Below are 144179 nucleotides of genomic sequence, written 5' to 3'. Positions count from 1 at the left end.
TTCTTTTTTCATGACGTTTTCCCTTCGCTTTGAGGAAAGTATCTATTTGGGTCAAAGCTATGTCAACATAGTCATCACAAAAGCTTCCTGCAGCCAAGGAAAGATGTTAGACTGCTTCTCAAATCATCTCTTTCCATACTTTACAAATCACACACACTTTGGCCATTTTGGATTGTGTGTGTTTAACCTTCTTTATTGTCTATGTATGGAAGATCATCTCAGTTGTGTGTGTTTAATCTTCTTTAGTGTCTGCGTATGGAAGATCATCTCAGTTGTGTGTGTTTAATCTTCTTTAGTGTCTACGTATGGAAGATCATCTCAGTTGTGTGTTGAATCTTCTTTAGTGTCTACGTATGGAAGATCATCTCAGTTGTGTGTTTAACCTTCTTTAGTGTCTACGTATGGAAGATCATCTCAGTTGTGTGTTTAACCTTCTTTAGTGTCTACGTATGGAAGATCATCTCAGTTGGACTTTGGAGTTTTGCAGCAAGCGTGATAGTCATTGAGCAGCAGCAGATTGTCCAAGTCTCTGTGGTGGCAGCCCACTCAGAGTCAGGCTTCATTTGCATCATTAAGTGTGGAATTGCTCTGACCTTCCTTCATCATTAGTGACTCCTTCCCTTCACTTGCATCTCTCTCTTCCTTGTACTGATATCACCATGTTGTTGTTGTTGTTGCATCCATCACACTCTCTCTCTTCCTTCTGCTGATATCACTATGTTGTTGTTGCATCCATCACACTCCCTCTCTTCCTTCAGCTGATATCACCATGTTGTTGTTGCATCCTGATATCACTATGTTGTTGTCATATTACACATCTTTCATTCACAGTGGCATGTTGCCCCTTTGCCTCGCACATATCCAATGAGCAGGGATAGTGAATTCATTTCCTCTGGTCTGATTCTAAGGGGATGCAAATACACACACACACACACACACACACACACACTTACACGTACACGTACAAGGTCAAAATGGAGCAGTTGCCTTTCAGGTGAAATGTCTGCAGGGGAAAGTTTTCTCCGCAGAGCCTGCTTGGCTATCACGGCAATCTGTGGCTGAACGTGATTTCACTTCCCAATCAGCGACCTCTGAGATGGTTGTGTTATCAGGACCTTCATTAGCCTTCAGACAGGAAGTGACCTTCTGTCTTTAAAATAACTAGGATGGTCTGTGTCTTTGTGTAGCTGCAAGACACCTCATCCATCATCCTGGCCCACAAGTGACAGTAAAATGAGACTAAACACCAGCTTTATTATTTATTAAAATGACATACCCAAGGTCAAAGCAAATGACCATTTCTTTCTGAATTTGCTTGACGTTGCCCAAGAAATAATATCAGGAGAACCATCGTGCAATATCTCTTAGAACTGAGTAAAGTAAAAAGGCTTTAAATGCAAATAATATTCAGAAAAATGGTAAAATAAATAGCGATCTACTCTGCAGAAATTCACCTACCACACGATAATTGAAGAAACACTTTACACTCCACACATCAGGACTGTACAGTGCAAGCACTTTACTCACATTTCTGACTAAAAATAGGTGCAATATATATATATATATATATATATATATATATATATATATATATATATATATATATATATATATATTAGGGGTGTGCATTAGCCTGGTCAGTAAGGAGTGCAAATGTGTGTAAGTCAGTACCTGAGGAGGTTCAACTGGTCAAAAATGGAAAATGTGGCTTCTCAACGCCTACAGCTGCCAGACTAAAAGATGAGCCTGTTGTGATGCTATGTTTTGTTGTGATGTGGTTTTGTATTTGTTATTATATTATATATGTATTGTGTGCTTTTTTTTTCTTTTTCTCTCTTTTTCTTTTCCTTTTCTTTGAAATTGTAATTTGACTGCATTGTTTACATCATGTCCAGGGGACTACAAATGAAAACTAGCCTTCTGGCTAATTCTGCCTTTTTGAAGCATGTGTAGTCATGTGTTTGATCAAATTGCATTGTTCCCTTTGAAATAAACTCATTTTAATCTTAATCTGTACCTTAAATGACAGTTCAATATGAAACTCGATACATGGGTTACGATACCATTCACTAACAATATTTTTTAAAACATTACGATTCCATTCAATGCAGATGGAAGCTTTGCATGGTGAAAAGAAAATCCAATACATCATGTGTCACGTCAGAACAATGTCATGTGTGTATTTTTGAAATAGACACATACAAAACAGGCGATGCCTGCATTAATTATGAACTAACTTCTAGGCATTGCAATCCATATACTGTATGTGAAGAAAAGAATATGTAAACAAATCACTTTTGGAAAAGTGAGCTGGTATTTCATGTAGCAACAATAAAGTAGAGAACAATCAAGTGGAGGTGTTATAACACCACAGTAACACAAGTGCAAGATACAATGAAGTGCCAGCAGTAAACTAAACAGCAGCTCAAACACTTTTATTTATTCACTACTTCCAATGCATTCAAAGTACATCAGTCTTTCATGATTGTGAACATTCCAAAACAAGTGCAGTTCCCCTTCAAGTGACCTTCACTTGAAACTCATGAGGATGAATTGTTGTGTTACCAACTTTTATGTGGGGTTGCTTCTTATTTCTAATCATTCTAAAGTCATTTGTGATGTGTATGCAATGTGAAAGTGTGTCATAATTACCACCATCAGATGGATAAAACAAATACCGGAAGCAGTATCATGAGTCCAGAATCTTCACTGACCCAATTAGAAAGCAGTACTAGTAGTTGATGTGATTACCTCACAGAGTTGTGTCTAAGTTGGGTCTGGAAGTCTTTAAAATCATTCTTGCCAGTCGGTAGGTCTGCTAGCATTAGCATTCTTAGCTCCTTCATCACCGGCTTGAGTGTCCTAATACAGGTGAGTGCTCAGATTAGTTGTGCTACTTTATTGCTGCTTTCCAGCATGGCCATACTTTTATCCAACTGACCATTCTTTTTTTTTCTTTTATCCAAACGTCACGTCCGTTGTGTCCTTGGGCAAGACACTTCACCCTTGCTCCTGATGGCTGCTGGTTAGCGCCTTGCATGGCAGCTCCCTCCATCAGTGTGTGAATGTGTGTGTGAATGGGTAAATGTGGAAATAGTGTCAAAGCGCTTTGAGTACCTTGAAGGTAGAAAAGCGCTATACAAGTAAAACCCATTTATCATTTATTACTTTAGATTTAATATTTGTGGGCGCATTGTTTGTAATTGCCGTCTGACATGAGTCGCTAACGACAACGGTACGCTCGTATTACGTCATCACAGAAATCTCGCAAGGTGAGAGCAGCCATATTTTGTAGTAGATCTACAAGCAACCAATTCATGGCTTCCAACATTACATCCACCGATCCATACCATATATAGATCCATCCAGAGGTTCACCAAACAATGTATTTGTCACGTGGGGGTCGCATCTTACTGCGGGGTTGTTCTTCCAGGATGCAGACGGACAAAGCGTGAAGGTAGGAGATGATTTGTTCTCCATAAATCATACACAGTCATTCAAAACAGACAGAAAACAAACAAGACGCGTGCCAATCGCACGGGAAGTTAAGGCGAGACTTAGCACAGGAATCAAGAAGCAAAGAAGACAAGGAATTGACCCAACGTAACTGTTGCATTTGGCAAACAATGAAGCCAGACAGAGTGTGGCAAGCAACGTGAATAAATAGCTCTCTGATTAGTGACCGGCAGCAGGTAAGCGTGCCGAACACTAACCAGAGGCAGGTGAAACCAATCAGTACCCATGGTGACCAAAACAAACCAAGGAGTGCACAAAACAGGAACTAAGGGAGTCCAAAACTAACAGAACATGACTAAACAAAACATGATCCGGGCCACGGATCATGACAGTATTAATATTTCTTAAGTTAAAATCGGTTTGTACCGATTATTTTTTACACCCCTAAAATATATATGTATATAATTACCGAGCTCCCTCTTCAGATTTTAAGTGGAATCTTGTTTTATTTGAATCAAAAAAGAACCAATGACTAAGCATGCATAAGCTACATAATTAGCAAGCCATTCAAGCTGCCAGTAATAACGAGGCCGATGATATCCCAAAGGAAATACTAATTCATTGGATGTCACTCAAAAGGATTTCTGTCTGCTTTGCTTCTTTCAAATTCCTTCCAAGATAGGTCACTTTTGATTAAATATTAGACTTTAAATAAAGTTCATCTTCTATCTATTATTAACTCCTTGACTCCCACTCTTGCAAATAATGCAATAATCGCTATACTCGCCTGCTCATTGCTAACAATTGCCACACTAAATCCTTTTCCTCGATACACCTGCTCTGTAATTAGACGTTAAATTCTCTGCAAATGCGGGCACAATTTGGACAGCTTTGTGTGGCTCAGTGGTGCATGTAGCAGATTTAATGACTTGGACGAGCCTACCAGCTGGCATGTAGCCATACTCCTGATCAATGGAACTACTTTTGATCATTTCTTCAAACTATCACACAGGCCATGGAAACATCACAAGTCATTCTTCTCACAGTTCTTGCTGTAGTAGATAACAGATAACCTTTCCCCTTTACTAACAAAGCTGTTCAATTAGGTTCTAAACTCATTGTCGAATATCTGATTGTTTGTCCGGGATTACTGTAGGACGTTTGGCTCATCTAGACTTGGCAGCCCATTTAGAAAGCTCATGTGAGGTGTCTGTGACATAAGTGGATATGTGGGCCACGTTAAAAGAGATCTAAATTTACTGATAATGGGTGGGTGACTTTTGTCGGGATGTAAACTAATCTGTTCCCCTTTTAGCGCCTGGTATGCCACTAATGTCTGCTGACTAAGCCAAATGGGCCGCTGCTCTGGAGATTTATGACAACGTCGCGACCTGCTAACCTTGGTGTCACATGACTTCATTAGGACCTGGATGGGAAAGTGTGATGTCACAAGTCAGAAATAGCGTTTGTGGATTATGGCTGAGATTTGCAGTCTGATTGAGTTGATGGAAAACCGAAAGACCGAATACCTGAGCAGAAAACCACGCGCACAGCTTCCTATGTCATAAGATGCATTCACTGGTCTGGCCGTGTCAATTTTAAAACACTGTTGGTTGAGAAAATATATTGTAACATTTGAGAACGCCAGGCTAGAAATGACCAAAAAAAACTACACTGGCCTAGGTATGAACACCTGAAACTCCACAGTCTCCACTTTGCTGGGGTATTCCGTGTTCATGCTGCCCGGCCAACATGTAGAGGAAAACTGACAACCTAAGTGAGTAGAGCCAAGCTACTGTAGTTCTCTGCAGAGTAAAGTGTTACAAACTAGGGTTGTACAGTATACCAGTACTAATAAAGTACCACAGTACTGATGGATTAAAAACGGTTCTATACTGCTTTTGTAAAATACCAGTACATTTATTTTTCATGGACAGGATGTGCGCCAGGCAGCACAATGGCATAGGGGTTAGTGACGGTTTCTCAGAATAAGAAGGTCCTGAGTTCGATAGGTATGTAGGTTTGTATTAAGCCTCAGGGAGTTGAACGCCCCTGCCTTACATAGTTCCGGGTCACCCTTGGGCAAGGTGTAGCACCCAAATGCCCCCCACCCATCAGGGTTACGATACCCCCCATGAAAAACACAAAGAGAAGCCCGGGGCCCTCCTCCGAAGCTAGGCCCGGAGGCAGGGCTCGCCAGCCCAAAGAAGCTACATGGACACACCATCTTCCCCGCCACATGCACCCACCACCCGCGGTCGGAACCAGTGGGGTCGGGTGAGCTGCCAAATGGATGGCAGTGAAAGTGGAGGCTCCAGACGGACCAATTCGGGGCAGCAGAGGCTGACTTTCGGGACGTGGAACGTCTCTACGCTGGTGGGGAAGGAGCCTGAGCTGGTGCGAGAGGTGGAGCGCTACCGGTTGGATCTGGTAGAGCTTACCTCTACGCATAGCAAGGTCTCTGAAACCACACTCCTGGACAAGGGCTGGACCTTGTTCACTTCTGGAGTTGCTCAGGGTGTGACGGCACAGGCGGGTCTGGGGATACTCACAAGTCCCCGGCTGAGTGCCTGTACGTTGAAGTTCACCCCAGTGGTCAAAAGGGTCTCCTCCCTTCGCCTTAGGGTTGGAGGGGGGAAAACTCTGACTGTTGTTTGTGCGTATGCACCAAACAAGAGTTCAGAGTATTCGGCCTTCTTGGATACCTTGCATGGGGTCCTGTATCTGAACCTGAGTGGTGGATTGTTATTGGACTTCTGTGCTAGTCACAGACTTGCGATAACAAACACCATGTTCAAGCATAAGGATGCTCATAGGTGTACCTGGTACCAGAGCACCCTAGGCCAAAGATCAATGATCGATTTTGTAATCGTATCAGCTGATCTGAGGCCGTATGTTTTGGACACTCGGGTGAAGAGAGGGGCTGAACTGTCAACTGATCACCATCTGGTGGTGAGTTGGGTCAGATGGCGGGGGAAAACCTCTGGACAGACCTGGCAAACCCAAGTGTGTAGTGCGGGTGAACTGGGAACGTTTGGAGGAGTCCACTGCCCGGAAGGACTTCAACTCTCACCTCCGGCGGAACTTCTCTCCCATCCCTATGGAGGTTGGGGGCATTGTACAGGAATGGGCAATGTTCAAAGCCTCTATTGCTAAAGCTGCAGCTGCGAGCTGTGGCCAGAAGGTCTTAGGTGCCTCAAGGGGCAGTAACCCTCGAACACCCTGGTGGACAGTGGTGGTCAGGGAAGCCGTCCGACTGAAGAAGGAGTCCTACCAGGGTATGTTATCCCAGGGGACTACGAGCGCAGTTGCAAGGTACCGACAGGCCCGAAGGGCAGCGGCCGTGGCTGTGGACGAGGCTAAGCAGAGGGTGTGGAAGCAGTTTGGGGAATCCATAGAGAAGGACTATCGAGTGGCACCAATGCTGTTCTGGAAGACCATACGGCACCTCAGGAGGGAGAAGCAGGGAACCATCCAAGCTGTGTACGGCAAGGATGGGACTTTTCTGACTTCAAGTGAGAAAGTCGTAGGGTGTTGGAAAGAGCACTTTGAGGAACTCCTGAACCCAATTACATCAGACACACCCTCCCTGATAGGAGCAGAGCCTGAGGATGATGGGGGATCGACGTCGATCTCTCGAAGTTAAGTCACTGAGGTAGTTAGACAACTCCACAGTGGCAAAGCTCCGGGGGTTGACGAGATCCGTCCAGAAATGCTGAAGGCTCTGGGTGTTGATGGGCTGTCTTGGTTGATACGCCTTTTCAACATTGCGTGGAAGCCTGGGACAGTGCCGAGGGAGTGGCAGACTGGGGTGGTGGTTCCCCTTTTCAAAAAGGGGGACCAGAGGGTGTGTGCTAATTACAGGGGTATCACACTACTCAGCCTCCCTGGAAACTTTACGCCAAGGTACTGGAAAGGAGGGTCCGGTCGATAGTTGAACCTCAGATTCAAGAGGAGCAATGTGGATTCCGTCCTGGTCGTGGAACAACTGACCAGCTCTTTACCCTTGCGGGAATCCTGGAGAAGGCCTGGGAGTATGCCTATCCAGTCTACATGTGCTTTGTGGATTTGGAGAAGGCGTATGACTGGGTCCCCCGGGAGATCTTGTGGGAGGTGCTGAGGGGAGTACGGAGTGAGGGGAACCCTGCTGAGGGCCATCCAATCTCTGTCCAACCAAAGCGAGAGTTGTGTCTGGGTGCTTGGATGTAAGTCGGATCCGTTTCCAGTGGGGGTTGGTCTCCGCCAGGGCTGCGCTCTGTCACCTATCCTGTTTGCGATTTTCATGGACAGGATTTCTAGGCAGAGTCGTGGCCATGGGGTATACGTCTCGGAGGGCTAAAGGTTGCGTCACTGCTGTTTGCAGATGATGTGGTCCTGATGGCACCTTCGGTTTGTGACCTTCAGCTCTCACTGGATCGGTTCGCAGCCGAGTGTTCAGCGGCTAGAAGGAGGATCAGCATCTCCAAATCTGAGGCCATGGTTCTCAGCAGGAAACCGATGAATTGTACAGTCCAGGTAGAGGACGAGACTCTGTCCCAGGTGGAGGAGTTTAATTATCTTGGGGTCTTGTTCACGAGTGAGGGAAAGATGGAGAAGGAAATCAGCCGGAGAATCGGAGCAGCTGGGGCAGTATTGCAGTCTCTCTGCCGCACTGTTGTGACGAAACAAGAGCTGAGCCAGAAGGCAAAGCTCTCGGTCTACTGAGCTATCTACAGTACATTCCTACTCTCACTTATGGTCATGAAGTGTGGGTCATGACCGAAAGAATTGATTGATTGATTGAGACTTTTATTAGTAGGTTGCACAGTGAAGTGCATATTATGTACAATTGACCACTAAATGGTAACACCCGAATAAGTTTTTCAACTTGTTTAAGTCGGGGTCCACTTAAATTCATTCATGATACAGATTTATACTATCATATATACTATCATCATAATACAGTCATCACACAAGATAATCATCAGGGTGTATACATTGAATTATTTACATTATTTACAATTCGGGGTGTGGAGGGGGGGGGGGGTAGGTTTGGTTGTTATCATCAGTCATCAACAATTGAGAACAGAGAAATGGATATTAAAACAGTGTAGGTCTGACTTGGTAGGATATGTACAGTAAGTAGTGGACATAGAGAGAGAGAGAGAGATCAGAAGGCATAAGAAAAGTATCTACATTTGATTGTTTACATTTGATTATTAACAATCCGGGGAGGGTGTTAGTTTAGGGTTGAAGTTGCCTGGAGGTGTACTTTTATTGCGGTTTTGAAGGAGGATAGAGATGCCCTTTCTTTTATACCTGTTGGGAGCACATTCCACATTGATGTGGCATAGAAAGAAAATGAGTTAAGACCTTTGTTAGATCGGAATCTGGGTTTAACGTGGTTAGTGGAGCTCCCTCTGGTGTTGTGGTAATGGCGGTCATTTACGTTAAGGAAGTAGTTTGACATGTACTTCGGTATCAGGGGGGTGTAGCGGATTTTATAGACCAGGCTCAGTGCAAGTTGTTTTACTCTGTCCTCCACCCTGAGCCAGCCCACTTTGGAGAAGTGGGTTGGAGTGAGGTGGGATCTGGGTGGAGGTCTAGAAGTAATCTGACTAGCTTGTTCTGGGATGTTTGGAGTGTAGATTTGAGGGTTTTGGAGGTGCTAGGGTACCAGGAGGTGCATGCGTAATCGAAAAATGGTTGAACGAGAGTTCCCGCTAGAATCCTCATGGTGCTTTTGTTGACCAGAGAGAAGATTCTATAGAGAAATCTCGTTCGTTGGTTGACCTTTTTGATGACCTTGGTTGCCATTTGATCACAGGAAAGATTAGCCTCTAGAATGGAACCTAGGTAGGTGACCTCATCCTTCCTGGTGATAACAATGTCACCCACTTTTATAGTGAAGTCATTGACTTTCTTAAGGTTGATGTGGGACCCAAACAGGATGGATTCAGTTTTACCCAAGTGTATGGATAGCTTGTTGTCAGCGAGCCAGGTGCAAGTTCTACAGAGTTCAGGACTGAGGATTTTCTCCACCTGTGACTTGTCCTTGTCTGATACCAGCAGGGCCGAGTCATCCGCAAACAAGAACAATTCACAGTCGCATGCCGATGACAAGTCCTTTATGTATACTAGGAACAGTAAAGGCCCCAATATACTGCCTTGGGGGACTTCACAGCTCACTGAGAGGAGGGTGGGACACGGTGCCGTTCACCTCTACCACCTGTTCCTTCCCCTCCAAGTAAGATTGCATCCAGCTCGATGAGGTTTTGTCAAATCCGATTGCTTTAAGCTTATCCAACAGTATAGCGTGGTCAACGGTGTCAAAGGCCTTCTGAAGGTCCAGCATGACCATACCGCAGTATTTGCCCGCGTCCACCTCATGTTTGATGTGGTCGCTCAGATAGAGAAGGCATGTGTCAGTGGAGTGGTTAGTTCTGAAGCCGGATTGGAATTCGTACATGAGTTTTTTGGTGGCAAGGTAACCATCGACCTGTTCATAAACTATTTTTTCCGTTACTTTCGAAATGGAACTGATAGTAGAAACAGGTCAGTAGTTGCCAGGTTCTAATTTGCTTCCTTTTTTAAAGAGGGGAGTTACTCTTGCTATCTTAAAATCTTTTGGTACTTGGCCTTGTGAAATTGAAAGGTTTATTATGTGCATGATGATTGGGGCAATGATGAAGGCAGAGTCCCTGAGGAATCTGGAGGGGATATTGTCAAGGCCGGTGGCCTTGTTTGGGTGGAGCGTGCTCAATTTTTTAAACACCTCATCAGCTGTGACCATTTCTAATTTGAAATCATTGTTGGATACTCCTAGCTTTCTGTAGAAGGCTTTAATTTGTTCTACACCAAAGCGACCAGAGTGGTGGGACAGCTTGTTGACAAGAGTTGCGGCTATGCTGGTGAAAAAGGCGTTAAGTCTGCTTGCTACCTCCATTTTGTTTGTAATGAGGGAGTCACCCTCCTTGATGCTGATGTTGGTGAGTCTGGTTAAGTTTTTGGCTGCAACCAGGAAGCTGGTTGTTGAGAATTTTCCAGAGCTCACGTGGCTTATTTGTGTTTTCCTCTATTTTGTCGTTAATGTAATTTTTTTTTAAGGATTTAGTCAGGTTAGTTGACCTATTTCTTAATTTATTGCATTGCTTTTTGAGAGTTGAAAGGAGTGATTTGAGGTTATTATTATTGGGTTGTTTATCTACTTCTGTTTTACACTTTTGGTATTCGGAGTATTTTCTGTCTCTGTTTTTTATGGCAGCTAGTAGGTCTGGATTCATCCATGGTTCAGAGCGGGCTTTGATCCTGACTGTTTTCACAGGAGCCATGTCATTTAGTATCTTTAGGAACGCTGTTTTGAAGCGATCCCAAGCAACATCTACCAGGTTGCTCGCGAGCACAGGGTACTAGTCCCACTCATCTAATTTTAAGTTGAAATTATCACTGGAGTATTTCTTAAGGGTTCTGGATTGGGCTGTTATGTGGCCATTGGCTTTGGGTTTAGCTATTTTGCGGGTGCAGGTTAGATAGTGGTCGCTAAGACCACAGATCATGACCCCACTATTTTTTATTTTAGGCTGGTCTGAAGTGAGAATGAGATCTATGGTTGATTGGGTGGAATCACACACCCTTGTAGGTAGTGTTATTAGCTGGGAAAGACCGTGTAGATTACAAAACTTGCTGTAGGATCTGAAGACAGGCGCATCTCTGCGTTGAATATCTGTGTTCAGATCTCCAGTTATAATATTCTCCACGTTGTCTACACCAGCCAGGCACTCCTCAAGAGCACCATAGAAATTACTCTGATTATGGGGTCTGTAAAGAGTCCCTATCAGTACCGATTTAGCGTTTTTAAACTTGATTTTCGCCCACACAGATTCAAGGTCATTGTGGTTAAGATCAGTGCGAGTTATGTATTTTATATCCTGGTGAATATACATACAAACGCCCCCACCATGTTTATTCCTGTCCTTTCTGATAACCAAAAAGTTTTCTATTTCTATCTCTGAGTTCAGAAACACTTTGATGAAATTTGGTTTCAGAGAAACACAGGATTTTTACCTTCGTGTTGAGGAACATTTATCTGATTTGGTCGAGTTTGGTTCCAGAGAGGCTGTTCACATTAAGGTGGATGATGTGTAGTCCACTGGAATCAAAAAGAGCATCAGAGTCCGCTGTGTAGTGGTACTGTCCAGAAAAGTTGTTGGTTGTTATTGAAGTTGAAGTTGGAGAGCAGTTCAGTTCGTTGTTTGGCTGGAGCTGCTTAGGGGAGCAAGAGGAGCAGGAGGGAGAGAAGGGAGAGAGAGGCATATTGATCTTCATCCAGGTGAAGGGGGAGGGGCGGAGTTGGAGGGGGAAAGTAGGGGGGCGGGGTTTGATTTCATTTAAGCGGGGTTTAGTCCGTTTGAAAACAAAGAAAATGGAAGTGTGAAGGCGCCCCTAAATCCTGTGTATGCCGCGGGTCCAGACGTCGCGTCCTCGACCGTCAGGGACCGGGGAGAGGTTGCGTGGACCCCCGCCACACCGTCTCCATTGCAGACCGGGTTGTCGATGTTGACAGTCAACTCGTTGACCGCCGCCGCGCTGCTCGCCGCCGTGCTGTTCACCGCCGTGCTGTTCGCCGCCGGGTCACTGCCTTCACCGATGTCTGAGTCGTCCTCCACCGCCGCAGAGCCGCCGATCACTGGAGCACAGGTGAGCTTGAGTTGGGATGAGCCGATAGGAGGTCCCGCAGCTAAGTTAGCTTCAATGGCGTCGCTAGCAGTAGCTTTGCTAGGCTTCGCCAGGCGGGACAACATTAACCGTGTGGTTACAGGTCCAGGGTTGAGTTCAGTGTCTCCTGATAGTAGAAGTAATAGTAGTTGACCTTCGGTCTATCCTTCCAGTCAGGCTTTAGAGATGTACTCAATTATAAGAAGGTAGATAAAATTGTATATGAAAATGAAATCATTATAAAAAAGAATCATGAATTTAAAGCAAATATTTTCAGTTGTCATTTGCACAGCTAAATAAAGTCGTTTTCTGCCTGGATTTGAACATTGCCAAAGTTACATTTCCTGAAAGACTGCTACAGATTTTAGGAGCATAAAACGAAAAAGTGGTCTCTCCATGTTTGGTCCTGACTCTGGGCACAAGCAGGAGACCACTCTCTATAGTTCCTAGATCCCGAGATGGATTATATGGCTCTAACAAGTCCGAGATATACTTTGGTGCTTGAGCATACATTGCACCTGGACTCAAGCAGAGGGGTTTTAAAGTCTATTCTCTGGAAACAGGAAGGCAGGGCAATGACTTAAGCACTGGACTTACTAATATGCTCATATTTCCTGGTTCTCGTCAGAACTCATCAAGCAGCATTTTGGAGGTTCTATAGTAGTCTAGCATGCTGGAAACAAAGGCATGGATTAGTCTAAGTCTGCTCTAGACACTATTCCTTAAAATTATTTGTTTTTAGGTGGTAAAAAGCTGCCGACGTTATGGTTAAAGTTTAAGTCTGAGTCCATTATTTACACTGCCCTTGTTTTCTAACCTAATGTTTCATTTTAGAGAGGATTTCAAGGTAACAGAAAACGTTCTGATTTCAGTTTTGTCTGCGTTAAGCTGAAGAAAATAGTTTGGCATCAGATCTATTAAATGCAGAGACCTAGTCAATCTGCCGTCAGTGACATAGCTTTGCATAGTTGTGGTAGGACACCTTGGAGCTGGCCTCATGGCAGTTTTTACACATTGAACATTAGGGCAACATAGCCTTAGACACTTACCTATTCCAACAAAGAACATCCTGTTTCTAAGGACAGGACTTGAACCGGTTTAAAGCAGTACCAGAGATTCCCTCCCGGTTATCTAACCTCTGCAATAAGGCAGCCTGGTCAACTGTGCCAAAAGCAGCGCTCAGAATGTTTCTGTATTCAATATAATTTAGTTTTAAATACTTCACCTTTACAAGCTAACAGCTCAGTCGTGAAAAAGCATTTTCCGCTTGACTGCAACACAAGCCCTCTTGGTGCTTGCCTCGGCATCTGCTGAGGAGCTTTAATGTAACACTCACTTTCCTTCTCCATTTCAGCAATATACATTATGCAACTTCCTTATGTTGTTCTCAGTGTGGAATGACTTGATTCAAGCAGCATCATATGTGTTAACAACGCAGATAGCATAGCATAGCTACAGTGCTATCATTACAGTCCAAGGCTAAAATGTTAGCTGAAGAGTAAAAAAAATGGTCAAACTCACCACTTTCACGTCTATAGCTGACAGATGGATACTGGACAGAGTTGCAGGCTTTATTTTAAGATGCGTAGCAAAGCCTGCTTTTTCAAAGCTGTCCAGTACACACAAGGAAAGGTCAGGGACAACATCATGTTCATGAGGAAGAAGGCTTTTCATTCATGAAGCCATCCAAACCCAAACCTTTACAACGATTGTAATTGTCGGGCGAGAACGCAGCGAGGATGAAAGAGGAGAAGAATTACACTTTTGATTCTGCTCAACCATTTGGCTCTTTATCCCTTCTCTTTTCCATCATTGGAGAAAAAGAGAAAACAAAAAGGTATTTTTGGGGAAAGGAAAGGATTTTAAGTGCCCCTTATACGGTTCTTCAGGAATTTGACTTAGTTGTGAAGAAATGGGAGCGCTAAGATGTAACAATTATTATGCACATGTCACGGAAATCATTGATTGAGTCCAATGAATCACAAGACATAACCCAGTGCACTAAAGTAACATGACAAGGTTTTGACAAGTAGGCGTTTGAGGGAGCTTGCACACACACACACACACAAACACACACACACACACACACACACACACACACACACACACACACAAACACACACACGCACACACACACACACACAAGCCAGCAAAAGAGTGGTAGCAACACAAAGATGTGATTTTCCAAGACAACACTTGACTGCAAACATATCTTTGAAAGTCATGAGAAATGCTTTGAAATTTCAAATGACAAACAAGCCAGAGTGCTAATACTGAGTACACTCACTTTATTTAATACTGAGTACACTCACTTTATTTAATACTGAGTACACTCACTTTATTTAATACTGAGTATACTCACTTTATTTAATACTGAGTACACTCACTTTATTTAATACTGAGTATACTCACTTTATTTAATACTGAGTACACTCACTTTATTTAATACTGAGTACACTCACTTTATTTAATACTGAGTACACTCACTTTATTTAATACTGAGTACAGTCACTTTATTTAATACTGAGTACACTCACTTTATTTAATACTGAGTACACTCACTTTATTTAATACTGAGTACACTCACTTTATTTAATACTGAGTACACTCACTTTATTTAATACTGAGTACAGTCACTTTATTTAATACTGAGTACAGTCACTTTATTTAATACTGAGTACACTCACTTTATTTAATACTGAGTACACTCACTTTATTTAATACTGAGTACACTCACTTTATTTAATACCGAGTACACTCACTTTATTTAATACTGAGTACACTCCATTAATTTCTTGGCCTTCTCCTCCCGTCATAAACAAACGTCAGATGTATTTTGTTTTGTGGGATTCACTCTTTTTACATCTGCGACTGTCAGCCATTGACAGCTTTGCTACCACACAGTTCTTGGTGTTATCAGGTGTTGTATATGTTTGTCTTGTAACAGTTCTTGGTGTTACCAGGTGTTGTATATGTTTGTCTTGTAACAGTTCTTGGTGTTATCAGGTGTTGTATATGTTTGTCTTCTAACAGTTCTTGGTGTTATCAGGTGTTGTATATGTTTGTCTTGTAACAGTTCTTGGTGTTATCAGGTGTTGTATATGTTTGTCTTGTAGCAGTTCTTGGTGTTATCAGGTGTTGTATATGTTTGTCTTGTAGCAGTTCTTGGTGTTATCAGGTATTGTATATGTTTGTCTTGTAACAGTTCTTGGTGTTATCAGGTGTTGTATATGTTTGTCTTGTAACAGTTCTTGGCGTTATCAGGTGTTGTATATGTTTGTCTTGTAACAGTTCTTGGTGTTACCAGGTGTTGTATATGTTTGTCTTGTAGCAGTTCTTGGTGTTACCAGGTGTTGTATATGTTTGTCTTGTAGCAGTTCTTGGTGTTATCAGGTGTTGTATATGTTTGTCTTGTAGCAGTTCTTGGTGTTATCAGGTGTTGTATATGTTTGTCTTGTAGCAGTTCTTGGTGTTATCAGGTGTTGTATATGTTTGTCTTGTAACAGTTCTTGGTGTTATCAGGTGTTGTATATGTTTGTCTTGTAACAGTTCTTGGTGTTATCAGGTGTTGTATATGTTTGTCTTGTAACAGTTCTTGGTGTTATCAGGTGTTGTATATGTTTGTCTTGTAACAGTTCTTGGTGTTATCAGGTATTGTATATGTTTGTCTTGTAGCAGTTCTTGGTGTTATCAGGTGTTGTATATGTTTGTATTGTAACAGTTCTTGGTGTTATCAGGTGTTGTATATGTTTGTCTTGTAACAGTTCTTGGTGTTATCAGGTAATAATCTTTATTGATGGTCTAAGTGGCGAGGAACTTGACCCACCTGGTAGCTGATGCAACGACATGCTGATGCTGAGGCTCGGTGGTCAAATATTTAGTATTTGATCACAAACACACCAGCATGACAACAAATGTGTGTCTTAGAAAAAGAATACATTTTTTGCAGGTCACCTTTTTATTGCGTGTGTAACGATTCTTTTGTACGACAATCTTCTTCACAAATTCATTTATCTGGACCGCTTTGTTCGTCCGGAATTTTTCATTTGACAGAGACATTTTAGGCAATGGCATTTAGATTTGTGGTTTTAGAAATGTCCCAGTGTACAAAGCTGTGTCCATAAAAACATGCTAGGGTGAGTTTGGTGCAAGAGAACATTAGAGTCTTGACCTCAACACCATCAACAGGGCCACATTAACCCTAAAAGAAAACTTAAACACCCTGCCTGGAAAAGACAGTTTAAAAGAATATATTCTTGTACTCAACAGAACAGTAACAATGCAAAAATGCTGCAACCAAGTCCTTAAGTTTCATTTTTCACTTCCTGTTTCAATGGTCAGCTGTCTCAACTCGACTGTGTTGGTGCTTGAGCCAACATTATTGAGCCAAGAGTCCACTCCGACTGTCAAACATTGACCCAGACATAAGTATTAGGTGTGATTGTATTTACAGCTGGAGTTATGCAAAGTAGTCGCTTGAAGTATTTGTCAAGTCTCACAGAAACATTGAGTTGATTTATAAACAACAGCATTTTCTTTCCACCCTTCCACCAATAAGTGTGTTCATATTGTTACATTTGTTACCGTTTGTCTGTTACATGGCATAATGCACATCCATGAACATAAAACATGTACATGTGCCAAATTGTAGCCAAAGATGAATTCCCAGTTGCAATGGCCAGAATGTTGATGGTGTGAAGCAGAGATGACCAAACTACTCACCGTCTTCAGTTTGGCCCACAAGACGTCACCAGTTTGACTTTGAGTCAGGCCCATGGGGTGCCAGACTAATTTTACACATTCACCAGCCAATTGCTACATTTATGCCACCATCTTGTGAATCAGGTCAATGTCCATGCACTGAACTTAGAGAAAAACTCAGCACAGCATTTAGTTGTATGACCCAATCCAAACAACCTATCCGACTCATGGGGCTAAAAAGCTGCAACACAAAAAATCAAAAGACGTGGTTGCACATAACTCCTGCTCACCTGCTCACTCAACTCTGTGGATCTTGTAGAAGAAAAATGTCCATGCACCACACATAATTAAAAATGACACCCATTTAAAATCCAGTACAATGCATGATGAGAACAACATTTATCCATGTTTGGCACATTTTAGTCATTTGATATTTTTGGTTGATCACAAAACTTTAAGGAGGTTGTCACAAAAGTAAACATGATAAGAGGCAAACGTTCACATACTCTTAATATCCAAATGTATTAATCATTAAATATATTTCCATTATATTTATACTATGTATATATATATATATATATATATATATATATATATATATATATATATATATATATATATATATATATATATAATTATGTGTGTGTATATATATATATAATTATGTGTCTGTATATATATATATATATATGTATATATATATATAATTATGTGTGTGTGTATATATATATATATATATATATATATATATATATATATAAATATATATATATAATTATGTGTGTGTGTGTGTATATATATATATATATATATATATATATATATATATATATATATATATACACACACACATAATTATATATATATATATATATATATATATATACACACATATATTGCACTTTCATTCATTGTTTTCCTGTGTTTGGGTATTTAGTTCCAGTCCAGCGCTCTTATTTTTCATACCGTTTGTCTCCACTGTCAGACACTTTACCTTTGCCTGAGCGCTGTTTCCCTCACTTGTCTCCTGATTGGCAATCAGGAGACACAGCTTTCCCTGGCTGTCAATCAGGCGGCAGCAGTTCATTGTTTTCTGTACTCATCATGCTGTACCCGGTTTTCCTTATTCCTCTATACTTGAATAAGTTTTATCTTTAGTTTTTTTGACTCACCCGTGGATCTTTGTTTCTTCCACGCTGACACTACAGCATTTTAAAATATCCTTACTCTCGTCTCTGCATCCTGAGGTCACGCCAACAACACTAATTTAGAGTCTGTAAACAACCTAACATGCATTCTTTTGGAATGTGAGAGGAAGCCTGGTTAGCCAAAGAAGATTCACGCACGCACCAACATGCTGACCAATCCCCTTTTTAATAGTGAAGAATGTTAATATTGTCCTAACTATGTACAGTGCTTTATTATTGTGCAGTTAGTTTTTAATAGTGAAGAATGTTAATATGGTCCTAACTATGTACAGTCCTTTATCATTGTGCAGTTAGTTTTTAATAGTGAAGAATGTTAATATGGTCCTAACTATGTACAGTCCTTTATTATTGTGCAGTTACACCACCAAATAATCCTTTATACATCTGACCATGGTGTTTTCCAAAGATGACAATAAAACCTCCACATAAACTGAACAATACTGATTAGCCATTTAGGAATAGGATGCAAAGTCATTGTGTGCAGGAGACAAAGCTGAAGTCAGGTCGAGGAGATGGAGACTCAAACACGTTGATGACCTACAGTATTTCTTCTGCAGTCTCACCTTTTCCCCACCAGCGTCTTTGCTCACCACAAATAATCTCTTTCTGACTGAGGACGTCATTTGTCTGTACGGGCCCATGGGGACTCAGTTAATATCCCCCAACACCATCAAAGATAAGACCAGCTCCTTTTTCCTGCAGCTGGGAACAACTTTCATTCTCACAACTTCTTCGAAACATTCTGTGCAATTTTCAATAGCAAATGTTTCTCTTCTTGCATGTCGTTTACTGACTCTTGAAATGACAATCTATGCAATACCGTGTGTGTGTGTGTGTGTGTGTGTGTGTGTGTGTGTGTGTGTGTGTGTGTGTGTGTGTGTGTGTGTGTGTGTGTGTGTGTGTGTGTGTGTGTGTGTGTCTGTGTGTGCGTGTGTGTGTGCGCGTGACTCTTTTAATGACTATTATAAATTGTAGGTATTGTTTTTATTTGTACTGCACTGGTGTATATAACACTTCATTTTGTGGTTAAAGGCGAACTGCACTTTTTAAAAATGTTGCTTATTGTTCACAATCCCTGTGTGAGACAATCTTTCTTTTTTTAATGCAGTCTAAATCATAAATAAACACTAGTAAGAGGTGGCTAGCAATTCAGGTAATGGAGATTCGATCTGTTCCGACTAAAAACATCCAAAAACCTCCGTTATACGCACATTCTGTAAGTATGTACTGTATGTAATGTAGTAAGAGGCACATTTAATATTTACCATATTTTGGTCATGTTAAGCATTGCCGGAACTTATTAGCAGCACATTGATTTGACTGAGCGCATCACAACGTTGGCTATTTGCTTCCACAAAATACAACTGCTACTAATCATGGCAGACTTCATGAGAGCCAACAACGACTATTTTGGGACAAATGATCATTCATATTTTTGAGCCTGAATATACGGAGGATGATCCAGGAGTTTTAGAAGCGTCATATAGCAATAGTGCTAAATGCTAAACAAGCAATACAAACATAATAAAACAATCACTTTCTGTACAATGTAGGATGCCAACTCCACAGGTTAAAAAAAATGCTGGGAGCAAAGGTTTATGGTCACCACCCTCTGAAGTCTGATTTATGAACGAGCAAACACTTTCACCAAGTCACAGGTCTAGAGGTCAAGAGTTGCCGTCTTACTAAAAATAGTTCCTCAGATTTAGCTTTTATAATGAAAATGTCACTAATATTGGGTTAATGTGCAGGTCACAGCATGTTTATGGAGTATTGTTGGCACTCTTTAGATGTTTTTAGAGGGCGGAATAGATGACTTCCATTAGCTCCAATGTTATCTACCCTAGAATGCAAAACTAGAGAAGGACATACAGGAGTTGTTCGTGTCTCATGGATTGTGAAAAAAGCTCCCCAAAAAGTGGAGTTCCCCTTTAAACATGACACTGACATTGAAGACTAGTCTAATCATGCACTATGTGTAAATAAGTGACTTTTACTTAGTAAGTTAGTTGTGTTCTACTTTAAACATGACACTGACATTGAAGACTAGTCTATTCATGCACTATGTGTAAATAAGTGACTTTTACTTAGTAAGTTAGTTGTGTTCTACTTTAAACATGACAATGACATTGAAGACTAGTCTATTCATGCACTATGTGTAAATAAGTGACTTTTACTTAGTAAGTTAGTTGTGTTCTACTTTAAACATGACAATGACATTGAAGACGAGTCTATTCATGCACTATGTGTAAATAAGTGACTTTTACTTAGTGGGTTTGTTGTGTTCTACTTTTTTGTTTCCTGGACAGCTAACCTGTAGCTAAACATCTGCCTCTCTCTGGGATGTGTTGTTTCATGGACATCTGGCTGGCAGATGTTGATAAACAATGGATTTAGAGTTGTTGAGACAACTGTAAGAAAGAAGCTGGCACTGAGTGAAGGAAAAGGTGTGTTCCAAATGGATGATGAGTGCCCTCCCCTGGGTCAGTGTGTGTGTGTGTGTGTGTGTGTGTGTGTGTGTGTGTGTGTGTGTGTGTGTGTGTGTGTGTGTGTGTGTGTGTGTGTGTGTGTGTGTGTGTGTGTGTCTTAGAACAATGTCAGCTCCCTGATTCCTGCTGCGACTCCACCACTGATCCGTAGGATGATGCTTCAAACAGACTGCACTCATCCATCACCTGACTTAAAAGCCTGGCTCGTGTACACACACAAACACTCTACTGTACACACACACACACACACACACTCTACTGTACACACACAAGATAACAACATCCCTGTAAAGCTTTTAGAGGATAAAAGCCAAGGCAGTAAATAATTATGTAATATTTCTTCAGTTGATGTTTGTTTGTGAACCGTCTCTGTGCTTTTCCCGGGCCGTCTTCCAAACAGAAGCAGAGGTTTGCTGCAGGGTCGCTATGGTCTGGGTGAGTTGTTGCTGGCTGACAGTGTGAGGCGGAGACGCTGTGGAGAACTGGGTCAGTTTGTGCAGCAGACTGCAACGCCTCGCTTTGTTTTGTCACCCAGCCAGAAACTTTGCTAGATTTGAGCTTGATCTTCAAGACGAACGTTGTTTCTCTCACAAGGCAGGCACACCCTCATTTGTCCTTGCCTTCCTCGTGCAAATCTAACCACTAGTTAGAACACCTTCAAAGACAATCTATAAAACTGTAAAACCCTTTCCCAACTCTGGCGTTTAAAACAAATCAATGAAGGTCGCCTTAACAAGGAGTCTGAAGGGTTGCGACCCCTCTTCTAAACCCTACAATATGCCTGTGGGAGTTCCAGTGGTAAATACATTTTGAAATCAATTAGGAAAGCAATTGTCAAAGTGCACTGTACAACATGACCCTTAAAACAAGCAAGCAATCATTACATAGCAACAGTAAAACACGGTCAAATCAAAAGTAGTTTATCACAGTGGCAAACGCAAGCAAGAAACAGAAGATAACCTAAATGACGAAAGTTATGATACGTAGAAAACACATGACGTTACTGAGAAAATGTAAAAACACTTGAACAATGCGGTTGCTAAAACCCTCATGACACAAAAAATGTACCTTGTTATTCTGTCTAAATTAAAGATTTTGCAGATTGTACATTTACATTTAGCTGTTTGAGTTAAAGCTTTAGCCGAGTTAACATTTTTCTAGTATTTTTGTGGCAGGTGGTTTCAGGCATTGAGGGGTTCTCACTTCTCTGTGAAGCGCTTTGAGTGTCTAGAAAAGCTCTTTATAAATCTAATCCATTATTATTATTATAATTATGTCTACGTGCTTGGTTGCAAACTGCATCCAAATGAACCACGCTGTGTGTGTAAGTGTGTTGGAAGTAGTTACAAGCAGACATTTAACAGATACGGAGCATTTAAGGCTCGTCTTTAATAGCGCACTAGAAGAAACATGTTGCTGAAGGCCATGTTGTGAGTTGTCCAGTGAAAGGTTGTACAAAGACTTTCAGCTTCAAATCCTAATTGTACGGTGCACATGTCTCAGAAACACATACTGGTATTGGTGACAGGGCAGAATGGTGTTAGCGTTCATGCTTTACAGTGAGAAGGGTCTGGGTTCAATTCCCAGGCTTGGGGTCTTTTTGTGTGTGAAGTTTGCATGTTCACTGCGTGGGTTCTCTCTGGGTACTTGGCTTCCTCTCACCCTCAAAGACATGCACCTATGGATAGGCTGATTAGCACTCATTTATTTTACAGTGAACACTTGGCAACCAATATTTTACCTTCAATTCTGTAGGGGTTTTTTGTGAACAGGTTAACAATAAAAACAATTTTCCATATTAATTTACCGTAAGCAAGAACAGTTGTCAACTTTAGAATTGACAGATTTGCCATCAACATACCGTAACGTCCCATACATTGTAACTGCATTTTTTACGGTGAACCACAGCTGCCGGTATTTTACCGTAAATTGTGCGGATTTTTTTTTACAATGTCCAAATAGGTGGGGAGCTACTGTAGTCAGTGTTTAGCTTGGAGAACAGTACCCTAGGGTTGTATTACCCACAAAACACATGGCCATGTCTGCACAGCTGGCAACAAGTGAGTAAGCAAGACGCAGTTAGCTTGTGTTGTCATTGAAACAATATTGGCTATGTGTTCAGTCCTTTTCAGTGGGAAGTTAATCTATATAGCTGAACACTGACTCCTCTAAATTAGAACCAAGTTGTAGTTCTAGAGCAGAGGTGTCCACTCAGGGCCGTATACTGAAAAGGCAAAGCATGCGGGGGCCATTTTTTTGTTTTAAAGATATGCTAAAAACACACGTATGAATATTAAAGACAAATGTTTGTGTTATAAGTGACAAAGCGTGTTATTGTTATTAGTATCAATTATCATTACATTACAGCCTGTTACTCTTTTTTTCTTACATTCTTACTGTTTTTTTGTTAGCTTCTATTTTGGACATTATCTTGCAGGCAAACAACACCCGCAAATGGTCCTGGCGCATCACTTTGGACACATAGTGTGCCTTGAGGAGATTTACTATTAATCAATCAATGAAAATGTGTGTTTATAGCTTTTATAGACAAGTGTATCTAAGGACTTCACACATCACGACAACCCTCGAGCTAAACCCACATCGGTGAAAAAGTCAAATGAAGCCGGCAGGGGGGGGAGAAGAAACATTGAGAAGGGAACGCAGATCTAGGGACCCCACTTCAATGGATGTGTAGGTATAACTATTGAATTGTTCAATGAATTGATCATGTGGGAGTCCAGTCCATTGGGAAACCAACAGATAGTCATAGGGGAATTTTTTTCTGGGTTGATCTGTCAGAGTATGTTGGTGACGAACCCCAAGATGCAGAGAAGGCAGGCTTTGTCCAGGAAAACATGATTTAATTTAAAACTATAGCAAAAAAACAAACAAAAGGGTACAAAAAAAGGTGCGCACAAGGCGGAGAACAAACTTGGCTATGAACTAAAATAGCACAAAGGCTAACTGTCGACAAGAAACAAAAACATTTAGTGTGACACGAAGGAACTATGAAATGAGCAGAGTGAACAAAAGTAGACAGAGCTACAACGACAAGTATTATGACAGGTAGTAGTGACAATAATCCAGAACTGACTGGAGAGGAAGGCAGGTTCAAATAGCAGCTGGCTGATTGACACCAGGTGTGGCCAGGTGCCAATCAGCCACAGCTGAGGGGACAAAGCACTCAGGGAGATAATCAGGAAATAACCAAAATAAGAGCACTGACAGGAAACAAAGACAGGAAAAAACTAAACCTAACTGAACTGTCAGTGACAAACCTGACATGATCCAAGCCAACGTCCACAGCAGTGCATGGAAGAGTGATGCATCCTAGGTCACAACTCGGGTCAGCTAGCACTCTCAACAGGTGTAAAAGAAAGGGCATCTCTATCCTCCTTCAAAACCGCACTAAAAGAACACCTCCAGGCAACTTCAACCCCAAACTAACACCCTCCCTTCCTCATCATACCTCTTCGGATTGTAAATAATCAAATGTAAACAATCAAATGTAGTCACTTCTTCTTATAATTTCTGATCTCTCTCTCTATGTCCACTACTTGCTGTACATATCCTACCAAGTCACACCTACACTGTTTCAATGTCCATTTCTCTGATGATGCAATTGTTAATGACTGAAGTGTTGATACCAACCAATCTCCATATCCCACACCCCGGATTGTAAATAATGTAAATAATTCAATGTATATACTGTGATGATTATCTTGTGTGATGACTGTATTATGATGATAGTATATATCTGTATCATGAATCAACCCCGACTTAAACAAGTTGAAAAACGTATTGGGGTGTTACCATTTAGTGGTCAATTGTACGGAATATGTACTTCACTGTGCAATCTACTAATAAAAGTTTCAATCAATCAATCAAAAACTATCATAACAATGTTTTTTGAAATGAGTAGGGTGTACTCACTGATGAGATTTGGTGTAGGATTTCGATATGCCTTGATTTTCCATTGCCTTATCCGGAAAGGACTTTTTGTAGACTTTTGATTAGCTCAATAAACGTTTATTTAAGGCATCTTTTGTGTTTGGCATGCTCTTGTCAATGCCTGGAATGGCAAACATCAACCTAAGCAAGAGGGTATAATAATGTGGACTGTAGCTTAAAGGTCTCCGGCTGGCTGGACCACCCATTTTGACAGGGTAACTTTTGTGGTGCAAACCTCTACCTCACACTGTAAGACATTTGTGTCCAAGTAGACGCACACAGAAAGTGTAAGATGTAATGACCAGCGGTAGAAAGGAGCGTGTGGGAAGGATGACAGGTTGCCCAAAGGAATGTTCAAGCACAAGTGATTCATGGCTTCTCTGTGACTAAAAGGATGGCCAGTAAAAGGGCATCGTCCTACGCACACATGCCTCATCGCACACCTGACCAAAAAGACTTGAGTCTGTGAGTCAACCTACTTCTCTTTGTTTATGCACGGTGATGATATATTCATTGTGTTTGTCTCTGTGCTGCAAGGAGAGGCAGCAACATTCAGTCATCCATGGATGAATTAGTTAAATGACAAATGCTCCTAAATATCTTAAATGGAGCCGCGTCCCCGACGAGAGCTTGTCAGTTGTATTTTAAAGCCGTGTCATGATATGCTGCAAATCTCCACGGCTTTCAGTACCATATTACTTAACCAGAAGAAGCATGGATAATTTACTGTGGACTGGATGTAATTTTTATGAGCCTTCAAGATAGTAGGAGATAGGCTTCATCTTTCTTTTTTAAAACCCGCCTCCCTCTTGAGAGAGACCATCTTTGCTTGCGCAAATATTTGACTTCCTCTTCCTGTCTTCTGTATTTTTCTCTTACAGGTCCAAGTGACCCTGCCTGCAATAGGCGAGGAGTCCAAAAACCAGGGCCATGATTGGCTCTCCTGGCCCTGGTGGGCGTGCCTTAGTGCCATGGCCGAAGATGTGGTGGGGGGTCCTGGCTGCTTCTCTGGTAGCCGTCTTAACTTTGACGCTGCCAGGAAGTAGCCAGGCCTGCCCGCCGCGGTGCGAGTGCTCGGCTCAGCTGAGGTCGGTGTCGTGTCAGCGGCGGCGGCTCACCAACATCCCCGAAGGCATCCCCACCGAGACACAACTCCTAGATCTCAGCAAGAACCGACTCCGATGGGTACAACCAGGTGATCTGGCACCATACCCCCGGCTGGAGGAGGTGGATCTCAGTGAAAACCTCATCGCCACATTAGAGCCCAATTCCTTTGCCAGTCTGCCAGGTCTTAAAGTGCTGAAGTTACGAGGCAACCAGCTGAAGTTAGTGCCCATGGGGGCTTTCGCCAAGCTGGGCAATCTGACCAGCCTGGACCTGAGTGAAAACAAGATTGTCATTCTGCTGGACTACACCTTCCAAGACCTGAGGAGTCTAAAACACCTGGAAGTGGGAGACAATGACCTGGTTTATATTTCCCACAAGGTATGTGTAGCTGTGATAAGCATGACTATGAGACTAGAAATTGCATTTGAAAGCTGCTGAAAGTTGTTGCCAAGCCAAAAATGCAACAGAAAGTTTGGATTGAGGACAATGAAACGAGTTAATACCGTACAAACGTATCCTCTAGCAGAGTCATTGATATCGAAGTAATCTGATGCGTAGTATTATTGCTGAATCACTGATTATATTTCCCCGGTGTTGCCTTTCATCGTTTTACAAGATGAATATTCCATAACCATTACATTCTTTCAGTGCAAAAAGCCCAGCATTGTCTCTTCAAATAAATTCTCTGTTTACCAAATCCACAGGCATTCTCGGGTCTGCTGGGACTGGAAGATCTCACCATAGCTCGCTGTAACCTGACATCCATTTCAGGCCAAACGCTGTCCTACCTACGCAGCCTCATCACCCTTCGCCTCCGTCACGTCAGTATTACGGCTCTTGAGGACCAGAACTTCCGAAAGCTCTCGAACCTTCGAGGTCTAGATATCGATCACTGGCCCTACCTGGAATACATCTCTCCTCTTAGTTTCCAGGGTCTTGACCTCCACTGGCTGTCCATTACAAACACCAACATCACCTCCGTCCCCTCTGGTTCCTTCAAAAACATGGTGCATCTAACGCACCTCAACATCTCCTACAACCCCATCACAACATTGGAGCCATGGGCCTTCAGAGACCTGATAAGGCTGAAGGAGCTAATCATGGTCAGCACAGGCTTGACGACGGTGGAGACCCACGCCCTCGGAGGCCTCCGGCAGCTTCGGGTCCTCAACTTATCATCAAATGACCTGCAGACATTGGAAGAGGGTTCCTTCCACTCTGTCAACAGCCTGGAGACCCTCAGAGTGGATGGGAACCCTCTAATGTGTGACTGCCGTCTGTTGTGGATCCTGCAAAGGCGCAAGACCCTCAACTTTGACGGCAGGGTGCCTGTGTGTGCAGGGCCTGTGGAGGTGCAAGGGGTCAGCCTGAGTACCTTCACTGATTCTGCACTCTTTGATCATTTTACATGCCAGAAACCCAAAATACGCAACCGCAAGCTTCAGCAGGTAACAATGCATACTGTACATACAATCATTAAGTTTGAACTGTACTGTATATATTACAAACCTCGTTTCCATTTGAGTTGGGAAATTGTGTTAGATGTAAATATAAACGGAATACAATGATTTGCAAATCATTTTCAAGCCATATTCAGTTGAATATGCTACAAAGACAACATATTTGATGTTCAAACTGATAAAAAAAAAAAAAATTTGCAAATAATCATTATTTTAGAATTTGATGGCAGCAACACGTGACAAAGAAGTTGGAAAAGGTGGCAATAAATACTGATAAAGTTGAGGAATGCTCATCAAACACTTATTTGGAACATCCCACAGGTGTGCAGGCTAATTGGGAACAGGTGGGTGCCATGATTGGGTACAAAAGTAGATTCCATGAAATGATCAGTCATTCACAAACAAGGATGCGTGAGCAAATTGTTGAACAGTTTAAGAAAAACCTTTCTGAACCAGCTATTGCAAGGAATTTAGGGATTTCACCATCTACGCTCCGTAATATCATCAAAGGGTTCAGAGAATGTGGAGAAATCACTGCACGTAAGCAGCTAAGCCCGTGACCTTCCATCCCTCAGGCTGTACTGCATCAACAAGCGACATCAGTGTGTAAAGGATATCACCACATGGGCTCAGGAACACTTCAGAAACCCACTGTCAGTAACTACAGTTGGTCGCTACATCTGTAAGTGCAAGTTAAAACTCTCCTATGCAAGGCGAAAACCGTTTATCAACAACACCCAGAACCGGCGTCGGCTTCGCTGGGCCTGAGCTCATCTAAGATGGACTGATACAAAGTGGAAAAGTGTTCTGTGGTCTGACGAGTCCACATTTCAAATTGTTTTTGGAAACTGTGGAAGTCGTGTCCTCCGGACCAAAGAGGAAAAGAACCATCCGGATTGTTATAGGCGCAAAGTGTAAAAGGCAGCATGTGTGATGGTATGGGGGTGCATTAGTGCCCAAGACATGGGTAACTTACACATCTGTGAAGGCACCATTAATGCTGAAAGGTACATACAGCTTTTGGAGCAACATATGTTGCCATCCAAGCAACGTTACCATGGACGCCCCTGCTTATTTCAGCAAGACAATGCCAAGCCACGTGTTACATCAACGTGGCTTCATAGTAAAAGAGTGCAGGTACTAGACTGGCCTGCCTGTAGTCCAGACCTGTCTCCCATTGAAAATGTGAAGCCTAAAATAGCACAACGGAGACCCCCGGACTGTTGAACAACTTAAGCTGTACATCAAGCAAGAATGGGAAAGAATTCCACCTGAGAAGCTTCAAAAATGTGTCTCCTCAGTTCCCAAACGTTTACTGAGTGTTGTTAAAAGGAAAGGCCATGTAACACAGTGGTGAACATGCCCTTTCCCAACTACTTTGTCACGTGTTGCAGCCATGAAATTCTAAGTTAATTATTATTTGCAAAAAATAAAGTTTTTGAGTTTCAACATCAAATATGTTGTTTTTGTAGCATATTCAACTGAATATGGCTTGAAAAGGATTTGCAAATCATTGTATTCCGTTTATATTTACATCTAACACAATTTCCCAACTCATATGGAAACAGGGTTAGTACTTCAAGCCACTGCTATATGTCAACTACTTTCTTTGTCACAGTGTGCATGCCAGGGAAGTTACTGGCCAAAGCATCCGAGCCTCTTAGTGCTCGGTGGGTGTTGCAGTTCTGTAGAATTGCAAATGATTTGCATTTCACTCCTTGAGAGAGACTTTAAAGCATTACTCATGTTCGTGCTTCCTGGGACTGTCTCCGTCATTTTATTACTATATTATTATTAACCATCCAGAGGTTAGGCCCACCATAAGAAATTTATTTTTTCCAGTTTTCAGTATTTCAACATGTATTTATCGTAGGGCTGTTAACGTTAATGCGTTAACTCACGTGATTTATTTTGAAAAATGAAGATTAATCTCACTAATTCTTTCAACCACACTTTAACCCAACAGGTGTTGTCACTCGGTCAGTGATCAGGTTACACACCGCTGATCAGAGTCCGAGCGGTGGCCAATTGCAAAACAGCTACTTAAGGATGCCGCTAGCAAGAATGCTACTTTGACAGTAAACAGAGGACGACAAACCAACCTGGCGGAGTTTACCGCCATCAATGTTGTCGTATAACAGATCATGTCAACCACTAAATACCACATGTAGGCCACTTAACACCAAAAGCTGCAAGATGTCATGCATATAACCACAGGTTAGATTGGCACATACCTGCCAACTTTTGAAATCAGAAAAACCTAGTAGCCAGGGTCCAGGGGCCGCAGGCCCCGGTAGGTCCAGGACAAAGTCCTGGTGGGGGGTTCAGGCTTCGCCCCCCGACGCAAAATGATTATTAGCATTCAGACAGGTTAAAATGTTGCTAAAACCATCACTTTTCTATCAGTCACAGTGACTTTTCAAAACAAAAATATTACAGCAAAAATCATATGGGTTGATTGACATGTTTATTCTGTAAGCTAACTTCAATAGTTTGACATTATTTTGACAGTTAATGCCAGTTATCCTGTCAACCTTTCACAAGACTTCAATTTGTTCATTGAAAGTATAAACAGTATAAACACGATTGGAAGTCCATGCTCAATTATTGCCTCCGTAAATAAAACTTTGCCATTTATCACATCCAAAGAATCTGTTTGGGCGACGAAAAACGTTGAAAGTTTTCCACTTGTATCGCTAGCAACGGCATTAGACTTGTGTTTTTTTGTCCCAACGTGGTCTTTTACATCGCTAATTCCTCCGTGTCCGATCGAAAAATCTTGTCTGCACAAGGTGCAATTCGCGTAGTTTTCACCCTTTTTGGAAGGGATAATTATTCCCGGATAGGCTTTTGAATATTCTTCACGGAATGACTGCAGTTTTCTTTTCGGTTTAAGACTCGTTTGCGATTTTTCTCCGTCTGATTCCATGATCGTTCGCTCGTTTGGAAACAATGGCAACTGGTGCCTCGTGCTTGGCAGCGGTGCTATAAATAGCCTCGCGCATGGCATTCGGAATGGCTCGATAGGAAGTTACGGGAAGCAGTGTCGATTGTCATTGTTGTTACGCCATTTCGTGAATAAAACTTAAAAAAAAAAAAAAAATTTAATTAATGAAAAACCGTATTTTTTATCACTGCAACCGTAACCCGGAATAGGTTGATGAAAACCGTACTAATTACGGGAAAACCGGATTAGTTGGCAGGTATGTTGGCACAATTACCACAAGGATAAACAACTGCACAAAAAAGAGCAACTACTGGCTGATGCGGAATTGATTTTGCATACCGGAGACCATGGAACCTCAGTAAGTCATCACAACTACCTGTCCAAAAAAGACATCAGCGAAAAGGTAAATACGCTTGTTTGTTGAAACACCTGGCAAAGTGTGTGCTACAATCTCTTTTAGTGTACATCCGTACCTTGTTTGCTAAATTATCACAAGGACTTTCAAAACGTGCATCTAATTCACTAAGTTGGGAGGAAATCAATGACTTGCAGTTGAATAAAACATTATTGAAAATGTTGTAAATGACACTCTGAGACTAAAAGTACATTTGTGTCCAAAAATGTGCGTTCATTTAAATTCTGCAAGCAAATAATTTAACGGTGATTAATTATGATTAATCCAAATTGAAAATTGTGGTTTATCTGAATAAAAAATTGGACATTGGTTTGACAGTACTCATTTAAAGTTCAATTACTATATGATATATATTCTCTACAACAATTTGTTTGACAGTACTCATTTAAAGTTCAATTCCAATATGACATATATTCTCTACAACATTGTTTTCACCAAGCTATACAGTTTGGTTCAGTTCAACACTTGACATGTTTTATTGCGTTTTAATCCACATGACCAAACAATTCTTCGAAGCTGTTTGCCAAGACCGGTGGATCGTATGGCATTCAAAAAATAAATCACTCTGATCTATTCTATCCCCACTAAGACATTTGTCACTTGATTGATAAACACAGCAACCGTGAGTCTTGATGCTAGCTCAAAATTTAAAAAAAAAGGACAAGAGGCAAGAAGTTTTGATTTGAACACAGCCTCTCTCTTCTACACAACACAACCATCAAGAGCCCAAAGACCAACTGCACTCTTCTGGCCTTCACAATAAAATCACTGGACGCTTTATCCTCTCTGAAAATAAGAGTCTCACAAAAATAGTCTAAAGAGCTAAAGAGTATAAAAATGAGTTACGGAGCAAGACAAAGTAGTAAGCTAAAAAGCGACCACTTTCATATAGAATGTCTTCAAGACTTCAAAGGTTCTTTAATGTCAATGTTTCCATGCATGCAAGACATAAAGAATGGAGATACCATTCTCTTCTCACCCTGAGAAAAGGGACAAGCTCGGGAAGATTGTCATTTGGAAAAAGCAGAAAAGGAAATTAAAGAAACGCCAAAACAAAAACCTTCAGCAAAACAACTCAAATCCAGAGAGGGAAAAACAACACTGACTAATTGTGGACTTTGCTAAAGTCCCTAAGACCAACAAGAGTCCCCAGTCTCTGGTCATCCGTCCCTGCTCTCTTTTGGCCCTCGGTCTATAGCCTTTTTTATTCACAATAATATATTTAAAGCTGTGGAACTGATAACCAGCTACTGTGCATCCCTGTCTGATTACATTTAGACCTATATTTATCTGTAGTTATATTTATCTGTAGTTATATTTATCAGTAGTTATATTTATCTGTAGGTATATTTATCAATAGTTATATTTACCAGTAGTTATATTTATCAGTAGTTATATTTATCAATAGTTGTATTTATCAGTAGTTATATTTATCAGTAGTTATATTTATCAGTAGCCTGCTGAAAAAGTCTGATCTACTTTATTGTCATTCTTTGTTACTGGAGAACAGTGTAAGTAAACGCTTGGCTCTCCAAGTACCACCATAATGTAGTGTAGTAGACCTAAGTATTCATTAAGTAACACCATAATGACAACATTAAAATACAGTAGTGTAGTAGACCTAAGTATTCATTAAGTAACACCATAATGACAACATTAAAATTGTATTCATTAAAAACAAGGCAGTGGTTTTATTTAACAAGTATATTTAATAGTTGTGGCCACTGTAACATCACACCCAGTTTGAACAGTAACACTGTGTTTGAATTTGGTACAATCAAACTCTGAACTTTAATCAAGGGATTCTCTTGCGTACCACGAGGGGTACACGTACCACAGTTTGAGGATCTTTGAATTGCCAGTTTGAAATCCATTGAATGGTCAAGCCAAGAATGTAAATAAGAGAGAATCCTAAGCAAATAATAACATTGACGTGGCAGCTAAGGTCATGGAGGCAATGGAAGCTTCATTGAGGTTTGATAGCATTTCTACAGTAAACAAAGTGAGGGAGGTCATTAACTGTCTTCCCTCCCACAGGTGAGCGCTCGGGAGGGCCAACCCGTGAGTTTCTTCTGTCGTGCCGAAGGGGAACCAGCTCCCGCCATCATCTGGATTTCCCCGCAGCGCCGACGGATCACCGCTAAGAGTTTGGGCCGCATCACGGTTCTCCCGAGTGGCACTCTGGAGATCCGCTACGCCCAGCTGACCGACAGCGGAACCTACATCTGCATCGCCAGCAACGCCGGAGGCAACGACACCTACTTCGCCACACTCACAGTACGCGGCCAACCGCTGGACGCCGCCTCAGCCTTTTTTCTCAACCGCTCTCTGTACAGCGGCGAATTCTTCAACGACACAAACTTGAACAGCACTCGGGTTTTCCTCAAGTTCACCCTGGACCTGACAACCATCCTGGTCTCCACGGCCATGGGTTGCATCACCTTCCTGGGGGTGGTGCTCTTCTGTTTCCTGCTGCTGTTCGTGTGGAGCCGAGGACGCGGCCAACGCAAGAACTTCACGGTGGAGTACTCCTTCCGGAAGTCCGAGCCCGCCACCGGGAGCACGACCGGAGGCACCAGGAAGTTCAACATGAAGATGATATGAAACAACGCAGCCAGGGGTCCCTCGGGGGAGGCATGAGCACGTCCCAAAACATTCGCACACAGCTGTTGACTCGCACTAAAACTAAGAACATCCAAGTTGACTCGCACTAAAACTAAGAACATCCAAGTTGACTCGCACTAAAACTAAGAACATCCAAGTAGCCCCGACTGAAATAAATTAGCTAAATTAACTGGCCATTGGAATAAGGTTTGTGTTGCTGATACTTGATTGAGGTATAACTAATACTTCTTTGTTTTCTATAGTCAGATTATCTTCTCAGAATCAGAATCAGAATCAGAATCAGCTTTATTGTCATTACGCAGGCTAACGAGATTGAGGCCATTCCATACAGTGTGATGTGTGCATGCAAGAAAACAATGTGCATGCACATCTCTTCCTTACATAGAACTCAAAGCCTTCATTTGTAGAGTTTTTCAGAAGAAATCAAAGCTTTCATTGGATTGAGCCAAAACGAGGCTTTATGTGGCTATGTTGCGACAACTTTAGCTGTGTGAGTTTGGGACGAGCACACTGGCCAACAATTGCCACGACATCCTGTGTCCAAGGGATTTGTTTTTTCAGAAGCCCGTTGGACACAGGGCGCCATGGTAACCAAGGCAACCAACACAACAGAGAGCATTGGGACAGGAGTTTTAAGAGTAGGAAGGAAGAGGTCATCGTCTTCTTGAAAAAATACATTGGCCCCCAAGCTCCTGGCCCCAACTCTCTGCTGCGTGGTCGGACGTCTGACCTTCCAGGCGCTGCCAGGGGGGAGCAGCCTGGAGAGTTGGCCCCCACTCAGAGGCAGACAGAGGCATAGATGTTCTCTCAGGAAACGCCAGGTAGAGTGGGTATAACATTCCAGCAATAATGCGTGTAGAGCCATGAAAATGCAAGTCATTCCCTGGGGATGTGAGAAACTAAGCCATAGTAATTGCGCTTGTTTTTATACAGTAATTCACACAACAAACTGAGAATAATTCAAAGGATAATGAATTGAAACAAATCCCAACGGTGTCTGCCTCTGACATGGTCCAGTGTGCAAATGTCTCTGCCCCCCTAGCCCAGTGCATCCCCCCTACCTTCCCTGTACACCCCCCACTGGGTCCTCCTTTCGGGAGGGGTCCCTGGCTGGAGACTGCGGATTGAAGATGTAAATGAAGTGGTGTTAACCCTACCCACGCCATGGTGTAGTGGAGAGTCGTACTGTGTTTTGTTCTTTGTTATTTCTCACAGCGGGTCTGTCTAGTTTCATTTCCTGGGTTGTTGTGGTTCATACTTGGCACTTTCAAAGCTCCCATTCCTCCATGCAGGGCTGTTCTGTTCTCAACAAATCAGCAGGTCTTTGCTGTAAAACACACCTCATTGTCACTTTTGGCTCAGTCTACCTAAATGTGGGGCTGCAACACCATCAGTCACTACCATCCATCCATCTTCTTCCACTTATCCAGGTTCAGGTTGCGGGGTCAGCGCCAAAGCAAAGAAGTCCAGACTATCCTCAGACCACAGGGCGCACCGGATTAAATAAGGCGCACTGCCGATGAGCGGGTCTATTCAGGTTTATTTTCATACGGAAGGCGCACAAGATTATAAGGCGCATTAAAGGGGTCATATTAAGATTATTTTCTACATTTAAAAGACTTCCTTGTGGTCTACATAACATGTAATTGTGGTTAGTTGGTCAAAATGTTGCATAGATGATGTTTTACAAGTCACTTTTTGACCGTTGCCTCAGGATGCGTCGTTTTATGGGCAGAATAATGTATAATGTAAAGGTGAATAATGTAAAGTCACTACACCGGTATGTTTTAGTGCTTTCATGGTGAGTTTACTGACAGATATAAGTAAGATTTTTACACTACTTTATATTAGAAATGGCAACAGTGGAGGATGAATGTCACATAACAAGAAGATAGAGAAAAAGAAGAAACTTACCGAGTACGACGTCGGCACGGACTACACTGGCGATCACGCACATATTTTCAGGACTTATGCAGATCCCAAATACACATCAGCATGAACTGGAAGGTAAGAAAAGTTGGTTTTGCATAATATTGCAAAACAAAACGCCAGATAATATGTCTCCTAATAGGTGCCCTTTTAGAGTCCTCATACCCACTCTACCTCATAATAATACTGTATGTTGAAGCACAGTACGTCTGACTATGGTAGCCGTAATGCTCCGACAATCCATCAAGCGGTGCGGCTTTGTAGCTTACTAAAACATTTTGACAGATTTCTGAGCGCTGTGTGTAATGTTCTATATTTTCAATGGAATTTTAAAGTTTTGGTGTTGTTTACTGGCGTCATCTCGCAGTCCACACGTATCTCTTATTTGTGACTGCCATCTACTGGTCACACTTATTATTACACCATCTCCCAAATAAAATTGCTTTGAGGTCAGTAAGCACAACCAGAATTATTCTGTACATTAGGCGCACCAGGTTATAAGGCACACTGTCAATTTATGAGAAAATGAAATTATTTTAAGTGCACCTTATAGTCTGAAAAATACGGTAGTCGTCACCCCCAACGTGTCGGGGGTCTTCCCCGTGGTCTCCCACCAGTCGGACGTGTCCTAAACACCTGCCCAAAGATGCCCAAACCACCTAATCAGTCCCGACCAACACCTCACTAAATGATAATAGTGTTTATTTAACACCCCTGACATCGTGTTCCAGTTAACAAAAATCCTGTCTCATTTTTTAAACATTACTTTGGTATTTGAAAAGTCCTTTTTGCAGAGTGTGTAGAACACTTTTTGCTGCTTGAATTTTCTTTGCACTCAAATGTCCCATAGAGAGGACCAATGTGCATCTTCCATATTGACTCGTTAGCTTCTGCAGCCCGATCAAGTGCCTAGTTGTGCATACGAGCAAATTACTAATAATCTTATTGTTGTTTGCGTAAACAAGTGCATGTAAAATGTCAATTATTTAATGACATTATATACAATTTTACCACAATTTTAGTCCTAGTCCCTTCGTGTGCCATCAATGATAAGATGATAGTGGCAAATTTCTCCAGATATTGGCATAGTTTCCTGTGTTAAATTTGGTAAATGTGCCTACAGGGATCAAATCCTGGTAGTGCTTGTGCCAGAAACATGAAAACATAAAGTTCCACATCATGTTAAATTTCCTGTTTTGCACTAAAAACAGAAATGATTGAATAATTTCATTCCCAGGGATTTGTTGTAATTCTGAACACGGATCAAATCCAATTCAGGTTTGATTTTTAAAATAATGAAAATTGTTTTACATGAACACAAACGTGTGGAAAAAATGTTGTAATGTGTGAGAGAGCCTCAGAATAAAAGTTTGTTGGCTCTGATAAGCCAAGACCCTGCTTGGACAAACTGCCTGACGGGAACGTTCAGGGATTTGAAGTCATTCTGACATGCAAACAGATTCATTGCGTTTACATTTTATTCCGATGAATTTGCATTAAAGTGTTAAAGGAGTTGTTTATGCGGATGCCTATAGAGTGCACTAACTTTCCAAAGTGTTTTAAGCATTCTATCCCGCCTTTTTAGCATGTAATGATGCAACTGCGCCCATACGTAACACATGCATGAGCTTTGAGTGCTGTTAGCTAATTAGCACTAATTTAGCTGATGTTAGCTATCACTGAATGAATTTCCGCAAAGTAGTAATCATCAATTATGAATCAAATATTCTCATAGCTAGAGCATAAAAAAACATTTTACGACCTTCTAAAAATGTTTTTGGACACTCTTCGAGTCCTCTAGACATGAAAGAACAGTCTTTTGTCACTTCTACACTCTTGTAATCCAATCAAGTAATGTTGCCTGAGACTGAGCCAAGCAGTGGCCACAAAGCTGAGCAAGTTGCAGTTGGGACAACTCTACTTTATAATCAATGACTTGCTCAGTCCTGTTAGTGAATGAGAAAAGGTCAACATTTTGTAGGCCAAAGCCAATGTTGAGAACAGAACTCCCCCATCATGGTTGCTTCCTCTCCCTCTGCCAAGCCACTTGTGTTTCCATCCATCCCATCCCTAAGTGGAAACTAGCTTTAGAGGACATCAAGAATGTCCACGGTGTTTTGCAACGGTGTTATTGTGTAAGAGTAGTTACAGGTGAGATTTATTGTTTATCTTCCTTCTCCGTCTCCTCTTTTCCATCCCCTTCCCTTCACAAATGTGGGCACCCTCCTTGTTCCAGTTCACAGTATTAGGCTGGAGTATGGTTGTGTGGTAGTAGACACTGTACTGTGTGGTCTTTCACTCAATTGTTGTCGTCTTATGACTTGTGGCTCTTCTAGATGCCAGTTGTTAGATGGGTGAAGTTAAAAAAAAATGAAAGGGGTGACCCAGGTTTCCTTAAAAAAAACTCCCGCCCTTCCAATAGCATCACTGGGACTTTCCTGCTCTGGACTGTGGTAGCCTTTCCCTGACCTGAGCGTGAAAGACTCTTCTGCATGTGTTTTGTTACACCTGAAGAGCAAAAGCCACCATCCGACTTCTTTGACACGCCCTGGTCAAGGTTGGAAAGCACTTGTGTCCATTCCAAACGAATCTGCTTGTCTACAGCTTCATTGCCAATGTTTCTGCTTGTCTACAGCTTCATTGCCAATGTTTCTGCAAGGAGGCCAACGCCTTTTAATCGACTTGACACGTTCCCCAGCGTTTTCTCTTCAAAGCCCTAAAGTTGCTTTAAAGTGGAAGCCGTGGCCTCAGTCTCAGCTGGATTCATCTCCTCTGCTGTGATTGTTGAGAAAATAGGCTTAGCAATACACCCCCCACCACCGACTTGCCTTGCCCGGGGTTGGTTTATTATCGTGGAGACGCAGCAGTCTCTCTATTAGGAAATGTTCCAATGGGGGATGCTTCAAACTGAGACAAAAAAAGAAAATAATCACAGCCCTACTATCAGTTAGTGTTGAATTATTTAGTTTATTCTATTTTGACAGTCATTTTGAGTCATTTAAAGGAGGCTGTCAGAGATGTCACCTTTGAGATTGAGGGTTTTAAGCCCTGGCCTTCTGTCACTGGGCCTGGAAATGAATCCAGCTCCCACAGCTGCTATTTGGATTGGATTAGACTTGAGTTGAGTTACCATAGCTGAGAGGAGCATTAATAGGATGACAGGGAAACGAGCTTGACTGATTTGGTGATTACTTAGCCTATTAGTCACATTTCCCAAACAGAAATACTGGCTTCTTACCATCCTAACTTGGCAAACAAATACAAGGCAAAGCGCGAATAGAGACACATTGTTATTGACGTATATTTAATGTTGGAGTGATGCTATGGCTGCTTTGCTTGGACTGGACCTAAAACTGCTTTAAAATAACCTTGACCGGATTTCTTTTTAGTGTGGCAGTACTCCCCTCTAGTGGCCGCAGGGTGTAAAAGCAAGATATTCTGCTGCTCTTAGACAACAGCGTTTGGTTGCTGACTTGAACAATGACGAAGAGACCAAATAGAGCCTCCAGTTGTTCAAAATTCATGAGAAATCGTCATTAAATTAAAACAAATCTCCCCCAGATGAAGAAAAAATGTGTTTTTGTGGTTAATTTTCTATACAGTCATTGCCAAACAGGTACCTGTTGTTGCTGTTTAAAACTAACCACCACATGAAGATAATCAAACAAGTTTGGACATAAAGATGTGAGATGACATTCATCTCAATGCACAAAAAAGTGTAGCTAATATTACAACAACTGATCAATGTTGTGTGGTGATCAGTGTAATTGATCTAAAAGCATCTGGTGTGGAGATAGGCTTTGGTTTATTGTACCTTTTAATAGGAATCAAGAACCCGTTGGTGCCATGGAGTGTATTAGTGTCATTTGTGAAGCTGTTCTTTAAGAGAGTTGCACTGGACTAGAAAATAGACAATATCTCATTTGATCTTGTTCTTTTTTTGCAGGGCCTTTTTTTTAATGCAGAGCCAAACTGTTCCTGCATGTCAGACTGAATGGCTCATTTAAGAGACTGTTATTAAGCATATCTGTGTGTGTATATACTAGATCTATTAGTGTCATCCAACTCTGTAGACTTTCTTGCCATGTCTGACAGAGGAAAATGACTGTTGATTGTAAATATTGTAGCTATAAGTAGAGTGCTCTTTTTCTCCAGGGATGTTTTGCTCAGTCAGTGCCATAGCTGCTTGCTCTCTGTTGGAAGGAAAAGACTATCATGTATAATTGTCAATAATAATAATAATTAAAAAAAACATGACTTTCTTTTTATATACTGTCGGTCTTGTAATGTAATTCATTTTTGTCATAAAAGCATGATGTGACTCAGTCAAAAGTCTCTTGTCGTCACCTCTCACATGTTTGCTAGGAACACACAACAAACACAAAGACACAATAATCATAATCTAATAAGACTTCATCATTTCCTGCCCACTTGTCGTTTATAATGGGAGAATTCTTACTTACAGTATAGGTTGAACTAAAGTGTGTTTATTGGCCAGGTTAATAGCTTCTACTGTATCTTGATTGACCAGCAGAAATATCCACACCGCCATCTATTTTGTTGTACAGTTTATTAAGATCAATTAAATTCCCTGTTGATTTGAGCATATTAGGATCTGGTTTACCTCCACATAAAGCATTTAAACATAAACTTGTTCCGTCTTAACCTTTGAAATAAAAAATGCCAGTGTTTTTCCATAAAATGTTCAATGTAAATTCCATACGTTAATTCTGATTATTTGGTATGTCAAAGGGTCATGAGATGCACCTATAACGGTATTAAAAATATATTATTATCAATATTCATTTAAAATAATCGTATACATCCGTAGGCCTCGGCTGTAATTAAATATTAAATTAATCTGGAAAAAAACAACTAATAAGAAGACGTACAATAGGTTGAGATTGTACTTCTTAGTTTAGACACTAGATGGTGCTGTTCAGTCTATATCACCCCAGCGTCATCCATCAAAGAAGAGTAATAGTGACGTCATACCACCTACATCCATTTAGTTTTGGATCGATTGATTGATGGATTGATACTTTTATTAGTAGATTGCACAGTACAGTACATATTCCGTACATCCATCCATCCATCCATTTTCTACCGCTTGTCCCGTTCGGGGCCGCGGGGAGTGCTGGAGTTTATCTCAGCTGCATTTGGGCGGAAGGCAGAGTACACTCTGGACAAGTCGCCACCTCATCGCAGGGCCAACACAGATAGACAACATTCACACACTAGGGACCATTTAGTGTTGCCAATCAACCTATCCCCAGGTGCATGTCTTTGGAGGTGGGAGGGGCCTATCCCCAGGTGCATGTCTTTGGAGGTGGGAGGGGCCTATCCCCAGGTGCATGTCTTTGGAGGTGGGAGGAGCCTATCCTCAGGTGCATGTGTTTGGAGGTGGGAGGGGCCTATCCCCAGGTGCATGTCTTCGGAGGTGGGAGGGGCCTTTCCCCAGGTGCATGTCTTTGGAGGTGGGAGGAGCCTATCCCCAGGTGCATGTCTTTGGAGGTGGGAGGGGCCTATCCCCAGGTGCATGTCTTTGGAGATGGGAGGGGCCTATCCCAGGTGCATGTCTTTGGAGGTGGGAGGGGCCTATCCCCAGGTGTATGTCTTCGGAGGTGGGAGGGGCCTTTCCCCAGGTGCATGTCTTTGGAGGTGGGAGGAGCCTATCCCCAGGTGCATGTCTTTGGAGGTGGGAGGGGCCTATCCCCAGGTGCATGTCTTTGGAGATGGGAGGGGCTTATCCCAGGTGCATGTCTTTGGAGATGGGAGGGGCTTATCCCAGGTGCATGTCTTTGGAGGTGGGAGGGGCCTATCCCCAGGTGCATGTCTTTGGAGGTGGGAGGGGCCTATCCCCAGGTGCATGTCTTTGGAGGTGGGAGGGGCCTATCCCCAGGTGCATGTCTTTGGAGGTGGGAGGGGCCTATCCCCAGGTGCATGTCTTTGGAGGTGGGAGGGGCCTATCCCCAGGTGCATGTCTTTGGAGGTGGGAGGGGCCTATCCCCAGGTGCATGTCTTTGGAGGTGGGAGGAAGCCGGAGTAGAACCCACGCAGTCACGGGGAGAACATGCAAACTCCACACAGAAAGATCCCGAACCCGGGATTGAACTCAGGACTACTCAAGACCTTCGTATTGTGAGGCACATGCACTAACCTCTGTGCCACCATGCTGCCTTATTATTCTAATGACCCTTTTTTGAAGTTGATGTACCTTGGTCTGTGATCGTGTCCTGCCTCACGACGACATCCACCCAGATCTCTGACTGCCTTCCTCCATCCTCCACCCCTTAATAACAGCTAATTATGACCTCTCCATCCTCCACCTCTAATAACAGCTAATTATGACCCCTCCATCCTGGACCTGGTTGGACACGGACATGGTTGCCTCTCTCTAACCCTCCACTGCTTGCCTCCCTGTGGACTTCCTCCTCGCCTTGCCCCCTTGACTCCACGACAGATCCATCCAACCATCACAGACAACACACCCTGGTAATACTTACACGGTTCATTCTACACATCGTCCGCACTCATTCACTTGAAGTAGCATACACACTCCACACACTCATCAAAGGTTTCAATAAACTTGGTAAACCGCAGTTCTGCCTTAGTGTCGCCTCCTTCCTTTTCCCCTGTACACACCATGATCATGTTGGATCTGGTGTTTACTTTCAGTGGCATGCAGCTATATGTGTAGTGTCAGTGGAATGGTGTGGCATGCAGCTGTATGTGTATTGTCAGTGGAATGGTGTGGCACGCAGCTATATGTGTAGTGTCAGTGGAATGGTGTGGCATGCAGCTATGTGTGTAGTGTCAGTGGAATGGTGTGGCATGCAGCTATATGTGTAGTGTCAGTGGAATGGTGTGGCATGCAGCTATATGTGTAGTGTCAGTGGAATGGTGTGGCATGCAGCTATATGTGTAGTGTCAGTGGAATGGTGTGGCATGCAGCTATATGTGTATTGTCAGTGGAATGGTGTGGCATGCAGCTATGTGTGTAGTGTCAGTGGAATGGTGTGGCATGCAGCTATATGTGTATTGTCAGTGGAATGGTGTGGCATGCAGCTATGTGTGTAGTGTCAGTGGAATGGTGTGGCATGCAGCTATATGTGTAGTGTCAGTGGAATGGTGTGGCATGCAGCTATATGTGTAGTGTCAGTGGAATGGTGTGGCATGCAGCTATATGTGTAGTGTCAGTGGAATGGTGTGGCATGCAGCTATATGTGTATTGTCAGTGGAATGGTGTGGCATGCAGCTATGTGTGTAGTGTCAGTGGAATGGTGTGGCATGCAGCTATATGTGTATTGTCAGTGGAATGGTGTGGCATGCAGCTATGTGTGTAGTGTCAGTGGAATGGTGTGGCATGCAGCTATACTTCAACTGCATACAGGAATTATTTTGTTGTTGATGACTTGCTGCTCAAGCGTGTGCAGTTCACCTCTTGGTGCATCTTCTCCCTCCTTACCACTTGCTGTGATCCATGTTGGTGCATCTTCACCTGCTGTGATCCATGTTGGTGCATCTTCACCTGCTGTGATCCATGTTGGTGCATCTTCGCCTGCTGTGATCCATGTTGGTGCATCTTCACCTGCTGTGATCCATGTTGGTGCATCTTCACCTGCTGTGATCCATGTTGGTGCATCTTCACCTGCCGTGATCCATGTTGGTGCATCTTCACCTGCTGTGATCCATGTTGGTGCATCTTCACCTGCTGTGATCCATGTTGGTGCATCTTCACCTGCTGTGATCCATGTTGGTGCATCTTCACCTGCTGTGATCCATGTTGGTGCATCTTCACCTGCCGTGATCCATGTTGGTGCATCTTCACCTGCCGTGATCCATGTTGGTGCATCTTCACCTGCTGTGATCCATGTTGGTGCATCTTCACCTGCTGTGATCCATGTTGGTGCATCTTCACCTGCTGTGATCCATGTTGGTGCATCTTCACCTGCTGTGATCCATGTTGGTGCATCTTCACCTGCTGTGATCCATGTTGGTGCATCTTCACCTGCTGTGATCCATGTTGGTGCATCTTCACCTGCTGTGATCCATGTTGGTGCATCTTCACCTGCTGTGATCGGTGCATAGGAGTGGTGGCTTGTCTCAAGGTCAAAAATCACCCGGTTGTCCATCCAGGAGAAGGGATAATGCTCGAAACCGTTTTTTGCGGTTGTTCGATAAGAAAAGAACCGAGTCCTCAGACTCGAATTCCTTTTTGAGAACCGTTACCCGTTATCGAGACCACTATAGTAAAGAAAAAGAGTTGGTTCTTTATTCGAATCTCTGGGAACGAATCCCGTCCTGACCAGAAATGCCCCGTGAGACATCACAAGAAATGACGTCATGTAGCTCAGTCATTAGGTGCAGATAGGGAAAGCAGGAAAAACAATGGACCGGAAAAAGCGCCCCAAGGTGTAATAAAGTTCAAAACAAAAAGGTATAATCCAATGAATAAGTTTACTGAGAGATTTGAGCAGGGTACAAACACATGACCAACACTTTTACCACCAAGCGGAAACATAGCAACCAGGCTAGCAACGCACCTCCTTTACGGCAACATTCTTAAAGCAAGCGCAGCACATCCATATATATACAACATATATCTCCCTTTTTTTACTTTGCTTTTTCTTTCCTTGTAAAGAAAACCAAATCACACTGTGTATGTGTTGTCTGTCTAATTATAAATAATGCAGACGTTGGCTGACTTCTTGACGTTTACTTTCACAGCGTGCTCATAACCTCATTCTTAGCTGCCGGGTGGCGACATGCAACAACACTTTTCGGGGCTACCGCGCATGCTTGTCACCCCCGTTGCATGCTGGGTAGTGTAGTTGTTATATTCCCTAGCTCATAATATCACATCTTTCCCCCTATAAAGAAATAATATTAACTCAATAAAGTGTATTTATTTTTTTAGCTTTAACTTTTCATTTTTTAGCATTGTAACCACATTTGCAAACAATTTTTCTCTTCATGGAATTTTCTTTCAGTAAAGAAATAAAGTGCAAAAATGTCAAAGCATCATAACAAACAGTTATGTCAACACTTTTTTTTTTTTTTTTTTTTTTTTTTAAACAACTGGAAAAAACCAAGAGTTCTTAACAACTCTCAGTCAGCCTCTTAGGTGGCTGAACATGTCTCCTAGGTCTAGACAGTCTCTCAACAGCAGGTGACGCGGACACTGCTGTCAGTCCTTGGTCAGCAAGGTCAGGCTCCGTGTCAGCAAGTTCTGCAGGTCCAGCTGAGTCCTGTTGAGCCTTTTCCTGAGTAATAGCTGTAGTTAGTATGTTCCAATAGCAGCAGAAGTGCACTTTTTGGAGAGCTGTATTATTTTCAGTTTTGTGCCCAAGGGACTGATTTTATTTAACACTATATTATTATTTATACACCTATAGTGATCACAGAGACAGGTTGTTTTTGAGTTACTGTATATATTTGTTTTTCTGGAAAATCTTACTTAATATACTTTGGGTAACAACAGTCAATATTTATTTATTTTATTTTATTTTTTTAGGGGGGTAACAGTCAATATCTATTTATTTATTAGATTTTATGTTTTTCTTATATAATAAAAGTGAGCTTTTGTTAAACCAAATATTGTGTGTTTTTTTCCATATACAACAACCTATCTGGACTCCATAAGAGAATCGATAAGGAATCGGTTCGATAAGAGGATTCGATAATAGGCTCCAACTCGATCATTTCTTATCCAACATCATCCCTATCCAGGAGTGCTGCTCTAGATCTTCCACTCTTCTTTCAAGCTCTTCAATCTTCTTGTCGTTGTCTTTGATTATTGCCTTCAGCTGCTTAAGTTCATCAGTTCAATCCAGAAGGCCCATTTGCTGTTTTACTACTTTGCTCAGTTCCTCTTCCATTTCTTCTGCTAACTTCTTAGTTGCCATTCTTTAGTGATGAAAGTACTTTCAGAATCCAGGTGATCTTTCAGATTCCAGGTAATCCAGTATGGATGGCGTGTCAGAGCATTGGAGCACATGTCATCAAACAAGTCCAAAACCACAAAAATGATCGGGCAGTTTGATGTTTATCTTCCTCATAAACATGAAGATGTTGCTCTGCTGGATGGACGTCAACTTATTTTCAAGCTTTTTCATGGATTGTTGGATCTGTGTGACCCAGTGCATCTAGCCGCCAGCCATCTTGCCAAAATGCCTCCAAATATAGAAAATGTCCTGGCAGTTTATTTCATGATAATGCATGAGTATGCGGGGAGAATATAGACACTGTTGTTAGCTTTCTTTGGAGCGAAGAGTCCAAACAGGTAAGCTACATTTCTCTATTTGACATGTTAGAGAGTGTTTAAGAAGGTTTTAATGTAAGCATGCTGATCATATGTCAAGCTACACTACAAGAGTGAAGCATATTTGATCACACACTTTGTCATAAAGAGGCCTCGCCACTTTGCAGAGGAAAGCAGATCCATCCAACCAGGCCCGGCCCTAATCAATCTGGCGCCCTAGGCAAGATTTTAGGTGGCGCCCCCCCACATCGGCAGTGAAGTGTATATACTCACAAGAACCCGAATAGCTTTGTCTTTGACCTTTTTTTTTTTACTTACAACTATACCTAATATATAAAGGGGTGGACAAGTGACTATTACCTGCAGGGCAAACATTAGCTAACCAGAAGGCAATAACAATGTAAACAAAAAACACCTGCTTAAAAGATCTAATACAAATGTCCCTGAGGAATGTAAGGTGGGAGTACTGTAATTACCTAACGTTACATTATTATTTTCCATAACAATTTAGCCCCCTCCACAATATTAACCCGACGTTAAAACAGAACTAGCTATTTATTGATTAGCAATTGCCGAATCATGTAACATTAGCTTAATGCTAAAAAGCCAGGTTACTATCACATTCTGTAACAGACAAATAATTTCATGTAGGCTAACGTTACCTACCTGCTACCTCTGTCTTTTCTCGTTTCTACTCCTCTTCTTTTCTCTTTTTTCTTCCCTGGGCACCTGACAGTTTTGGCCGTTTTGACATCTTGTGTTGATTTTTTGATGTGGTGACGTCCAAAAAGAGTCATGATACGGGAAGGGAGGGGGCGCACCGTGCGGGGGGAGAGGGGGGCGTAATGTTGTAACAAATAATATTTCTATTAAATAGGCTTTACTTTGCATTTTAATTAACGTGGGATTATTTTTTGTATTTAGAAATAATAGTAACAACTTTTTTTTTTCTTTTTTTTTCTTTTTTTTTCTCCAACATTTGTGGCACTGGCATGGCGCCCCCTGATGGACGGCGCCCTTAGCATTTGCCTATACGGCCTATGCCACGGGCCGGCCCTGCATCCAACTATCGACATCATCGATACAATGGTACCGTAGGTGTCGAATCGATACTTGTGTGACGAGAAGGAACTCCTTACCTATTCTCTTCTATGTTTATTTTTGCAAAAATCTCTGTTTTTCGAACGTTGGTCATTTATTTGTATTGTTTACAAACTGACAAAATGCGGAGGGCTTTGGGGGCAAAACCACAAAATATTGGAATGGGATTGTAGATTGTGCTTATATTGACTTATTTTGCGCTATTGAGTTAGTTTGCTCAAACAATTGCATTTCGTATAATGTCATCATAATAATATTATTAAATGAGCTTAAATTTGTGCATTTAATCAATTGTATACAAAGTGTACGTTGAATTGAATACCATTTTTTTATTTGGCAAAAATCATTCGATGTTTTTGAAAACTATCCAGGTAAGAAGCAAGGTGGGTTGTATCGGCCACCTCTGGACAAAAATGAAGGCAATTTGTCCATTTCTGCTCCTAGGGTGCAGTGTCGTTGGTCCTCCAGCAGAGGGCGACATAGTATGTGATTTGCAAGCCTTTAAACACAAGTGCAATGTTGTTGGTCCTCCAGCAGAGGGCGACATAGTATGTGATTTGCAAGCCTTTAAACACAAGTGCAATGTTGTTGGTCCTCCAGCAGAGGGCGACACAGTATGTGATTTGCAAGCCATCAAACACAATGAAACTGTGGCGTGCTCAATGGTTGATTCTTTATTTCTTTTCAGTCTAAACACACATCGTCTTTTACTTTTTCCATAGTTTGCGTGTGAAGCCAGAGAAATGTGACTTTTGCAGATGGAATAGTTTGTGAGAGCTGAAGAGTGTGTTGTTAACATGTGTGTGTACCTCGGTGTGTGTGTGCAGGCATTTGATCAAGGTCTTCGATTAGATGTCTTCTTAACATGTCAGAGCCCAGCTCCCTTGGTCCAGCACTGGAAAGGTCAGTGTCCTGAGGTCAAAGGTGAGGACACACGTCTCTCCTGTCCAGTCAGTGTCCTCCTTCATTGCTCTCCCTCCATCTTTTTGCTGTCTCTTTGTTCTATTTGAAAATGGATTGTCTGGTAGCATCACAAAGACACTTGGTTGTGATTGATTGATTGATGGGCCGCGGGAGAGAACATGGAGTCACAGCTCTGAAGGGAAAACAAATGACGCCATGTTGCTGCACTCAAAGAAAGCAGGCTGTTTGTGTCCAGCTCCTCAAGCAGACAACTGGAAGGACAATTGGACAAGGACGAGCTGAGAGAGCGAGAACAAACAAAGACACTCACACTCTTCTACTTACTTGCATGGTTCAAAGTGATGAGTAAATAAGGAAAAGAGACGTACATGTGGAGACTACAAAGGGAGGATTCCATAGACAGGACGCTGCTAAAGACATCATTTGTACTTCTGTCTCTCCCTCTTTGCTACTGCTGGATGTACTCTTGAATCCTGCAGTATGAATACTTATATACTATCATACTTATATACTATCATACTTATTTACTATCCACGCATCAACAATTGCTCATCACACACAAATAGTCACAGCTTTTCTTTGCTCCCTTTTTTAATATGGGAAACACACAAAGATGACAGTCTTCAATACAAAATGATCAACTATTCTTTTACAGGCTGACTCATCATAATGAAAGACCAAGTTGTTCTTTTTTTGAATCAAGTAAGACATCTTGCAAACATGTACAAGAAACAAAATCAGCATAAAAAAGCTTTACATGAAACAGCAACTTCTCTCAGAAACAATAATAGATGATCTAAAAGCAGAATGTGCAATGAAGCATATTTCTACATAAACGTTCAAGAGTTGAGGTATTTCAAGATGAATTGTCTCACACTAAAGTGTGTGTTTGTTACCCTGGACAGAAGATCTGTGGTGGGCCGAGCCCAAGGAAAAGCTGATCAATGCTCTTTGGATCAATAATTACAGTGCTTTGACTCACACACACACTCCTACACTCCACACACTCCTACACTCCACACACTCTTACACTCCACACTAAACACACTCCTACACTCCACACTGAACACACTCCTACACTCCACACTACACACACTCCTACACTCCACACTACACACACTCCTACACTTCACACTACACACACTCCTACACTCCACACTAAACACACTCCTACACTCCACACTGAACACACTCCTACACTCCACACTAAACACACTCCTACACTCCACACTACACACACTCCTACACTTCACACTACACACACTCCTACACTCCACACTAAACACACTCCTACACTCCACACTACACACACTCCTACACTCCACACTCCACACACTCCTACACTCCACACTAAACACACTCCTACACTCCACACTACACACACTCCTACACTCCACACTAAACACACTCCTACACTCCACACTCCACACACTCCTACACTCCACACTACACACACTCCTACACTACACACTACACACACTCCTACACTCCACACTCCACACACTCCTACACTCCACACTAAACACACTCCTACACTCCACACTACACACATTCCTACACTCCACACTCCACACACTCCTACACTCCACACTACACACACTCCTACACTCCACACTAAACACACTCATACACTCCACAGTACACACACTCCTACACTCCACACTACACACACTCCTACACTCCACACTAAACACACTCATACACTCCACACTAAACACACTCCTACACTCCACACTACACACACTCCTACACTCCACACTAAACACACTCCTACACTCCAGTTACAAATGACACTAAATATCTCTGATAGGAATGTGTGTGTGGAGAGTGAGACCAGATATGCAAAATGTGGTGCCCCCTTTTGTCCACTATGTGCCCCCTATTATCCACTATGTGCCCCCTATTATCCACTATGTGCCCCCCTATTATCCACTATGTGCCCCCCTTTTATCTACTATGTGCCCCCTATTATCCACTATGTGCCCCCCTTTTATCTACTATGTGCCCCCTATTATCCACTATGCGCCCCCCTATTATCCACTATGTGCCCCCTATTATCCACTATGTGCCCCCCTATTATCCACTATGTGCCCCCTATTATCCACTATGCGCCCCCCTATTATCCACTATGAGCCCCCCTTTTATCCACTATGTGCCCCCTATTATCCACTATGTGCCCCCCTTTTATCTACTATGTGCCCCCTATTATCCACTATGTGCCCCCCTTTTATCTACTATGTGCCCCCTATTATCCACTATGCACCCCCCTATTATCCACTATGTGCCCCCTATTATCCACTATGTGCCCCCCTATTATCCACTATGTGCCCCCTATTATCCACTATGCGCCCCCCTATTATCCACTATGAGCCCCCCTTTTATCCACTATGTGCCCCCCTTTTGTCCACTATGTGCCCCCCTTTTATCCACTATGTGCCCCCCTATTATCCACTATGTGCCCCCTATTATCCACTATGTGCCCCCCTATTATCCACTATGTGCCCCCTATTATCCACTATGCGCCCCCCTATTATCCACTATGAGCCCCCCTTTTATCCACTATGTGCCCCCATTTTATCCACTATGTTCCCCCTTTTATCCACTATGTGCTCCCCTTTTTATCCACTATGTGCCCCCATTTTATCCACTATATTCCCCCCTTTTATCCACTATGTGCCCCCTATTATCCACTATGCGCCCCCCTATTATCCACTATGAGCCCCCCTTTTATCCACTATGTGCCCCCCTTTTGTCCACTATGTGCCCCCCTTTTATCCACTATGTGCCCCCCTATTATCCACTATGTGCCCCCTATTATCCACTATGTGCCCCCCTATTATCCACTATGTGCCCCCTATTATCCACTATGCGCCCCCCTATTATCCACTATGAGCCCCCCTTTTATCCACTATGTGCCCCCATTTTATCCACTATGTTCCCTCTTTTATCCACTATGTGCTCCCCTTTTTATCCACTATGTGCCCCCATTTTATCCACTATATTCCCCCCTTTTATCCACTATGTGCCCCCTATTATCCACTATGCGCCCCCCTATTATCCACTATGAGCCCCCCTTTTATCCACTATGTTCCCCCATTTTATCCACTATGTTCCCCCTTTTTATCCACTATGTGCCCCCATTTTATCCACTATGTTCCCCCTTTTATCCACTATGTGCCCCCATTTTGTCCACTATGTTCCCCCATTTTATCCACTATGTGCCCCCCTATTATCCACTATGTGCCCCCCTTTTATCCACTATGTTCCCCCTTTTATCCACTATGTGCCCCCATTTTGTCCACTATGTTCCCCCATTTTATCCACTATGTGCCCCCCTATTATCCACTATGTGCCCCCCTTTTATCCACTATGTTCCCCCCTATTATCCACTATGTGCCCCCCTATTATCCACTATGTGCCCCCCTATTATCCACTATGTTCCCCCCTTTTATCCACTATGTGCCCCCATTTTATCCACTATATTCCCCCCTTTTATCCACTATGTGCCCCCCTTTTATCCACTATGTTCTCCCCTTTCATCCACTATGTGACCCCCTTTTATCCACTATGTGCCCCCATTTTATCCACTATGTGCCCCCATTTTATCCACTATGTGCCCCCTTTTATCCACTATGTTCTCCCCTTTCATCCACTATGTGCCCCCCTTTTATCCACTATGTTCCCCCATTTTATCCACTATGTTCCCCCATTTTATCCACTATGTGCCCCCATTTTATCCACTATGTTCCCCCTTTTATCCACTATGTGCCCCCATTTTGTCCACTATGTTCCCCCATTTTATCCACTATGTGCCCCCCTATTATCCACTATGTGCCCCCCTTTTATCCACTATGTTCCCCCTTTTATCCACTATGTGCCCCCATTTTGTCCACTATGTTCCCCCATTTTATCCACTATGTGCCCCCCTATTATCCACTATGTGCCCCCCTTTTATCCACTATGTTCCCCCCTTTTATCCACTATGTGCCCCCCTATTATCCACTACGTTCCCCCCTTTTATCCACTATGTGCCCCCATTTCATCCACTATGTGCCCCCCTTTTATCCACTATGAGCCCCCCTTTATCCACTATGTGCCCCCCTATTATCCACTATGTGCCCCCATTTTATCCACTATGTGGCCCCCTTTTATCCACAATGTTCCCCCCTTTTATCCACTATGTGCCCCCCTATTATCCACTATGTGCCCCCCTATTATCCACTATGTGCCCCCCTTTTACGTGTGTAGAGCAGTCCAACTCCTGGTTGAAGGAAAAAGGCACTCAACTCTTCCTGCATGACAAACACACAAAGTGTGTGTTTGTCATGCAGCACGACTGCTCCCTGAAAATGTGTGCGTGCATCATCCTGTGCATGTGTGTGTGTGTGTGTGTGTGTGTGTGTGTGTGTGTGTGTGTGTGTGTGTGTGTGTGTGTGTGTGTGTGTGTGTGTGTGTGTGCGCACAGCAGGCAAGAAGTATCTTTGGTATACTGTAAATGTTTTGTAAAGTATCTTAGCTGAATCGTGCTTAACACTGTCAACGTAACAAAATGACACCTCTATTGGGGATTGTGTTGTATTGCACTGTACATAATGACCCATTGTGTTGTAGTGCACTGTACATAATGACACATTGTGTTGTAGTGCACTGTACATAATGACACATTGTGTTGTAGTGCACTGTACATAATGACACATTGTGTTGTATTGCACTGTACATAATGACCCATTGTGTTGTAGTGCACTGTACATAACGACCCAAACCCAAGTGGGGAAGGAGAATGTGGCTTCCATCGCCGTCACAGGAAGAAAGTTCCCCTGTTGCAACCTTCTCCAGTATGATTATCTCCCGCTACACAACTAAGTGGCTTTGCCCACATACTGTACACATACTGTACACATTCTGTACACATACTGTACACATACTGTACACATACTGTACACGGATAAGAAACACACGGTAACCCCTGCACACACACACACACACACACACACACACACACAGGCAATAATACTGATAGAGGAATGCAGTGTCAGTCCAGTTGAAAGGATTGTAAAGTCCATAGAACAAGGAAGAGGTCCACAAAGTCTATGTACAAAAATGCACAGTCCCTTCCTCGTCTGTGCATAGTCAAAGATTCTTCATCATCTTTTTCTTTCTTTTCGCTATTTTCTCAACAAGGTGCTTCTTTACATGAAGTTTCTAGCACAACATAGCACAATGTGTCTATGGTACTAGATTTACCCGCATGGATCTTAGGGAGGGAAGACAAGAAGAGATGAGTAAATGTTATGAAAAGATGTCTTTGATAGGCCTTGAAGATGGCGGCCAGACAGGTGGCCATCTGTTGGCTGATTATCATAACGAGGCAAACATCATTGGCACTCATCATTGTGACATTTGACCACGAGAACAGAGCAGAGTCCCTTTTGGATTGTTCTCCTTACATAACCTGAAAGTAACCTCTTAGGTGGCTACCACCGTGTAGCAATAGATCCTAAGAAGGAGATGGACCTTCCAAAGTGTGAGGTAATTACCGTATTTCCTCAAATAGTGGCCTGCGCTCGAGTAGAAGCTGACTCTTTCCCGCCCTCCCTTAACAACAGGTCATTATTACCCTTACGACTGGCGATTCATCAGAGAATCATCTAAACCAGGGATGTCAAACAGGTTCAATCCAGCCCCGAGATGAGTTAGCGAAGTGTCAAATTCAGCTGCATTTTTAACTAAAAGAAAGTGCTGTTCTAAATGTGTCCACTGGATGTCGCAATAGCAATTCTGTTAGGCAAGCAAATAGTTTCTACCTGGGGGAGCAAGAGGTATGTCAAATGAGGCTGTGACTCCTCCCCCTCCACCTAACAGTAAAATAAATCATTGGTCATCTTCTGTGAGAATGTAAAGAAAGTAAACATTGTGTGATTTTCTGCAATACTCTCAGTCTTTTAAGTCTTTTCAGTTTGTTGAAATAGTTGACACATTATATTTTCTTATCCATACACAAGAAGGCAGGGAGTAAGTCAACCCTCTTGAATAGTTTCTGTTGACTTAGCACGGGATGAATATGTGGAAATGAGGTAGTTGATACATAAAATGTATGCTTTATTTTGTTTTTGTTGAATCCTAGATGGGCTGTGCCTTAAAGTTGAAGTGCTTTGTAGATGAAGTCTAAGTTCATCGTCTTCTTCATGGTGGTTTGGAAACTGCAACAACTTTTTCCTCAGAATGTTTAAATATGTTTTGTCAAGAGGATTATTTGTGACATGTACATTTTCAGAATGTGCTTGTTCTATTAAAACAAAAGAAACAATCTGAAGTGGCCATAGTTGTATTTTGAAGTTATCATGCCATGATTTGAGCTGTCCGGCCCACTTGGGAATAGATTTTCCTCCAACTGAAATGACTTTGACTCTAAAGCCACATTTAGAGCCTCAACCAACAGATTTCAGTTGTTGTCTTGTAATTCTCTCTGAATACTCCGTCGTCCCCTGAAAGTAGACTAGCGCTCGTGTAGTTCCAGCTATGGCCGAGCATAAAGGCTGCCAGATCAACAAGCAGAAGAAGAAGAAGAAGAAGTAGTCAAGTTACACAACAGTTCCATCCAGTCGCTGCACAGAAACGTAGCAGACAAATGAGCATTTTGTACCCACAAGGAATTGTGTGTTCCCTTTTTTGGGCCACACTTTGGTGACAAGACGGACTTGAAGAAGTAGGTCAGTAGTTGAGAGTGGGATCATGGAGCACGAGGTAGATATAGATTGTTGCCATAATCGCCCAGCACTAAATATTATGTCTGCAATGACTCAATCATACCTTTGACTGGAAAAGGCTTCATTTTATATGTTGTTGCTTCAATGACTTGTTTAGCCCGTAATAAAAGATGATAAAACATTGAGAATGTGCGGACATGATTTCTGCATGGCGGCTGACTAGAGCGCTTGTGTGTGAGCCACGTGAGTATTTCTATTTCATTTGTATGACATCTTAACAAGAACATTTCAAGGTTGATGATCTGCATTTAGTTCAAAAAAGAATGAAGGTTGTGGCAAGTGTTGTCTATTTTAACTATTTTATCTGAAATATGCATTGAGGCTATAAACTGTCTTTTTTCCAATTACTGGAACTCACTAATCAATAGATGAGTTGATGACTAAAGTAATTGCAAGCTGCAGCCCTACTAATGACCATGACACAGTCTTATGCTACAACACAGCATCTGGAAAGATGACATTTATGGCAAAGTTTCAAGGGGAACCGCACTTTTCTTCCAACTTTGCCTATCGTTCACAATCATTATTAGAGACAAGAAGACCAAAGTTGTTGTTTTTTTTGCTTTCTAACATAAAAATCATCTCGTTCTTGGTGGCTAGCAATGCAGCTAATGTTAGCAATCAATTGTACCTTTAAATCACTTTAAAAATGCATTCAAAAAGTGTCACCAATACTTCATTTACGTTGTGTAACCTGTATAAAAACATTGTTATTGTAAGAGTGAACACTGAGGAACTCTTTTTCTAGCAGAGTAACACAACGCCATGCAGGTATTAGCCGTAGAAGCTAACTACAGCAAGAGATAAGTTAGCTTCTACGTCACAAACCCGTTTGAGTTTGTAATACACAAGACTGTGATAGAACAGCAATCTGTACTGAGTGAAAAGATGAACAATCATCTTACAGTATGTGTAAAGTATTTGTTTGTACACAGCTAGCCAGACAGTGTGTGTTGACGTGCTGTACGTGTGTATTAAAGTGTGACTCACTCCATGGACACTTGTCTGTTTGGTTCAGCTGGCCAGGGAGGTTTTTATGGGTAAGCACTCCATTTATGTCCAAATAGCTTGTCTCCAAGTTCCACATGTTGCAGCTTCCATTCACTTTCACCTCACTCACTCCGCTTCAGTTTCACTCTTCCTTCTTGCTCGCTTCTAGAAGTTTCCTTCTTGCTCTCTTTTAGAAGCAGCAGTATATTCTCCATATATTCACATTCAAAAAGATAAGGTTGTGAATCCTCATTTGTCCAAAGATAGTCGTCTTTGTTGTTTGTCACCGAATCTGCCATGTTTACAACACACACACAATCACTTTGTATCCGGAAGTTGTTGTTGCCACAAGTCAGACGTGCACTGCTATGGAAACGGAAATAAATGCACCAAAGAATTAGTTCCACTAATTATTAAAATGACCAAAATAGAGTAAATATTGTACATATTACATATTAAAGTTAAAGTTAAAGTAGCAATGATTGTCACACACACACTAGGTGTGGTGAAATGTGTCCTCTGCATTCAACCCATCCCCTTGATCACCCCCTGGGAGGTGAGGGGAGCAGTGAGCAGCAGCGGTGCCGCGCCCGGGAATCATTTTTGGTGATTTAACCCCCAATTCCAAGCCTTGATGCTGAGTGCCAAGCAGGGAGGTAATGGCTCCCATTTTTATAGTCTTTGGTATGACTCACAACCTACCCATCTCAGGGCGGACACTCTAACCACTAGGCCACTGAGTAGGTGGCCTATTGTTATGAAGGTGTCTCTTACTACATTATATATATATATATATACTTGCAGTGTGTATATTGTACATATTACATATTGTTATGAAGGTGTCTGTTACTACATTATATATATACTTGCAGTGTGTATATTGTACATATTACATATTGTTAGGAAGGTGTCTGTTACTACATTATATATATATATATGTATATATATATATATATATATATACTTGCAGTGTGTATATTGTACATATTACATATTGTTTTGAAGGTGTCTGTTACTACATTATATATATATACTTGCAGTGTGTATATTGTACATATTACATATTGTTATGAAGGTGTCTGTTACTACATTATATATATATACTTGCAGTGTGTATATTGTACATATTACATATTGTTATGAAGGTGTCTGTTACTACATTATATATATATATATTTGCAGTGTGTATATTGTACATATCACATATTGTTATGAAGGTGTCTGTTACTACATTATATATATATACTTGCAGTGTGTATATTGTACATATTACATATTGTTATGAAGGTGTCTGTTACTACATTTTATATATATATATATATATATATATATATATACTTGCAGTTTGTATATTGTACATATTACATATTGTTATGAAGGTGTCTGTTCCTACATTATATGTATACTTGCAGTGTGTATATTGTACATATTGCATATTGTTATGAAGGTGTCTGTTACTACATTATATATATATATATATATACTTGCAGTGTGTATATTGTACATATTACATATTGTTATGAAGGTGTCTGTTACTACATTATATATATATATATATATTTGCAGTGTGTATATTGTACATATTACATATTGTTATGAAGGTGTCTGTTACTACATTATATATATATATACTTGCAGTGTGTATATTGTACATATTACATATTGTTATGAAGGTGTCTGTTACTACATTATATATATACTTGCACTGTGTATATTGTACATATTACATATTGTTTTGAAGGTGTCTGTTACTACATTATATATATATATTTGCAGTGTGTATATTGTACATATTACATATTGTTATGAAGGTGTCTGTTACTACATTATATATATATATTTGCAGTGTGTATATTGTACATATTACATATTGTTTTGAAGGTGTCTGTTACTACATTATATATATATATTTGCAGTGTGTATATTGTACATATTACATATTGTTATGAAGGTGTCTGTTACTACATTATATATATATATTTGCAGTGTGTATATTGTACATATTACATATTGTTATGAAGGTGTCTGTTACTACATTATATATATACTTGCAGTGTGTATATTGTACATATTACATATTGTTATGAAGGTGTCTGTTACTACATTATATATATATACTTGCAGTGTGTATATTGTACATATTACATATTGTTATGAAGGTGTCTGTTACTACATTATATATATATACTTGCAGTGTGTATATTGTACATATTACATATTGTTATGAAGGTGTCTGTTACTACATTATATATATACTTGCAGTTTGTATATTGTACATATTACATATTGTTTTGAAAGTGTCTGTTACTACATTATATACATACTTGCAGTGTGTATACAAAACGTTGATGGAGGGTTTTGAAGTATTTTTAGAGACTTTGAAGGCTAAACTGTTATATTACATATTTCAATCGTTTTTTTATCATCTTTAACCTCCCCCCCCAAAATAGAGAAGTATGTTCTTGTCACTCTTAATAATGATTGTGAACGATGGGAAAAATTCCCCCAAGCAGAAAGTGCATTCCCCCTTCAATGAACACAAGTACTCTCATCAGCAGCAACTGTTGGAGGAAATACGGTAGTTTGCATAATGCTAAGTTAGCGCTTTGGTTTGTGTTTGTGTTTGGGCTCAAGGTTTGTGTCCACCTCACTGGACACAAACCTGCGAGAAGATGTGGTGGAAATAAGCCAGCAGGTGTCAGTGATGGAGGGATTAGATTGCAGGGTGATACACACATGCAACCTTGAAGAGTTTGGTTAGCAGGTCTAAGGACGACTTGACTCATTGAGGGTTTGGTGAAATGAGGCACATCTTCTCTCTGATTAGCACAAACATCTTGTGCTTGTCTGAAAAGAAGCCAAGCAGCACTAAAGCTACAATAAAATAACTCTCTCCTCCTTCAAGTCCTTGGCTCCGATTATGATCCACCACAGCGCCTAAAGCTACGTGATCTTTGGTATGAACAGTGGAGCCCTGATATTATGATCTGATAAGATCTGTCTTTCCTCCATCCTCCATCCTCCATGCATGTGTTCAACCTGCCGGCTCTCAGGCCTTGGAGAAAGTGGCGAGCGAGGAGGTACCGGGGTGGATGTTGGCGTGTCTGTGAGGACCGTGGCCATGCAGGCCGTGACCGTGACCGTGAGCGTGAGCGTGACCGTGACCGTGACCGTGACCGTGACCGTGACCGTGAGCGTGAGCGTGCTCCTCCACGTCCCAGCGGTCCGGGCAGCGGCGGCGTGAGTTCATGAAGAAGTTGGAGACGGTGGAGAGCTCCAGGCCCAGCTGGTGGGAGATGGTGATCTGCATGTCCTTGGAGGGCCTGCGGTTCTCTCTGAAGATGGCTACCAAGGTACGACGCTGCAGGTCTGTGAAGACCAGTCGCTGCTTCTTTGGCACCTGGTGGCGCTCTCGTCCTCGCTCCTCCTCCTTACGTTTACATGCTGGAGACAGGAGGAGCACACGTCCATTTTAGTCCACTGGACTCTTTCCATGTACACATGTTAGTGCTCGTGTCGCATTTCAACATTTTCTCAGCCAACCATTTGTTTGTTTGACAAGATCCTGGACTTGGCAGCAACTTGATCAAAATTACTTTTTTCAAACCAACAAATATCCATCCATTTTCTATCGCTTAGTACCAATATTTGTTTAGTAGAACAAATATGTCTATATTTTCCCACAACTACTTATTACATTCAATAATTGGCTGGAGGAATTACTTTGAACCCTTTAAGTGTTGAAATGATTCATATTTCCTAGTAGAGCACACCATTTTAAAAATGTCAGTTACCACATTTCCTCAAACACTCTACTGGCCTTCGCTCCAAAACAAGTAAAGACGCCAAGTCCCAATAAATCCCAGGCAAGTCACGTGTCCTATGTGTACAATGTGTTGGTGCAGATGCCCTGATCACAAATGTGTTGGTGCAGATACCATGATCACAAATGTGTTGGTGCAGATGCCATGATCACAAATGTGTTGGTGCAGATGCCATGATCACAAATGTGTTAGTGCAGAGGCCATGATCACAAATGTGTTAGTGCAGATGCCATTATCACAAATGTGTTGGTGCAGATGCCATGATCACAGATGTGTTGGTGCGGATGCCCTGACCACAAATGTGTTGGTGCAGATGCCATGATCACAAATGTGTTGGTGCAGATGCCATGATCACACATGTGTTGGTGCAGATGCCCTGATCACAAACGTGTTGGTGTAGATGTCATGATCACACATGTGTTGGTGCAGATGCCATGATCACAGATGTGTTGGTGCTGATGCCATGATCACAAATGTGTTGGTGCAGATGCCATGATCACAAACGTGTTGGTGCAGATGCCATGATCACAAACGTGTTGGTGCAGATGCCATGATCACAAATGTGTTGGTGCAGATGCCATGATCACAAATGTGTTGGTGCAGATGCCATGATCACAGACGTGTTGGTGCAGATGCCATGATCACACATGTGTTGGTGCAGATGCCATGATCACAGATGTGTTGGTGCAGATGCCATGATCACAGATGTGTTGGTGCAGATGCCATGATCACAGATGTGTTGGTGCAGATGCCCTGATCATAAATGTGTTGGTGCAGATGCCCTGATCATAAATGTGTTGGTGCAGATGCCCTGATCACAAATGTGTTGGTGCAGATGCCATGATCACAAATGTGTTGGTGCAGATGCCATGATCACACATGTGTTGGTGCAGATGCCATGATCACACATGTGTTGGTGCAGATGCCATGATCACAGATGTGTTGGTGCAGATGCCATGATCACAGATGTGTTCATGGCACAGCACACATGGTGAAACTCAAGTTACACACAACCAAGTACATGACCATTGTTGTACGCCTCGCTTTTCCTGTCAATGACTGTTCCATGAGAATGTGCACAACAAACAAGGTCAATGATCAAACAGCCTAATATTATATCATTATTCATATCAAATGGCCTAATATAATATAATTATTAATATCAAATGGCCTAATATTATATAATTGTTAATATCAAACGTCCTTCCATCCATCCATTGTCTACCGCTTATTCCCTTTGGGGTCGCGGGGGGCGCTGGAGCCTATCTCAGCTACAATCGGGCGGAAGGCGGGGTACACCCTGGACAAGTCACTAATATTATATAATTATTACACTCTCCGACAACACACCGACGAGGCATGATGTCTCCAAGGTACGGAAAACAGTCGAAAGAACGGAAAATAACAGAGCTGATTTGACTCGGTGTTTGAGAAAATGGCGGATTGCTTCCTGATGTGACGCCACGTTGTGACGTCATCGCTCCGAGAGCGAATAATAGAAAGGCGTTTAATTCGCCAAAATTCACCCATTTAGAGTTCGGAAATCGTTAAAAAAAAAAAAAAGGTCTTTTTTCTGCAACATCAAGGTATATATTGACACTTACATAGGTCTGCTGATAATGTTCCCCTTTAAGTCTGTTTTGTCAAATATTATTCACCAAGATCAATCAGGTTTCCTACGAGGAAGAAACATAGGAAACAATATTATTAAATTATAGAAAATTATAATATGGAAAATAAAAGAGGATTAATTTTTGTAGCCGACCTGGAGAAGGCATTTGACCAAATTAGCTTGGATTTTATTTTTAAAAGCTTAGTTTTTTTCAATTTTGGCAACTCCTTATTACACTGGATCAAGACGCTATATAATAAAACCAACTGTAGAATGATCAATAATGGATACATCTGTGGGACAATACCGCTATTAAGAGGTCTAAAACAAGGGTGCATGCCCTTTGTCTCCATATTTATTTATTATTGCTATGGAAATATTGGCCGTTAAATTAGATTGAATAAAAATATTGAAGGGCTCAGTAATAATAATATTGAAAGTAAGATAATAATGTATGCAGACGTTTGCGAAACCTTCTTACTCTTTTGGACATATTTTCACAGCAATCTGGCCTTAAGCTTAATTATGATAAATGGAAAATGTTAAGGATCGGAAATCTAAAGGGAACGTCCTTTGGAATGGAATGCAAAGTGCCTGTTTTGTGGACAGATGGTCCAGTTAACATACTTGGTGTTGTTGTCCCAGAGAAGCTGGAAGACCTAGGCTCAGTAAATTATGATAATCCACTAAGAAAGCTGGATAAAATTATGCAATTATGGAAAGGGAAATCCTAAACCTTGTATGGTAAAATATCTATTGTCAACTCGTTCAATATTTCTCAATTTATTTATTTGTTTTTGTCATCACCAGCTCCATCACAAAACTTTTTTAAGATTTATGAGCTGAGCGTCTTCGACTTTGTCTGGGATGGCAAACCAGAAAAGATGAAAAGAAAGGTTTTGTACAATGAGTATGAATATGAAACTTCTCAACTTTGAAGCTATGTGTCTGTCTTTAAAAGCATCAATTGTTCCAAAGATGTGTTTAAACACTGAGTGGTACACAAGTGTCCTGTTGGACAAAAAACATGTACAGTATCAAAAGAAATGGTATCCTTTTTTTACAAGTGATGCCCTACCATTTTTCTTATGTAGAGAGTCTGCTGGGAAACATGGCGTGTTCATAAAGGAAACAATCCACTCATGGTGGTGTTTTCAATTCTATGTGCCAGAAAAAAGAGATGATATTTTGCAGCAGATAATATGGATGAACTCTAATATTGTAATAGATGGAAAGCCTTTCTTTTGGAAAAATATGTTTGAAAGAGGAATGATTTTTGTCAATGATATTATCAATGAGAATGGTAAGATGATGAAGTATGATGCATTTAGAACTTTGTATGGTGATGCCTGTTCAAGCTTTTTGTCACATCGTGGTGAGGGAAGTCCTGTTTTGGGGTTGTCTGGCAAATGTCCTGTTTTATTTTGAAAATTCTAATCTTCCTCTCGTTTCAGGCCACTTGCCTTTCCTCCTGTGTCACTGGTCTGATGTCTCTCCTGATTGCCTGATTGTGCCCACCTGTGTCACCCTCCCTCATGTGTACATAGTCCTCGTCTTCCCCTGTCTTGTTGCCACCTGTGTCACCCTCCCTCATGTGTATGTAGTCCTCATCTTCCTAGTCCTCGTCTTCTCCTGTCTTGTTGCCACCTGTGTCACCCTCCCTCATGTGTACATAGTCCTCGTCTTCCTAGTCCTCGTCTTCCCCTGTCTTGTTGCCAGAGTATATCGTCTCGCTACATACCTCCAGCCTTGACCACAGCCTTGACCACAGCCTTGTCCACAGCCTCGTCCACAGCCTTGAACCAAGTTTGATAAGTATTGTCTCGCTTTGTTTATTGATTTCTTTGTTTTCTCTGAGAGAGTGATTTTCTTTTGCTAAAGTTTTTCGGTCAAGTCTTTTTGTATCAATTTTCATAATGCCTTGTCTTCCTTTTTTTTCTCCTTCTGGAGCACTTTTAGTTGCAGGCTTCTCAACTCTTTATAACATACTTTCTGTTTATAGCTTCTTGACTTCTTTGCATGAGTGAAATTACCTTTTTGTAGATGATCATAGATTGTTGGTTTTTTCTTATTAGATTCGTATCTAACTTTTGCTATTGCCCTTTTCCTCCTTATGGAGTGATTTTCTGTTTATTGCCTTATGTCCTATGCTACACATCCTCTTGTTGCTGGAATATATCATATTGTTTAATCACTCTGTCCAAGAGATAGCAAAGAAAACTATCTAAAGTCTGAGTCAATTGTCTCTCTGCTGCACCTGAGTCCTCATTTTGGCCTAGACCTAACACTTTTCATTGGAGTCATTGGGAAAAGATGGAAACACATAATTCATTATGGAACTACTAAATTATTAGTTTGTAAACCTCTAATAAGAAATTCTAGTTGGCAAAAAGGAAGTCAAATAAATATATGTTTTTTATTTAATAAAGACATCTTTGAAGGCTGCCCCATACAACACATATGGAACATGGGAGGACTTTTTTTGACTGCCCGTTGCCGTGGGATGCAACATTCAAACTAATCTATAAAACTACTATTCATGTGCAAAATCGTTATTTTCAAATTAAAATTATTTATAACTTCCTCCCCACGGGAAAAATGTTAAAACTATGGAATATGACAGAGTCAGATGATTGCCCATTTTGTTGTCAGGAGTCTGAATCCACCCTGCTTTTGTTTTGGTATTGTCATATTGTGTCTTCTTTTTGTCATATTGTGACTTCCTTTTGTCATATTGTGTCTTCCTTTTGTCATATTCTGTCTTTGTTTTGTCATATTGTGTCTTTGTTTTGTCATATTGTGTCTTTGTTTTGTCATATTGTGTCTTTGTTTTGTCATTTTGTGTCTTCCTTTTGTCATATTGTCTTTGTTTTGTCATATTGTGTCTTCCTTTTGTCATATTGCGTCTTCCTTTTGTCATATTGTGTCTTCCTTTTGTCATATTGTGTCTTCCTTTTGTCATATTGTGTCTTTATTTTGTCATATTGTGTCTTCCTTTTGTCATATTCTGTCTTCCTTTTGTCATATTGTCTTCCTTTTGTCATATTGTGTCTTTGTTTTGTCATATTGTGTCTTCCTTTTGTCATATTGTGTCTTCCTTTTGTCATATTGTGTCTTCCTTTTGTCATATTGTGTCTTTGTTTTGTCATATTGTGTCTTCCTTTTGTCACATTGTGTCTTCCGTTTGTCACATTGTGTCTTCGGTTTGTCACATTGTGTCTTCCGTTTTGTCACATTGTGTCTTCCGTTTTGTCACATTGTGTCTTCCGTTTGTCACATTGTGTCTTTGTTTTGTCATACTGTGTCTTCATTGTGTCATATTGTGTCTTCCTTTTGTCATATTGTGTCTTCATTGTGTCATATTGTGTCTTCCTTTTGTCATATTGTGTCTTTGTTTTGTCATATTGTGTCTTCCTTTTGTCATATTGTGTCTTCCTTTTGGGTGGAAGTAGAAAAAAAGTGTTTAAGGATTGGTTTGTTTCTGAAGCTTGATGTGGTTTGTGTTATTTTAGGAGAGTTCATTGACAGTCATGACTTAGTCAATTTAATTAGTACTCGGTAAAAGGTTTATTTTTAAGGCCAAAACCAGATATTCACTTAGTATTACTCTCTTTAAAACATTTATTCAGTATTTTTTAACTTTAAGAAAGTTACATGGTTGAAAACGATAATGATGCCAAAAAACATTAAAAACAATGGGAAGTCCTCAAAGGCTTATTTTGCAAATGTAATTTTGTTTATATATGATATGCAATCTGTTGTTGTATTCCCTATTTTAAGTGTACATAAATGAAGGTGTGTGTGTTGCTGAGTCCGACTTGGATGTGATCTGGACTGTACATGGGTGCTTAATTTGAAAATGTATTTTTGTTTGTGGATTGTATGCAACCTGTTGTGTTCCCTGGTGTTCAGTGTACATGAGTGAAGGTGTGTGGTCAGTGTACATGAGTGAAGGTGTGTGGTCAGTGTACATGAGTGAAGGTGTGTGGTCAGTGTACATGAGTGAAGGTGTGTGGTCAGTGTACATGAGTGAAGGTGTGTGGTCAGTGTACATGAGTGAAGGTGTGTGGTCAGTGTACATGAGTGAAGGTGTGTGGTCAGTGTACATGAGTGAAGGTGAGTGTTCAGTGTACATGAGTGAAGGTGTGTGTTGCTGAGCCCCATCTGGACGGAATCTGAACTGGACCTGGTTTTAAGAACCCTTTTGAACAATCTGGTTTCATTGACAACCCGGTCTGGTGAAGATAAGGTCCTTTGTTTGTTTTGTTTTGTTTTGTTTTATTTTATTAATTTTTTAAGTGGAATAAAATAAGATAAATACATTTAGAATAAATAAATAAATAAATACTTTTTCTTGGATAGAAAAGAAAGTAAAACAATTACATAAAATGTAATATCCATTCGCTATGACAGAATGGACAAATAGAACTGCAATATTGTCCATTAAATGACATGAAAACAGATATCTTTACCAAGCCACTGCCTAGACACAAGTTTGAATATCTCAGGGGAGAGATTAGATGAAGTGGTTAGTTGTGCTTAACAAGTGTAAGCCGAACACTGCCTGATCAAAGCAAGTCTTAAAAGAAAACAATTTGTTGTTGTTGTTGTTGTTTGACATATTATTGTGAAGGCACTGCTCTGTAATATTAAACTAAGTGGGAGTGTTGTAATGCAGTACTTTTTCCAATAGATGGCACTGTTGATTCATTCTATTCCACTTTGTATATGACTTGTTACCTTGTTGACTGTGTGTGCATCCTAGTCATTCAAAAGTGTGTGCATGCCAGTCATTCAAAAGTGTGTGTGTGTGCATGCTAGTCATTCAAAAGTGTGCCAAAGAACAGTTTGTGTTCATGTTTTTGTATGTCTGCTGTAGGGCTGCAACTAACGATTATTTTGATAGTCGATTAGTCAACCATTATCTTAACGATTAGTGGGATAACAAAACGTACACATATCTCATCCACTTCTAAATGCAGATTAAGTCATTTTAGGCATGTGCTTACAAACAACAAAGATGACTAATTCTTTCATAAATATTTATTTGTACTGTAACTGCGGTTACAAAAATTAAAATTACTATTAAAATGTTGCGAGGGGGGGAAACTATTAAACTTGTTTATGTATTAAAACAGTTAAAATAGCAGCGATGAAAACAAACACAACACAAAATGTAACTTCCTCAAAAAGGAAAACATTTTGTGATGTATAAAAATCTGATATATTGATTATTGATTATTGATTAACTCTTGGCAGTTTTAGCACTCTAATAGACTCAATGTGTAGAATTATATCTTTGATTCTTTCTTAAAATGTTGCCGCCACATTCGTGTGTGTGTGTGTGTGTGTGTGTGTGTGTGTGTGTGTGTGTGTGTGTGTGTGTGTGTGTGTGTGTGTGTGTGTGTGTGTGTGTGTGTGTGTGTGTGTGTGTGTTAAAGTGCCTTTTTTTACGACATTGCAAATGGAGGTTGCTTTAAAAAGTATTTGAATAGATGTAGATCAGTGCTTCTTAACCTTGTTGGAGGCAGCGAAGCCCAGCAGTTTCATATTCGCATTCACCAAACCCTTCTTTAGTGAAAAATAAAATGTTTTTTTTCTCAAATTCAAGACAAAGTTATATGTTTTTTTTACTGGTGCACAAAATGAATGATGCATCACATTGTTCAAAGAAGAAAAGCAACACACTCACAACTAATGACACACCTGCAAATCAGATGGAAAATGAGAGGGAAGATTGTTTGTGAGTATCCATAATAGGGAGAACTTTTTATTGACACCATGAGTCGGTCGGGCGTGTCTTCACCTCCGCGGTAGAGGCTCTGCCAAACCCCTAGGGCTTAATCGAACCCTGGTTAAGAACCACTGATGTAGACTAAGTTTATCTGGCTGACTTTGTCTAAAATGATAGTTCAAGTTATTTTTCACACTACTTTATTTCACTCTTGTTCGCTAGTTAGCAAGGTAGAAGCTAACACTCTTAGCAAGGTTGAGATGCATCCTCCCTCCACATGTCCAACATCAAGTCTTTAAATACTGTCCTATCACAGATGTGCTGACATAAAGACGAGGTCCACTTTGCAAAATGAGCAAGTATTCATGTTTTTAACAAGAATAAGAGGAAATATCCTCACACTTTACATGTTAGCACTGGTGTTGTTTTTGTGAGTCACCCACAACAACACGAGTGATGACGTCACAACTATTGTCCACTTAAATAATTGTTTGCAACAAATGTTAATGTTGACTGATGGTTGCAGTCCTAGTCAACATAACCAGGGAGATGTTAATGTTGACTAATGGTTGCAGTCCTAGTCAACATAACCAGGCAGATGTTAATGTTGACTGATGGTTGCAGTCCTAGTCAACATAACCAAGGAGATGTTAATGTTGACTACTGGTTGCAGTCCTAGTCAACATAACCAGGGAGATGTTAATGTTGACTAATGGTTGCAGTCCTAGTCAACATAACCAGGGAGATGTTAATGTTGACTGATGGTTGCAGTCCTAGTCAACATAACCAGGGAGATGTTAATGTTGACTAATGGTTGCAGTCCTAGTCAACATAACCAGGGAGATGTTAGTGTTGACTAATGGTTGCAGTCCTAGTCAACATAACCAGGGAGATGTTAATGTTGACTGATGGTTGCAGTCCTAGTCAACATAACCAGGGAGATGTTAATGTTGACTGATGGTTGCAGTCCTAGTCAACATAACCAGGGAGATGTTAATGTTGACTGATGGTTGCAGTCCTAGTCAACATAACCAGGGAGATGTTAATGTTGACTAATGGTTGCAGTCCTAGTCAACATAACCAGGGAGATGTTAATGTTGACTAATGGTTGCAGTCCTAGTCAACATAACAGGGAGATGTTAATGGCGTGGTCGGCGTGCCTCCTGCAGGAATAGGGTGTATGGCCCGGCCTCGAAGGCAGCGGCAGGTGAGTAGATTGCCCAGCTGGGGCTGGTTATCTAATCACCTGTCGAACTTATTAGCAGCAGCCGGTCGAGACACGTTGTTGGAGTTGGAGCAGAGCAAAACACATACTGGAGAGCAGAGACACGCCGGACTGAAAAGTCTGAGATATATACGGCTGTATGTCAATAAAAGACTTGATCCAACCTGACTAACGGGCTCACCAAGATCTGTCGTCATCAGGAGAAGACACCACAAGAGGGAAACCTCTACAGAGATATTTCACTAGTTTGCTTTGTCACTTATTAGCCATATCATGCAAAGTTAGTAATTAGTCTATTTATACCTGCATTGTCCTTTCCATCCTTACACTTTCCATCATTGTAACTGAGCTACTGTGTTGAACAATTTCCCTTTTGGATCATTAAAGTTTGTCTAAGTCTCAGTCTCAGTCTAAGTCGCCGTGGATGTTTTGTCCTTTGGATTGGTTTAGCATCTTCAATGCACAAAATGAATATTGTTCATATCATGCTTCGGACCTGTTGTGGCTTCATGTTGTGTTGTATTGATGTCTGAATATTGTTCATATCATGCTTCTGACCTGTTGTGGCTTCGTGTTATGTTGTATTAATGTCTGAATATTGTTCATATTATGCTTCTGACCTGTTGTGACTGCGTGTTGTGTTGTATTAATGTCTGAATATTGTTCATATCATGCTTCTGACCTGTTGTGACTGCGTGTTGTGTTGTATTAATGTCTGAATATTGTTCATATCATGCTTCTGACCTGTTGTGTTGTATTAATGTCTGAATATTGTTCATATCATGCTTCTGACCTGTTGTGGCTTCATGTTGTGTTGTATTAATGTCTGAATATTGTTCATATCATGCTTCTGAGGAGTTGTGGCTTCATGTTGTGTTGTATTAATGTCTGAATATTGTTCATATCATGCTTCTGAGGAGTTGTGGCTTCATGTTGTGTTGTATTAATGTCTGAATATTGTTCATATCATGCTTCTGATGAGTTGTGGCTTCATGTTGTGTTGTATTAATGTCTGAATATTGTTGATATCATGCTTCTGACCAGTTGTTGCTTCATGTTGTGTTGTATTAATGTCTGAATTTTGTTCATATCATGCTTCTGACCTGTTGTGGCTTCATGTTGTGTTGTATTAATGTCTGAATATTGTTCATATCATGCTTCTGACCTGTTGTAGCTTCATGTTGTGTTGTATTAATGTCTGAATATTGTTCATATCTTGCTTCTGACCAGTTGTGGCTTCATGTTGTGTTGTATTAATGTCTGAATATTGTTCATATCATGCTTCTGACCTGTTGTGGCTTCATGTTGTGTTGTATTGATGTCTGAATATTGTTCATATCATGCTTCTGACCTGTTGTGGCTTCGTGTTGTGTTGTATTAATGTCTTAATATTGTTGATATCATGCTGCTGACCTGTTGTGGCTTCATGTTGTGTTGTATTAATGTCTGAATATTGTTCATATCATGCTTCTGATGAGTTGTGGCTTCATGTTGTGTTGTATTAATGTCTGAATATTGTTCATATCATGCTTCTGACCTGTTGTGGCTTCATGTTGTGTTGTATTAATGTCTGAATATTGTTCATATCATGCTTCTGAGGAGTTGTGGCTTCATGTTGTGTTGTATTAATGTCTGAATATTGTTCATATCATGCTTCTGACCTGTTGTGACTTCATGTTGTGTTGTATTTAGGTTGTGTCACTTTCTGTGTGTTCAGTTAGAGAATTGTGAATAGTGTTTAGGGTTAAATCCTCCTGGTTGTGTGTGTTGGTGTTGGAGGAACTTGCAAGGACTGAAGTGCTGACAAAGACGCCGTGCCTGAATGCACCGTCAGTGAGGTTGAGTTCTGGGTTCTGGCTGTGAAGACTGGAGGGATTCTGTTCTGTTCTGCTGCCCTAAAAAGCTGCAATCATCGATTTTCCGCGGTTTTCTCCTGAACACGTGGTCCAGTAATCAGGGCTCCCTTCCCCACCAGATCGATCACTATTGATCCGCCAGGCTGAGGTGTGTGTGTGTGTGTGTGTGTGTGTGTGTGTGTGTGTGTGTGTGTGTGTGTGTGTGTGTGTGTGTGTGTGTGTGTGTGTGTGTGTGTGTGTGTGTGTGTGTGTGTGTGTGTGTGTGTGTGTGTGTGTGTGTGTGTGTGTGTGTGTGTGTGCAAGGTTGGAGCGTGCTTTATGACAGTTGAAGAAGAAAGGGTGTAGTAGTGGGAGAAGATGTCCTCCACATACAGTACATGTCTACAGAAGATGTCCTCCACATAGAGTACATGTCTAGTAGTGGGAGAAGGAAGAGTCCATGTTTGAGTCCATGTGTCAGCAGGAAGAAGAGGACAGAAGATTTGATTGAAGACTTTCCAAGAAGAAGAGTAAGGAGATGTGATCAATATGGACGTAGAAGAAGAGAGGAGGCTACGCCGGATAGTCGAACCTCAGATTCAGGAGGAACAGTGTGGTTTTCGTCCTGGTCGTGGAACTGTGGACCAGCTCTATACTCTGGGCAGGGTCCTTGAGGGTGCATGGGAGTTTGCCCAACCAGTCTACATGTGCTTTGTGGACTTGGAGAAGGCATTCGACCGTGTACCCCGGGAAGTCCTGTGGGGAGTGCTCAGAGAGTATGGGGTAACGGACTGTCTGATTGTGGCAGTTCGCTCCCTGTATGATCAGTGTCAGAGCTTGGTCCGCATTGCCGGCAGTAAGTCGGACACGTTTCCAGTGAGGGTTGGACTCCGCCAAGGCTGCCCTTTGTCACCCATTCTGTTCATAACTTTTATGGACAGAATTTCTAGGTGCAGTCAAGGCGTTGAGGGGATCTGGTTTGGTGGCTGCAGGATTAGGTCTCTGCTATTTGCAGATGATGTGGTCCTGATGGCTTCCTCCGGCCAAGATCTTCAGCTCTCACTGGATTGGTTCGCAGCCGAGTGTGAAGCGACTGGGATGGGAATCAGCACCTCCAAGTCCGAGTCCATGGTTCTCGCCCGGAAAAGGGTGGAGTGCCATCTCCGGGTTGGGGAGGAGATCTTGCCCCAAGTGGAGGAGTTCAAGTACCTCGGAGTCTTGTTCACGAGTGAGGGAAGAGTGGATCGTTAGATCGACAGGCGGATCGGTGCGGCATCTTCAGTAATGCGGACGCTGTATCGATCCGTTGTGGTGAAGAAGGAGCTGAGCCGGAAGGCAAAGCTCTCGATTTACCGGTCGATCTACGTTCCCATCCTCACCTATGGTCATGAGCTTTGGGTCATGACCGAAAGGACAAGATCACGGGTACAAGCGGCCGAAATGAGTTTCCTCCGCCGAGTGGCGGGGCTCTCCCTTAGAGATAGGGTGAGAAGCTCTGTCATCCGGGGGGAGCTCAAAGTAAAGCCGCTGCTCCTCCACATCGAGAGGAGCCAGATGAGGTGGTTCGGGCATCTGGTCAGGATGCCACCCGAACGCCTCCCTAGGGAGGTGTTTAGGGCACGTCCGACCGGTAGGAGACCACGAGGAAGACCCAGGACACGCTGGGAAGACTATCTCTCCCGGCTGGCCTGGGAACGCCTCGGGATCCCCCGGGAGGAGCTGGATGAAGTGGCTGGGGAGAGGGAAGTCTGGGCTTCCCTGCTTAAGCTGCTGCCCCCGCGACCCGACCTTGGATAAGCGGAAGAAGATGGATGGATGGATGGATGGAAGAAGAGTAAGGAGATATGGATGTGTTTGCATCTCCATCTTCTTTTGTTTTCTCAATTGTTTTCATTGCCCTCAGATTGATAGCCTCCCTTATTGATTGATAGCCTCCCTTATTGATTGATTTCATGGAACGTTTATTCAATTGGTGCAACTTTGCCAGAATCTCCTGCGGCCGTCTGCACGCCAACTCAATGGTCCCTAATGTAATGACCAGTGCTAATATAGTCACCAATTAATATTAATATAGTCATCATTTAATGTTAATATAGTCATCATTTAATATGTTTTCAACTACTTTGGGCTTGCGGCCATTTCAGGATGCCAACACCATTCGGCTTCTCCTCCTTTCCCATCCCAGCCTCCGCCATGTGACGTTTACCTGCAGGGTCAGCACATATTGCAGATAATCAATAGTTGTATTTGAAATGCTGGCCCTGGACAATGAATAGGACCGCAGGGAAGTGAGAGAGGGAGCTTCTCATTAAAGCGTCCTCTCTGGAGAGCAGAAGCAAAGCCTTAGCAGCCTCATTACCAAATGGGCCTTGCTGACGTCCTACATGGCGTCCACTTGTCTTCATGTGTCAACAACACCCGCTATGAAGTCATGACCTCCTTCTGTGCACGCCATCATTTAGGACTTGCCGCTCCCTACGATGGCAGCATTGAGGGCCACAGGCCAATGCTTAGTCAAACTTCTTGCACTGAGGGCCACATACTGAAAAATCAAAGAAGAATGATATTTCTAGATACTTTTTTTAAATGAACAAGTCTGTTGTGTGCATAAATGTATACAGCAATGCTGTCAAAAATATCAACCACAAAATCCTGCATCTACACCAATGAATCACACAATTGATTAGTTTATCCGCGGATGGTTAGCTGGTGTCTATGGCAAGGACCAAGGTTGTTATATCCTGCTAAAGCATCCATCAGCACTAACATGCTGTGCTCAATCCTCCATTGGCCTCCAAAATACAACCTGACTGGACTTTAGACTACAAGCAAAGTTTTGAGCAAACAAATGACTGTCAAGACTTGGTCCTGGATCTTTGCTTTTCCGGGATGCAACGGAAAGTTGGCTCGGGCGAGACGGGAATGAAGGTACATGATTTATTAATACATCAAAAAAAAGTACAAACGAAAAGCGCGCACAGTGGCGGAGAATAAACTATGAAACCAAAAAGACTATAAACATGGAACAAAAACTTACTTGGCTTGGACAAAAATAGTTGCTTGAGGAATGGACATGGAAAGAATGGACAGAGCATAAATGTGGTGAGGTCGTCAGGACGAACAACAGAAAATGAAAAGCTTAAATAACAGACATGATTAACGAAAGCAGGTGCGTGACTCAAAACGTGAAACAGGTGCGCGACGTGACAGGTGAAAACTAATGGTTGCTATGGTGACAAACAAGAGTGCACAATGAGTCCAAACGTGGAACAGGTGAAACTAATGGGTAATCATGCAAACAAGACAAGGGAGTGAAAAGCCAGAAACTAAACAAAACATGACTTCAAACAAAACATGATTACACAGACATGACAATGACATGCAAACAAATGAAATTGCATTTGTGCACAAATATTGTGGTCTTTTTTTCCAGGTCATTTCATTCAGGCAAGCGAGTAAATAAATAATCATCATGATTTGTCATTCATTCTTAAGTGGTTTAAAAAAGAAAGCACTAATTCAAAGAAAAAGTTTTCTGTTATTTTTGTCATCTGTTTTCCCCGTTTTGGCCGTTTTTGAATGTGTATTTGTTGTGTGTGCCATGCAAATGTGAAAACTACACAATAAAAATACTTCTCTCTCTCAGTTGTTCTCACTGGACATTTTATTAGGCACACCTGCACAATCCAATTACAAACCCCGTTTCCATATGAGTTGAGAAATTGTGTTAGATGTAAATATAAACGGAATACAATGATTTGCAAATCATTTTCAAGCCATATTCAGTTGAATATGCTACAAAGACAACATATTTGATGTTCAAACTCATTAAAAAAAAAAAATTTTGCAAATAATCATTAACTTTAGAATTTGATGGCAGCAACACGTGACAAAGAAGTTGGGAAAGGTGGCAATAAATACTGATAAAGTTGAGGAATGCTCATCAAACACTTATTTGGAACATCCCACAGGTGTGCAGGCTAATTGGGAACAGGTGGGTGCCATGATTGGGTATAAAAGTAGATTCCATGAAATGCTCAGACATTCACAAACAAGGATGGGGCGAGGGTCACCACTTTGTCAACAAATGCCTGAGCAAATTGTTGAACAGTTTAAGAAAAACCTTTCTCAACCAGCTATTGCAAGGAATTTAGGGATTTCACCATCTGCGGTCCATAATATCATCAAAAGGTTCAGAGAATGTGGAGAAGTCACTGCACGTAAGCGGCATGGCCGGAAACCAACATTGAATGACCGTGACCTTCCATCCCTCAGACGGCACTGTATCAAAAACCCACATCAATCTCTAAAGGATATCACCACATGGGCTCAGGAACACTTCAGAAAACCACTGTCACTAAATACAGTTGGTCGCTACATCTGTAAGTGCAAGTTAAAGCTCTACTATGCAAAGCCAAAGCCATTTATCAACAACACCCAGAAACGCCGCCGGCTTCTCTGGGCTCGAGATCATCTAAGATGGACTCATGCAAAGTGGAAAAGTGTTCTGTGGTCTGACGAGTCCACATTTCAAATTGTTTTTGGAAATATTCGACATCGTGTCATCCGGACCAAAGGGGAAGCGAACCATCCAGACTGTTATAGGCGCAAAGTGTAAAAGCCAGCATGTGTGATGGTATGGGGGTGTATTAGTGGCCAAGACATGGGTAACTTACACATCTGTGAAGGCACCATTAATGCTGAAAGATACATACAGGTTTTGGAACAACATATGCTGCCATCTAAGCGCCGTCTTTTTCATGGACGCCCCTGCTTATTTCAGCAAGACAATGCCAAGCCACATGCAGCACGTGTTACAACGGCGTGGCTTCGTTAAAAAAAGAGTGCGGGTACTTTCCTGGCCCGCCTGCAGTCCAGACCTGTCTCCCATCGAAAATGTGTGGCGCATTATGAAGCGTAAAATACGACAGCGGAGACCCCGGACTGTTGAACGACTGAAGCTCTACATAAAACAAGAATGGGAAATAATTCCACTTTCGAAGCTTCAACAATTAGTTTCCTCAGTTCCCAATCGTTTATTGAGTGTTGTTAAAAGAAAAGGTGATGTAACACAGTGGTGAACATGCCCTTTCCCAACTACTTTGTCACGTGTTGCTGGCATCAAATTCTAAAGTTAATTATTATTTGCAAAAAAAATAAAGTTTATGAGTTTGAACATCAAATATGGCTTGAAAAGGATTAGCAAATCATTGTATTCCGTTTATATTTACATCTAACACAATTTCCCAACTCATATGGAAACGGGGTTTGTAGAAAAATATGCCTTTGGGTGCTTTATCAATATGGCAACATGTTTATTTATGTTATTATTATTATTATTATTGTCAAGTTGTAGAGTTTGCAGTGGTCATGTAATATTTTATCTCTCAATGTGATGCACTCAAAACTACAATACTGCATGCTAACTGTAATATGTAACATGTGTACTGTGTTTGGGTAAAGTGTGCACCAGAAGGAAGAGAGAGAAGAAAGTCAGTTTGGAGTGAAGATGAATCTCTTTGAAAGTTCATCTCATTTCATTGATGGTCAAATGGATGATCTGCACATGTCAAATAAGACCACAATGCAGGCCACACTTGTGTGTGTGTGTGTGTGTGTGTGTGTGTGTGTGTGTGTGTGTGTGTGTGTGTGTGTGTGTGTGTGTGTGTGTGTGTGTGTGTGTGTGTGTGCAGACGGTGAACTAACCGCACCGTGCTGCTGCTAGTGGAGGTCTGCAGGACGGAGGGCTGAGGTGGGGCTTTGTGTGCGGTGAGGCGGGCCCTCTCTCGCCCTGGACGGACTACTGCAGGCGAGAAAGAGTTTGTTGTCAATCACTGTGTGTCACACATCTACGCTTCTTGATAGTATTGATGAGATGCTGTAGTAGAAGACCCTCCCACCTGCACCCACCATCAGCCCGCCGCACAAATGCCCCAAATTGATGAAGGGTTGTATTATTTGCAACATTCCTTGGAGTGGTGAATGGAAAGTGTGTCTGGGTAATGGCTCGTATCGTCTATAAAAACTCTCGTCTTATTGGCTTTTCTTTTTTATGCTTTCTCCGTTTTTCCTTAGCGTTTCTTTCAATACAAATTAAGATTGAAACGGCTCATTTGGCCCCAGAGATGTCCATGTCAGCTAATATTCTAAATGCACATCCAAAAAGTGTCAACACCCAATAGGGCTGTGAATCTTTGGGTGTCCCACGATTCGATTCAATGTCGATTCTTGGGGTCACGATTCCATTCAAAATCGATTTTTTTTCGATTCAACGCGATTCTCGATTCCAAAAGGATATTTTCCCGATTGAAAAGGATTGTCTATTGATTGAATACATTTATTTATTTATTTATCATTGAATACATAGGATTTGAGCAGGATCTACCCCAGTCTGCTGACATGCAAGCAGAGTCAAAAGCTTTTATAATTGTAAAGGACAATGTTTTATCAACTGATTGCAATAATGTACATTTGTTTGAACTATTAAATGAAGCAAAAATATGAATTCTTTTATCTTTGTGCAAATATTGGACACAGTGTGTTGTCAAGCTTATGAGATGTGATGCAAGTGTAAGCCACTGTGACACTATTCTTCTTTTTTATAAATGTCTAATGATAATGTCAATGAGGGATTTTTAATCACTGCTATGTTGAAATTGTAACTAATATTGATACTGTTGTTGATAATATTCATTTTTGTTGCTTTGTTGTGTGTGGTGTTTGTGTCTCCTCTCAATTGTTCTGTTTATTGCACTTCTGAGTGTTGCTGGCTCGGCTTTGCTTTTGGAGTTGGATTGCATTGTTATGGTATTGCTGTGGATTGTTTTGTTGGATTGATTCATTTAAAAAAAAATTAAATTAAATCAAATTTCAAAACTAAATAAATAAATAAATAGATAAATAAAAAATCGATTTTTAAAAAAGAGAATCGATTCTGAATCGCACAAGGTGAGAATCGCGATTGAAATTCAAATCGATTTTTTTCCCACACCCCTAATACCCAAATTAAAACATATATGTGTGCAACAAAATTGACAATAGGTAAACTATAATTGGTGCAGGTTTGGGTTTTACATTTTCTAACAACAAGAATACACAACATTATTTAAAAAAAAAAAAAAAAAGAAAGAAATAACTAACAGATATACACATTATTCATGATCTTTTGGGCTCTTAAAGAGTAACAGAGAATTAAATTGTAAAAAGTAATACAAAATGATTGAATTTAATGGAACTGTTCCAAGTAATGATATAGAAAACTAATATGATGGAGAAATAAATGAAAGATAATATGCACAAAAGTGAATGTAAGGTCCTGATGCCTGTTCCAAATAACCATAGAGAACTCATTTGACAGAGAAATAAACTCAAATTAAAAAATATTTGCACAAAAGTTATTCAATTGAATGCACCTTTTTGCTATACCTCTTCCAATAAAGGACTTAAATCATCAAACGGCGTTGAATGAAAAGACCTAACTGTAATAAACTTGCTGTATTTTACTGATGCCCACATGGAGTCAGAGCCTTTACTTTGACAGGCACAGGAAGTGTTGAGCTGACTCCACATTCAGAAGGTGAAATTAGAAATGAATCCAAATGACATGCAAAGTGTGAAGTCATTTGCTGCATATGAAGTCATGTCAGAATTTGCTGCACATGAAGTCATGTCAGAATCACAATTATCTCAAAATATTATTTTCTGTTCACGTCATGAAAGTTCATGCAAATATTTGATTAAAGGGTTGTTTTGCTACGGAACTCTGCCAAGGTCGGCCTTATATACTCACACATATATATATATATATATATATATATATATATATATATATTTTATAGTCACATGGCCATGATCATGTGTGTTTAGAGGGACAGGAAGTAGACACAGATGTGTTGGTCCACAGCCAGACGTCAAATATATTACATTATATTATATATATATATATATATATATATATATATATATATACAGTGGTGGTCAAAAGTGTGCATACACATGTAAAGAACATCATGTCATGGCTGTCTTGACTTTACAATAATTTCTATTTGTTTGTGATGTAGTGATTGGAGCACATACTTGTTGGTCACAAAAAACGTTCATGAAGTTTGCTTCTTTGATGAATTTATTATGGCTCTACTGAAAATGTGAGGGTGAAAAGTATACATACAGCAATGTTAATATTTGCTTACATGTCCCTTGGCAAGTTGACCTGCAATAAGGCGCTTTTGGTAGCCATCCACAAGCTTCTGCTTGACCACTAAATGTGTTGCTTTTCTCACATGGACTTGTTTCTTCAGCATTGTCCACACCTTTAAGTCAGGACTTTGGGAAGGCCATTCTAAAACCTTCATTCTAGCCTGATTTAGCCATTCCTTGACCACTTTTGACATCATTGTCCTGTTGGAACACCCAACTGCGCCCAAGACCCAACCTCCGGGCTGATGATTTTAGCTTGTCTTGAAGAATTTGGAGCTAATCCTCCTTTTTCATTGTCCCATTTAAAGCAGCAGTTGTATTGGCAGCAAAACAGGCCCAGAGCATAATACTATTTCAGTGCCCCTCCTGACAATCTCCCGGGGAAACCATTCCCCCGAAATTGTCCCGATTTTCACCCGGGCAACAACATTAAGGGTGTGGTGTGATGTCACTGCCTTTAACGTCCTCTACAACCTGTCGTCGTGTTCGCTTCTTCACCATACAAACAGCGTGCCCGCCCAGTCACATGTTGTATGAGGCTTCTGCAGACACACGTAAGTGACTGCAAGGCATACTTGGTCAACAGCCATACAGGTCACACTGAGGGTGGCCATATAAACAACTTTAACACTCTTACTAATATGCGCCACACTGTGAACCCACACCAAACTAGAATGACAAACACATAATGGGAGAACATCCGCACAGTAACACAACATAAACACAACAGAACAAATACCCAGAACCCCTTGCAGCCCTAACTCTTCCGGGCTGCAATATACAACCGCGCTACCACCAAACTCCGACCCCCCCCCCCCCCCCCCACTCCGCCCACCTCAACCGAAGCACGGAGGGGGGAGGGGGGGGTTGATGTGTGGGGGCGCAGGTTTGGGGGGGGGCGGAGTTTGGTGGTAGCGCGGTTGTATATTGCAGCCCGGAAGAGTTAGGGCTGCAAGGGGTTCTGGGTATTTGTTCTGTTGTGCTACGGTGCGGATGTTCTCCCGAAATGTGTTTGTCATTCTTCTTTGGTGTGGGTTCACAGTGTGGCGCATATTAGTAAGAGTGTTACAGTTGTTTATACGGCCACCCTCAGTGTGACCTGTATGGCTGTTGACCAAGTATGCGTTGCATTCACTTACGTGTGTCTGCAGAAGCCTCATACAACATGTGACTGGGCCGGCACGCTGTTTGTATGGTGAAGAAGCGAACACGACGACAGGTTGTAGAGGACATTAAAGGCAGTGACATCATGACAGGTTGTAGAGGACATTAAAGGCAGTGACATCATGACAGGTTGTAGAGGACATTAAAGGCAGTGACATCATGACAGGTTGTAGAGGACATTAAAGGCAGTGACATCATGACAGGTTGTAGAGGACATTAAAGGCAGTGACATCATGACAGGTTGTAGAGGACGTTAAAGGCAGTGACATCATGACAGGTTGTAGAGGACGTTAAAGGCAGTGACATCACACCACGCCCTTAATGTTGTTGTCCGGGTGGAAATCGGGACGAATTCGGGGGAATGGTTGCCCCTGGAGATTGTTGGGAGGAGCACTGAAATTAGTGAGTCTCCCGGAAAAATCGTGATGGTTGGCAAGTATGTTGCTAGGGTGGGAGAACATTCAAAGAAGGTGAATTCATTCAAAAGTGCATGTTAGATTTTTTAAGAAATCTTTTCTTGCGACCCAGCCTCATTCAGTTTCTGCATCCAGTGGCCCCCAGGTCTATTGACTTTGAGACCCCTGGTTTAGATCAGGGACAGGAAGTAGACATGTGTGTTTAGAGGGACAGGAAGTAGACAAGGTATGAAGTAGACAAGGTATGAAGTAGACAAGGTATGAAGTAGACAAGGTATGAAGTAGACAAGGTATGAAGTAGACAAGGTATGAAGTAGACAAGGTATGAAGTAGACAAGGTATGAAGTAGACAAGGTATGAAGTAGACAAGGTATGAAGTAGACAAGGTATGAAGTGCTGGTCTACAGCCAGACGTAGAATAAGGAGGAGGAAATCAGGAAAGAAGCGCAACAAAGAGAGCAGAAGAGAGGAAATCAATAGCGAGTCAGATAAGCCTGAAGGATGTAGACTCACTATAGTCACACATAAAGACTTGTTACAAGACTCACTATAGTCACACATAAAGACTTGTTACAAGACTCACTATAGTCACACATAAAGACTTGTTACAAGACTCACTATAGTCACACATAAAGACTTGTTACAAGACTCACTATAGTCACACATAAAGACTTGTTACAAGACTCACTATAGTCACACATAAAGACTTGTTACAAGACTCACTATAGTCACACATAAAGACTCACTATAGTCACACATAAAGACTTGTTACAAGACTCACTATAGTCACACATAAAGACTATAGTCACACATAAAGACTTGTTACAAGACTCACTATAGTCACACATAAAGACTCTCTATAGTCACACATAAAGACTTGTTACAAGACTCACTATAGTCACACATAAAGACTTGTTACAAGACTCACTATAGTCACACATAAAGACTCTCTATAGTCACACATAAAGACTTGTTACAAGACTCACTATAGTCACACATAAAGACTCACTATAGTCACACATAAAGACTCTCTATAGTCACACATAAAGACTTGTTACAAGACTCACTATAGTCACACATAAATACTTGTTACAAGACTCACTATAGTCACACATAAAGACTCTCTATAGTCACACATAAAGACTTGTTACAAGACTCACTATAGTCACACATAAAGACTTGTTACAAGACTCTCTATAGTCACACATAAAGACTTGTTACAAGACTCACTATAGTCACACATAAAGACTCTCTATAGTCACACATAAAGACTTGTTACAAGACTCACTATAGTCACACATAAAGACTCTCTATAGTCACACATAAAGACTTGTTACAAGACTCACTATAGTCACACATAAAGACTCTCTATAGTCACACATAAAGACTTGTTACAAGACTCACTATAGTCACACATAAAGACTCTATAGTCACACATAAAGACTCACTATAGTCACACATAAAGACTCTCTATAGTCACACATAAAAACTTGTTACAAGACTCACTATAGTCACACATAAATACTTGTTACAAGACTCACTATAGTCACACATAAAGACTCTCTATAGTCACACATAAAGACTTGTTACAAGACTCACTATAGTCACACATAAAGACTTGTTACAAGACTCACTATAGTCACACATAAAGACTTGTTACAAGACTCACTATAGTCACACATAAAGACTTGTTACAAGACTCTCTATAGTCACACATAAAGACTTGTTACAAGACTCACTATAGTCACACATAAAGACTCTCTATAGTCACACATAAAGACTTGTTACAAGACTCACTATAGTCACACATAAAGACTCTCTATAGTCACACATAAAGACTTGTTACAAGACTCACTATAGTCACACATAAAGACTCTCTATAGTCACACATAAAGACTTGTTACAAGACTCACTATAGTCACATAAAGACTCTATAGTCACACATAAAGACTCACTATAGTCACACATAAAGACTCTCTATAGTCACACATAAAGACTTGTTACAAGACTCACTATAGTCACACATAAATACTTGTTACAAGACTCACTATAGTCACACATAAAGACTCTCTATAGTCACACATAAAGACTTGTTACAAGACTCACTATAGTCACACATAAAGACTTGTTACAAGACTCACTATAGTCACACATAAAGACTTGTTACAAGACTCACTATAGTCACACATAAAGACTTGTTACAAGACTCACTATAGTCACACATAAAGACTTGTTACAAAACTCACTATAGTCACACATAAATACTCTATAGTCACACATAAAGACTCTCTATAGTCACACATAAAGACTTGTTACAAGACTCACTATAGTCACACATAAAGACTTGTTACAAGACTCACTACAGTCACACATAAAGACTCTATAGTCACACATAAAGACTCACTATAGTCACACATAAAGACTCTCTATAGTCACACATAAAGACTTGTTACAAGACTCACTATAGTCACACATAAAGACTCTCTATAGTCACACATAAAGACTTGTTACAAGACTCACTATAGTCACACATAAAGACTTGTTACAAGACTCACTATAGTCACACATAAAGACTTGTTACAAGACTCACTATAGTCACACATAAAGACTCTATAGTCACACATAAAGACTCTCTATAGTCACACATAAAGACTTGTTACAAGACTCACTATAGTCACACATAAAGACTCACTATAGTCACACATAAAGACTTGTTACAAGACTCAGTATAGTCTTAGACCAGTGACGTGCGGTGAGGTTGATGGCTGGTGAGGCACTGACTTCATCACAGTCAGATTTACAAACATATGAACCCTAAAGAGTATCTTATTCACCATTTGATTGGCAGCAGTTAACGGGTTATGTTTAAAAGCTGAATTGGGGGTTAAATCACCAAAAATGATTCCCGGGCGCGGCGCCGCTGCTGCCCACTGCTCCCCTCACCTCCCAGGGGGTGATCAAGGGGATGGGTCAAATGCAGAGGACAAATGTCATTACACCTAGTGTGTGTGTGACAATCATTGCTACTTTAACTTAACTTTAACTTTACACATACAAACTGTAGCACACAAAAAAGCACATTTAATAAAAAAACGTTATTATGGTCTTACCTTTACTTATAAAATAAATCCATGAGCCGCTATTGTGCTGGATTAATGAACCCCCTGACGAGAGTGTTATATCAACTAAAGCCCTCACTTCAACTTTCCACGTGCAAGATTGAATCTATTTAAAAAAGTGTAACCGAGGGTTTATAAATGTGGCCTATACTGTATGAAACTACAAAATAACAAACACGGAGACTCCAGTTTACACGAGGACCACTTTATTTACCTTCTTTCAAAAACTTCCGCTCCACTCCAACGTGTCGTCACTTCCGCTCTAAGCGCCTTCAAAATAAGAGCTCAAGGCATATACTGTATAACAGCGCATAACAGGAACTTAACATCACAAAGAGGAAAGCCCATAAAAATAGGCTACAAAAGTTATTTAATAAGAAGCCAAAAAGTGCAAAAACAATAATGTTTGTGTTGGAGGAGTTGTGAATTAGGTACACCTGCAGTCTGCAGGTGTACCTAATGTTGTGGCTCTACAGTCATTCACAACTCCTCCAACACGAACATTATTGTTTTTGCACTTTTTGGCTTCTTATGAAATAACTTTTTTAAATAGATTCAATCTTGCACGTGGAAAGTTTAAGTGTGTGTGTTACGGCTACTCTTGCGTTCAAAAAGTTCGAAAAAATAAAAATAAAGTAATGCAGAGTAGTCCTGAGGAGGAGGTGTTTGACTCACTAAATTCCTTAATAAGCACTCGCGGAGATATGTCGAGATTCCAAATGATCATAATTTATTTTCACAAACAAAACATATTGTCCGTGGTTGACTTTCAAAATAATCAAAATAACTTATTTAGTGTGGCTTCAATATAATTTAGCGTGGCTTCCAAATACTTTAGCGGTAAACAAACTGTTTCACTCCTGACTCCTTCAACATGATAGACAGACAAACTGTCCCGTCTTCTTAATTATAGGAGGAGGAAGTGGCTCACCTGTAGGAGCGAGAGCAGCTGAAGACAATCAGTCAATCACAATGAAATATAAAACATCCAATAATTCATCAACATCATCATTGACATTATTTGATTTCATTGTCAAAACAATTAATAAATAAATAATATAGATAGGCTCCAACAGTGGGCTTTAGTTGATATGTCAGCGGTTGCCTTGCATTCTACAGCGGGGGTGCAGGAGGCAGGATTACTGCGAGCCTCAGCCAGTGCGTCTTTTGCAGCCATTTTATGATCGCTCAGCACAAGAAATACTTGACACACATACAGTTGTTGACAAAATACACTGTACATTATATACCTCAGCTAACTAAACTATGGAAATGTATAATATAATTCATATAGCAATACAGTCTCACTGCACAGCAGGCCAGCAGTTAGTCGCGTCATTGCGCAATCCATGTTGAGGCACTGAGTGACGTGCCTCAACTGGCTGCTGATCACCGCACCGTCTCTGCTCAGTATTTGAACGGCAAATGTGAAAATTCCGCGATTTTGAATAAAAAATAATCTAAAACGGGTGAAGTTAAATGGAAAATAACTTTATAGTATAATCACTGGATACATATAACAATTTAATTAAAAAAAAATATTCTTAAATTTTTTTTGTTTTCGTGATGGCAGGTGAGGCCCTGCCTCACCTGCCTCTAGTGACTGCACGTCACTGGTTTGAATGGGCACTATGTTTACTTGGTACTATGTTTACTTAGCACTATGTTTAAATGGGCACTATGTTTACTGGGTACTATGTTTACTTGGTACTATGTTTACTTGGTGCTATGTTTAAAAGGGCACTATGTTTACTGGGTACTATGTTTACTTGGCACTATGTTTACTGGGTACTATGTTTACTTGGTACTATGTTTACATGGGCACTATGTTTACTTGGTACTATGTTTACTTGGTACTATGTTTACTGGGTACTATGTTTACTTGGTACTATGTTTACTGGGTACTATGTTTACTTAGTACTATGTTTACTTAGTACTATGTTTACATGGCACTATTTTACATGGCATTATGTTTACTTGGCAGGATGTGTTTCCAAAGCACTTCCAGGTCCTTCTGTCTTTAGTGAAGTGAATTATATTTATATAGCGCTTTTTTCTAGTGACTCAAAGCGATTTATAGTGAAAGCCAACATCTAAGTTCCATTTAAAGCAGTGTGGGTGGCACTGGGAGTAAAGTGTCTTGCCCAAGGACACAACGGCAGTGACTAAGATGGCGGAAGCGGGGATCGAACATGGAACCCTCAAGTTGTGGTTCCCCACAACTGTTAACTTTAGTGTAGTGTGGTCCCCACAACTGTTAACTTTAGTGTAGTGTGGTCCCCACAACTGTTAACTTTAGTGTAGTGTGGTCCCCACAACTGTTAACTTTAGTGTAGTGTGGTCCCCACAACTGTTCACTTTAGTGTAGTGTGGTCCCCACAACTGTTAACTTTAGTGTAGTGTGGTCCCCACAACTGTTAACTTTAGTGTAGTGTGGTCCCCACAACTGTTCACTTCAGTGTAGTGTGGTCCCCACAACTGTTAACTTTAGTGTAGTGTGGTCCCCACAACTGTTCACTTTAGTGTAGTGTGGTCCCCACAACTGTTAACTTTAGTGTAGTGTGGTCCCCACAACTGTTAACTTTAGTGTAGTGTGGTCCCCACAACTGTTAACTTTAGTGTAGTGTGGTCCCCACAACTGTTCACTTTAGTGTAGTGTGGTCCCCACAACTGTTAACTTTAGTGTAGTGTGGTCCCCACAACTGTTCACTTTAGTGTAGTGTGGTCCCCACAACTGTTAACTTTAGTGTAGTGTGGTCCCCACAACTGTTCACTTTAGTGTAGTGTGGTCCCCACAACTGTTCACTTTAGTGTAGTGTGGTCCCCACAACTGTTAACTTTAGTGTAGTGTGGTCCCCACAACTGTTCACTTTAGTGTAGTGTGGTCCCCACAACTGTTCACTTTAGTGTAGTGTGGTCCCCACAACTGTTAACTTTAGTGTAGTGTGGTCCCCACAACTGTTAACTTTAGTGTAGTGTGGTCCCCACAACTGTTCACTTTAGTGTAGTGTGGTCCCCACAACTGTTCACTTTAGTGTAGTGTGGTCCCCACAACTGTTAACTTTAGTGTAGTGTGGTCCCCACAACTGTTAACTTTAGTGTAGTGTGGTCCCCACAACTGTTAACTTTAGTGTAGTGTGGTCCCCACAACTGTTAACTTTAGTGTAGTGTGGTCCCCACAACTGTTAACTTTAGTGTAGTGTGGTCCCCACAACTGTTCACTTTAGTGTAGTGTGGTCCCCACAACTGTTAACTTTAGTGTAGTGTGGTCCCCACAACTGTTAACTTTAGTGTAGTGTGGTCCCCACAACTGTTAATCACAGACTTGCCTTTGCTTACCTAAAAGATGTTGTTGGCAGCAGATGACTTTCTGCAATGTCTTTCTTCCTCTGTCTCCCTCAGACTTATCAATTATTAAGGTGGTTATTGATCCTTTCACTGGCCTGCCTTTATCACACAGACCTGGCTGCCTTCACTCAATCAATGGCCTCTCACAGCCTGCATGTGCTGCTCTTATATGCCTTCTCACAGCAGGCTCACTGCATGTGCTGCTCTTATATGCCTTCTCACAGCAGGCTCACTGCATGTGCTGCTCTTATATTCCTTCTCACAGCAGGCTCACTGCATGTAAATAAATAAATGATAAATGGGTTGTACTTGTATAGCGCTTTTCTACCTTCAAGGTACTCAAAGCGCTTTGACACTATTTCCACATTTACCCATTCACACACACATTCACACACTGATGGAGGGAGCTGCCATGCAAGGCGCTAACCAGCACCCATCAGGAGCAAGGGTGAAGTGTCTTGCTCAGGACACAACGGACATGACGAGGTTGGTACTAGGTGGGGATTGAACCAGGGACCCTCGGGTCGCGCACGGCCACTCTCCCACTGCACCACGCCGTCCCCACATCATGTTGTTCATTACAACAACATCATGTTGTTCATTACAACAACATGATCTTCTTAACAACATCATGTTGTTCATTACAACATCATGTTGTTCATTACAACATCATGTTGTTCATTACAACACCATGTTGTTCATTACAACATTATGTTGTTCATTACAACATCATGTTGTTCATTACAACAACATCATGTTGTTCATTACAACATCATGTTGTTCATTACAACAACATCATGTTGCTCATTACAACAACATCATGTTGTTCATTACAACAACATCATGTTGTTCATTACAACAACATCATGTTGTTCATTACAACATCATGTTGTTCATTACAACAACATCATGTTGTTCATTACAACATCATGTTGTTCATTACAACATCATGTTGTTCATTACAACATCATGTTGTTCATTACAACAACATCATGTTGTTCATTACAACATCATGTTGTTCATTACAACAACATCATGTTGCTCATTACAACAACATCATGTTGTTCATTACAACAACATCATGTTGTTCATTACAACAACATCATGTTGTTCATTACAACATCATGTTGTTCATTACAACAACATCATGTTGTTCATTACAACATCATGTTGTTCATTACAACATCATGTTGTTCATTACAACATCATGTTGTTCATTACAACAACATCATGTTGTTCATTACAACATCATGTTGTTCATTACAACAACATAATGTTGTTCATTACAACAACATAATGTTGTTCATTACAACAACATCATGTTGTTCATTACAACAACATCATGTTGTTCATTACAACATCATGTTGTTCATTACAACAACATAATGTTGTTCATTACAACAACATAATGTTGTTCATTACAACAACATCATGTTGTTCATTACAACAACATCATGTTGTTCATTACAACATCATGTTGTTCATTACAACATCATGTTGTTCATTACAACATCATGTTGTTCATTGCAACATCATGTTGTTCATTACAACATAATGTTGTTCATTACAACATCATGTTGTTCATTGCAACATAATGTTGTTCATTACAACAACATTATGTTGTTCATTATAACAACATGATCTTCTTAACAACATCATGTTGTTCATTACAACATTATGTTGTTCATTACAACATCATGTTGTTCATTACAACACCATGTTGTTCATTACAACACTATGTTGTTCATTACAACATAATGTTGTTCATTACAACAACATTATGTTGTTCATTATAACAACATGATCTTCTTAACAACATCATGTTGTTCATTACAACAACATCATGTTGTTCATTACAACATCATGTTGTTCATTACAACATCATGTTGTTCATTACAATAAATAAATATATGCTTCCACATGTTTTTGTCAATTCCACTTTTGAATTGTTTGGTTAATTACGTTCTTGTCATGACATCATAGCGCCACCTGCTGTACAAGAGTGTGAGACAAAGTTCATGGAACTCCTTCACAGACTCATCACTTTGAATTTACAGTCATTTCATGCCATATTACAAGGGACTGTGATGACAGTATTTTATTGTGAAATATTATTTGTTGTGATGTTACAGTACATTGTGATGACAGTATTTTATTGTGAAATATTATTTTGTTGTGATGTTACAGTACATTGTGATGACAGTATTTTATTGTGAAATGTTATTTGTTTTAATGTTACAGTACATTGTGATGACAGTATTTTATTGTGAAATATTATTTGTTGTGATGTTACAGTACATTGTGATGACAGTATTTTATTGTGAAATATTATTTGTTGTGATGTTACAGTACATTGTGATGACAGTATTTTATTGTGAAATATTATTTGTTTTAATGTTACAGTACATTGTGATGACAGTATTTTATTGTGAAATGTTATTTGTTTTAATGTTACAGTACATTGTGATGACAGTATTTTATTGTGAAATATTATTTGTTGTGATGTTACAGTACATTGTGATGACAGTATTTTATTGTGAAATATTATTTGTTGTGATGTTACAGTACATTGTGATGACAGTATTTTATTGTGAAATATTATTTTGTTGTGATGTTACAGTACATTGTGATGACAGTATTTTATTGTGAAATATTATTTGTTGTGATGTTACAGTACATTGTGATGACAGTATTTTATTGTGAAATATTATTTGTTGTGATGTTACAGTACATTGTGTTGACAGTATTTTATTGTGAAATATTATTTGTTGTGATGTTACAGTACATTGTGATGACAGTATTTTATTGTGAAATATTATTTGTTGTGATGTTACAGTACATTGTGATGACAGTATTTTATTGTGAAATATTATTTGTTGTGATGTTACAGTACATTGTGATGACAGTATTTTATTGTGAAATATTATTTGTTGTGATGTTACAGTACATTGTGATGACAGTATTTTATTGTGAAATGTTATTTGTTGTAATGTTACAGTACATTGTGATGACAGTATTTTATTGTGAAATATTATTTGTTGTGATGTTACAGTACATTCTGATGACAGTATTTTATTGTGAAATATTATTTGTTGTGATGTTACAGTACATTCTGATGACAGTATTTTATTGTGAAATATTATTTGTTGTGATGTTACAATACATTGTGTTGACAGTATTTTATTGTGAAATATTATTTGTTGTGATGTTACAGTACATTCTGATGACAGTATTTTATTGTGAAATATTATTTGATGTGATGTTACAGTACATTGTGATGACAGTATTTTATTGTGAAATATTATTTGATGTGATGTTACAGTACATTGTGATGACAGTATTTTATTGTGAAATATTATTTGTTGTGATGTTACAGTACATTCTGATGACAGTATTTTATTGTGAAATATTATTTGATGTGATGTTTCAGTACATTGTGGTGACAGTATTTTATTGTGAAATATTATTTGTTGTGATGTTACAGTACATTGTGGAGACAGTATTTTATTGTGAAATATTATTTGTTGTGATGTTACAGTACATTGTGATGACAGTATTTTATTGTGAAATATTATTTGTTGTGATGTTACAGTACATTGTGATGACAGTATTTTATTGTGAAATATTATTTGTTGTGATGTTACAGTACATTTTGATGACAGTATTTTATTGTGAAATATTATTTGTTGTGATGTTACAGTACATTGTGTTGACAGTATTTTATTGTGAAATATTATTTGTTGTGATGTTACAGTACATTGTGATGACTGTATTTTATTGTGAAATATTATTCGTTGTGATGTTACAGTACATTGTGATGACAGTATTTTATTGTGAAATATTATTTGTTGTGATGTTACAGTACATTGTGATGACAGTATTTTATTGTGAAATATTATTTGTTGTGATGTTACAGTACATTGTGATGACAGTATTTTATTGTGAAATGTTATTTGTTGTAATGTTACAGTACATTGTGATGACAGTATTTTATTGTGAAATATTATTTGTTGTGATGTTACAGTACATTCTGATGACAGTATTTTATTGTGAAATATTATTTGTTGTGATGTTACAGTACATTCTGATGACAGTATTTTATTGTGAAATATTATTTGTTGTGATGTTACAATACATTGTGTTGACAGTATTTTATTGTGAAATATTATTTGTTGTGATGTTACAGTACATTCTGATGACAGTATTTTATTGTGAAATATTATTTGATGTGATGTTACAGTACATTGTGATGACAGTATTTTATTGTGAAATATTATTTGATGTGATGTTACAGTACATTGTGATGACAGTATTTTATTGTGAAATATTATTTGTTGTGATGTTACAGTACATTCTGATGACAGTATTTTATTGTGAAATATTATTTGATGTGATGTTTCAGTACATTGTGGTGACAGTATTTTATTGTGAAATATTATTTGTTGTGATGTTACAGTACATTGTGGAGACAGTATTTTATTGTGAAATATTATTTGTTGTGATGTTACAGTACATTGTGTTGACAGTATTTTATTGTGAAATATTATTTGTTGTGATGTTACAGTACATTGTGATGACAGTATTTTATTGTGAAATATTATTTGTTGTGATGTTACAGTACATTGTGATGACAGTATTTTATTGTGAAATATTATTTGTTGTGATGTTACAGTACATTGTGATGACAGTATTTTATTGTGAAATATTATTTGTTGTGATGTTACAGTACATTGTGATGACAGTATTTTATTGTGAAATATTATTTGTTGTGATGTTACAGTACATTGTGATGACAGTATTTTATTGTGAAATATTATTTGTTGTGATGTTACAGTACATTGTGGTGACAGTATTTTATTGTGAAATATTATTTGTTGTGATGTTACAGTACATTTTGATGACAGTATTTTATTGTGAAATATTATTTGTTGTGATGTTACAGTACATTGTGATGACAGTATTTTATTGTGAAATATTATTTGTTGTGATGTTACAGTACATTGTGATGACAGTATTTTATTGTGAAATATTATTTGTTGTGATGTTACAGTACATTTTGATGACAGTATTTTATTGTGACAATCCTAGTGAATTTTGCAGGTGTTGTAATTTTAGAGCTTTTACTAGTGTGGGCTGTTGAAGGAAGGCAGCGTGCGGTTATTGCGTCTTTCAGCTCTGATAGGAGTTTGATTGATACGAGTATTGATTGATACGAGTATTGATTGATACGAGTATTGATTGATACGAGTATTGATTGATACGAGTATTGATTGGAGTGGCAGGTCTAAAAGGGAGCGTAAGATCAGGGTCTCCCACACAAAGGTGGTCCCCCAGCAGCCCAGCATGTCTACAGTCTGGTAGGGAGCGTGAGAGAAAGGTGACTAGTGGTTAGAGTGTCCGCCCTGAGATGGGTAGGTTGTGAGTTCAAACCCCAGCTGAGTCATACCAAAGACTATAAAAATGGGATCCATTACCTCCCTGCTTGGCACTCAGCATCAAGGCTTGGAATTGGGGGTTAAATCACCAAAAATGATTCCCGGGCGCGACCTCCGCTGCTGCTCACTGCTCCCCTCACCTCCCAGGGGTGATCAAGGGTGATGGGTCAAATGCAGAGAATAATTTGACAATCATGGGTACTTTAACTTGAACTATAGTTTGTATTATCATGAAATAATTGTTTTGGTGAAAACCAAGGGCCAGATGGCTTTGTTGAAGTTAATGAATTAATCTGGTCCCCTTACTTGGAGACCAGGGTTAGTTAATGAATGAATCTGGTCCCCTTACTTGGAGACCAGGCTTAGTTAATGAATGAATCTGGTCCCCTTACTTGGAGACCAGGGTTAGTTAATGAATGAATCTGGTCCCCTTACTTGGAGACCAGGCTTAGTTAATGAATGAATCTGGTCCCCTTACTTGGAGACCAGGGTTAGTTAATGAATGAATCTGGTCCCCTTACTTGGAGACCAGGCTTAGTTAATGAATGAATCTGGTCCCCTTACTTGGAGACCAGGCTTAGTTAATGAATGAATCTGGTCCCCTTACTTGGAGACCAGGGTTAGTTAATGAATGAATCTGGTCCCCTTACTTGGAGACCAGGCTTAGTTAATGAATTAATCTGGTCCCCTTACTTGGAGACCAGGGTTAGTTAATGAATGAATCTGGTCCCTTTACTTGGAGACCAGGGTTAGTTAATGAATGAATCTGATCCCCTTACTTGGAGACCAGGGTTAGTTAATGAATGAATCTGGTCCCCTTACTTGGAGACCAGGGTTAGTTAATGAATGAATCTGGTCCCCTTACTTGGAGACCAGGCTTAGTTAATGAATGAATCTGGTCCCCTTACTTGGAGACCAGGCTTAGTTAATGAATTAATCTGGTCCCCTTACTTGGAGACCAGGCTTAGTTAATGAATTAATCTGGTCCCCTTACTTGGAGACCAGGCTTAGTTAATGAATTAATCTGGCCCCCTTACTTGGAGACCATGGTTAGTTAATGAATGAATCTGGTCCCCTTACTTGGAGACCAGGCTTAGTTAATGAATTAATCTGGTCCCCTTACTTGGAGACCATGGTTAGTTAATGAATGAATCTGGTCCCCTTACTTGGAGACCAGGGTTAGTTAATGAATGAATCTGGTCCCCTTACTTGGAGACCAGGGTTAGTTAATGAATGAATCTGGTCCCCTTACTTGGAGACCAGGCTTAGTTAATGAATGAATCTGGTCCCCTTACTTGGAGACCAGGCTTAGTTAATGAATGAATCTGGTCCCCTTACTTGGAGACCAGGGTTAGTTAATGAATGAATCTGGTCCCCTTACTTGGAGACCAGGCTTAGTTAATGAATTAATCTGGTCCCCTTACTTGGAGACCAGGGTTAGTTAATGAATGAATCTGGTCCCCTTACTTGGAGACCAGGGTTAGTTAATGAATGAATCTGGTCCCCTTACTTGGAGACCAGGGTTAGTTAATGAATGAATCTGGTCCCCTTACTTGGAGACCAGGGTGATAAATGTTGATTTGGGTGCTTTTAGCAGGACTGTCCAAGTTTGGTTGTAAAGAAAGAGTCAAGTCTTACCGGCCAACCTCAGGGCCGACATCCTCTGGAACTCTGGCTCCTGCAGCCACTTCCACATCCTCCTGAAGGTCTCCCGGCCGGATTTAAGCTTACTCCAGGGTTTGGGGTTCCGCAGCAGGTCTGAAAGAGTCCCCTGCGAGCGGCTCAAGATCCTCTGAGCGAAGATGGCCTGCGGGATGGAATATCTTTTCAATTCGGCCGTTATCCTCTGAGCCACTTCCTTGGTGTTGATTTCCTCCGCCTGGATCCCCGAGCCCGCCACCCCTTGCCCGCTGGCGTGGCCGTGGTCCCCCAGCATCACGCCAGGCTGAGAGTGAAGGTGGCTGTGCGGGTGGTGGTGGTGGTGGTGGTGGTGCATCACGCCGTGGCCGTGGTTGCCTAAACTCCTGGCCAGGTGCTCGTGTTCGCTCCGGGACAACATGGCGGCGTGAGACTGGAACCCTGACACGGGAGACAGCATCTTGGCCTCGACAGAGAGGTGGGTGCTGGGACCGTAGGACTGCTGGGGGTGGTGCAAAGAGCCGTGGCCCATGTCTTTGGGGTAGTGATTGTAGAGGGGGGCCAGGTGTCCACGGTGGTCCTCCCGCATCAGCGTGAAGCTGCCGCTGACGTTCCCGGAGGAGAGTCGCTGGTGCGAGTGGAACTTCTCCGTGGACATGGGAGGCAGGTGGTGCTGCAGCGGGGCCAGGGTGGTGTAGGTGCTGCTCTCACACATGCTGATGGACGGGTGCAGGTGTCCAGACACATCACTCCTGTAGTCCCCGCCCGAGCCCTCCAGGATGGAGGTCATGCCAGAGACGGCGGCGGGCGCGGGGCCGTGCGCCAGCAGGTTCCGCGGAGCAGAGCTGGGGGAAGGCGAGCTCATGAGGTCTCCCACCTGGGAGTGGGAGGAGATGCTGTGGAGATGCTCCATGGTGAGCTTCCCTTCTCACTCGCTCTTCCAGAACCTTCTGGAGTGACGCAATCACCACAGCCCAGCCATTGATTGTTGATGGTTCCGGTCCGGCGTGGAGGACTTCTGGTGCTCCCGCGCATGCACGCAGGAGAAGCTCGTCCTCGCAGCTCGTGCCGCTTTTAGCGCGCAATGTGTCTGCGCGCGGTTTTATCTCATCTCTGCTCTCAGCGCCGCGAGCACACGCGTGTCAGAGGCGTGGACGCGCATCCGCGTGCTCGGAGCCAATGTACGCGCACAGACAACCGCGCCGCTCTCTCCAGGCATTCTTAACCGATGTTGTGTTTATTTCATCATAATAATAATAATAATAATAATAATAATACATTTGATTTGGTACAGCGCTTTTCAGAGTACTCAAAGACGCTTTACAGGAAAAAATATAAAACAGTTCAAAGTAACAATATAAAATACAGGAAATATAAAAGCAGTACATAGTAAAATACATAATAATAATACTGGACAGACACACTTATTTGATATTAGTTTAATGCACACATTCTACTAAAGTTACTTACATTTATAATTGCTATAAGTATATATAATGCACACATTCTATTAACATTACTTACATTTATTTTTGCTATATAAGTATATATAATGCACACATTGTACTAACATTACTTACATTTATATTTGCTATAAGTATATATAATGCACACATTCTATTAACATTACTTACATTTGTATTTGCCATAAGTATATATAATGCACACATTGTACTAACATTACTTACATTTATATTTGCTATAAGTATATATAATGCACACATTCTACTAACATTACTTACATTTATATTTGCTATAAGTATATATAATGCGCACATTGTACTAACATTACTTACATTTATATTTGCTATAAGTATATATAATGCACTCATTGTACTCAAGTTAATTACATTTATATTTGCTATAAGTATATATAATGCACACATTGTACTAACATTACTTACATTTATATTTGCTATAAGTATATATAATGCACACATTCTACTAACATTACTTACATTTATATTTGCTATAAGTATATATAATGCGCACATTGTACTAACATTACTTACATTTATATTTGCTATAAGTATATATAATGCACTCATTGTACTCAAGTTAATTACATTTATATTTGCTATAAGTATTAATAATGCTCACATTTTACTGAAGTCTGCAGATGTTCTCCCAACTAATTCGCTTTATCGGTTTTGCAGATAAACAAGTTTTGTTTTCCCGCGGACTGCGTGCGTGCGTGCGTGTGCGTGCGTGCTTTTGCCTTCATTCTGTGAGCGATAAAGCGGATCGAAGTATCGATCGACAGACATGAAGGAGTGACAAAGTAAGGATCGTTAAGTCCGAGGAGGAATTAAGGATCTCATTTAATTGACATTTAATTGACTATTTGCAAAAAAGGTGAATCACATTAAGAAGGTTTTGTCTTTTGGGTTTTTTAACGTCGCCAATGTTCCTTCTTCTATTTGACTACAGGAAATAAATATATACACATCTATTTGACTACAGGAAATAAATATATGCACATCTATTTGACCACAGGAAATAAATATATACACATCTATTTGACCACAGGAAATAAATATATACACATCTATTTGACTACAGGAAATAAATATATGCACATCTATTTGACTACAGGAAATAAATATATGCACATCTATTTGACTACAGGAAATAAATATATGCACATCTATTTGACTACAGGAAATAAATATATACACATCTATTTGACCACAGGAAATAAATATATACACATCTATTTGACTACAGGAAATAAATATATACACATCTATTTGACTACAGGAAATAAATATATACACATCTATTTGACCACAGGAAATAAATATATACACATCTATTTGACTACAGGAAATAAATATATGCACATCTATTTGACTACAGGAAATAAATATATGCACATCTATTTGACTACAGGAAATAAATATATACACATCTATTTGACTACAGGAAATAAATATATACACATCTATTTGACTACAGGAAATAAATATATACACATCTATTTGACTACAGGAAATAAATATATACACATCTATTTGACTACAGGAAATAAATATATACACATCTATTTGACTACAGGAAATAAATATATGCACATCTATTTGACTACAGGAAATAAATATATGCACATCTATTTGACTACAGGAAATAAATATATACACATCTATTTGACTACAGGAAATAAATATATACACATCTATTTGACTACAGGAAATAAATATATACACATCTATTTGACTACAGGAAATAAATATATACACATCTATTTGACTACAGGAAATAAATATATACACATCTATTTGACTAAAGGAAATAAATATATGCACATCGCGCACAAAAAGCCCATCTAATATATTTTATATTTATTACATTTACTTATCACTCAATCGTATCCAAAAATATCCATCCATCCATCCATTTTCTACCGCTTATTCCCTTTGGGCTCGCGTGTAATTATTCGGGCTATAAAAAATGATAGGGTTTTATTTTCTATGATTGACAAATGTAAAGATGAAAATATCAAATCATTTCAACGCAGTGAGAGAAAGAATTATTCTTTTCAAGTGGAGAGCATCAAATAGCATTTATCTCATCCAACTAAATACAGCAAATAAATACTAATACAGCAAAGAAATACTAATACAGCAAATAAATACTAATACAGCACATAAATACTAATACAGCAAATAAATACTAATACTAATAAAGCAAATAAATACTAATACAGCAAATAAATACTAATACTAATAAAGCAAATAAATACTAATACTAATACAGCAAATAAATACTACTACAGCAAATAAATACTAATACAGCAAATAAATACTAATGCAGCAAATAAATACTCATACAGCAAATAAATACTAATACTAATACTGCAAATAAATTATAATACAGCAAATAAATACTAATACATGCAGCAATTAAATACTAATACTAATACAGCAAATAAATACTAATACTAATACAGCACATAATTACTAATACTAATACAGCAAATAAATACTAATACAGCAAATAAATACTAATACTAATACTGCAAATAAATACTAATACTGATACAGCAAAAAAATACTAATACTAATACAGCAAATAAATTCTAATACAGCAAATAAATACTAATACAGCAAATAAATACTAATACGGCAAATAAATACTAATACTAATACAGCAAATAAATATAAATACAGCAAATAAATACTAATACAGCAAGTAATAAATACAGTGAAATGTTTGAGGAACTATCATCAGATTACAATTCCATCAGTAATAGTGATCCATGTTTGGATCACTATTGTCCGAGCCGTGTGTGTGTGTGTGTGTGTGTGTGTGTGTGTGTGTGTGTGTGTGTGTGTGTGTGTGTGTGTGTGTGTGTGTGTGTGTGTGTGTGTGTGTGTGTGTGTGTGTGTGTGTGTTCCAATACTCATATACTTTTTTTTTCATTCTGAAGGGATGTTGAAAATATAAATTCAAGTACATTTTGAAAATAAAATCAATGCATTTTTTTAGTTTTTTAACTTTTCATAATGTGAAATAAATGACATTATTCGATATGATTAATACATATTGTCTGAGATGATTCTATTAAGAGAGAAATGAATGACAATATTCGATATGATCAATAACTATTGTCTGAGATGATTGTAATCAGAGAGAAATAAATGACAATATTCGATATGATCAATAACTATTGTCTGAGATTATTCCAATAAATGATGAATAAATAAATGACAATATTCGCTATGATCAATAACTATTGTCTGGGATGATTCTAATAAGAGAGAAATAAATGACAATATTCGATATGATCAATAACTATTGTCTTAGATGATTGTAATAAGAGAGAAATAAATGACAATATTCGATATGATCAATAAGTATATTGTCTGAGATGATTGTAATAAGAGAGAAAGATGAAGATGAAGAGAAGGCGTCATCAGGAGAATGAAATGAGACATTTTGCAAAGAAAGAAGGCCCAAACACGCAAACACGACAAAGCTTCGTGCTTGACGTGTTTGTTCCTTGCTTGCTTCTGCAACTGATGGCCAAGTATCGATCATCGATCACTTCAGTCTGACTCGGCGCGCATTCCTAAATACATTTTTGGTTTTTTTCTGCGTCTTTATTCTTGTGACCTGAGCAGCTGACATCCAAATAAATGTTTGTTTTGTTGTGTATTGAACACAAATGTTTTGTTTGTTGTGTATTGAACACAAATGGTTTGTTTGTTGTGTATTGAACACAAATGGTTTGTTTGTTGTGTATTGAACACAAATGGTTTGTTTGTTGTGTATTGAACACAAACGGCTCACGGCGTCTATTCTCTCCCAATAAGGTTATTATTGATATTTGGGCCGCGTGCTATTGGCTTTGTAAACGTCGATGACGTCACAACAATTCAAAGGCGTTTCACAAATAAATCTCAGCCTTTGTATTTCTTTCAAAAGATTCTTATTTGCCTTAAATGTGTTAATGTGAGGTCAGTCATGGAGAAATAGATGCAGCATTTAGAATAAGTGTGACAAACTGTATCAATATTCCCTGCAGTTCATGTACAATCTCACACACAATTTGGTTTCAATTGAGCCTTAAATAAAACCTTCAAATAAAAATAAGCAGAGAAGAAAATGAAGGTAGTCTAATTATTCCATTTAAAATAATTATGTTTAAAATATAAACTGAATCAAAACAAAACATTTGTGTTTACAAAATGTCAATAATGAAAATGTTACACTTTTTACTTATTTGATGGACAGGAAGCATAATGTTGTGCACAATTACACTTCAAGGTCACAATTACACTTCAAGGTCACAATTACACTTCAAGGTCACAATTACACATGAAGGTCACAATTGCACTTCAAGGTCACAATTACACATGAAGGTCACAATTACACATGAAGGTCACAATTACACTTCAAGGTCACAATTACACTTCAAGGTCACAATTACACATGAAGGTCACAATTGCACTTCAAGGTCACAATTACACATGAAGGTCACAACATAACATCTTTCAACACTTCACTTGTGTGTGTGTGTGCATACAACACTTAAGTTGTGTGTGTCATGTCTGTTGAACATGTTTTGTTTAAGTCATGTTCTGTTTGGTTTTTGGACACTAAGTTCCTGCTTTTTCACTCTTGTTTTGTCACCATAGCAACCCATTAGTTTTCACCTGTCATGTCACGCACCTGTCTCACGCTTTGCACTCGCACACCTGTCACTAATCATGTCACTGCTATTTAAGCCTGTCTGTTTCAGTTGATCGTCCTGGTGACATGATCTATCCTTTCATACCATGCTACTTCTGACACCCCTGCTACCTCTGTTTGTCTTCATGCTACCATAGTTCCATGCCAAGAAAGTTTGTTTATTGTTCATAGTTTCTGCCTTTGTGCAAGTTTTGTTTCATTAGTCAAGTGTGTTCTCCGCCATTGTGCGCGCCTTTTGTTTGCTTCCTTTTTTGTAGTCTGTTAGTGTTTAAAATAAAAGATGTACTTCCATTCACGCCTTGCCCGCGCCAACTTTCCTTTGCATTCCTGGAAAACACAACACCCAAGGTCCACGTTTTGACAGAATGTCACCAGCAAAAACGTTTTTCAGCAAGAAAGTTGGACAAAGTGGACAAGTTGGACGAGGGAGCGTGGGCGGTCCTGCACGCGATGGAGGAAGAGACGCTGCGTTATTCCTCCGTGGAGCGCAGAGACTGGATGTGGGGGCCAAATGGAAAACTGGTGCCAATAAACTCCGTGTGGCCCCACGACATTGGCGCGTCGCTCCATTCCCGGAAGCGCCGGCAAAAGCGGAAGCCGTCAGGAAGAGCTTCTCTGAGCCGTCAGGACGCGTCACTCCCGCAAGCTCCTCCCCCTCCGGGCGGAAGCAAGCAGTAGGCCCTGATGACATCACAGACCAGGATTTTTTTTTCAAAGCTTTTTCTTTTGATCACCCGCCTCCAGCAAAAGACTCGTCTATGATAAAACATTATCAAAACATGTACTTGAAAATTAGGTCTTATCAGTCACAGCCATCTGAATTTCATGCCCCGCCCCCCCAGGACTCAAGCCCCGCCCACGTCACAAAATTCCTTTTTTTTTTCAACAACTCAATCCCAGGTAGAAAAAAAAAGACTTTTTGGACAATTTAAAGGGGAGGATTCTGCCCCCCTCCTGACCTCCCTCCACCTACCCCAAAAGACGGTTCCAGACAGCAGGGAGCGCATGTGGTATCAGCTCCTTGAGGGGGGGGCTAGGGCTGGGAACTGTTCAGGTGGGGTCGCTCAGCGTCATGCCAAGCCACAGCCACCAGCCCGGCCGCCGCCACCGGTCTTTTCGGCCTGGGAAAACAAAACAACCCATAGTCCAAGTCCTGACAGTGTGTGCATACAACACTTGAGTTGTGTGTGCATACAACACTTAAGTTGTGTGTGCATACAACACTTACGTTGTGTGTGCATAAAGGCTGTTGACGTTGTTGGAGTAATACAATAAATGCAATGACGTAAACACCTAACTTGTGAATAAAGTTAGGTAAATATTCAGCTTGTTTCCTGCAGCAGCAGTTGTGAGGTCAGAGGTCACGTAGTTCAAATATTACATTCCACATCAACATGTGAGGTCAGAAGTCACGTAGTTCAAATATGACATCCAACATCAACATGTGCACGTCCAAATCTACAAATTGTCTCAGATAATGTCATCTTCTTTCATGTTGATGTAGTATTCCTGCACTGTGACACATGCATAATGATGACATCATTTTATGTTGATGTAGTATTCCTGCACTGTGACACATGCATAATGATGACATCATTTTATGTTGATGTAGTATTCCTGCATTGTGACACATGCATAATGATGACATCATTTTATTTTGCTGATGTATTCCTGCATTGTGACACATGCATAATGATGACATCATTTTATGTTGATGTTGTATTCCTGCATTGTGACACATGCATAATGATGACATCATTTTATGTTGATGTAGTATTCCTGCACTGTGACACATGCATAATGATGACATCATTTGATTTTGCTGATGTATTCCTGCATTGTGACACATGCATAATGATGACATCATTTTATGTTGATGTAGTATTCCTGCATTGTGACACATGCATAATGATGACATCATTGTATGTTGATGTTGTATTCCTGCATTGTGACACATGCATAATGATGACATCATTTTATCATCAGTGTGTGAATGTGTGTGTGTGAATGGGTGAATGTGGAAATAGTGTCAAAGTGCTTTGAGTTCCTTAAAAAAAGGTAGAAAAGCGCTACACAAGTACAACCCATTTACCATCATTTTATGTTGATGTAGTATTCCTGCATTGTGACACATGCATGCATAATGATGACATCATTTTATGTTGATGTAGTATTCCTGCATTGTGACACATGCATGCATAATGATGACATCATCATGAATCACCTGACAGTCATCAACTGAACATGCGAGTAAATAAAAGTTCTCCCATATTCTCTCTCAGGCATGGTTGCTAAGCAACAAATGACTAAGACAGAACTGTCAATCACTTTGCCACAGGTGAGTATTTGAGTGTTGCACAGCAATATTTCCTCCACAAGGTGCTGCTTCCTTCAAACAATAAAGATAATAAAGTCTTGTTATTGGGGCTCCACACAAAGCTCTGATTGGCTAGTTCTATTTTAAGCAACATCACATACAAGGCTTCATATCCAAAGGTCAGAGGTCGCTGGTAGGATTATTCAGAGACAGTCTTATCTTGCACATGTGGAGGCAAACATTATAGCCATGCAGTGCCAGAAGGGACATCAACACTTCTTCAAAGGGGAAAGAATTAGCAGACACACTTCATGCTTTTTGGGACCTTTGTATCTTTCAGCATCATTTGTGGACTTGTTGTTTTCATGTGGGGTTCACCATGCATGTATACACACACTTCATGTTCTTTGGGACCTTTGTATCTTTCAGGATGATTAGCTGTGGACTTGTTTGGGGGTTGACTATGCAAGTACAAACCCCGTTTCCATATGAGTTGGGGAATTGTGTTAGATGTAAATATAAACGGAATACAATGTTTTGCAAATCATTTTCAAGCCATATTCAGTTGAATATGCTACAAAGACAACATATTTGATGTTCAAACTCATAAACATTTTTTTTTTTGCAAATAATCATTAACTTGGTCGCAGTTGGTCGCTACATCTGTAAGTGCAAGTCAAAACTCTCCTATGAAAGGCGAAAACCGTTTATCAACAACACCCAGAAACGCCGTCGGCTTCGCTGGGCCTGAGCTCATCTAAGATGGACTGATACAAAGTGGAAAAGTGTTCTGTGGTCTGACGAGTCCACATTTCTAATTGTTTTTGGAAACTGTGGACGAGTGTGTTCTCCAGACCAAGGAGGAAAAGAACCATCCGGATTGTTATAGGCGCAAAGTGTAAAAGGCAGCATGTGTGATGGTATGGGGGTGCATTAGTGCCCAAGACATGGGTAACTTACACATCTGTGAAGGCACCATTAATGCTGAAAGGTACATACAGGTTTTGGAGCAACATATGTTGCCATCCAAGCAACGTTACCATGGACGCCCCTGCTTATTTCAGCAAGACAATGCCAAGCCACGTGTTACATCAACGCGGCTTCATAGTAAAAGAGTGCGGGTACTAGACTGGCCTGCCTGTAGTCCAGACATTGAAAATGTGTGGTGCATTATGAAGCCTAAAATAGCAGAAGGGAGACCCCCGGACTGTTGAACAACTTAAGCTGTACATCAAGCAAGAATGGGAAAGAATTCCACCTGAGAAGCTTCAAAAATGTGTCTCCTCAGTTCCCAAACCTTTACTGAGTGTTGTTAAAAGGAAAGGCCATGTAACACAGTGGTGAACATGCCCTTTCCCAACTACTTTGTCACGTGTTGCAGCCATGAAATTCTAAGTTAATTTTTATTTGCAAAAAAAAAATAAAGTTTATGAGTTTGAACATCAAATATGTTGTCTTTGTAGCATATTCAACTGAATATGGCTTGAAAAGGATTTGCAAATCATTGTATTCCGTTTATATTTACATCTAACACAATTTCCCAACTCATATGGAAACAGGGTTTGTACATGTACGCTCACATCTGCTGTGTTTAATTATGTGCTGCAATTTAGTGGTCATCAATACAAGCTCATGTTCAATAGATGTGAGAAATGTGTGTGTTTACAAACCCAGCATGGATTGTAGTCTACAACAAAGACAGACAGAGGAAGATGAAGACGGAGAGCGAGAAGAGGAGAAATAGATGAAGGTTTAAATATGCGTGTTTTATCAGACACATTAGGCTGCGTTTGCCAACTATGGATGACTACAATGAATATGCATTTCACATGGGGTTACTTTAAAAGTTCTCTACGTACAAACGGTGTGTGTGTGTGTGTGTGTGCGTGTGTGTGTGTGTGTGTGTGTGTGTGTGTGTGTGTGTGTGTGTGTGTGTGTGTGTGTGTGTGTGTGTGTGTGTGTGTGTGTGTGTGTGTGTGTGTGTGTGTGTGTGTGTGCGTGTGTGTGTGTGTGTGAGAGCAGGGTTGGTGTTAAGGTGATTAGTCTGGTGGCTTGGCGATAGAGAGAGTTGGTCAATAAACCATCGATCTCCCATTGCAAGTGTCGGGGGGGTAGTGGGAACGGGGGCGAGCGAGGATAGGGAGAGAGTCAGGGCTTGGCTTGACTTTTAAAAATCCTTTACTCTGCCCGTGACAAATAACCCCTTAGACCGCATGCAAAATGTGGAGAGCCCACACTGGACCACTCACACACACACACACACACATACCTACCTGTGTGTAGGTGTGTGTGTGCGTGTGAGTGTGCACACTTACACACACACACACACACACACACACACACACCTACACTGCGTTTTTCCCTGCACAACAACAATGGCCTGAAGAGAATGTTTGTAGAAGTATTGAGTTGACTGCAGTGAAGTTCCTTAGCAGAGCGTTACTTCCTGTAGGCTGCAACATGACTGAGGCCAGCATCACTTCACTTCTAGCACTTCTAGCAACAACTCTCTTACAAGAGCTCAACTACAAGCAAACAGTAAATAGTCTTTTCAATCACCTTCATGTGGAGACGACTCCTTAAAGACGTCCACCACAGTCACTGAAATAAGACTTTAGTTGGATGAGACACAACTTGTTAAAGACGTCCACCACAGTCACTGAAATAAGACTTTAGTTGGATGAGACACAACTTGTTAAAGACGTCCACCACAGTCACTGAAATAAGACTTTAGTTGGATGAGACACAACTTGTTAAAGACGTCCACCACAGTCACTGAAATGAGACTTCAGTTGGATGAGACACAACTTGTTAAAGACGTCCACCACGGTCACTGAAATAAGACTTTAGTTGGATGAGACACAACTTGTTAAAGACGTCCACCACAGTCACTGAAATAAGACTTTAGTTGGATGAGACACAACTTGTTAAAGACGTCCACCACGGTCACTGAAATAAGACTTTAGTTGGATGAGACACAACTTGTTAAAGACGTCCACCACGGTCACTGAAATAAGACTTTAGTTGGATGAGACACAACTTGTTAAAGACGTCCACCACAGTCACTGAAATAAGACTTTAGTTGGATGAGACACAACTTGTTAAAGACGTCCACCACGGTCACTGAAATAAGACTTTAGTTGGATGAGACACAACTTGTTAAAGACGTCCACCACAGTCACTGAAATAAGACTTTAGTTGGATGAGACACAACTTGTTAAAGACGTCCACCACGGTCACTGAAATGAGACTTCAGTTGGATGAGACACAACTTGTTAAAGACGTCCACCACGGTCACTGAAATAAGACTTTAGTTGGATGAGACACAACTTGTTAAAGACGTCCACCACAGTCACTGAAATAAGACTTTAGTTGGATGAGACACAACTTGTTAAAGACGTCCACCACGGTCACTGAAATGAGACTTCAGTTGGATGAGACACAACTTGTTAAAGACGTCCACCACGGTCACTGAAATAAGACTTTAGTTGGATGAGACACAACTTGTTAAAGACGTCCACCACGGTCACTGAAATAAGACTTTAGTTGGATGAGACACAACTTGTTAAAGACGTCCACCACAGTCACTGAAATAAGACTTTAGTTGGATGAGACACAACCTGTTAAAGACGTCCACCACGGTCACTGAAATAAGACTTCAGTTGGATGAGACACAACTTGTTAAAGACGTCCACCACGGTCACTGAAATGAGACTTCAGTTGGATGAGACACAACTTGTTAAAGACGTCCACCACGGTCACTGAAATAAGACTTTAGTTGGATGAGACACAACTTGTTAAAGACGTCCACCACGGTCACTGAAATAAGACTTTAGTTGGATGAGACACAACTTGTTAAAGACGTCCACCACAGTCACTGAAATAAGACTTTAGTTGGATGAGACACAACTTGTTAAAGACGTCCACCACGGTCACTGAAATAAGACTTCAGTTGGATGAGACACAACTTGTTAAAGACGTCCACCACGGTCACTGAAATGAGACTTCAGTTGGATGAGACACAACTTGTTAAAGACGTCCACCACGGTCACTGAAATAAGACTTTAGTTGGATGAGACACAACTTGTTAAAGACGTCCACCACTGTCACTGAAATAAGACTTTAGTTGGATGAGACACAACTTGTTAAAGACGTCCACCACTGTCACTGAAATAAGACTTTAGTTGGATGAGACACAACTTGTTAAAGACGTCCACCACGGTCACTGAAATAAGACTTTAGTTGGATGAGACACAACTTGTTAAAGACGTCCACCACGGTCACTGAAATAAGACTTTAGTTGGATGAGACACAACTTGTTAAAGACGTCCACCACGGTCACTGAAATGAGACTTCAGTTGGATGAGACACAACTTGTTAAAGACGTCCACCACGGTCACTGAAATGAGACTTCAGTTGGATGAGACACAACTTGTTAAAGACGTCCACCACGGTCACTGAAATAAGACTTTAGTTGGATGAGACACAACTTGTTAAAGACGTCCACCACTGTCACTGAAATAAGACTTTAGTTGGATGAGACACAACTTGTTAAAGACGTCCACCACTGTCACTGAAATAAGACTTTAGTTGGATGAGACACAACTTGTTAAAGACGTCCACCACGGTCACTGAAATAAGACTTTAGTTGGATGAGACACAACTTGTTAAAGACGTCCACCACAGTCACTGAAATAAGACTTTAGTTGGATGAGACACAACTTGTTAAAGACGTCCACCACGGTCACTGAAATAAGACTTTAGTTGGATGAGACACAACTTGTTAAAGACGTCCACCACGGTCACTGAAATAAGACTTCAGTTGGATGAGACACAACTTGTTAAAGACGTCCACCACGGTCACTGAAATAAGACTTTAGTTGGATGAGACACAACTTGTTAAAGACGTCCACCACGGTCACTGAAATGAGACTTCAGTTGGATGAGACACAACTTGTTAAAGACGTCCACCACGGTCACTGAAATAAGACTTTAGTTGGATGAGACACAACTTGTTAAAGACGTCCACCACGGTCACTGAAATGAGACTTTAGTTGGATGAGACACAACTTGTTAAAGACGTCCACCACAGTCACTGAAATAAGACTTTAGTTGGATGAGACACAACTTGTTAAAGACATCCACCACAGTCACTGAAATGAGACTTTAGTTGGATGAGACACAACTTGTTAAAGACGTCCACCACAGTCACTGAAATAAGACTTTAGTTGGATGAGACACAACTTGTTAAAGACGTCCACCACGGTCACTGAAATAAGACTTTAGTTGGATGAGACACAACTTGTTAAAGACGTCCACCACAGTCACTGAAATAAGACTTCAGTTGGATGAGACACAACTTGTTAAAGACGTCCACCACGGTCACTGAAATAAGACTTTAGTTGGATGAGACACAACTTGTTAAAGACGTCCACCACAGTCACTGAAATAAGACTTTAGTTGGATGAGACACAACTTGTTAAAGACGTCCACCACGGTCACTGAAATAAGACTTTAGTTGGATGAGACACAACTTGTTAAAGACGTCCACCACAGTCACTGAAATAAGACTTTAGTTGGATGAGACACAACTTGTTAAAGACGTCCACCACAGTCACTGAAATAAGACTTTAGTTGGATGAGACACAACTTGTTAAAGACGTCCACCACGGTCACTGAAATAAGTCTGATGATGAACTTTGGGTGAATGAGACACAAGCTCTAAGTTTACAGACAGGATGTTCTGCACTTTGACCCAGATCCTCACCGCAATGTACCTGCAGGCATGAAGCAGCCCTCCTTCCACCTCTACCGTATTTATGAAAACATCCATGACTTCAATAACCTGTAAATGTTTGTCTTGCACTGCAGGGAACAAACCCAGGCTGTCACTAAAAGGCAGATGTAGTTAAATATTAGGAAGTCAATATTAAAGAATTAGACAGTGATAAAAACAATATGATTACAAGACGAGTACAACTCAATAGTTTCAAGAAAAAGTGAAACTAGTACAATATTTAATGCAATATCTAATAATTCTGTGCTTCCCTTGTTATATGAAATATATTTTAAAATATAACTCTTACTGATCATATACTTTAATAGAGTGGTACATACAGTACATGATAAACTGTTGAACCTTTGCCAAATTCACCAATTGAAATGAATTGAAATCAGAACAGCACAATTTTAACATGCCTTTAGAAAAAGTAACTGTTGGATAAAAAAAATACTGTGTCAAAAACAACACAATAAAATGTAGTCAAATGTAACTGTAAAGAACATGTCAATCTCCAGCTGTAAAGAACATGTCAATCTCCAGCTGTAAAGAACATGTCAATCTCTGTGAAAAAGGAGTCGAGAGCCAAGGTTATCTGTGAAAAATGAGTCGAGAGCCAAGGTTATCTGTGAAAAAGGAGTCGAAAGCCAAGGTTATATGTGAAAAAGGAGTCGAGAGCCAAGGTTATCTGTGAAAAAAGAGTCATGCTCTTGTTACTCTAATGATTTGTTGGAGTCTGTGTATTCTTCTTAGTTTAGTAACCAGTTATGTTTGTCAATGCTCCCTTGCTTTGCTTTTGTTGTTGCTAGCTGACTGATTAGCCACACCTGCTTTCTGTTTGTTGATTAGTGTCCTCACCTGTTTCTGTCCCTAATCATCCTCTTTATATTCTGCTCGTTTCCCTGTCTTAGTTGCTGCTCCATTGTTCGCTACGGACGACACTTTGTTGTTGCTTTCATGCCACCTATGTTTATCTTCCTGCTACGCTAAGCTAGCCTAGCAGCAGTTTGTGTCACATTGTCTTGAAGTAAAGAACTCTTGCTACCTGCACGCTGCTTCAGGTCCTCTGCATCTTTGGAATGGCAAAAACTTCCCAACATGCCATCCTAAGACAGTTACCTTACTTACGTACCTGGAGACCAGAATAGACCTAGATACGTGATCCAGGTGCGCGAGACTGGCGATCTAAAGAAAGTCAAGAGTCACCAACTAAGTACTCCTGATTTCCACAAGGAGTGTGACGTCAACATGGCGACCGTCATTATTGTAACATTCCAAGGAATGGAAGCTCAGACAGTTTGTCTTTCTTTATTTCACAACATGAAACCTTCTCATACAACGAGCTCAATCTTCGTGTCTTGCTCTCGTTTTGGCCAACATTCTTTTCACGACACACGTCACTTCCTGTCCTTGCCCCAGAAGTGCAGTTTTACTTCATTTGAAATCTTTGGGGAAATATGTTACCTTTTAAAAAATACTACCAGCGTATCACATTTATAGAATGTCTTTATATATATATATATATATATATATATATATATATATATATATATATATATATATATATATATATATATATATATATATATATATATATAAAGTTTTAAAAAAAAAAATGAAAAAAAATAATAATAATAATAATAATGAATGAAAAAGTATTTTACATAGATTATAACATGTAGAAACAAAATACATACAAAGAGGCTTACACACCTGCATCTCTGGGAGCACAGCCCCTACACACCTGCATCTCTGGGAGCACAGCTCCTACACACCTGCCTCTCTGGGAGCACAGCCCCTACACACCTGCATCTCTGGGAGCACAGCCCCTACACACCTGCATCTCTGGGAGCACAGCTCCTACACACCTGCATCTCTGGGAGCACAGCTCCTACACACCTGCATCTCTGGGAGCACAGCCCCTACACACCTGCATCTCTGGGAGCACAGCCCCTACACACCTGCATCTCTGGGAGCACAGCCCCTACACACCTGCATCTCTGGGAGCACAGCCCCTACACACCTGCATCTCTGGGAGCACAGCCCCTACACACCTGCATCTCTGGGAGAACAGCCCCTACACACCTGCATCTCTGGGAGCACAGCTTCTACACACCTGCATCTCTGGGAGCACAGGCCCTACACACCTGCATCTCTGGGAGCACAGCTTCTACACACCTGCATCTCTGGGAGCACAGCCCCTACACACCTGCATCTCTGGGAGAACAGCCCCTACACACCTGCATCTCTGGGAGCACAGCCCCTACACACCTGCATCTCTGTGAGCACAGGCCCTACACACCTGCATCTCTGGGAGCACAGGCCCTACACACCTGCATCTCTGGGAGCACAGCCCCTACACACCTGCATCTCTGGGAGCACAGGCCCTACACACCTGCATCTCTGGGAGCACAGCCCCTACACACCTGCATCTCTGGGAGCACAGGCCCTACACACCTGCATCTCTGGGAGCACAGCCCCTACACACCTGCATCTCTGGGAGCACAGGCCCTACACACCTGCATCTCTGGGAGCACAGCCCCTACACACCTGCATCTCTGGGAGCACAGCCCCTACACACCTGCATCTCTGGGAGCACAGCCCCTACACACCTGCATCTCTGGGAGCACAGCCCCTACACACCTGCATCTCTGGGAGCACAGCCCCTACACACCTGCATCTCTGGGAGCACAGCCCCTACACACCTGCATCTCTGGGAGCACAGCCCCTACACACCTGCATCTCTGGGAGCACAGCCCCTACACACCTGCATCTCTGGGAGAACAGCCCCTACACACCTGCATCTCTGGGAGCACAGCCCCTACACACCTGCATCTCTGGGAGAACAGCCCCTACACACCTGCATCTCTGGGAGCACAGCCCCTACACACCTGCATCTCTGGGAGAACAGCCCCTACACACCTGCATCTCTGGGAGCACAGCTTCTACACACCTGCATCTCTGGGAGCACAGGCCCTACACACCTGCATCTCTGGGAGCACAGCTTCTACACACCTGCATCTCTGGGAGCACAGCCCCTACACACCTGCATCTCTGGGAGAACAGCCCCTACACACCTGCATCTCTGGGAGCACAGCCCCTACACACCTGCATCTCTGTGAGCACAGGCCCTACACACCTGCATCTCTGGGAGCACAGGCCCTACACACCTGCATCTCTGGGAGCACAGCCCCTACACACCTGCATCTCTGGGAGCACAGGCCCTACACACCTGCATCTCTGGGAGCACAGCCCCTACACACCTGCATCTCTGGGAGCACAGGCCCTACACACCTGCATCTCTGGGAGCACAGCCCCTACACACCTGCATCTCTGGGAGCACAGGCCCTACACACCTGCATCTCTGGGAGCACAGCCCCTACACACCTGCATCTCTGGGAGCACAGCCCCTACACACCTGCATCTCTGGGAGCACAGCCCCTACACACCTGCATCTCTGGGAGCACAGCCCCTACACACCTGCATCTCTGGGAGCACAGCCCCTACACACCTGCATCTCTGGGAGCACAGCCCCTACACACCTGCATCTCTGGGAGCACAGCCCCTACACACCTGCATCTCTGGGAGAACAGCCCCTACACACCTGCATCTCTGGGAGCACAGCTTCTACACACCTGCATCTCTGGGAGCACAGGCCCTACACACCTGCATCTCTGGGAGCACAGCTTCTACACACCTGCATCTCTGGGAGCACAGCCCCTACACACCTGCATCTCTGGGAGAACAGCCCCTACACACCTGCATCTCTGGGAGCACAGCCCCTACACACCTGCATCTCTGTGAGCACAGGCCCTACACACCTGCATCTCTGGGAGCACAGCCCCTACACACCTGCATCTCTGGGAGCACAGGCCCTACACACCTGCATCTCTGGGAGCACAGCCCCTACACACCTGCATCTCTGGGAGCACAGCCCCTACACACCTGCATCTCTGGGAGCACAGCCCCTACACACCTGCATCTCTGGGAGCACAGCCCCTACACACCTGCATCTCTGGGAGCACAGCCCCTACACACCTGCATCTCTGGGAGCACAGCCCCTACACACCTGCATCTCTGGGAGCACAGCCCCTACACACCTGCATCTCTGGGAGAACAGCCCCTACACACCTGCATCTCTGGGAGCACAGCTTCTACACACCTGCATCTCTGGGAGCACAGGCCCTACACACCTGCATCTCTGGGAGCACAGCTTCTACACACCTGCATCTCTGGGAGCACAGCCCCTACACACCTGCATCTCTGGGAGAACAGCCCCTACACACCTGCATCTCTGGGAGCACAGCCCCTACACACCTGCATCTCTGTGAGCACAGGCCCTACACACCTGCATCTCTGGGAGCACAGGCCCTACACACCTGCATCTCTGGGAGCACAGCCCCTACACACCTGCATCTCTGGGAGCACAGGCCCTACACACCTGCATCTCTGGGAGCACAGCCCCTACACACCTGCATCTCTGGGAGCACAGGCCCTACACACCTGCATCTCTGGGAGCACAGCCCCTACACACCTGCATCTCTGGGAGCACAGGCCCTACACACCTGCATCTCTGGGAGCACAGCCCCTACACACCTGCATCTCTGGGAGCACAGGCCCTACACACCTGCATCTCTGGGAGCACAGCCCCTACACACCTGCATCTCTGGGAGCACAGGCCCTACACACCTGCATCTCTGGGAGCACAGCCCCTACACACCTGCATCTCTGGGAGCACAGGCCCTACACACCTGCATCTCTGGGAGCACAGCCCCTACACACCTGCATCTCTGGGAGCACAGCCCTTACACACCTGCATCTCTGGGAGCATAGCTCCTACACACCTGCATCTCTGGGAGCACAGCCCTTACACACCTGCATCTCTGGGAGCATAGCTCCTACACATCTGCATCTCTGGGAGCACAGCCCTTACACACCTGCATCTCTGGGAGCATAGCTCCTACACATCTGCATCTCTGGGAGCACAGCCCTTACACACCTGCATCTCTGGGAGCACAGCCCCTACACACCTGTGGCTCGTTTGGGCTAATCAGCCGGCTTCTTAAGACACCCTCTCTTTGTCTCCAGCGTCTCACTCGTGCTCTCAGAGATCTCCTACTTCTCGCCAGGTGTCTTTGCTCTTGAGTTGGAATTCTGGTTTTGTGAGTTTGGTGCCTTGTCACCTTTTTGTTGTAGTTTTGCTCTCACCTTTTTCCCATATTAATATGATTTTCTGTTCGGCCATTTTTGTTGTCACTTTTCACTCGAATAATTTTCAGTTGATACTTTGTTGCTATATTTCTTGATGAACTATACTTTTGTTGTTACTTTGTTAATAAACCCTTGTTGTGTGTATACTCTGCTACTGGGTCCTGGCTTCCTTGTCTGAACCCTGACAACAAATCTTTCAATCCAACATACACATGCAAGGAGAGAATCATATGTAGATATTTATTTGTAGGAGAAACTCCACTCCAACAAACGCATTACCTCAAATCAACTATGAGTACATAAACCTTCCCATACAAGTGTTAATATATGCAAATGACTGCTGCCGTGAATGGGTGTGGTTTGTTCCTCCCTTGGGTGTTGGCGTGGTCGCAGGGTGAGCTCAGAGAGGAGCGATGAGGGGTGAAAGGTCACATGACCCCGGAAAATAGCTCAAGAGCCCAAAGGACGGACGTCAGGATAATTGAGGAGGGAATGGTTATTGAACAACTCATCATTTTGAGTCTTTGGCCACATCAGGTGGGGTTGACAGGGATGGAGGCAGGCGGTGGGATGTGAGCATCCAACTGTGGAAGTGTTCCTGTCATAAATCATGGACAGACTGGAGGATGGATGCCAGGAAAGTCTTTGTGGAACCTCAGGACATTCAATCATCTAACTGGACTGTCTTAGAAGATGTTTCACCTCTCTTCACTTCATGGTAGGAAAGAGTCGTGAGGGAAACTATCTATGTGAAGGTTGAAAAACCATCCCTGAACACAGTCATGCGACACCACCTGTCTCCCACATACAACACTGTCCTTTCAACCATTCCCAAAAGACTCTGCAATTTAGCCTCAACAAATAACAGCAGTTAGAAACATTATGCTCACAGAAGTTGACCAGAATGTCATTTGTGCCATTTGTCTACAACTGAATGGAATGTTTACGTGGGGATTCTGACTATTTTGGACTGGTAGTCGTCGATCCACGGCCATGGTTCTGCCACACAATACCTCAATGCTAACGAGAGGAAATTACACTGTCGTTAGCTTTGACAGTTAGGGTTGTTTGTTTGCATCTCAACAGTTGTTTTTCTCACTACCATAGGGCCAAACTATCCTTGCCCAGGCACACACTCCTGGTTTTGGACTATAAATATTAGGGGGTTTGGCACCAACTGCTAGACTAGATGTGACCAATCTAAGTCCAAGACCAGATGTGACCAATCTAAGTCCAAGACTGGATGTGACCAATCTAAGTCCAAGACTAAATCTGACCAATCTAAGTCCAAGACTAGATGTGACCAATCTAAGTCCAAGACTAGATGTGACCAATCTAAGTCCAAGACTGGATGTGACCAATCTAAGTCCAAGACTAGATGTGACCAATCTAAGTCCAAGACTAGATGTGACCAATCTAAGTCCAAGACTGGATGTGACCAATCTAAGTCCAAGACTAGATGTGACCAATCTAAGTCCAAGACTAGATGTAACAATCTAAGTCTAAGACTAGATGTGACCAATCTAAGTCCAGGACTAGATGTGACCAATCTAAGTCTAAGACTAGATGTGACCAATCTAAGTCCAAGACTAGATGTAACAATCTAAGTCTAAGACTAGATGTAACAATCTAAGTCTAAGTCTAGATGTAACAATCTAAGTCTAAGTCTAGATGTAACAATCTAAGTCTAAGACTAAATGTAACAATCTAAGTCTAAGACTAGATGTAACAATCTAAGTCTAAGACTAGATGTAGCAATCTAAGTCTAAGACTAGATGTAACAATCTACGTCTAAGACTAGATGTGAACAATCTAAGTCTAAGACTAGATGTAACAATCTAAGTCTAAGACTAGATGTGAACAATCTAAGTCTAAGACTAGATGTAACAATCTAAGTCTAAGACTAGATGTAACAATCTAAGTCTAAGACTAGATGTAACAATCTAAGCCTAAGACTAGATGTAACAATCTAAGTCTAAGACTAGATGTAACAATCTAAGTCTAAGACTAGATGTAACAATCTAAGCCTAAGACTAGATGTAACAATCTAAGTCTAAGACTAGATGTAACAATCTAAGTCTAAGACTAGATGTAACAATCTAAGTCTAAGACTAGATGTAACAATCTAAGTCTAAGACTAGATGTAACAATCTAAGTCTATGAACATGAAGTGATGAAGTCTAGTCAGATGAGAGGTGAAACATCTTCTAAGACAAACCAAACAATCCTGTTGTGATGATTGAATGCCCTGAGACTACAAAGACCTGAGACTACAAAGACCTGAGTCTACAAAGACCTGAGACTACAAAGACCTGAGACTACAAAGACCATAGACGACAAAGACCTGATGAATGACAACCTTCATAGACATGTCCTTTTGTAAAAGTAAACACAGTGTGCAACCAGATGTGATATTTCATAGAAGATGCTAAATGAGTGGGAAAGTAGCTTGTTTGTTCTTCTCCTTTCTCCTTCTACTTTCCTCCATGTTCCTCTCCTTTGTCCTTCTACCTGCCTCCATGTTCCTTTCCTTTGTCCTTCTACCTGCCTCCATGTTCCTCTCTTTCTCCTTCTACCTGCCTCCATGTTCCTCTCCTTTGTCCTTCTACCTGCCTCCGTGTTCCTCTCCTTTGTCCTTCTACCTGCCTCCATGTTCCTCTCCTTTCTCCTTCTACCTGCCTCCGTGTTCCTCTCCTTTGTCTTCTACCTGCCTCCATGTTCCTCTCCTTTGTCCTTCTACCTGCCTCCATGTTCCTCTCCTTTGTCCTTCTACCTGCCTCCATGTTCCTCTCCTTTGTCCTTCTACCTGCCTCCATGTTCCTCTCCTTTCTCCTTCTACCTGCCTCCATGTTCCTCTCCTTTGTCCTTCTACCTGCCTCCATGTTCCTCTCCTTTGTCCTTCTACCTGCCTCCATGTTCCTCTCCTTTCTCCTTCTACCTGCCTCCGTGTTCCTCTCCTTTGTCTTCTACCTGCCTCCATGTTCCTCTCCTTTGTCCTTCTACCTGCCTCCATGTTCCTCTCCTTTGTCCTTCTACCTGCCTCCATGTTCCTCTCCTTTGTCCTTCTACCTGCCTCCATGTTCCTCTCCTTTGTCCTTCTACCTGTGTCCATGTTCCTCTCCTTTGTCCTTCTACCTGCCTCCATGTTCCTCTCCTTTCTCCTTCTACCTGCCTCCATGTTCCTCTCCTTTGTCCTTCTACCTGCCTCCATGTTCCTCTCCTTTGCCCTTCTACCTGCCTCCATGTTCCTCTCCTTTGTCCTTATACCTGCCTCCATGTTCCTCTCCTTTGTCCTTCTACCTGCCTCCATGTTCCTCTCCTTTGTCCTTCTACCTGTGTCCATGTTCCTCTCCTTTGTCCTTCTACCTGCCTCCATGTTCCTCTCCTTTGTCCTTCTACCTGCCTCCATGTTCCTCTCCTTTGTCCTTCTACCTGCCTCCATGTTCCTCTCCTTTGTCCTTCTACCTGCTCTGTTCAGAGAGCCCTTCCCCCACATATTGTCTTCTCCGCCATGCAGTCCCTCAAAGTATTGTGGAGGTATTGATTAGGAGGCATTGATCGTCACTGTAGAGAGAATCTGGGGTGAGGCAAGCGCAGCTCCTGGGTTTAACGCTTGTTACACACCGTTAGCCCGCAATCTCAAGGAGGGTAATCAGAGTCCACACTCCTTCATCACTTCATTTACCTCCTTGGGTTGTTCTCCTCTTCCTCTTTCACAGAGCAGCACAGGCCAGGAAAACACACCTTTAGCATGAAGTAGTACCACATGGGTGTGATGCACTCCATCCAACCTTAAGGTGCTGCTAACAATGTGCAGGTAAGGACAGGGTATGGAAAGGACAAATGACATAGACCAGAGTATGGAAAGGACAAATGACATAGACCAGAGTATGGAAAGGACAAATGACATAGACCAGAGTATGGAAAGGACAAATGAAATAGACCAGGGTATGGAAAGGACAAATGACATAGACATGGGTATGGAAAGGACAAATGACATAGACCAGAGTATGGAAAGGACAAATGAAATAGACCAGAGTATGGAAAGGACAAATGACATAGACCAGAGTATGGAAAGGACAAATGACATAGACCAGAGTATGGAAAGGACAAATGACATAGCCCAGAGTATGGAAAGGACAAATGACATAGACCAGGGTATGGAAAGGACAAATGACATAGACCAGAGTATGGAAAGGACAAATGATAGCCAATCAGCAAAGTGCTGTTACTGTCTTTTTGCCAGCGCTGACCCCTTGACCCCATTTCATGACACTCAGGTCAAAGGTCAGCAAGGCAGGGGTCAAAGGGCATTGCCATGAGAGGGGTTGTCATGGTTACAGCACTAGCTGAAGACCAGTAAGAGAGATGATGATGATGCTGGACTCACACTGTTCATTCAGAAATACTTGTAGAAGATTTAGAGCTGGAGTATTTTCATTTGATGACATTTTTATTTGAACAATTAGGACAAATGAGATGATCCTAACCTACAACACTGTCCATTTTATTTGAACAATTAGGGTACATGAGATGATCCTAACCTACAACACTGTCCATTTTATTTGAACAATTAGGACGAATGAGATGATCCTAACCTACAATACTGTCCATTTTATTTGAACAATTAGGACAAATGAGATGATCCTAACCTACAATACTGTCCATTTTATTTGAACAATTAGGACAAATGAGATGATCCTAACCTACAACACTGTCCATTTTATTTGAACAATTAGGACAAATGAGATGATCCTAACCTACAACACTGTCCATTTTATTTGAACAATTAGGACAAATGAGATGCTCCTAACCTACAACACTGTCCATTTTATTTGAACAATTAGGATACATGAGATGATCCTAACCTACAACACTGTCCATTTTATTTGAACAATTAGGACAAATGAGATGATCCTAACCTACAATACTGTCCATTTTATTTGAACAATTAGGATACATGAGATGATCCTAACCTACAACACTGTCCATTTTATTTGAACAATTAGGACAAATGAGATGCTCCTAACCTACAACACTGTCCATTTTATTTGAACAATTAGGATACATGAGATGATCCTAACCTACAATACTGTCCATTTTATTTGAACAATTAGAACAAATGAGATGCTCTAACCTACAACACTGTCCATTTTATTTGAACAATTAGAACAAATGAGATGCTCTAACCTACAACACTGTCCATTTGTCATGACCTGTCACTCCAGGTCATGTCTTGTTTTGCATGTGTTTTATACCGTAGCTCTCCTATGATTAGGCTCTATTTCTGTTTAAAAGAGAACTGCACTTTTTTTTACAATGTTGCATATCATTCACAATCATTTTGGCAACAGATGTTATTATTTTAATGCATTCTACATTTGAAATAAACGTAAATAAAAGTCTGCTTACAACGGAGCCAATGGGAGGTCCTCTACTTCACCCATAAAATCCAATAAATAACCTTTTAAAAAGCACCAACAATACTCCATTTACATTTTGTGACTTGAATATTACCAAGTCTTTGTGATATTGTTATTGTAAATATTAACAATATTAGTGATATTTTTATTATAAATATTAACAAGTATTAGTGATATTGTTATCATCAATCAATGTTTACTTATATAGCCCTAAATCACGAGTGTCTCAAAGAGCTGCACAAGCCACAACGACATCCTGGACTCATATCCCACATCAGGGCAAGGAAAAACTCAACTCAATGGGGCGACAATGAGAAACCTTGGAGAGGACCGCAGATATGTATATATATACAGTATATATATATATACACTGTAGGTATATACAGTATAGGTATATACAGTATAGGTATATATATGTATATATGTATATAAAGGTATATACAGTATAGGTATATATATATATATATAGGTATATATGTATATAAAGGTATATACAGTATATATATATATATATATAAAGATATATACTGTACAAGATAGGCGTAATATGATCAAACTTTCTTGTTCTTGTCAAAAGTCTAGCAGCCGCATTTTGTACCAACTGTAATCTTTTAATGCTAGACATAGGGAGACATGAAAATAATACGTTACAGTAATCGAGACGAGACGTAATGAATGCATGAATAATGATCTCAGCGTCGCTAGTGGATAAAATGGAATGAATGTTATCGATATTACGGAGATGAAAGAAGGCCGTTTTAGTAACACTCTTAATGTGTGACTCAAAGGAGAGAGTTGTTTTAGTAACACTCTTAATGTGTGACTCAAAGGAGAGAGTTGTTTTAGTAACACTCTTAATGTGTGACTCAAAGGAGAGAGTTGTTTTAGTAACACTCTTAATGTGTGACTCAAAGGAGAGAGTTGTTTTAGTAACACTCTTAATGTGTGACTCAAAGGAGAGAGTTGTTTTAGTAACACTCTTAATGGGTGACTCAAAGGAGAGAATTGTTTTAGTAACGCTCTTAATGTGTGTCTCAAAGGAGAGAGTTGTTTTAGTAACACTCTTAATGTGTGACTCAAAGGAGAGAGTTGTTTTAGTAACACTCTTAATGTGTGACTCAAAGGAGAGAGTTGTTTTAGTAACACTCTTAATGTGTGACTCAAAGGAGAGAGTTGTTTTAGTAACACTCTTAATGTGTGACTCAAAGGAGAGAGTTGTTTTAGTAACACTCTTAATGTGTGACTCAAACAAGAGAGTTGTTTTAGTAACACTCTTAATGTGTGACTCAAAGGAGAGAGTTGTTTTAGTAACACTCTTAATGGGTGACTCAAAGGAGAGAATTGTTTTAGTAACACTCTTAATGTGTGACTCAAAGGAGAGAGTTGTTTTAGTAACACTCTTAATGTGTGACTCAAAGGAGAGAGTTGTTTTAGTAACACTCTTAATGTGTGACTCAAAGGAGAGAGTTGTTTTAGTAACACTCTTAATGTGTGACTCAAACAAGAGAGTTGTTTTAGTAACACTCTTAATGTGTGACTCAAAGGAGAGAGTTGTTTTAGTAACACTCTTAATGGGTGACTCAAAGCAGAGAGTTGTTTTAGTAACACTCTTAATGTGTGACCAGTGTAATTGTTTGGTATATTATAAATATTAACAAGTATTAGTGTTATTGTTATTATAAACATTAAGAAGTATTAGTGTTATTTTGTATTATAAATATCAACAAGTATCAGTCTAGTTTATGAAGGACAGCACCACAGCAGGGTGTGGTTGTCACTCCTGCTTCTTTGGGTAGAAGATAGCAGATATCCACATTTGCAGGGTCCATCTCCATGCATACTTGACAACCTTCACTGAAAGTATTTCTTACATATATATATATATATATATATATATATATATATATATATATATATATATATATATATATATATATATATATATATATATATATATATATATATGTAACGGTGTAGAAACAGACATTCATTATGCTTGATTAAATTATGAATGAAGTGTTGCAACAGCGCCTGTTGCTGGCGAGAAGTGGTATGTACAGTTACCTACAGGAAGTGGTATGTACAGTTACCTACAGGAAGTGGTATGTACGGTTACCTACAGGAAGTGGTATGTACAGTTACCTACAGGAAGTGGTATGTACGGTTACCTACAGGAAGTGGTATGTACAGTTACCTACAGGAAGTGGTAAATACAGTTACCTACAGGAAGTGGTATGTACAGTTACCTACAGGAAGTGCTCAGAACTGTGAAGCCTTCCAACTGGTGAGACACGTGTTTACATTGTCCGAGATTGATGACTAATTAGTGAATATTGACTGTTTATATTTTGATTGGTACTTTGTAATGTACACATAAAAAGGTTGGCTAATTGGTATTGACTAAAACTGTATCTTAGAGTGATATTTTGAAGACAATAACATACTTTTACTGTGTAACTAATTGGTGATGTTGATGTGTTATTTAGAGAATCCCGTGAGCCAAGTGGACTCACAGTCTCACAATGTGCAGTGTTTTGCAGGTAACATTATATTTCATGCCACTGTGATTGTGTGCTGTCCTCACCTATTATTATTATTATTATTATTATTATTATTATTATGATGCTAATAGTAGCTTAGCTAGGCCGCAGCCTGGTTTGAAGTAGCCATTTTGGATGCGAGGTGCGTTCAGGGACATCCTGTAAAATGTAGTGACTGTCAATTTACTGTGTATTTTGCATATTAAAAAAAAGGATTATTGTAAATTTAAGTTTACCAATATCAGTACAGGTGAAACCAACTGAGTTGAGTTTAAGTTTATTTCGAACTGAGAGAATGAATATGATAATTAGTATGACGATTTGGTTTAAACACTGTATGATCACACCCAAATGTAACATGTTTGTAAAATGACACTGTGGTTTTATTATGTCAAACATCAGAAGTGTGAAGCCTTCCAACTCAGAATCCTGTGACCCAAGTAGACTCACAGTCTCACAATTTGAACTGTTTTACTCCTGTGGTTACGTTATAGTGTTCTGTGGTTAGTAACCACAGAACACTACACCGTATAGTGTTCTGTGGTTACTAACCACAGAACACTACACGGTGTAGTGTTGTGTGGTTACTTTTTGCTTGGCCAAGCGGACGTGACGACAGGCTGTCCTCACTCAGGTCCTCACTCAGGTCCGCATGGACCTGGAGGGGGCGTGCCTTAAGTCCGGCTGGAAATCGGGAGAACTTGGGGAGAATGGTTGTCCCAGGAGATTTTTGGGAGATGCACTGAAATTCGGGAGTCTCCCGGAAAATTTGTGAGGGTTAGTAAGTATGAGTGTCGATGTCTTGTTTGTGTAGAAAGTCTGTCACCTGAGCTTCCACAGACTTGATCTCCTCCTCATTTGGGTTCCCACTGAGCCCTGCTGTAGATCCTGGGCCTTATTTTCAGGCCGGTCACCAGTGTTGGGTTAATTACTGAAAACCAGTAACTAGTTACAGTTACTAGTTACTTTATTTCAAAAGTAACTCAGTTACTTACACCAAAAAGTAATGCGTTACGTTGTTTTCCCTTTTTTTTTTAAGGCTCCCATTAATGCCCTTTTAGCCTTCATTTCAGTACTGTTATTGCACTGGACAATAATACAATGTGTTGATCAACTGGACCTGCATTTGCATCACTCAACTCAGAAAGCAATGTGCTCTACATACAACACACAAACAATGTGCAACACACAAACAATGTGCTCTACATACAACACACAAAGACAAAGATATGTTTCAAAGGGCCAATTTATTTCAGGCCAGAACAAATTGACAAACTATTTGAAATAGCTGCAACATAATGGCACTTTAACTTTAACTTTAAGTAGATAGGATCTTTGATCCAAGACACAACTTACCTTTAACTAAAATGTTATTTTCTTTGTGCTCGACAAAAGAAAAGTATTGAGAATGTCTCCATGTTAAGAAACTCAACTTTTGGCTTCACCATGATGTCTTGTTAGTTGTTATGAGAGTAGCGTGTGTGTGTGTGTGTGTGTGTGTGTGTGTGTGTGTGTGTGTGTGTGTGTGTGTGTGTGTGTGTGTGTGTGTGTGTGTGTGTGTGTGTGGCCCTTTAAGATATGACAGCATGTGAGGTGAGTGACGTCAGTGGGTGAATGGGCGAGAGAGGTGAGGGACCGGCGACAGTGAGTGCGTGCAGGTGCTCTAGCTTGGTGGATGGCTGCGTCCAATAAAGTCACAAAGTTGCAACAAACCGCCGGCCTCGTCATTCACCCTCAGCTGTAAAGACCCACTTCCGGGTAAAGTGAAGGTTGTTAGCCCGAAGTACATAGGCCCTGGAGGAACATCTCCCTGCGCCCCTCAACTACGGTCTGGGAGCGCCCCACTTGGCCCCGCCCACACACACACACAAAGCACGCCTTTTCTTTCCACCACAGCGCTGCAATAAAACACTCAGATATTCTGTTTCTAGCCGATACTACATAAAAAATAACGTAAAATAACGCAGTAACGCATCATGTAGTAACGGTAACTGAGTTACTGAATATAAACAATAACACGTTAGATTACTAGTTACCGCCGAAACTAACGGCGTTACAGTAACGCGTTAGTCCCAACACTGCCGGTCACTATGACATCGTTTTCAGGCCGGACACTATGACATCGTTGAGCTTCCCAACTTGCTGGAGCTCCTCAACTCTGTTGGTCGGGCATTTTTTTTCATGGTCCTTTTTGATATTTTGGTCCTTGAGGTAACGGATCTCCTTCATGAAGTTGTCCATCTGGGCCTTGATGCCATCAAGCCTTTCCAGTTGGCCCCTGAGACCCTCAAGGTGACCAGGACTGTTCCATACTGATCTGAGATTGTTGACATGAGCGGTGGGTTTTCAATCCTTTTCATTTCTGTCATGGGCTGTACTCTCCGTGCAGCAGAGGTTAACGGGCCTTCAATGAAATGTCCTCAAGACAATACATTTGTATACCCTACATCTGTGTTTTTCCAACCACTGTGCCGCGGCACACTAGTGTACCGTGAGATATTGTCTGGTGTGCCGTGGGAAATTATGCAATTTCACCTAATTGGTCGGAAAAACATTATTTGCACAGCAATAATTATAATCCGCAAACATTGTGCGGTTGTCGAGTGTGTGTGCTGTCTGGAGATCAGCAGAGGAACCATGTAATACTCTTCCATACCAGTAGGTGGCAGCATTACTTTGTAAGCCTACTTTGAGACAAGAGAATGAATGATGGTTATGGTTTGAAGTCATATCAAACAATTGCGTCAGGTATTTGATGAGAACGACTTTATTTTGTCAATATTGGCTATTGGGTTTTGTTTTTAACATTTTCTGCTGGTGGTGTCTGTCATGTATTGGCTACTCGGGTCACAGGACAATAGCGGAACCATTGTAAGGGGAACTTAAGGGCGGGGGACACAGGATATGATGACATGTGTTGTGTGTTGGACACCTGGAAGTGGAAAAAGTAAGAGCGGGAATAAAAGGCAGAAAAAGACGATAAGCTTTCTTCTGGTGTATTATGAAGCTTAGATTGCTAATAAGTGAGGATGGGATAGTGCCCCCCTGGTTTTTTCAATGAATAGAATGTGCCTTGGCTGAAAAAAGGTTGAAAAACACTGCCCTCCATTCAAGCTGTTGCCCTGCAAGACATCACGTGACCTGACTGCCGCCTGAAAGTGATGAAACAGCGCCCTCTGCTGGACACCAGCATGTACTTCACACACAGTCAATTACATCAAAATATGTTTGTTGTCAAAAAGTTGTGACAGTTCTCCATTATTTTGAATAAATACAAATATAAATGCCAAAGTCATTGTTTAGTTGAGGCTTTATTGCATTTACAATATTTATACTGCTCATTAGACAAAGTATTTTAGATCAAATAATTGTGATATGCTGGTCCCTAAGTGTACTGTAAAAGTGAACAGACTAATTCCTAATGAACACGATTGGCCCCGTGATGAGGTGGCAACTTGTCCAGGGTGTACGCCGCCTTCCTTGTTCAGTGTGTACACCACCTTCTTTGTCCAGGGTGTACGCCGCCTTCCTTGTCCAGGGTGTACTCCACCTTCTTTGTCCAGGGTGTACGCCGCCTTCTTTGTCCAGGGTGTACCCCGCCTTCTTTGTCCAGTGTGTACCCCGCCTTCTTTGTCCAGTGTGTACCCCGCCTTCCTTGTCCAGGGTGTACACCGTCTTCTTTGTCCAGGGTGTATCCCACCTTCTTTGTCCAGGGTGTACCCCACCTTCTTTGTCCAGGGTGTATCCCACCTTCCTTGTCCAGGGTGTACCCCACCTTCCATGTCCAGGGTGTACGCCACCTTCATTGTCCAGGATGTACCCCACCTTCCTTGTCCAGGGTATACCCCGCCTAATGCAGCTGAGATAGGCTCCAGCACCCTCTGCCACCCCGTAAGGGACAAGCAGTAGAAAATGGACGGATGACGTCATGCTGTAATAATAGCATAGATACTGTAGAGAGCAGCATTTAGCTATAGCGGTCGAAGAAGGCTGCGATGAGGTGGCGACTTGTCCAGGGTGTACCCCGCCTTCCGCCCGATTGTAGCTGAGATAGGCTCCAGCGCCCCTGAAGGGAATAAGCGGTTTGAAACTGGATGGATGGACGGTAGAAGAAGGAGCCTGAATTGCACAAACACCCACCCATCCATCCATTTTCTACCGCTTGTCCCTATATATTCATTAGGTTGATGTTCCCAATAAATTCATGGATGCTATTTTTCTTTTGTTTCTTTTGGACCCTGAACAACACCTGCAGGCCCAGGTGAGGACTTCTTGGAACCAAGGTGAGGACTTCTTGGATCCAAGAAGAATTGCAGAGATGATCCATGTTTGTTGACTACAATGAAGAGACATGTTGACTACAATGAAGAGACATGTTGACTACAATGAAGAGACATGTTGACTACAATGAAGAGACATGTTGACTACAATGAAGAGACATGTTGACTACAATGAAGAGACATGTTGACTACAATGAAGAGACATGTTGACTACAATGAAGAGACATGTTGACTACAATGAAGAGACATGTTGACTACAATGAAGAGACATGTTGACTACAATGAAGAGACATGTTGACTACAATGAAGAGACATGTTGACTACAATGAAGAGACATGTTGACTACAATGAAGAGACATGTTGACTACAATGAAGAGACATGTGGACTACAATGAAGAGACATGTGGACTACAATGAAGAGACATGTTGACTACAATGAAGAGACATGTTGACTACAATGAAGAGACATGTTTGTTGACTACAATGAAGAGACATGTTGACTACAATGAAGAGACATGTTTGTTGACTACAATGAAGAGACATGTTGACTACAATGAAGAGACATGTTGACTACAATGAAGAGACATGTTGACTACAATGAAGAGACATGTTGACTACAATGAAGAGACATGTTTGTTGACTACAATGAAGAGACATGTTGACTACAATGAAGAGACATGTTGACTACAATGAAGAGACATGTTTGTTGACTACAATGAAGAGACTTGTTGACTACAATGAAGAGACATGTTGACTACAATGAAGAGACATGTTGACTACAATGAAGAGACATGTTGACTACAATGAAGAGACATGTTGACTACAATGAAGAGACATGTTTGTTGACTACAATGAAGAGACATGTTGACTACAATGAAGAGACATGTTGACTACAATGAAGAGACATGTTGACTACAATGAAGAGACATGTTGACTACAATGAAGAGACATGTTGACTACAATGAAGAGACATGTTGACTACAATGAAGAGACATGTTGACTACAATGAAGAGACATGTTTGTTGACTACAATGAAGAGACATGTTGACTACAATGAAGAGACATGTTGACTACAATGAAGAGACATGTTGACTACAATGAAGAGACATGTTGACTACAATGAAGAGACATGTTTGTTGACTACAATGAAGAGACATGTTGACTACAATGAAGAGACATGTTGACTACAATGAAGAGACATGTTGACTACAATGAAGAGACATGTTGACTACAATGAAGAGACATGTTGACTACAATGAAGAGACATGTTGACTACAATGAAGAGACATGTTGACTACAATGAAGAGACATGTTGACTACAAACAAGTACATAAGTACACTTCAACTATGAGAGACAAAATGAGAAAAAATCCAGAAAATAAGTATTTGGTCACCGTTCTTGCGATCATTTTGACCCCACGGGATGAGATCTTGCGTGGAGCCCCAGATGGAAGGAGAGGATCAGTGATCTTGTATATCTTCCATGTTCTGATAATTACTGATGGAAGGAGAGGATCAGTGATCTTGTATATCTTCCATGTTCTGATAATTACTGATGGAAGGAGAGGATCAGTGATCTTGTATATCTTCCATGTTCTGATAATTACTGATGGAAGGAGTTGATCAGTGATCTTGTATATCTTCCATGTTCTGATAATTACTGATGGAAGGAGAGGATCAGTGATCTTGTATATCTTCCATGTTCTGATAATTACTGATGGAAGGAGTTGATCAGTGATCTTGTATATCTTCCATGTTCTGATAATTACTGATGGAAGGAGAGGATCAGTGATCTTGTATATCTTCCATGTTCTGATAATTACTGATGGAAGGAGAGGATCAGTGATCTTGTATATCTTCCATGTTCTGATAATTACTGATGGAAGGAGAGGATCAGTGATCTTGTATATCTTCCATGTTCTGATAATTACTGATGGAAGGAGAGGATCAGTGATCTTGTATATCTTCCATGTTCTGATAATTACTGATGGAAGGAGAGGATCAGTGGTCTTGTATATCTTCCATGTTCTGATAATTACTGATGGAAGGAGAGGATCAGTGATCTTGTATATCTTCCATGTTCTGATAATTACTGATGGAAGGAGTTGATCAGTGATCTTGTATATCTTCCATGTTCTGATAATTACTGATGGAAGGAGAGGATCAGTGATCTTGTATATCTTCCATGTTCTGATAATTACTGATGGAAGGAGTTGATCAGTGATCTTGTATATCTTCCATGTTCTGATAATTACTGATGGAAGGAGAGGATCAGTGATCTTGTATATCTTCCATGTTCTGATAATTACTGATGGAAGGAGAGGATCAGTGATCTTGTATATCTTCCATGTTCTGATAATTACTGATGGAAGGAGAGGATCAGTGATCTTGTATATCTTCCATGTTCTGATAATTACTGATGGAAGGAGTTGATCAGTGATCTTGTATATCTTCCATGTTCTGATAATTACTGATGGAAGGAGTTGATCAGTGATCTTGTATATCTTCCATGTTCTGATAATTACTGATGGAAGGAGAGGATCAGTGATCTTGTATATCTTCCATGTTCTGATAATTACTGATGGAAGGAGAGGATCAGTGATCTTGTATATCTTCCATGTTCTGATAATTACTGATGGAAGGAGTTGATCAGTGATCTTGTATATCTTCCATGTTCTGATAATTACTGATGGAAGGAGAGGATCAGTGATCTTGTATATCTTCCATGTTCTGATAATTACTGATGGAAGGAGTTGATCAGTGATCTTGTATATCTTCCATGTTCTGATAATTACTGATGGAAGGAGAGGATCAGTGGTCTTGTATATCTTCCATGTTCTGATAATTACTGATGGAAGGAGAGGATCAGTGATCTTGTATATCTTCCATCTTCTGATAATTACTGATGGAAGGAGTTGATCAGTGATCTTGTATATCTTCCATGTTCTGATAATTACTGATGGAAGGAGAGGATCAGTGGTCTTGTATATCTTCCATGTTCTGATAATTACTGATGGAAGGAGAGGATCAGTGATCTTGTATATCTTCCATGTTCTGATAATTACTGATGGAAGGAGAGGATCAGTGATCTTGTATATCTTCCATGTTCTGATAATTACTGATGGAAGGAGAGGATCAGTGATCTTGTATATCTTCCATGTTCTGATAATTACTGATGGAAGGAGAGGATCAGTGATCTTGTATATCTTCCATGTTCTGATAATTACTGATGGAAGGAGAGGATCAGTGATCTTGTATATCTTCCATGTTCTGATAATTACTGATGGAAGGAGTTGATCAGTGATCTTGTATATCTTCCATGTTCTGATAATTACTGATGGAAGGAGAGGATCAGTGATCTTGTATATCTTCCATGTTCTGATAATTACTGATGGAAGGAGAGGATCAGTGGTCTTGTATATCTTCCATGTTCTGATAATTACTGATGGAAGGAGAGGATCAGTGGTCTTGTATATCTTCCATGTTCTGATAATTACTGATGGAAGGAGAGGATCAGTGATCTTGTATATCTTCCATGTTCTGATAATTACTGATGGAAGGAGAGGATCAGTGATCTTGTATATCTTCCATGTTCTGATAATTACTGATGGAAGGAGAGGATCAGTGATCTTGTATATCTTCCATGTTCTGATAATTACTGATGGAAGGAGAGGATCAGTGATCTTGTATATCTTCCATGTTCTGATAATTACTGATGGAAGGAGAGGATCAGTGATCTTGTATATCTTCCATGTTCTGATAATTACTGATGGAAGGAGAGGATCAGTGATCTTGTATATCTTCCATGTTCTGATAATTACTGATGGAAGGAGAGGATCAGTGATCTTGTATATCTTCCATGTTCTGATAATTACTGATGGAAGGAGAGGATCAGTGATCTTGTATATCTTCCATGTTCTGATAATTACTGATGGAAGGAGAGGATCAGTGATCTTGTATATCTTCCATGTTCTGATAATTACTGATGGAAGGAGAGGATCAGTGATCTTGTATATCTTCCATGTTCTGATAATTACTGATGGAAGGAGAGGATCAGTGATCTTGTATATCTTCCATGTTCTGATAATTACTGATGGAAGGAGTTGATCAGTGATCTTGTATATCTTCCATGTTCTGATAATTACTGATGGAAGGAGAGGATCAGTGATCTTGTATATCTTCCATGTTCTGATAATTACTGATGGAAGGAGAGGATCAGTGATCTTGTATATCTTCCATGTTCTGATAATTACTGATGGAAGGAGAGGATCAGTGATCTTGTATATCTTCCATGTTCTGATAATTACTGATGGAAGGAGAGGATCAGTGATCTTGTATATCTTCCATGTTCTGATAATTACTGATGGAAGGAGAGGATCAGTGATCTTGTATATCTTCCATGTTCTGATAATTACTGATGGAAGGAGAGGATCAGTGGTCTTGTATATCTTCCATGTTCTGATAATTACTGATGGAAGGAGAGGATCAGTGATCTTGTATATCTTCCATGTTCTGATAATTACTGATGGAAGGAGAGGATCAGTGATCTTGTATATCTTCCATGTTCTGATAATTACTGATGGAAGGAGAGGATCAGTGGTCTTGTATATCTTCCATGTTCTGATAATTACTGATGGAAGGAGAGGATCAGTGATCTTGTATATCTTCCATGTTCTGATAATTACTGATGGAAGGAGAGGATCAGTGGTCTTGTATATCTTCCATGTTCTGATAATTACTCCCACAGTTGACTTCTTCACACCAAGCTGCTGACCTTGCAGATTCAGTCTTCCCAGCCTGGTGCAGGTCTACAATGTTGTTTCTGGTCAGCTCTTTGGTCTTGCCCATAGTGGAGTTTGGAGTGGGACTGTTTGAGGTTGTGGACAGGTGTCTTTTATCCTGATACCGAGGCCAAACAGGTGCCATTGTTACAGGTAACGAGTGAGGACACAGGAGCCTCTTCAAGAAGAAGTTACAGGTCTGTGGAATCTTGCTTGTTTGTAGGTGATTAAATACTTCTTTTACAGAGGAATTTGCCAATTCATTAATACAAAATCCTACAATGTGATTTACTGGATTATTGTCCCTCATTCTGTCTCTCATAGTTGAAGTGAAGCTAGGATGGAAATGACATCTTTTCAAGTGGGACAACTTGCACAATTAGTGGCTGACTAAATACTGTATACAAACCCTGTTTCCATATGAGTTGGGAAATTGTGTTAGATGTAAATATAAACGGAATACAATGATTTGCAAATCATTTTCAAGCCATATTCAGTTGAATATGCTACAAAGACAACATATTTGATGTTCAAACTCATAAACTTTATTTTTTTTTTGCAAATAATAATTAACTTAGAATTTCATGGCTGCAACACGTGCCAAAGTAGTTGGGAAAGGGCATGTTCACCACTGTGTTACATGGCCTTTCCTTTTAACAACACTCAGTAAACATTTGGGAACTGAGGAAACTAATTGTTGAAGCTTTGAAAGTGGAATTCTTTCCCATTCTTGTTTTATGTAGAGCTTCAGTTGTTCAACAGTCCAGGGTCTCCGCTGTCATATTTTAGGCTTCATAATGCGCCACACATTTTCAATGGGAGACAGGTCTGGACTGCAGGCGGGCCAGGAAAGTACCCGCACTCTTTTTTTGCGAAGCCACGCTGTTGTAACACGTGCTGAATGTGGCTTGGCATTGTCTTGCTGAAATAAGCAGGGGCGTCCATGAAAAAGACGGCGCTTAGATGGCAGCATATGTTGTTCCAAAACCTGTATGTACCTTTCAGCATTAATGGTGCCTTCACAGATGTGTAAGTTACCCATGCCTTGGACACTAATGCACCCCCATACCATCACACATGCTGGCTTTTGAACTTTGCGTCGATAACAGTCTGGATGGTTCGCTTCCCCTTTGGTCCGGATGACACGATGTCGAATATTTCCAAAAACAATTTGAAATGTGGACTCGTCAGACCACAGAACACTTTTCCACTTTGTATCAGTCCATCTTAGATGATCTCGGGCCCAGAGAAGCCGGCGGCGTTTCTGGGTGTTGTTGATAAATGGCTTTCACTTTGCATAGTAGAGCTTTAACTTGCACTTACAGATGTAGCGACCAACTGTATCTAGTGACAGTGGTTTTCTGAAATGTTCCTGAGCCCATGTGGTGATATCCTTTAGAGATTGATGTCGGTTTGTGATACAGTGCCGTCTGAGGGATGGAAGGTCACGCTCATTCAATGTTGGTTTCCGGCCATGCCGCTTACGTGGAGTGATTTCTCCACATTCTCTGAACCTTTTGATGATATTATGGAGCGTAGATGTTGAAATCCCTCAATTGCACTTTGAGAAACATTGTTCTTAAACTGTTTGACTATTTGCTCACGCAGTTGTGGACAAAGGGGTGTACCTCGCCCCATCCTTTCTTGTGAAAGACTGAGCATTTTTTGGGAAGCTGTTTTTATACCCAATCATGGCACCCACCTGTTCCCAATTAGCCTGCACACCTGTGGGATGTTCCAAATAAGTGTTTGATGAGCATTCCTCAACTTTATCAGTATTTATTGCCACCTTTCCCAACTTCTTTGGCACATGTTGATGCCATCAAATTCTAAAGTTGATGATTATTTGCACAAAAAAAAATAAAGTTTGTGAGTTTGAACATCAAATATGTTGTCTTTGTAGCATATTCAACTGAATATGGCTTGAAAATGATTTGCAAATCATTGTATTCCGTTTATATTTACATCTAACACAATTTCCCAACTCATATGGAAACGGGGTTTGTATGTATATATTGTATATATATATATATATATATATATATATATATATATATATATATATATATATATACACAGTATATATATGACAGTCAAAGAAAGAATAATAATAGAAGCAGACATGATAGTGAAAGAAAGAACAATAATGTAGAGCTGCAACAAAGACATCCATGTGGTGACACTGCTGGGCTCCTGCAGCAGAAAAACAGCTAAGTGTGCAGTCATTAATATGCAAATATGCAAATGCGAGGGTAATTAAGATTGGGCTCTTTGATTGCTAATGAATTCCAAGGGGGAGGGTGTGGATCCAAAAACAATATACTGTATAGTACTAACCCCGTTTCCATATGAGTTGGGAAATTGTGTTAGATGTAAATATAAACGGAATACAATGATTTGCAAATCCTTTTCAAGCCATATTCAGTTGAATATGCTACAAAGACAACATATTTGATGTTCAAACTCATAAACTTTATTTTTTTTTTGCAAATGATAATTAACTTAGAATTTCATGGCTGCAACACGTGCCAAAGAAATTGGGAAAGGGCATGTTCACCACTGTGTTACATGGCCTTTCCTTTTAACAACACTCAGTAAAGGTTTGGGAACTGAGGAGACACATTTTTGAAGCTTCTCAGGTGGAATTCTTTCCCATTCTTGCTTGATGTACAGCTTAAGTTGTTCAACAGTCCGGGGGTCTCCCTTGTGCTATTTTAGGCTTCATAATGCACCACACATTTTCAATGGGAGACAGGTCTGGACTACAGGCAGGCCAGTCTAGTACCCGCACTCTTTTACTATGAAGCCACGTTGATGTAACACGTGGCTTGGCATTGTCATGCTGAAATAAGCAGGGGCGTCCATGGTAACGTTGCTTGGATGGCAACATATGTTGCTCCAAAAGCTGTATGTACCTTTCAGCATTAATGGTGCCTTCACAGATGTGTAAGTTACCCATGTCTTGGCCACTAATACACCCCCATACCATCACACATGCTGCCTTTTACACTTTGCGCCTATAACAATCCGGATGGTTCTTTTCCTCTTTGGTCCGGAGGACACCACGTCCACAGTTTCCAAAAACAATTTGAAATGTGGACTCGTCAGACCACAGAACACTTTTCCACTTTGTATCAGTCCATCTTAGATGAGCTCAGGCCCAGCGAAGCCGACGGCGTTTCTGGGTGTTGTTGATAAACGGTTTTCACTTTGCATAGGAGAGTTTTAACTTGCACTTACAGATGTAGCGACCAACTGTAGTTACTGACAGTGGGTTTCTGAAGTGTTCCTGAGCCCATGTGGTGATATCCTTTACACACTGATGTCACTTGTTGATGCAGTACAGCCTGAGGAATGGAAGGTCACGGGCTTAGCTGCTTACGTGCAGTGATTTCTCCAGATTCTCTGAACCCTTTGATGATATTACAGAGTGTAGATGGTGAAATCCCTAAATTCCTTGCAATAGCTGGTTGAGAAAGGTTTTTCTTAAACTGTTCAACAATTTGCTCAGGCATTTGTTGACAAAGTGGTGACCCTCACCCCATCCTTGTTTGTGAATGACTGAGCATTTCATGGAATCTACTTTTATACCCAATCATGGCACCCACCTGTTCCCAATTAGCCTGCACACCTGTGGGATGTTCCAAATAAGTGTTTGATGAGCATTCCTCAACTTTATCAGTATTTATTGCCACCTTTCCCAACTTCTTTGTCACGTGTTGCTGCCATCAAATTCTAAAGTTAATGATTATTTGCACACAAAAAAAAAGTTTATGAGTTTGAACATCAAATATGTTGTCTTTGTAGCATATTCAACTGAATATGGCTTGAAAAGGATTTGCAAATCATTTTATTCCGTTTATATTTACATCTTAACACAATTTCCCAACTCATATGGAAACGGGGTTTGTAGTTATCACTCTTACAAGTGGTGGTGTACATGACTAGTGTGTGTGAGAAGTATTTGTTGTTGACAGGAAACAGGAAGGCAGAAGTCATAACAGGATGCTCTGGGTCTTCACACTGTACCTGCTGCGTGGGCGGCTGCATGGGGTAACCCATTTACCAAGTTCTAGTGCTGGTGTAAGACCAGGCCTTCATCGCGTGGGCGGGTGTGGTGTTAGGAAAATAGAGTTCCGCACTAAATATAGATGTGTGCGTGCGTGCGTGCGTGCGTGTGTGTGTGTGTGTGTGTGTGCGTGCGTGTGTGTGTGTGTGGTGCACTACAACTTTTACTCTGTCCTACTTTCTGACAGGCAGCAAAGCAAATGTGCTTTGATGTTTCATGCAGAGAAGATATGATGGCAGACCAGGTGTGCTGCTGGGACGTCACATGACACACCTTTTGCTGCTGGGACGTCACATGACACACCTTTTGTCTCACTCTGACTCCCCTTGAAAATACACTGCTCAAAAAAATGAAAGGAACACTTTGAAAACCCATCAGATTTCAATGGTGAAAAGAAGAATGTGTGATATCTAGACTGATATGGACAGTTTAATGTCTCAGGAACAAAAGGATGCCACATCTTTTGATGGAAATACAAGTTTTCAGCCTACAGAGGGCTCACTATATAGACACCCCAAAAATCAAAGTGAAAAAATGATGTGGCAGGCTCGTCCATTTTGCCTAAATTCAATTTCTGCAACTGAAAATTATTTTCAATATCTTGTGGCCCCCACGTGCTTCTATGCATGCTTGACAACGTGGCGCCATGCTCCTAATGAGACCACGGATGGCATACTTGCCAACCCTCCCGAATTTTCCGGGAGACTCCCGAAATTCAGCGCCTCTCCCAAAAACCTCCCGGGACAAATATTCTCCCGAAAATCTCCCGATTTTCAGCCGGAGCTGGAAGCCACGCCCCCTCCAGCTCCATGCGGACCTGAGTGAGGACAGCCTTTTTTCATGATGGGAGGACAACAGGGTGACAAGAACTAAATCATCCAGACTAGAGACAAATTGTATTATTATGTTTATCTTACCTAAAAATAAATATATTTATTAATTAAAAAAAAAAAAAAACTAAATACATTTTTACTATATTTTGCTAAAAACATCAAAATTAATTGTATTTTTATTTGTATTTTTTCGTGACTCCTTATTACATCCAGCCATAGAATTATACATTACAATAAACATATTTGAAATAATTGATTTTAAATTGTCATAATAATTCATTTAAAATGACCATATTTAATTATTAAAATAATTGCTTGTTTATCAACAACTTTAGCATTTTATTCATTACATTTTGAAACTCTCAGAAGCCAAGTTATGTTATATTCCTTAATATTTATTTATGCAAGTTTGAAGTATCAATTGTCTAAACACAGTTTGTTTGCATATTTTCAGGATGTAGCTGTCTATATATATATATATATATATATATATATATATATATGTATGAAATACTTGACTTGGTGAATTCTAGCTGTCAATATACTCCTCCCCTCTTAACCACGCCCCCAACCACGCCCCGCCCCACCCCCGACCACGCCCCCACCCCCCACCTCCCGAAATCGGAGGTCTCAAGGTTGGCAAGTATGACGGATGGTGTCTTGTGGGATGTCCTCCCAGATCTGTCTAAGAGCATCAGTGTAAAGTCTGAGGAGCAACCTGATGGAGCCAAACATGATGTCCCAGAGGTGTTCTATCACCTTTAGATCAGGTGATGGTGAGGCCCATTCAATTGTGTCAATTCCTTCATCTTCCAGATACTGTCTGCATACTCTTGCCGGGCATTGTCGTGGACCAGGAGGAACCCAGGACCTACTGCACCAGCGTAGGGTCTGACCATGGGTGCAAGGATTTCATCCCCATACCTAAAGGCAGTCAGACTGGTGTTCTCTAGACTGTAGAGGTCTGTTGGTCCCTCCATGGAAATGGACCATCACTGACCCACCACTGAACGGGTCATGCTGAATGATGTTGCAGGCAGCATAACGCTCTCCTTGGCTTCTCCAGACCCTTTCACGTCTGTCACAGGTGCTCAGGGTCAACCTGCTCTCATCTGTGAAAAGCACAGGGCGCCAATTCTGCTGTTCTATGGCAAATGCCAATGGAGCTCCAGGGTTGTGAGCAGTGAGCACAGGACACACTACAGGACGTGGCCACCCTCCTGAAGTCTGTTTGGGCAGAGACATTCACACCAGTATCATTCAACCTGTTCCTCCTTGCACAAAGCAGCAGATATGGGTCCTGCTGATGGGATGAGGAGCGTCTACGGCCCTGTCCAGCTCTCCTAGAGTAACTGCCTGTCTCCTGGAATCTCCTCCATGCTCTGGAGATTGTACTGGGAGACTTCTTGCAACAGCATGCATGGATGTGCCATCCTGGAGGAGGAGGACAATCAGGAGGGTTAAGAAATGGCCTCATGCTCCCAGTGGTGATAAAGCCAACACTTGTGGAAAAACAGTTCAAAAAGATGAAGAGGGAGGAACTTGAAATGGCCTCCACCTGCAAAAGCAGTCCTGTTTTGGGGGCCATCTCGTTGTTGGCCCTCTAGTGCACCTGTTGTTCATTCCATCAACACCAATGCAGCTGAAACTGATGAACAACCCCCTCTGACACCTACCTGACCTAAACCTTATCAGAGAAGTGCAATTGAATTCATGCCATACCCTCATTAAAAACTGCTCCTTTCATTTTTTGGAGCAGTGTATGTCTGCTGCATGTGAGTATGCAGACGTATTGTACCTTTAGTATGTTGCCCTCATGGTCTTTATGCATGCAGACGTATTGTACCTTTACTATGTTGCCCTCATGGTCTTTGTGCATGCAGACGTATTGTACCTTTAGTATGTTGCCTTCATGGTCTTGATGCATGCAGACGTATTGTACCTTTACTATGTTGCCCTCATGGTCTTTATGCATGCAGACGTATTGTACCTTTACTATGTTGCCCTCATGGTATTTGTGCATGCAGATGTACTGTACCTTTAGTATGTTGCCCTCATGGTCTTGATGCATGCAGACGTATTGTACCTTTACTATGTTGCCCTCATGGTCTTTATGCGTGCAGACGTATTGTACCTTTAGTATGTTGCCCTCATGGTCTTGATGCATGCAGACGTATTGTACCTTTACTATGTTGCCCTCATGGTCTTTATGCATGCAGACCTATTGTACCTTTAGTATGTTGCCCTCATGGTATTTATGCATGCAGACCTATTGTACCTTTAGTATGTTGCCCTGGTGGTCTTTATGCATGCAGACATATTGTACATTTAGTATGTTGCCCTGGTGGTCTTTATGCATGCAGACGTATTGTACCTTTAGTATGTTGCCCTGGTGGTTTTATGCATGCAGACGTATTGTACCTTTAGAGGGGTGTGCATGCTTTGTTGTGCTCAAGCAGGATTTGATTTGACATAAGTGTAGTTCTTAAGAATTACGAGATGACCTCCTTTTTAGTAGCGCAGGTGTACACGCTGAGTATATGTGTACGTGAATGTCTTGAGTTTTCTCTAAAAGGCCAGCGCAGATGTTGGGCTTATTTTGCGGTAAACCAATGGAGGTTTTCTCAAGTCTCAAAACAAATGGTGACATTAACTGCAGTCTTATTCACGTATCCCCCAAAGGTTGCGCTCATGAAAAGCAGACAAGTTTTGTGGTGGAGGTGCTTACACTTTTGTTTTCAAGCTCCACTATGGTGATAGATTGTTCCAGCATGCTCAAAAAGCCTCAGTTCCCACAAAGTGTGTTGTCAAAAATGTCACTTTAATGCTTGACTTTCTGCACTTGTCCAAAGTAATGGATCACATTCAACACTGAGATCTGAAGGAGGACACAAAGGTTAGCAACACTTCACTCACATTTCAACCATTTACTGTAGAAAAACCAAATGATTAAACATACAGCTCCTATGGAATGGTATGGTATGTTATGGTATGATATGGTATGCGCTTTATTGTCTAAGGTATGGTATGGTATGGTATGTTATGTTATGGTATGATATGGTATGCGCTTTACTGTGTATGGTATGGTATGATATGGTATGGTATGCTCTTTCTTGTCTATGGTATGGTATGCTCTTTATTGTATATGGTATGGTATGGTATGTATGCTCCTTATTTTGTCTATGGTATGGTATGGTATGCTCTTTATTGTCTATGATTTGGTATGCTCTTTATTGTCTGTGGTATGGTATGGTATGGTATGGTATGCTCTTTATTGTCTATGGTATGTAATGGTATGATATGGTATGCTCTTTATTGTCTATGGTAAGGAATGGTATGGTATGCTCTTTATCGTCTATGGTATGGTATAGTATGGTATGATATGGTATGGTATGGTATGGTTTGCTCTTTATAATGATTGCACAAGTACAATAAAATGACAAACCCGTTGAAGATGACACAAACATTGCAGAGGATCACAGAAGAGGAACGGTGATGGGTGGCCCCGTAAAAGGTGGGGAAAAGCTAGACACTGAGTAAAAAAGTTGATCTCAGACTGAGCTCCCAATGGGGGGGCTCGGTCTGGAGTCAGAAAAAAACTCACATACACATTTACGACATACAACTCCAGACTTGCAAGGAGGGGTGAGGGGGCGTAGCTGCCAGCCACTAGGGGCGCTGCTCCGTGTTCCACCATACCACATGGGATGGTGTGTGGGGAATGTGTGTGTGTGTGTGTGTGTGTGTGTGTGTGTGTGTGTGTGTGTGTGTGTGTGTGTGTGCGTGTAAGTGTGTGTGTGTGTGTGTGTGTGGTGTATTTCCTGTGGATGCATATGTGTGTGTAAGCCTGCAGCGTGTCTCTGTTCCACGACCTTGGTGCTCTGGCAAAGGCCACAACACAGCCAGTCAGTCTGGAGCTAACTGGCAGAAGAACTCCAAGCTTTATTTTGAAATATGAAGCAAAGTCTGTAGCTAACTGGCAGAAGAACTCCAAGCTTTATTTTGAAATATGAAGCAAAGTCTGTAGCTAACTGGCAGAAGAACTCCAAGCTTTATTTTGAAATATGAAGCAAAGTCTTCTTTTTTAGCACCCTCGTCTATTCCAAAAGGTCAGATGAAGGCCGATTTGTAGAAAAACCAAACCAACATTATTCCATAAGAAATACTATCAATCTAATTATTTTGTTCCAGACACCAAAGAATATCAACACAAAACTAATTGTTTGGATAATAATTCCAGTTGTACATGTAGAAAACAATGTGGAATACATATACATGACAAATTGAATGGATAAGTGAACATTTAGCATCACTTTTTCATTTATTGGAGACTCTTGTTGGCAAAGACGGTGATGAGCGGAGAGGAAGTAGGGCAGTTGTTTCTTCAATGCAATACGAGGGTAGCACAGGACCTTCGTCTGTTGGTCTTCTCGGCAGCTTCATTGACACCATGGTCAAACAGTTTGAGCGTAGGTAGCATTAGAAGAAGTGAGAGTGAGTGTGGAGTTTGATCAGAAAATGTGGTATTGCTGTTCTGTTCTTGGCTGTTCCAGTCATTCTGATAGAGAAATAGGAAAGATCTTTCAAAGAAGTGGTTCATAAAGGTCATAAAGTCAGGAAATAAAAGGAAATGTCTCTTAAAAATATCAATTTCATCATCTTAGTGTGGAATACAGTCAGACCATGCTCGTGTCTGCAGAGATCACTTTGTAAAATTTTTGTTTGAACACTTGAGAAACTATCCAGTTTATTCTCTACTATATTAGTAGTGTTTGAGAGCAGAACTAAACGTAAAGAAAGGACAATAGATCACATTAGTTTGTGTTCCTCTGTGGTTGCTAAGCCTAAATAGAACTAGAAGATAAATAAACTAACTCATGTTAAGTCCTAGTAATAAATATTGCGATTGTTGGTCCAATCCGACGTATTTTTGTTGTCCATTTTCATAACAGAAACTAAAAGTTTAGTAGTTGCTGTGCAGAAAAACAAAGTGCTTTATATGACCACATTATAGCGTCTTTGGTGATGTTTGTTAGCATGAATAAAAGATCCTTCATAGTAATAATAAAGTAGATGAATAAATGTCAACAGCATGTAGTGAATCTTGATATCACTAGCAAACATTGCTGAACAGCTAAATAATGAGACTAAATATCAACTTCACACATAAAAACAACTGCAGACATGAATTGCAGATGAGACTAATATTAGTAGCAGGAAATCAACTGCAAACCAACTTTGTCTCATTAGCGTCACCATCACAGCAGCACTTGTTGTGTCAATCAAAAATGTGACTTGGCGACACACAAGCAATGCTTAATATGTGGACCCCTTCAGACATGATGTGCCTCCAATTTTACATCCATCCATTTTCTACCGCCTGCCCCATTTAGGGTTGCGGGGGGTGCTGGAGCCCACCACAGCTGATGTGGGATCTGAGCCCAGGATGTCGTTGTGGCTTGTGCAGCCCTTTGAGACACTTGTGATGTAGGGCTATTTAAATAAACTTTGATTGATTGATTGATTGATCTATAGCCACCTGGTAACCTCTCCACACAGGACAGTGGGCCAGCGAGGAAAAGAGACGGCAGATCAACTGGTCTAAAGAGGGGTCTATTTAAAGGCTAGAGTGTACAAATGAGTTTTAAGATGGGACTTAAATGCTTCTACTGAGGTAGCATCTCTAACTGTTATACTGCTAGAACATTCCATAGTACTGGAGCCCCAATAGAAAACGCTCGAAAGCCTGCAGACTTTTTTTGGGCTCTGAGAATCACTAATAAGCCGGAGTTCCAAGAACGCAGATTTCATATGGTACAATACAATCAGCAAGATAGGATGGAGCGAGACCGTGTAGTATTTTATACCTAAGTAGTAAAAGTAGTCACATCTTAAGTGCACAGGAAGACACTGCAGATGAGCCAGTATATATATATATATATATATATATATATATATATATATATATATATATATTTATATATATAAATTACTGCGTTAATGCGGCGTGGCATGGAGTCGATGAGTTTCTGGCACTGCTCAGGTGTTATGAGAGCCCAGGTTGCTCTGATAGTGGCCTTCAACTCTTCTGCGTTTTTGGGTCTGGCATTCTGCATCTTCCTTTTCACAATACCCCACAGATTTTCTATGGGGCTAAGGTCAGGGGAGTTGGCGGGCCAATTTAGAACAGAAATACCATGGTCCGTAAACCAGGCACGGGTAGATTTTGCGCTGTGTGCAGGCGCCAAGTCCTGTTGGAACTTGAAATCTCCATCTCCATAGAGCAGGTCAGCAGCAGGAAGCATGAAGTGCTCTAAAACTTGCTGGTAGACGGCTGCGTTCACCCTGGATCTCAGGAAACAGAGTGGACCGACACCAGCTGGACTGCTGCTGAGTGGTCCAAAGTCATGTTTTCTGACGAAAGCAAATTTTGCATTTCCTTTGGTCCCAGAGTCTGGAGGAAGACAGGAGAGGCACAGGATCCACGTTGCCTGAAGTCTAGTGTAAAGTTTCCACCATCAGTGATGGTTTGGGGTGCCATGTCATCTGCTGGTGTCGGTCCACTCTGTTTCCTGAGATCCAGGGTCAACGCAGCCGTCTACCAGCAAGTTTTAGAGCACTTCATGCTTCCTGCTGCTGACCTGCTCTATGGAGATGGAGATTTCAAGTTCCAACAGGACTTGGCGCCTGCACACAGCGCAAAATCTACCCGTGCCTGGTTTACGGACCATGGTATTTCTGTTCTAAATTGGCCCGCCAACTCCCCTGACCTTAGCCCCATAGAAAATCTGTGGGGTATTGTGAAAAGGAAGATGCAGAATGCCAGACCCAAAAACGCAGAAGAGTTGAAGGCCACTATCAGAGCAACCTGGGCTCTCATAACACCTGAGCAGTGCCAGAAACTCATCGACTCCATGCCACGCCGCATTAATGCAGTAATTGAGGCAAAAGGAGCTCCAACCAAGTATTGAGTATTGTACATGCTCATATTTTTCATTTTCATACTTTTCAGTTGGCCAACATTTCTAAAAATCCCTTTTTTGTATTAGCCTTAAGTAATATTCTAATTTTGTGACACACGGAATTTTGGATTTTCATTTGTTGCCACTTCAAATCATCAAAATTAAATGAAATAAACATTTGAATGCATCAGTCTGTGTGCAATGAATAAATATAATATACAAGTTACACCTTTTGAATGCAATTACTGAAATAAATCAAGTTTTTCAAAATATTCTAATTTACTGGCTTTTACCTGTATTTGTTATTACATCACTGAAGATCTGCTTTACAAGAAATAACCATAGGAGTGTGTAACATGTGTTTGTTATTCTCATTATTTGTTTTTAAATGATTTGCTGTAGTCCAACTCCCCTCCCTTCGCAGTTCAAAATCAAACTCACTTTTTATGGAAAATGATGCCTCCAGAGTACTGTAAATCTGTCACGTGCGATATTTGAGCAGATCACAATCCCACAAAATTCCTTTGTATTTTCTTTGGCTTGGATTAAAGTTGAATTGCACAGATGATTATTTCTTTTTACACTTGAATGACCACTCTGTGTGAAAATGTTACTTAACACATTGTTGATGGTTCTGGATGACAGCAGCTTGAACCTGCCTCCGATCAATTCACTTTCTGTTGATCCCTGTGGTAAAACTAATCCTAAATCTGACAACTCTGGGGTCCATATCAATTACCTTAATCTTAAAGTACCAAATAGGGTTACTTTCTCTGTAAAATAAATATAATTGATCGTCACTATTTGATTCCAGATTCCCACATTGCTTGATTACAAATAATGTATGGCATCCTGACGTTTCAATAAAGTGAAAATATTAAACTCAACTGTCTTGTACTAATAAAGGTTAGATTGTTGGAGCTCACTTTCAATAATAGTGCAGGCAAAACAAGGTTGATGTTGAAATATGATTGGACGACACGCTTGTCAATCAAATTTGGTGGAATCCAATTGGTCCTCTTCTCGGATATTATCATCCCATTTTATACTCCTCTCCACTCTGTGGGCGCTTCGCCTCATCCGCCCCTCGACATAGATCCTCGCGATTTGTCCGTCCCAACCTCCCCGTTCGATGGCTCCAGACGAAATGAAACATATCCGTCATTTGTGGCTATTTTCACACCGATTGGCCTAATCGGGAAGACATTTTGTATCGTCCATTCGTTTTTGGTGAAATTGGACACCGCTGATGCGTCCAAGTCCTCCTGTGGGCCGTGCCGCGGAGGGATACATGTGTGGAAGCGACAATGTGGAGGCTGTTAAAATGTCGACTTGGAAAATGAAGTCGCTTCAATTTCAGCGAGATTAAGAAAACGCTGCAATGGTTTAGTTATGCGTTTAGTTATGTTTCCCGTCAGAGACGTGTTTTTACTTTCCTAACGAAGACAGCGTCGAGGCGGCGGAGTGTTTGAATCTTGGCTTTCCTCATCTTCCTCAAGCAGTCCGGAGGAGCGCGGAGGGAAAGATCAAAGATCCTGTTTATAAGTTTCTTTTTCTCGCATCTCCGCTCCTTTACTTCTCTTTCTTGGATGCGACACAACTGAGCCAAGGTAAATATTGCTTGCGTCGTTGGCTCTTCAACTCGCCTGTCATCGACAAGTTTTAAGCGCTTTTTTCAACTTACATTTTCTGCCTGGAAAAAACAAAATGTCCGTTTTTCTATTCATTTTTGCTCCATGAGACTTTTGTCTTCCCCGAGACTTTTGCATTTCTGCTGCCACTGTGTTGCAAAGTTGACAAAAGTGCTCTTTTGTTCACTCGGCTCGCCTCTCAACGCATTAGCGTAAAGCCAGTTAGCATATTGATGATGTTTGGAAGCTTTGTCTTTCCACCAATATAACTCTCATTCTTCTCACTTTGCCTTATATTCAACTCTTATATGTTCCAAATATCAATGTTGTTTCCCTGCTCGACTCCTTTTCCAACACTCCGTGGAAACTTTTCCCTGGCCGGCTCTTTGTGTGAGTAACATTGTTGGGGCCACAGGCAACAGGTTTGTTCAAACATCTTCTCTTCCTTTTCGAACATTCTTCACTTCCAACACTTTACAAACTCTTTGCTTTGTCTTCTCTTTCTTCCACACTTCTCTGGTGTGGGGGTGCAACTTCCATTTGTTAGGTCTAGCAGACTCAACTCCCCCATTTTGACCTCGGCTCAATAAAAGACACATCTCGACAATATTGAATGATAACTTGACGTAATTACACAGTCCTTATTGGACTTTTGTCTAGGAAAACAATAGTGATGGCAAAGTGTATGCCATAAGAATGTGTAATATGCAGCATATTTTTACTAGACCTAACAAAAGACCCTGCCTGTATGAAATGAATAGTATCTACACAAGCAGATAAAGACTGACTCTTAAACTAGCAGTCCTGCTCACATTACTAATATTAGGCAGGTAGTTGACCATCACATGATACTTTTAGACTAGCAGTCCTGCTCACATTAGTAATATTAGGCAGGTAGTTGACCATCAGATGATACTTTTAGACTAGCAGTCCTGCTCACATTAGTAAGAGCAGGCGGGTAGTTGACCATCAGATGATACTTTTAGACTAGCAGTCCTGCTCACATTAGTAGTATTAGGCAGGTAGTTGACCATCAGATGATACTTTTAGACTAGCAGTCCTGCTCACATTAGTAATAGCAGACAGGTAGTTGACCATCAGATGATACTTTTAGACTAGCAGTCCTGCTCACATTAGTAATATTAGGCAGGTAGTTGACCATCAGATGATACTTTTAGACTAGCAGTCCTGCTCACATTAGTAGTATTAGGCAGGTAGTTGACCATCAGATGATACTTTTAGACTAGCAGTCCTGCTCACATTAGTAATAGCAGGCGGGTAGTTGACCATCACATGATACTTTTAGACTAGCAGTCCTGCTCACATTAGTAATATTAGGCAGGTAGTTGACCATCAGATGATACTTTTAGACTAGCAGTCCTGCTCACATTAGTAAGAGCAGGCGGGTAGTTGACCATCAGATGATACTTTTAGACTAGCAGTCCTGCTCACATTAGTAGTATTAGGCAGGTAGTTGACCATCAGATGATACTTTTAGACTAGCAGTCCTGCTCACATTAGTAATAGCAGGCGGGTAGTTGACCATCACATGATACTTTTAGACTAGCAGTCCTGCTCACATTA

The 144179-nt window shown here is 41.0% G+C and overlaps 3 protein-coding genes across 9 annotated transcripts in view; 2 read left to right on the top strand and 1 right to left on the bottom strand.

The window, feature by feature from the left end:
* lingo3b (leucine rich repeat and Ig domain containing 3b) overlaps positions 1-34745 on the top strand; it is a 61261-nt gene extending 26516 nt beyond the window's left edge. Inside the window, exons 2-4 of the mRNA XM_061978683.1 lie at positions 25381-25984; positions 26311-27054; positions 32466-34745. Of these exons, the coding sequence (XP_061834667.1) occupies positions 25430-25984; positions 26311-27054; positions 32466-33032 (1866 nt within the window). The 5' untranslated portion in view covers positions 25381-25429 and the 3' untranslated portion in view covers positions 33033-34745. The remainder of the gene's footprint in view (positions 1-25380; positions 25985-26310; positions 27055-32465) is intronic.
* A 23332-nt stretch (positions 34746-58077) lies between these two features.
* LOC133618949 (one cut domain family member 3-like) lies at positions 58078-114728 on the bottom strand. The gene is made up of 4 exons (XM_072915160.1): positions 114653-114728; positions 92575-93498; positions 58217-58472; positions 58078-58120 (listed from the first exon to the last, which is right to left on the bottom strand). The coding sequence occupies exons 1-4, from the start codon at positions 114726-114728 to the stop codon at positions 58078-58080; spliced, it is 1299 nt and encodes a 432-aa protein (XP_072771261.1).
* Positions 114729-142050: 27322 nt separating this feature from the next.
* The window catches only part of LOC133618383 (transcription factor E2-alpha-like), a 33588-nt gene continuing 31459 nt past the window's right edge, over positions 142051-144179 (top strand). For 3 of the 7 annotated variants that reach the window (XM_061978687.2, XM_061978686.2, XM_061978684.2), the window contains exon 1: positions 142057-142574. The gene's annotated coding sequence lies outside the window, so the exon portion shown is untranslated. Of the gene's footprint in view, positions 142575-144179 lie in introns of all 7 variants that reach the window. The other 4 variants (XM_061978690.2, XM_061978689.2, XM_061978685.2 and 1 more) reach the window with 4 other exon arrangements.

This window comes from Nerophis lumbriciformis, linkage group LG19 (assembly GCF_033978685.3).
Source record: "Nerophis lumbriciformis linkage group LG19, RoL_Nlum_v2.1, whole genome shotgun sequence".
NCBI classification, from domain to species: Eukaryota; Metazoa; Chordata; class Actinopteri; order Syngnathiformes; family Syngnathidae; genus Nerophis; species Nerophis lumbriciformis.
This window is presented reverse-complemented; position numbering and strand designations above follow the sequence as displayed.

Coding starts and splice junctions, on each gene's coding strand:
- LOC133618949 (XM_072915160.1), bottom strand. CDS start 114,728: ATGGAGGCAGGTAGAAGGACAAAGGAGAGGAACACGGAGGCAGGTAGA. Junction 93,499..114,652: donor GGAGAGGAACATGGAGGCAG/GTAGAAGGAGAA, acceptor GCGAGTGAGAAG/GGAAGCTCACCATGGAGCAT. Junction 58,121..58,216: donor GAGCACGCTCACGCTCACGG/TCACGGTCACGG, acceptor ACACGCCAACAT/CCACCCCGGTACCTCCTCGC.